Genomic DNA, 144,179 nt, shown 5'->3' with positions numbered 1-144,179 from the left:
AGGACTATGAGCCCAAGTTCACGGAATATACCAGTTTGATAGACTCGCGAGAGAATGTCTATCGGGCGACCTGTAATATGGTCAACTACAGGAAGCCCCCGAAAGTGTCTCACGGAGGAAGGCGTCCGCGAGACTCCAATAAGAGGTGTGAGTTCCACGGAGACGTGGGGCACACCACGAACGAGTGCCTTCAGCTGAAGGATGAGATCGAGTCCCTGGAAAGAACGGGACACCTCGGTCAGTGGGTGAGGATACCCATTATCTATCCCGGACAGGGGGTAGTTCACGGAGCTGCATATTCCCCGGGACAGAGGGGGACCGCTAGCGCTCCTGGAGCCGGTCACCCCCAAGCTCCCGGGTCTCAGTTCCCAGCGCTTCCCGCTCCAGCCGCTCCGGCACCCATTGCCTTGTTGGCTCCAGGGCCTGGCAACCCATATCCGCCCGGCCTTGCTCCGCCACCCGTTGACGGACACGTAGCCACCATTTCCGGAGGACCGCACCTTGCCGGAAGCACCCGCAACTCCCAGAAGAGGTACTTGAGGGAGTTAGAACACACCGGGGAGATGTGCGCCTTGGTTCAATCACCCGCTCAACGCCCCCGAATGATGGACCTTCCCATCACCTTCATGGAGGACGATGCTCGACATGTGCACTTCCCCCACAACGATCCCCTCGTGGTGGAAGCCCAAATTGCCAATAAGAAGGTCTCACTGATCTTGGTCGACAACGGAAGCTCCGTAAACATCCTCTTCAAAGCGGCCTTCCATGCGATTGGATTAACCGAGACAGACCTGACCCCATGCCCCATCTAGCTTCAAGGGTTCAATGGGGATGCACTCATGCCATTAGGCAAAATTCAACTTCCAGTCACCCTCAGGGGAGAAAGCGACGCTTGTGCCTTCAAGCACATCACATTCGTGGTGGTCGACTGCCCCACGGCGTATAATGCCATCCTAGGCCGACCGGTCCTAATAGATTGTGGGGCCATAACCTCGATACGCCACTTATGCTTGAATTTTCCATGCGACGATGGGCGTATCGGCACTCTCCGAGGAGACCAGCGAAGTGCACGAAGCTGTTATAACGTCTCCGTCCGATCCGTCTACACGATCCAGGAGACGGTTGCTGCCATTCCTTTGGCGGAAGAATTACCAGAAACTGGGGAGGAACATGGAGGTGTACGTGGACGGCATGTTGGTAAAGTCCAAGATCTCCGGGGACCACAGTGACGACCTTGAGGAAGCTTTCGCCGTGATCCGAAAGTACGGAATGAAACTGAATCCAAAGAAATGTACTTTCGGGGTCTCGTCTGGGAAGTTCCTCGGTTTCATTGTCAGCTCCCGCGGAGTGGAAGCCAACCCTGAGAAAATTAAGGCATTCATAGATATGCCTTCCCCCCGGAAGCATAAGGATGTCCAGAGTGTTACCGGAAGGATAGCTGCTCTCAGCCGCTTCGTATCCAAGGACACTGACAAGTGTATCCCCTTCTTCAACGTGTTGCGAGGAAACAAGAAGTTCGAGTGGACCCCCGAATGTGAAGCAGCCTTCCAACACCTCAAGGAACATTTAACCCGAGCTCCCATTCTGTCCAAACCTGTCGAAGGAGAGGCGTTGTTCTTATACTTAGCTGTGACAGAGCACGCAGTGAGTGCCGCTCTCGTCCGGGAAGATGGCCGTATCCAGCTCCCTGTGTATTACGTAAGCAAGAGGTTACTGGACGCCGAGTCCAGGTATTCAATGATCGAGAAACTCTCCCTCTGCTTGCTAATTGCTTCGCAGAAGCTAAGGCCATATTTCCAGGCGCACACCATCAAAGTACTCACCAACCACCCTCTCCGACAAGTCTTGCAGAAGCCCGAGTCTTCTGGCAGATTGCTTAAGTGGGCCATGGAACTGAGCCAGTTCAACGTCCACTACCAACCACGTGTTTCCATAAAGGGTCAAGCTCTCGCGGATTTTATTGTGGAATGCTCGGGAATGAACGACCTCCCGGAAGATCCTGTCCCGGAACTTCCCACCTGGAAGGTCTACGTAGACGGAGCCTCGAATGAAAAAGGAGCTGGAGCAGGGGTCATCTCAATATCTCCCCAAGGGCATCAGCTCCAGAGCGCCATCCGTTTTGCGTTCCCAGCATCCAACAACGAGGCAGAACACGAAGCCATGTTAGCTGGATTACGACTGGCCAGAGAAGTCGGGGCCCAAAAAATCGAAGTATACAGCGACTCCCTACTTGTGGTAAACCAAATATCCGGGGAATACCAGACGAAAGGCGAAAAAATGGCTGCCTACGTGTCTCTCTCCCGCGGCCTACTGCAGCATTTCAAAGGCTACCAAATCCGCCAGGTCCCCCGGGACCAGAACTCACTCGCGGACACGCTGGCCAAGCTTGCAACGGACCCGGAGATTGAACAGTACGGCCTAGTCCCCATCGGGCACTTAGAAGCCCCCAATACTGAGACACGAAGGATAAACGCCATCATCTACCATTCCCACTCCTGGATAGGACCCATCCTCAGATTTCTCACCACCGGAGAGCTCCCCACTGATAAAGCTGACGCAAGGAAGCTCCAATATCAAGCTCCCCGATACGTGGTTATGGATGGAAAGCTTTACCGCAGGGGGTTGTCCATACCCTTCCTTAGGTGTGTTGCCGGAACCGAAGTCAGCACCATCATCCATGAGGTTCACGGAGGCTTCTGTGGCGATCATACCTCCGGGCTGAGCCTCTCCAAAAAGATCCTTCGACAAGGATACTTCTGGCCCACCATGAAGAAGGATTGTGTGGATTATGTCAGGAAATGTGAGCAGTGCCAGAGGTACGCCAAGGTTCCGCGAGCGCCGCCTACAGAAATTACCTTAATGACCAGCCCCTGGCCGTTCGCCGTTTGGGGCATTGACCTAGTAGGTTCCCTCCCAACTGGAAAGGGTGGAGTGAAGTATGCCATAGTCGCAGTAGACTACTTCACCAAATGGGTTGAAGCTGAACCTATGAACACGGTCACATCTAAAAAAAGCACTGGACTTTGTCATCAGGAATATAGTGTGTTGTTTTGGGCTTCCACGAAAAATTGTGTCTGACAACGGAAAGCAATTTGACAGTGAACACTTCACGAACTTCTGTGCTTCGCATGGAATTATCAAAAGCTTTTCCGCAGTCGCCAGACCCCAGGCTAATGGGCAAGTGGAGGCTGTAAACAAAATATTAAAGACCACGTTGAAGAAAAAACTCCAAGCCTGCAAGGCTCACTGGCCGGAAGAACTTTCGCGAGTACTTTGGGCCTATCGCACAACAGAGAAAACTTCGACGGGGCACACGCCTTATTCCATGACCTTCGGTTGCGAGGCCGTCATCCCAGTAGAAACTATGATCCCCTCTCACAGGCAAGATACCTACGACCCTACCAGGAACCATGCCCTTCTCCAGGAGTCCTTGGACATGATCGAAGAGCTCCGGGAGCAGTCACAGGTCCAACTAAAAATGTACCAAGGCAAGATAGCCCGACACTTTAACACGAGAGTCAAGAGCCGTACATTCGAAGTTGGGGATCTTGTCCTACGGAGAGTATTTCCTGCTACGCAGGATCCGGGAGTGGGAGTCCTCGGACCCAACTGGGAAGGCCCCTACGAAGTCCAAGAAAAAGTGGGCCACGGGACGTATCACTTAAAGAGACTCGACGGATCTAAAGTCCCGCGCGCCTGGAACGCGGAGCACCTCCGCCGTTACTACCAGTAGGCCCCGGACAATCTAGTCGGAAGTCCTTGGTGAAATTAGCAAAAGTGAAAAATGTGGAAATAATCCTCCCTGTTGTAAAACTCGCGCCTAGCAGGCTAATGTAATGAAACACGGAGAGATTCACTCCGCTTTTACTGCACTTTTCATCCCTATGTTCAAAGCTGCGTTTTAACAAGTGACCACGCGGTCCGGAGACGTCCGGACCCCACGCTCACTTGGGGGGGTATACATGGCTAAGGCATAGCCATACGCCCCTTGAACAAAACGTACACAGAACACCACTATTGTGCTAGCATTGTGTTTGAAATTTTTGAATTGTTTGAAATGTTTAAATTGTTAAGCTTAGGTTTATTTGTTGCCATGAACATGCTTGCATTACATGTCCTATGTGCATTATGTGCTTATGTGAAAATTGCCATGGAAATGCCTGCCATTATGTGTCATGAAAATTATCTCCTGTGTAGCCCCGCGATGGACAGGACTGGGGGTTGAGGCACGTTCATAGAGCTACGCCGAAACACCCCCAACTCCCTGACAAGTCCTTTGCAGAATACTCCGCGATCGCTGTAGAGCTTTGCTTCGCAAGCTCCAACTCCGGGTCCCGCAAGGCGAAAGATGGCAAGATCCGCGATCGCTGTAGAGCTTTGCTTCGCAAGCTCCAGCTCCGGGTCCCGCAAGGCGAAAGATGGCAAGATCCGCGATCGCTGTAGAGCTTTGCTTCGCAAGCTCCAGCTCCGGGTCCCGCAAGGCGAAAGATGGCAAGATCCGCGATCGCTGTAGAGCTTTGCTTCGCAAGCTCCAGCTCCGGGTCCCGCAAGGCGAAAGATGGCAAGATCCACGACCGTTGTAAGCCTTGCTTCACAGGCTCCAGCTCCGGATCTCACAAAATAATGCATGGCGAGCTCCTCGGCCATTGCAAGTTTCAGCTCCAGGAGCAGACATGGTCGATCCCCCACTCACAGCAGGCCTTGCTTCGCAAAGCCCCTGCTCCGGGATCACACCTGGTGGGCGTGGCGATTTCCCCGACAGCAACGAGCCTTGCCTCGCAGGGCTCCATCCCAGGTCCCTGAAGTCAGCCACCATGAGGTTCGCAACAACAGTTAGTTTTGCTTCGCAAAGATCTAACCTTAAGTCTAGCGACGCTCACCAAAAGAACTCCCGTTCCAAACCATGGAACGGCTCACCGTAGCAATCCCAGCGAACAGTATAACTACAAGTCCCGGGATTGGCTATTTGCCTTAGGAAAGCTAAAATACGGTGAAATGAGCCTGGCTGTTGGAACCGGGAAACCTTTGTAACCTAGAAACTACGTGGGAAAAGACATCATCCGTTAGAGCTTCAAGTGGGAAGTGCATAGGTTTTGGCCGTTGGAACCAAAACCTCATGCGCCCCTACAACAGTTTCTACCGTATAAAAGTCTACCCTAAGCGCAAAGATAAATAAAGAACTCGGCAGAAAAGAAAGGAGAATGCTATAATTATGGCAAATATGTCCGCAATGAAAAACTCAAAATGAAAAATAATTAAAGATAAAACCCCTTCAAGTATTGGGGGTAGCTGCAGCTTCCACGACCGCGGCTTTGGGGGCATCGGCTTCAACTGAGGCTGGCGGAGTCGGCTCATTGGAAGGCGGAACTTTGTCACGGGAAGGTTCAGAGGTCCCCGCCTCTCCGGGATCTCCCGCCTCAGGGGCTCCAGCACGTTCGTCAATGTTGTAAGTTTGGACGTACGCCTCTGGGCCTTGATCCCACACGAGTAGCTTCTCCCTCATGGCTTCGGCATCATCTCCCAGATAGCCTAATACCTCCGGGTTCACTTTCCAGAGTTGATGCATGAGGACCACATGCGATATATTAATCGTCCTGTTCAGTATCACCTCAGCATCCTCCTTCTCCTTCAAGCGCTCCGCCTCGGAGGTTGCCAGCTGTGCCTCCGCGACAGTTAGTTGAGCCCTCAATTTTCCCATTTCGGCCTTGGAGGCATCCCGCTCCCCCTTAAGAGAATCAATCTCCTTGCGCTGCTCCCTATTTTGGTTCAGCACGGATTGCTTCTCGGTCACATGCCCCCTGGCAGTGAATTGCAAGGCCCCGATCTCTTTATCCTTCTCGGCGAGCCCCAACTGCAGCATAGACACGAGATCCCTGCTCCTCTTATGGAGTTGCTCCTCCTCGTGCAGCTTACTCTGAAGAGTGGAATATTCCTCTTGCTGCTTAAGGAGGAGATCATTTTTTGATTGCAAGCGAGCTTCCAAGGTGTCCTTCTCCACCCTGGCTTGGGACAGCTCTTCCCGGAGCTTGGAGTTTTCGGCCTTCATCCCATCCGACCGCTGTCTAAACTCATTCTCTGCCTTGGCCCGGTACTCTTGATATTTGGCAAGATATTTCTTGTCCGCCTCTTCCTCAGCCGTGCGCCGGGCCTGATCAATCTTCTCCAAAGCCCCCAAGGCCTGTTGGGCCAGTTTCTGCTTCTCCGCCTCCAAGGCCTGGCGAGCCAGCTGGCTCTCCTCCAGCTGAACCAGAACTGCACCAACCTCCCGGAACGAGCGTTCCGCGATCATAGAGGCCTGCAAGAAAAGACAACAGAATGAGTTAAGCCGGACCAAAAGACAGATGATCCCAAAACACAACAACTGACGGCTTACCCCGGACAGTTGCTGCTTCACAGCGTGTGTCAGCAACAGCGGATCCTTACTGCTACTGATGGCCCATGTCTCAGAATTGAGCTCGCACAAGCTCAGGGCCATGTCCTCCATCATCTCAGCTCCGAACGGCGCCAATGCACGTCCGAGCCTAGGCACCAGCCTCTTCTCCAAGGCTGGGCCATCCAAAACCGCTCCGGCCGGGTGAAGGGATCTCACCCCCTCGGCCAGCTCAGCTCTCTTCACGGCAGACAAGTTATCTGCCCTTCCCTGAGTAACAGCCTTCTCCGCCTCTAACCGCCTCTTCAAAAAACTATCGGCCCGTCTTACACCCTCCAGGAGGGCAGTTGGGAAACTGGTTGGCTTCCGAGGGAAGTGGAATTTCAGGCCAGGTAGAGGAAGGTTTGTTGGCTGAGAAGGAGACCCCGAAAGGGTGGACTCCCTTTGGGCTGGAGGAGGAGGCAGACGGGGTATTAAGGCCCCGGTCTGTTGCTTTTGCTGCTGCGGCAGCAGAAGTAATTGCCCTTGTTGCTGCTGCTGGTTTGGATGTTGTGGTTGCTGCAGCTGTGACGTTGGTGATTGTCTCTGTTGTTCTTGTTGCTACTGTTGTTGTAGTTGTGATTGCTGTCGTTGCTGTTGTTGTTGCCTTCGACCAGGAGAAGAGTGTCTAAGGCGTTTCTTCTTAGCGCCCTCAGCATCTTCTCCGGGACGCTTGCTCACCCCAGTTGTTTTCACGGGGAACACAAGCCCTTCCCCATCGCTGCTGCTACTCGAGACCATCATAGTCTCGGAAGGCCCGTCGGCAGGAGACTTCTCTACCCTCGGAGACGCTTGCGCCTCGCCACTTGTCTTCTTGGGGGAGGCAGCTTTACCTCCCCTACCAGCCTTGGTCTTCCGTCCTTTCCCCGTGGACGGGTCTTGGCTAGTGGCAGCCTTCTTAATGAGCAAAGTAACCCTCCCCAACATCTTGGCTTCTGGATACTCTGCAAGAAACGTACAAAGCAAGGTTAACAAACCAACAAGCAATGAGAAAGAAGATAAGCGGAAGACAAGACAATCAACAACATAAAAGCACAAGCAAGCCCGCCAGCAGGGAACAAGAAACAAGAAAAAGAAAAGTTTGAAAGGGACGACCATGCACGAGAAACGTGGATGGCCTTCCCCGAGCAAAACAAAACACCGCTTCCTGCTCCAGGAAGCTCCCGTACTCCTTGAAGTCCGGGAATGACATGCTGAGGGAAGAAGGGTCAACCATGATGACACCTTCTGGCAGACTACCGTCACTCAGACACCCGAGAAGCTCATCTACCCTATCGCAATATCTGTCAAAAGGTATCCTACGCGGATCTAGCCTAAGGAAGCGGGGATCGAACCCCATCTAAGAGGTCCGGGAAACCTCAGACAGGCTGGGGGTGTGGATCAATCGAAAACTAGTCTTACCTCTCCCGGAGGTACTAGCCCCCGGAGCCCCTTCATTAGGGTAAGCCGCGGCGTGGCGGGCCTCGATCTCCTCTTCCTCCGGCTGGGGGTCGGGGAACCTCTCCGCCCAACTAGGAGATAAAGTATTCTCGTCCCGGGCTGCTTGGTTGATCACCTTGGACAGCTCCAAGGCAATCTGCTCCCGGATGTCGACAGACACCTGACTTTGCCCCCTGCCACTCACTGGCTCGATGTTTTGGAAAGAGGCGAGTAGCCCATACTCCCTCAAAGATTCGGAGGTCACAAGTCCCTCCACTTTCAACTCTTCCTCAGAAAGCCCTTCGTAGAACTTGGACCTCCTTATCATCTCCGCACAGCGAGGTGTCCGCGGAATGACTTCTGCAAAATTCAAATACAAGCATTAGAGATCCTCCCAAAAAGCAAATCAAACGCAAAGAAACAAAGTTGAAAAGGAGAGAAAGGAGCACTTACCAGGGATTTTGAAGTCCAAAGATAGGGCTGGCACCCTCTTCAGCGGAAAGCCAGTCGTCAGGAACCAGTACTCCCGGAGGTCTGGAACCCTCGCGGTATGACAGGTGGGGCACATCACGTCCGGGTGCCTTTCCAGCCTGTAAAACCCCACCTTGTCTGAATGACCCCTCATAGGCTGAGACTTCAACCCGTAGAAGTACAGCACCTCCTCCGGGGTAGGAGCTTCCAGTTTCCGGGACTTGCAAAAGATGAACCACCCCGCTAGGAGCTTGTAGCTGGGAGGAATCAACTGGAAGGGGGAAATCCCCGCCTTCACACAGAAATTGGTAAAGTAACTCCTTAGGGGCAAGTGCGCCCCACACACTATGTGTGCCCAGCTCCAGGCACCAAAGCCCTCGTGACTCTGGCTAGCCGACTCGCCCAGCACCGACAGACGGTGCCACATCAGACCTGGGATGTTCTTCAGGCCTGCCTCGGAGGAATACAGCTCCAGCATGCCATAGTTCCTGAAAAGGTTCGGCTTTTGGTCCATCTCCCAGATTGAGCTATTGGAAGTCGGTGGGCTAGCCGCGACCACTTTCGCCTTTCCTTTCCCCTTTGCACCAGCGACAGGGGAACCCTTCTCCTGGGCAGAATCAGCCTCCCCCACAGCAAGGAGTTGCTCCTTTGAGATGTTCGTCACTGGACAAAAGAAAGAAAGAAGAAAACACTCTAAGCAGTAAGCACCCTTGTCATACCCTAGTGGTATCAAAGGCGTCGGGGAGACCCTCCCCGAAAACTGCTTGGAGAGGCTCCCACCGAGCTTACCGAGGGATTGGCACCATGCCACCCGAAGGGCAGCAAGGAACCAGACTCAGACTCTGAGCCTAAGCCCACCAAAAGAAGTGTTTTTCCAGAGAAAGACACCCTAAAGGCATTCATGCTTATGCCCTAAAACAGCAAAACAAGGAACGACTTTCCAAACGCAAATCGTCAAAGCATGCAAAAAAGGCTACTTATCGACTCACATCAATCACATGCCTACCAAAGCCCTATTCACGCATGCACATAAGCGATAATGGCAGAAACCTCTACTCTAACAACTACCAACAACCTAAGGTCTGGGAGGAAAGAGCAAAGTAGAAATACTTACTGATATTCTGGTAGTTGGAGGTTGAAGGAGTAACTGGATCACTGCACAGCACGATCGCGAGAAGTAAAAGCTGCAAAGACGAACGGCGATTCAAACCAGGAACTTCGGCGAATAAACCCACTGCCAAATCAAAAGAAAAGTTTCCAGATCCTTACCAAAAGAAGTGGCAAGTTCGGAGGAACGGAAGCTGGGAGGCCTGAGAGTTCGAAGGTTTGGAAATCTGAAAATCCGAAAGACAGAGAATTTGAAAGCGCAAAGAGGAAGAAAGGTCCTTTCCCTCGTTTTTATAGCAGGGAAGAAGTCGTTTCGAATTCCTCAAATGGACGGTCCCGATCTTCCCATTCCGTGTGCATCAGATCCAACGGCTGGAGATGAAGCGACGATCCTATTTATGACTCCTCGGATGGGAATAAATTATTTATTTCCCATCATTACACCACCTCGGGCCCGGAGTACCATTAAAAACTGACAAATCATTACTCAGATGACTGACGCACGCATACTCAACCAGTCGCCTCACGCACACGTCTTGGTCGCAGAACCATTCCCAGCATGACACGTGGTCCTTGCCGCACTTGAGTACTTGAGTTCAAACAGAAGAAATTCCCTTTCTTTTTCATACTAACACTCAGGCGGGAAAAAGGAACCCTTCTGGGAACACAGAAGGTGGCCCCTCGCCTAATCTAAGAGACCAAAATACCCGGAGGACTGTACAAGCTCCCGGATCTCTCAAAGCTCCGTGACCTTGGGGGGTAAATGTTATCCAGATTTCCGGATAGCGTTTAGATTGATGTCCTCGGGGAAGCAGAATTATCGATGTCTTTCACGGTAGGTGACCAGAGCTCGCGGATGGACAGAAAGGCTTCGCCTCTCCTGTTTAGTGTCCGGATTACTCTTCCAAGCAAACACGACACGGAAACCCGTCAACCCTCTCGGACTCCCGAAGGGGTATCCTTCGGGGAAGCTCCTTCCAGGAGAAGCTCTTCGAGTGTTCTTCGCGGAAACGGTTCCGTGCCTCGCACGGAACAACACCAAGCGGTCGAGTCATGGAGGAGGCATATTTGGAATGATATCCACCTGACACAGGATCCCGCCTGACACGCCCGACAGGTCAAAGCCGCACACATCCCAGCACGCCTAAGGGTACCTTTTCGCCTACTGTTCCGCTGACAACTTGGAAAAGACGGCTGACTTTGTGTGTTCCCCATACTTTCATGTAAATATACCCACATAGAGTTTGGTAGCCATGCTACTACAGTAATTGTATTCCCTATTTATGGCTGGAGTAATTAAGACTCATGTACGTAGAGAAAAACCCTAATCCAAAACCCTAGCTATAAAGACCCCTTCATTTTACAAGAAGGGGGACGGCCAACAGATCACATAGCAAAAACTCTACAAAAATCTCTCTAGCTTCATCTTCTTCAAGAGAACCCGAGAGAAACACTGTGAGTGTGTGAAGTTCTTGTACACCAGCCATCTTACTGTAGTCCTTTCCAAGTATAATAACATCGACTCGTGGACTAGGGCTTGTTAACGCCTGAACCACGTAAAAACATTGTTTGTTTAGTTACATTTCAGCACTTCTACAGTTCTTATCTTTTTATTATTCTGTTTGTATTCGTTTCCGAAAAACTCGGTAAACAACTCTATAACTGAAAATACAAATACATATAGAGAAAGAAGAAGAAGAGGATTGAAATAGAAAATACAACTTTTGACAAAAAGATACAAATAAACTTGAGGTAGTAAAAAGAAAGATGTAGATGAGATTACAACTCTTAAGCAAAGATACAAGTAAATATAACAAGAATGATAAGAAGAAAAACAATAGAAGAAAATAAGAACAAGAACAAAATAATAAGATACTCTCACTCACACAACCAAAGTGAAGAGTGTTGGGGATCACCAACTTGAACAAGGTTTGAAACCTTTGTCCAAAAGCTTATTTCCCCCTAACTCAAGCACTAAGGGATCTCTCACAGATTATAGGAAATGCTTTCTGGAATTATCAAGCCTCAAGGTGTTTCTAGCCAAGTGCTTTAGTGGATAGAAAAGTTGCGTCTTTCAAGTGAGCTATAGGCTCCTATTTATAGAGTTTAGATACACCATTTGAATTTCAAATTCCACCAACCCCCATGGCTGTTACCAATGTTTAATTTGATTAATATGGAATTAAAAATGAGATTTGGGAGTTATTTGGGTTTTCTAAGCCGTTCAACAAAGATTGAAAAAACTGAAGAAAAAAATGGTCAGTTTTGGCCTGTGGCCGCAGCCACTACTCTCTGTCCCACTGGTCGCGACCACCAACATTCAGTGGTCGCGGCCATTGACCATTTTCAGCACTTAAAAATGTTCTATTTTTCCAAATGGTTCCAAACCCTCCCAAATGATTTTGTAACTCCCAAAACACATTATTGGGGTTAAAATCATACCTCTAACAGCCATTTCACATATGGCTTTATGAAATTCATCTCAATATTGTGTAACACCAAATTTACACAATAAAGGGTAATATTTGGAAATTACAAATTTGTAACACCAAATATGTTACATTATTTGGATATATCTCATATATCTAAATATTGTAACTCTCTATTATACGTTACAATATGTGACACTCTTTGTCACATTTATTTAATCTAAAACATTATATTATAATATAATATAATATTACATTATATTATAAAATAATATAACATTCTCCCACTAGATTAAATAGTTATCTATTGTAACACTTATTTAATCAATCATTATATTTTAAAATATAACATATCCCCCACTTGATTAAATAAGAATTCTCTCTTATAGGAGTCATTGCATTAGTGCATAAAGCAAAGTGTTTTTCAACTTGAACTTTACTATAGTGTAATTATCACAAAATTTGTCAAAAATTTGGTTGCACTAGGCATTGAACCATCTTTTCATGATAACAAATCGGTGATAACACACACACCTTTGCGATGTTCACTTGAGACCTCTATGTCTCGCTTTGCACCGTTAATGGCCATCACTTTCCATTCATGGACGTTCGTAGAATACTCCCAATTCTCATGAGAGGCGGCACCACCCCTAGGTCCATATAGGTAGAATTCTTACAGTATTTTGTTACCAAAAATACTTGTCTTCACAAGACTGAATTCTATTAAAAAACCTTTTGGTTTTAACCCTCAACTTGGTAACACACAAGTACTCAATATCTCAGATGGGACTTGTTTTGAGTACAACTAATATTCACTTGATTGACTTATTGTTAACTATTGAACCTAAGGTTTAAGTCCCATCCCTCGAGATGATGCAGCCACTAAATCCCTCGTTAGTGGCTTAGTGAAAGGATCCGCCAAATTTTCACTTGTTCTCACATAGGATATTGAGATGACTCCTCTTTGAATCAATTCTCTTACATATCCATGTCTTAGACTAATATGTCTAGACTTCCCATTATACACTCCGTTGCATGCTCTAGCCAATGTCGCTTGGCTATCACAATGTATCGATATAGTAGATATATTCTCTTTGATTAGGGGAATCTCTATCAATAGATCCATTAACCATTCGGCCTCTTTGCCGGTAGCAGCTAGAGCTATGAACTCTGCTTCCATAGTGAAATGAGATATACAGGTTTGTTTCTTGGAACCCTAAGAAATTGCACCTCCACCAAGTGTAAATACCCAACCAGTTGTGGACATGTTGTCCCCAAGATTGGATATCCAACTTGCATCTGTATATCATTCTAAAATTTAAGGAAATTTGGAGTAGTGAAGGCTTAGTCCATTGGTTTTCTTGAGATAACCTAGGACTCTTCCAATTGCCTTCCAGTGATCCACACTTGGATTACTTGTAAACCTACTAAGTTTACTTACCGCAAATGCTATATCAGGTCTAGTACATTGGGCAACGTACATTAGACTCCCTATAGCATTAGCGTACTCCAATTGAGCCACCGCTCTTCCTTCATTCTTCTTTAGTTTTACACTATGATCGAATGGAGTATTGGCATCTTTAACCTTGAGATGGTTAAATTTATTCAATACTTTATCAACATAGTGGGCTTGCCCTAACGCAAAACCCCCACTATGTTTCTTTACTTTGATACCAAGTATGGTATCAACTTCTCCAAGATCTTTCATCTTGAAGGTTGATGATAGAAAACTCTTCGTTTCTTCTATCCCTTTCATGATATTACTTAGAATAAGCATGTCATCCACATATAAGCAAACAATGATCACATATCTCTTACAAGTTTTGGAATACAAACACTTGTCTCCATTGTTATGTCTAAAACCCATTAGACATGATGGCTTGATCAAATTTCTCATGCCATTGCTTAGGAGTTTGTTTCAATCCATATAAGGATTTTACAAGTCTACATACTTTATGTTCATATTTTGGTAGGACAAACCCTTCAGGTTGTTCCATATAGACCTCCTCATTGAGGTCACCATTAAGGAATGTCGTTTTGACAACCATTTGATGAACATACAAGTTGTGTATAGAAGCTAAAGCGAACAAAATTCTTATAGAAGTTGTTCTTGCAACAGGCACATAGGTATCGAAATAATCGATACCCTCTTTTTGCCCAAACCCTTTAGCTACTAATCTAGCTTTAAAGGTTTGGATAGTGCCGTCGGTGTAGTATTTTCTCCTAAATACCCACTTGCACCCAATTGGCTTAGACCCCGGTGAGAGGTCTACCAATTCCCAAGTGTTATTGGAAAGAATGGAATCCATCTCATCATTGATGGCTTCTTTCCAAAATGCACTATCTCTCGATTGCATAACTTCTCTATAAGTCTTAGGATCATCCTCAACGAGAAGTACAATAGGAATTTTCCTAATAACTTCCTCTCTATTTCCTTCTACCATGTAGAATGAAATTCGTTGAGAATCTACTCATCCACTACTAGACTTTTATGATTTTTAAGCCTTTGACTTCTTCTAGGTTCAAGGGGTTGCTTTACATCCTTTTGAGAATTCTCCATTTGAGAATCAACTTTGGATGTAGAAGCTTGAGAATTGTTCTCATATAACAAATTCTCCTTTAGAGATGTTGAAGCTTAAGAATTGTTGTCACATAACATATTCTCAAAAAATTCAACTTCTCTAGATTCAATCACAATATTAGACTCTAAGTCTAGTAGCCTATAAGCTTTACTATTGTTGACATAACCAACAAAATCACACTTTATGACTCTTGAACCTAACTTTGTTCTATTAGGTTCGTTTTTCTTGCAATATGCAAGACACCCCCACACTTTGAAGTACCCTATGCTAGGTTTTCTTCCTTTCCATAACTCATATGGATATATCTCATTTTTCTTCATCCGTATTCGATTAAGAATGTGACAAGCGGTTAAAAGCGCATCACCCCATAAGTTGAATTTCAACTTGGAAAACACCAACATAGAATTTATCATCTCTAGATAAGTCCTATTTTTCCTTTCGGCAACACCATTGTGTTGTGGTGTATAAGGTGTAGTGCACTCATGAATTATACCATTTTCTTCACAAAATGTATTGAATTCATTAGAGAAGTACTCTCCTCCTCTATCACTTCTTAGCACCTTAATCATTTTATTTAGTTTATTTTCAACTTCTAATTTATACAATTTAAAAAGCATCAAAAGTTTCATCTTTATGCTTTAAAAGAAACACATAGGTATATCTACTAAAATCATCTATAAAAGTAAGAAAATACCTTTTACCACCTCTAGTTAAAATACCATTTAATTCACAAAGATCACTATGGATTAAATCTAGTAAATTAGATGATCTTTCTACACTAGGAAAAGGTTTCTTAATCATTTTTTCCTTAACACATGTTTCACATTTACCATAGTTTTTAATATTGCATGCAATCATACCACATTTCACTACTCTTTTCATGTTGAAAAACCTATATACGATAGTCTAAGATGCCACAAAAATAAAGAATCATACTCAACAATATAGGCGGGATTAGCATTTTTATTGATAACATTGAAAGTTACATCATTGGTTCACAATTTAACCATACCCTCACAAGAGTACCCCTTTCCCAAAAATACATTTTATTTGGTAAGTTTAAATTTACCGGACTGAAAAACAGCTTTAATGCCGGGCTTGCCAAGCAAATCACCACTTACCAAGTTTCTACTCATTTCGGGAACATAAGGTACATTCACTAATGTAACTTTCTTGCCGGAGGTGAAAAAGACTTCAATGGTACCTTTTCCAAGTACCTTAGATTTGCCCTCATTGCCCATTTGAATCTCATGGTTTCCCTTTAACTCTTCAAAGGTCTTGAACAATGATTTGTCATAGGTGGCATGGACAGTGGCACATGTATCATACCACCACCCTTTCACCTTGCCTTGGGCCGCATTCATCTCACTAAGGGTAGCAACTATGTTTTCCTCTTGAGTTGCGTTCACCTTAGGTCCTTGTTGGTCTTTTCTATGCCTACACTCTCTAGCATAGCGAGCCTTTTTCCCACACACAAAGCAAGGAACTTTCTCGCCCTTAAACTTGTTTGGGTTGGTTTTTGGACCCAAAGGTTTCTCGTTACCCTTTTTCCCTTTGTTTTTGGGATGTTTTTCTTGTGACACCGCATTTGCTTTGGAAGTCTCTCCATTAGACCCCTCCACAAGTTTATCTCTACATATCGATTCCTCCTCGATTCGAATATGTTTTTGGATTTCCTCCAAGGAATAATCCTCATTTTTATGAAGGATTTTTTTTCCTATAGCTCTTCCAAGTTGGTGGTAATTTAGCCACTATAGCACCAACTTGAAAGGCCTCGGGAAGCTCAATCTTTAAAACTTTCAGTTTGTTAACAATTATTTGCAATTCATGAATTTGGGGAAGAATAGGTTTATCACCAAAAAATTTGAAATCAAAATATTGAGATATCAAAAACTTTTTGGTACCTTCCTCTTCCACGTTGAACTTTTTCTCAAGTGCATCCCATATCTCCTTGGCTGATTTGGTCTCGGTGTAGAGGTCATAGAGCCTATCGGATAGGGCGTTGAGGATATGACCCCTACAAAGGAGATTGTCCTCCTCCCTCTTCATTCTTTTCTCCACCTCCTCGGGAGTGTCCTTGTCGAATGGTGTTGGGAGAGGTTCTAGAGTGGATTCTAGAATGTAGGCGATTTTGAGAATGGTCAAAAAGAATCTCACCTTGTCTTGCCACCTAGTGAAATTGGACCCATCAAACCTATCCAACCTCACTAGGTCCTGATTCATGATTTTGATGGTCTCACCTTCCTTTGAAACAAACAAGGGTAAGCTTTTGAATGTTAGGAAAAAATAGATTGCCTCAATGGAAATGGTAAGAAAATACAACTCTATGCAACAATATTACAAATAAATAATGATTGATTAAAAAGAGTGTTATAACTCTATAACTGAAAATACAAATAAATATAGAGAAAGAAGAAGAAGAGGATTGAAATAGAAAATACAACTTTTGACAAAAAGATACAAATAAACTTGAGGTAGTAAAAAGAAAGATGTAGATGAGATTATAACTCTTAAGCAATGATACAAGTAAATATAACAAGAATGATAAGAAGAAAAATAATAGAAGAAAATAAGAACAAGAACAAAATAATAAGATACTCTCAGCCACACAACCAAAGTGAAGAGTGTTGGAGATCACCAACTTGAACAAGGTTTGAAACCTTTGTCCAAAAGCTTATTTCCCCCTAACTCAAGTACTAAGGGATCTCTCACAGATTATAGGAAATGCTTTCTGGAATTATCAAGCCTCAAGGTGTTTCTAGCCAAGTGCTCTAGTGGATAGAAAAGTTGCGTCTTTCAAGTGAGCTATAGGCTCCTATTTATAGAGTTTAGATACACCCTTTGAATTTCAAATTCCACAAACCCCCATGGTTGTTACCAATGTTTAATTGGATTAATATGGAATTAAAAATGAGATTTGGGAGTTATTTGGGTTTTTTGAGCCATTCAACAAAGATTGAAAAAACTGAAGAAAAAAATGGTCAGTTTTGGCCTGTGGCCGCGACCAGAGACATTAGTGGTCGCGGCCACTGTAATGCCCCGAATCCTTCGATGTGGTTTAATGGCAGGATTAGTAGGCCGGGAGGGTCATAACTGTTTAATTATGTCATTAAATGATAATATGCATGTTTATATGAATTATATTATAATATGATGTTATATGCATGCATGTGGGTCCACATTTGAGTATTATGATATTTTGATAATTTGGCCCGTTAAGGGTATATTTGTATATTTGGGTGCATATTGTGATTTGTGAATGAGATCCCATTATTATGGAGATATATTCGAGCTATTCGGCATGAGACAGTCCTATATAATGGATTAGCGGTTTTGTCATAACGGGGTCAACTATTGGGTAATAGGAATGTTATTTGATGATAAATTGGGAGTTATTGAGATCAGGACGAAATTCTGGAAGTTTTGACTATAATATCCCCGGGGAGGTTTTTGGGACCCCGAGCACTAGTTTTATTTGAGGTTATGTAAGCTTGAAGTAGCTTGTCAGATAGAACGTACGTTAGAAAACCTCTCGTTCTCTCCCGTTAGTTCATTTTTACCGTTCGAAGAAATCTCAAGTTCTAGGAGTCAGAATCAAGTGAGGATCGAGGCATAGCGATCCTAGGAAAGATTAGAAGCTTCTTGACCGAAGGATTTGACAAGAAACAACCCAATCAAAGGTAATCTAAGTTTAAAGTTTTGAGTTTTTAGAGTTTATAAGCTTTGAATTGGATTTTGTGAACCGTTGAGTTTTTGGTTTGATTGAGCCTTGGGTTTTGATGGTTTTGGGCCATTGGGAAGCTTGGGAACTTTGATTTGATGATTTGGTAATGTTTAGGCATGATTTTGGAGGCTTTGGGATGTTGGAGAACTAGTTTGGGCATGTTCTGGGTTGGGGGCCGCGGCCCTGTTCTTGGAGTGTCGTGGCCCTAGCTCGAAGAAGCAGGTGGGGGAAATTTCCTTTGCTAGGCGCCGCGGCCCTTGATGTAGGGTGCCGCGGCCCTTGTTTCAGAGGGGACTAGGGGCTGCGGCCCAAGGTGCCAGGGCCACAGCCCTTGAGCAGGGTTGAGCCCGTTTGTGTGTTTTGACCCCGGGAACATAGTTTTAGGCCTCGGGATTGTTCCTACTACTTGGATTAGTTTGGATTGATATCCCGGAGGCTATATTTTGGTTTGGGAACCTATGTTGATCATTTTTATTGATGATGTCCCGTGTTTGGTTATGACTAGGTGACCGCTAAAGGACTAAAAGTTGATCGTTCTCAAGGGTCGTTCCTTTATTCATTCTAGCTCGAATCTGAGGTAAGAAAACTGCACCCTGTGTATATAGACATGCATAATTGTTATTGAGGCATGTTGATTGATAAATGTGGACATGGATTGCATATTAAATGCTAGTGAATGTTGCTTACTTGTATATGGCACTGACTAGTCAGGGACACTGACCTAAGAGTCAGAAACGGCATAAGCGTCCTGAACGCAGGGCCGAATGAAGATTAGATCTAATTGATATCAGGGTTGAATGGCTCTAAGGCATTAATGTTGGACCGACCCTAAGGTCGATGAACTTATAAGCGCTTGGCTAGTCTAGGACTAGTTACTCAGAGCCAGGGCCTAAGGCCCAGGTGACCGCTTGTCACATGGCTAGGGAACGATGTTCCAGGGTGATGACTCTACAGTCATGAGGAAGGTTATGTTGGTGACCAGTCACCATGCACCTATCCTGGTTAAGCTAATGAAAGGTTCACTTACCTGTTAAGCCCCGGTGACCCTGTCGTCACAAGGCTGAAGGGAGTTATTCCCAATTTAGTGACTTTTGCGACTGTCACCTATCTGTTTTGGACTGATAGTCCTAAATGATTATTATGATCATTTTTTATATTATATCATTCTATATTGTGTTTTCTTGCTGGGCCTCGGCTCATGGGTGCTATGTGGTGCAGGTAAAGGGAAAGAAAAGCTCACCCAGCCTTGAGTGGAGAGCTTAGGTGGTGATGTGTACATATGCGGCCGCTTGACCACCACGACCAAGGAGTTCTCAGAGGAACTAGGGGGTTTACCCTATTTTGCCGCTTAGGTCGGTGGGTTTGTAAATGTGAAACAGTAGTGACCATTTTGAGTTGTAAATAACTTGTAAATGTTTTGATAAGCTCATGAGCGGTTATATACTTAATAAAATATATCATTTCCTTTTTATTGTTTTCAACCTTAACCTGTTAATAACACTTAGAGCACGTTTTTAACCAAAGGACTTGGGTAGCGGGTCAAATTTCCGGTTCACCGTTCACCGTAACTGTTCTGGGGTTACCAGGGCGTTACAGCCACTACTCTCTGTCCCACTGGCCGCGGCCACCAACATTCAGTGGCCACAGCCACTGGCCATTTTCAGCACTTAAAAATGTGTTATTTTTCCAAACTGTTCCAAACCCTCCCAAATGATTTTGTAACTCCCAAAATACATTATTGGGGTTAAAATCATATCTCTAACAGCCATTTCACATATGACTTTATGAAATTCATCTCAATATTGTATAACACCAAATTTACACAATAAAGGGTAATATTTGGAAGTTACAAATTTGTAACACCAAATATGTTACATTATTTGGATATATCTCATATATCTAAATATTGTAACTCTCTATTATATGTTACAATATGTGACACTTTTTGTCACATTTATTTAATCTAAAACATTATATTATAATATAATATAATATTACATTATATTATAAAATAATATAACAGGTATGGCCCTTCCCAGTTAGGTCCTAGTACCCCTGTTGTAGTGTCCTTAGTGTTTAGGAACACCCTCCTTAGTACTAAGTCCCTAACTTGGAATTTTTGATCTTTCACTCTAGAGTTGAAGTATTTGGCCACTTTTTGTTGATGTGCTGCTACTCTGAGACTTGCCTTTTCTCGTCTTTCTTCGATTAAATCGAGTGACTCTTCAATTAGTTGATGGTTCCTCCCTTGATCGTATGTCTCCCGTCTATGTGATGGGGGAGTGAATTCAACTGGAAACATGGCTTCATACTCAAACGCCAAAGAGAATGGCGTATGCCTTGTCGTCCTTCGTGCCATCATTCGATGTGACCATAGGACCTCCGGAAGTAATTCTGGCCAGGCTCCTTTGGCTTGTTCAAGGCATTTCTTGCAGAGTGTCTTTGATAGTCTTGTTCACTGCTTCTACTTGGCCATTAGCTTTGGGGTGTGCTACCGAGGAAAAACTCTTTGTGATTCCATTCCTCATACAAAAGTCAGTGAACATATCACTGTCGAATTGAGTCCCATTGTCTGAGACTATCTTCCTTGGTAGGCCAAATCGACATATGATATTCTTCACCACAAAGTTTAAGACTTTCTTCGAGGCTATGGTGGCGAGCGGTTCTGCTTCAGTCCATTTGGTGAAGTAGTCCACGACTACAACAACAAATTGGACTCCTCCCCTTCCCGTAGGTAGCTTTCCAATTAGGTCGAACCCCCATACAGCAAAGGGCCAAGGGCTTTGCATCTGTATTAATTTGTTAGGTGCCACCTGGGGTATCTTGGAGAACATCTGGTACTTGTGTATCTTCTAACATACTCCATCGAGTCTTCATTCATCGTCGGCCATAAGTATCCTTGTCTTAGGATTTTCTTTGATAGGCTCTGCCCCCCAGCATGATCTCCACAAAACCCCTCGTGTACCTCGATCATTAACAACTTTGACTGGTCGGGTGTAACACACCTTAGTAGTGGTAGGGAGTACCCTCGTCGGTACAGTTCCCCTTCGACTATCATATATCGTGCAGCTTGTCTCACCAACTTCCTTGCTTTGTTCCGATCATTGGGTACTACTCCTTGGTTAAGATGGTTAATGATAGGGGTCATCCATGTATCTCCTAACTCAACAAGTAGTGCCTCCTACTCGGTTATGCTTATTTTCGCCAAGTATTCGACGGGAATGACATTTAGGGTGTCTGCATCTTTGGCACTAGCAAGCTTGGCTAAGGCATCGACATTAGCATTCTGCTCTGTCGGGGCTTGTATAATTGAGTATTTCTTGAACTGTGCCAACAAGTCCTTCACCTTTTTCAGGTACTGCACCATCCTAAGTCTCTTAGCTTGATATTCCCCCAGTACCTGGTACACCACTAGCTGGGAATCACTGTATATCTCCAGGGACTGTGCATGTACATCCTGAGACAAGCGTAATCCTGCTAATAATGCCTCGTATTCAGCCTCATTGTTTGAAGCATTGAATCCAAATATGAGAGCGTAATGGATTTGATGATTCTTTGGAGTGATCAGTATGATTCCTGCGCCTGAGTTGTGCTCATTGGATGCTCCATCAACATATAGCTTCCATACAGGAGTATCTCCTTCCTTCTCGGTATCTCCATTTTCTGATTAGTAGGAAGGGTCTTCAAGGTTGGTGCCTTTGACTATGAGGTCTTCCAATGCTTACCCTTTTATCGCCGTCCTCGAAGGATAGGTGATATCAAACTATCCTAGTTCCACTGCCCACTTGAGTAATCATCCCGAGGCCTCTGGTTTCTGAAGAACCTGTCTTAGCGGTTGATCGGTCAGGACTTGGATTGAGTGAGCTTGGAAATATGGACGCAACTTTCGAGAGGCGATTACTAAACAGTAGGCTAGTTTTTCAAGAGGGGGATACCTATACTCCGCACCTACTATCCTTTTACTGATATAGTATACAGGGTGTTGTACCCTGTTCTCTTCCTTTACCAAAGCAGCACTGATTGCATGCTCAGTGATTGCCAAATAGATGAATAGTACTTCCCCATATATTGGCTTCGCTAGAACAAGAGGTTGAGTGAGGTGTTCCTTCAGGGCTTAGAAAGCTTCCTCACATTCCTCGGTCCATTGGATTTTCTTGCTGCCCCTCAGTAAGTTAAAGAAAGGGACACATTTGTCCGTAGACTTTGATATGAACCTACTGAGGGCAGCAACTCTCCTGGTTAAGCTTTGCACTTCTTTGATTATGGTAGGTGACTTCATGTCAATCTCAATGCTTTGATCTTCTTGGGGTTAGCCTCGATTCCACGTGAATTGACTATGTATTCGAGAAACTTACCAGAACCAACTCCAAACGAGCACTTGAGAGGTTTAACTTCATGCTATACTTTCTAAGTATTGCAAAGCATTCCTCCAAGTCTTGCACATGCCCTCCAGCTTCTTTGGACTTGACCAACATGTCATCGACGTATACCTCCATATTTTTTCCGATCAAGTCTTGGAACATGCCATTCACTAAATGCTGGTAGGTGGCTCCTGCGTTCTTCAAGCCGAATGGCATCACCTTATAATTGTGCAATCCCTTGTCTGTCCAGAAGCTGGTATGTTCCTCGTCGGGAGGGTGCATACTTATTTGATTATACCTAGAATACACATCCATGAATGGGAGTATTTCATGTCCTGTCGTTGCATCGACCAATTGGTCTATTCTGGGTAGTGGGAAGCAACCTTTAGGGCAAGCCTTATTCAGATCTGTGAAGTCCACGCATGTTCTCCACTTCTCATTTGGCTTTGGGACCAACACGATGTTTGATACCCAATCTAGGTAGTAGGCCTCCCTTATAAAACCATTTTCCTTGAGCCGCTCGACCTCCTCCTTCAGGGCTTGAGATCGGTCTTTGTCAAGCAGTCTCCTTTTTTGTTGCACAGGTGGGTAGTTCTTGTCTACATTGAGGACATGACTTATCATGGATGGAGAAATTCCAACCATGTCCTTGTGTGACCAAGCAAAGACGTCCTGGTTTTTCTTAAAAAATTCCACCAATCGTGCCTTAATTTCCACCTTTAACTCCTTCTCGAGTTTGATTACTCTAGTCGAGTCCTCCTCTTCTAGTAGGACTTCGTCAAGATCTTCGACTGGTCCTACCCCCATGACGCCATCCCCAAAGCGAGGATCGATGTCATTTCCCTCACTTTGGGTAACTTGCTATAATAACAAATCTTCGTTAAAAGGTGCCCCCGGCTCCAGTAGAGCATTTCTTTCAACGTCAACTTCCATGTTGACAACCTCATTAGTTCCTTCATTCTTTTCACAGCAGGTTACTGTCATGTTGTTTACACATGGTCCTTTCTTTGCCTTGACCACTGACGCATTATAGCATTCTCGTGCCTCCCTTTGGTTACCATGTACGCATCCTTGCCCTGCGCTTGTGGGGAACTTCAAAGATAGATGCCAGATAGATATTGTTGCGTGTAACGCCATCAGGAGGGGTCTCCCGAGCACTACATTGTAAGCCAATGATCAATCAACTACCAGGAACTCTGTCATCACAGTCTTGTGCCTGGGGGCATCCCCCACCATGACTGGTAGTCTGATAGTTCCTGCTGGTGGTAGGCATTCTCCTGTGAACCCATATTTCACTTGAGAACACACTGTCAAGTCTTTGACCGTGAGCTTCATCTTCTCGAGGGATGATTTGTAGATGATATCTACTGAGCTTCCCATATCTACCAAGCATCTCTTCACTCAGGCATTGGCGATTTGAATGGTAAGGACCAGAGGGTCATAGTGGGGGTACCTCACGTGCCTGGCGTCATCTTTTGTAAAAGTGAGAGTTTCACTTTCATACTTTGGATTTTGGAGACCGCTCATCGACTGCCATACACTGGGAAGACTCCCTTACCTCATGTCTGAGGGTCTTTGCATATCGCTCATGAGCATTGTTACTGTTTCCTGCTATGTGGGGCCCTCCACATATGGTATCCAGTGTGAAGTCTACAGCTGCCGGCTCCAGTGGTGGACTCTTCTGCCTTCGAAATTCTGGATTCCTGCTTGGGGTTTTGGTCTTGCCTCGATACCTCGAGAGTTTTCCTGATCGGAGAAGAAACTCTATCTCATCCTTAAAATGTTTGTACTCGTTTGTGTCGTGCCCATAATCATTATGGAAACAACAAAACTTATTCTTGTCCTTCTTTCCTTTTGAATGGAAGGGTGGTGGCTTTTGGTATGGTACCTCCTAGTTCATTGCCAAGTAAATCTCAGCCCTTGATGTGGTCAGGATGGTATAGTTGGTGAACCTGGGCAGGTAGGATTGATGCTTAGCTTGTTTGTCGACGGGTACTAACTTAGCTTTCTTTTCTCCACCCTGCTCGGCCCCTAAGGTATTCATCTTCTTACCGTTGCCCCCACTATCGCCCCGAGGGTTTGCGCCGTTCTTATTTGCCTCAACAGTGGTCGGATGGTTTATGCCTTTTTCTTCCTTCATGATATCATCATCTAGCTTCATGTATTTTTCGGCTCAGTCGAGGAACTCTTGCAAGGTGTTGATAGGGTTCCTGTGTATACTATCACACAAGGGACTACGATAAATTATTCATACAGAGATGGCAATGAACTTCCCTTCATCTCCTACCGTGGATGCTCGGTTTGCCTCTCTCATGAATCTTTGAATGTAGTCTTTCAGGGATTCATCTTTCCCTTGCTTGATGTCAGCTAACTAATTGGCATAAACTGGTTGAATCCGCCCGGCACTAGAAACCTTGCAGAGTTCCTTCCTGAACTGCTCCCAGGAAGTGATGGATCCAGGTTTGAATTTCCAATACCATTCCTGAGCTGAGTCAGAGAGAGAGAGGTAGGGAATACCCTGCACCTATAATCATGCTCCACAATGAGTAACTCCATCTGATCCTCGAACTTCCCAATGTGTTGTACTGGGTCCTCCTTCCTAGTATATGTAGGAAGTTTTGGGGTCTTGTATTTCGGTGGTGGTTGGGCAGCTTGGATCTCGGCACTGAAAGGACTCTCGCTTCTATGAGCCAGCTCGATCTCTGAAGGTTTCTTTGTTAGACCTTGAACAGCCATAACAAGTGCACCTATTTGAGCCTGCACTGCTGGTGGGATCGCTACTCCAGGTGGGGTAGATGTCCCTGGTATCCCCTCCTGAGTGTTGGTTCTCCTATTGATGACCTCCCTCAAATCCTGAGGTTGCGCATCTTTCCCCAGCCTATCGAACACAGTATTGGTGTTATTCATCAGTTCATTTCCCTTGCAAGACTAAGGGTGTAGGGGTGGTAGGTCTGCCTTGCCCCTGTCAGTGCGACCCTGCCCCCGAGCCTCTCCTCCTACATGACTTTGAGATTTTGAGCGGCCATTTCCATTCCTGTCACGCCTCTCAGATGTTTGAACCTCACCTCCTACATTGTTTCATCGGTCCCCCTAGGAGGGGGCCTTCAGGTTTGTAACGACCTAAATTTGCTAATAAGGCTTAAGGGCCTTGATTAGTGTGCTGGGAGGGCATAACTGGATTATATGTGATTTAATGATTAAAAACATGTTATATGATTATTTGAATATCTGTGATGCATGACTATGTGTATTAGTATGCATGTAGGCCATGATTATGTTAGAAGGGCATAATTGTAATTTTGGCCCGTTGATGGCATAACTGTATATATTTGTGATAAATTGTCGAGGACACATTATTATGTGGATATGTTTGTAATTTGTGACTCGAGACGATCTTAGTGAGCGGTTCAGCGAAAAAGTCACAGCGAGGATTTATACCCGGCTCGGGACGAGCCTAGGGGTATTTCTGGAATTTATAGGATATATTGGGTTGGGGTGTTCATTTAAACTGCAAACCACGGTTTTGAACCAAACCGCCAAAAACCGTAACCGGTGAAACCGTTTTTCGATGGTTCGGTTTAACCGGACCGCTCAACTTTAATGGTTTGGTCACGGTTTCTAATTTTTTAAAACCAATTAAACCAGACCGGACCGTGATTTTTTCTAAAAAAAATAATATTTAGAAATGATGGTTCAAAGGTTTGAACCCCTACACTTAAGTTAATATAAAGTCTACCAAACCATCCAAGCCAAACAATTTAATTGTTTAAGATATGTTTTTAGTAATATTTAATACATGCACAAGTTTCTAAAACTAAAAAAAGAGAAATGTAAAGTCCCACATTGTTTAGAAAGTAAACATTTCTTTTTCTCACTTCTATAAAATGATTCAAAATACTTAAACTTACAACAACAAAGACAATAAGCTTCTTGTAGACTTTTATGGTCTTAAAAGTAAAGCCAAAACTATTATTATTTAAATACAATTATTTAGTTAATTATTTTATAATAAAAAAAGTTTTAAATTTTAATAATTTTGTTATATGGTTAAAACCAAACCAAACTGCATCAAACTGTTTATTTATGGTTTGGTTTGGTTTGGTTTTTCATTTTGAAAAAACCGCATGAGTGGTTTGGTTTCAAAATTCTTCTAAACCACACCAAACCAAACCGTGTACACCCTTAATATTGGGGTCTATTTTGACATTGAGGAATATAACTGGTGATTAGTTAGGTGTCGGGAAGTAAGCGGTAGATATTTGTGCATGTAGGTGGATGGGTGAAATGACCAAAATGCCCCTAGGTGGATTAAAAGGATTAGAAATAAAGGGAGGGAAAATTGGTCATTTGGCTTATAAGGGATAAGAGTTAAATTGCTTTATGCCTTAGTGGAAAGTCTAGAGTATGAAGGAAGTTAAAAGAAAAGAAGAAGAAAAAGAAAGAAGGAAAATAGAGGCCATATCTTCACCCATTCGGTTTAGGTTTCTACCTCAATTCCTAAAGGAATTTGAAGCTGAAACTCAAGGAGATTCTGGGCAGGAGCTTGGGGCTAGAGTCTTTGGTCTGGCTTGAGGAATTAGCAAGAGCAATCCATCCATTTGAGGTAAGATTTTGAGGTTAAATATTAAGTTTCTGGTAATGGTGTTGAGCTAGTTTTTCTAAGCAAAGTTCTGTGGGAATCCTAGGGAGTTGAGGCTGAGGATTTGAGGAGGAGAAGGCTAAGCAAGAGTGGGAGACAACCTAGGCTAAGCTCATCCAGCAAAGGTAAAGAATTCTAGTTCAAGTTCTATGGTTTCTGTTGTTGTTTTTATTGAGTTTTTGAGCTTTAGGTCCAGCCATGGTGATTTCTTTGATTTGGGGTGCATGTGATTGAGTTGTGTGTGGTTGGGATGTTTGGGATGAGTGGAGGATGTTGATAGGATTTTTTTATGTTTGGTTGAAGTTTGGAAGAGTTTTGGTAAGGTTTGGCTCGGTGAAAATCGAAGGAGGAAAATGCAGGGTTTGTTGTGCTGTGACTAGCGCTACAATGCTAGTCACTGGGTGCTGTAGCGCTAGGCCATGTGTTCTAGGGCGTTTTAGGTTCTGTTTGTAGTGCTGTAGCACTCTCCTTAGAGCGCTGTAGCACTACCCTGTTTCCAGAAAGGGGTTTTTGGGTTATTTTCAAGGGTTTTTGCCTGGGGGTTTGGGGTTTGATTCCACCACCCCGTTTGGTGGAATTAGGGCTTCCCGAGGGCTCGGGATTGGTCCTGAGGCTAGGTTTTGGACTTGAGGTTTGGTGATGATTCTGATCTATGGCTGTGACTAGGTGTACACTAGGACTCGAATGAGATCATTCTTGAGGATCATGCTGAACAAAGCTAGCGAATCTAAAGGTAAGAAAACTGCACCTGGTGATGTGTTTGTGATGGGACTAAGAGCTCCCTATATATGTATGATGTCATAGGTGGTATTATGCCATGGGACATGTGATAAACGACCTAAGGGTGCCGTAAATAATACTTGCGCACAGAGCGCAGCTTGGCCACTGGTTGCCGAGGACAGCTTAATATTCACTGAGCTCGGTTTAAGCAGGTCGGAGTCAGTGGGAGAAATAGAGGGTGCGGCCTAAGGGCATTAACCCTAGTTATCATATGTGGATTGATTATTGACATGAAGTGATGTACTTGGTATGCTAAACACTTGATTAACATGAATGCTTAGACTGTTGAGTACATGCTTATGCGATATGAGTAATCTGATTGTCTGTTGAATGATTGTGCTCTGTTATTGTGTTTTCTTGCTGGGCCTTAGCTCACGGGTGCTACGTGGTGCAAGTAAAGGTGGATCCATCTAAAATAGAGGCAGTTAGGGATTGGCCAAGGCCAAGGAACGCCTCGGAGGTGCGAAGTTTTCTTGGGTTGGCAGGTTACTACAGACGGTTTGTAGAGGGCTTTTCAAAGATAGCAGCACCAATGACGGAATTGACAAGGAAGAATCTGAAGTTTAACTGGTCAGACAAGTGTGAAGACAGTTTCCAAGAGCTGAAGCGACGACTTATTACAGCACCAGTGTTGAGTCATCCTTCGGGGGAAGGGACGTTTGTTGTTTACTGCGATGCATCGAGGTTGGGCTTAGGCTGTGTGTTGATGCAGAATGAGAAGGTTATAGCTTATGCATCACGACGGCTGAAGGAGTATGAGCAGCGGTATCCTGCCCATGACTTGGAATTGGCAGCGGTGGTTTTCGCATTGAAGATTTGGCGACACTATCTATATGGGGAGAAGTGCGAGGTATACACTGACCATAAGAGCCTGAAGTATTTCTTTACACAGAAGGACCTGAACATGAGACAGAGGCGTTGGCTAGAGTTGGTAAATGATTATGATTGTGATATTCTTTACCATCCAGGGAAAGCCAATGTGGTGGCAGATGCATTGAGCTGCAAATGTCCAGGTCAGTTGTATAGTTCTATCCAGATCTCAAGGGAGTTAGCTGATGAGATGGTTAGAGCAGGGATAGAGTTTGTGGTAGGCCAGTTGGCTAATATTACTCTGCAGTCGACCCTGCTAGAGCGGATTAGAGAAGGGCAGTTGGCAGATGCTCAGTTACAGAGGGTTAGAGAGGATGTCTCAGCGGGAGTAGCTAAGGACTATTCTATTTCTGAGGTTGGATTGCTTCGGTATCAGGGACGGATATGTGTTCCAGCTGACGAGGGGGTCAGACGAGAGATACTAGATGAGTCTCATACGGTGCCGTACTCACTTCATCTGGGTACCACGAAGATGTATCAGGATCTGCGGACTTTATATTGGTGGCCCGGGATGAAGAAGGATGTGGTAGAGTATGTTGCCAGATGCTTAACCTGTCAGCAGGTGAAAGCTGAGCATCAGCGACCGGCAGGGTTGCTTCAGCCTTTGGGTATTCCTTAATGGAAATGGGAGGACATTACCATGGACTTTGTGGGAGGTTTACCCAGGACAGTGGGGCTTCATGACTCGGTGTGGGTGATAGTGGATAGATACACCAAGTCAGCCCATTTTCTTCCAGTGAGGTCGACATATACTGTGGATCAGTATGTTGAGTTATATGTGAAGGAGATCGCACGTCTCCATGGGGTTCCTAAGTCTATAGTGTCAGACCGGGATCCTATTTTCACTTCCAAGTTTTGGGGTGGTTTGCAGAAAGCTTTGGGGACTCAGCTGAAATTTAGTACAGCCTTTCATCCTCAGACTGATGGGCAGTCTGAGAGGACGATCCAGGTATTAGAGGATATGCTCAGGGCATGTGTGATTGATTTTGAGGGTTCATGGAGTAAGTATCTTCCGTTGATTGAATTTTCGTACAACAATATTTATCAGTCAAAGATTTGAGTGGCTCCCTATGAGATGTTATATGGGAGGAAGTGTAGATCGCCTATTCATTGGGATGAGATGGGTTAGAGGAGATATTTGGGGCCATATATGGTTCAGAGGACAAGTGAAGCTATAGAGAAGATCCGGGCTAGAATGCTCGCTTCTCAGAGCATACAGAAAAGCTACGCTGATCCTAAGCGTAGGAACGTGGAGTTCTAGGTTGGGGACCACGTCTTTCTCCGAGTTTCACCGTTGCGAGGGGTGAGGAGGTTTGGAAAGAAGGGCAAACTAAGCCCTAGATTCATTGGAGCATTTGAGATCCTGGAGAGGGTTGGTCAGGTGGCTTACAGGTTAGCTTTGCCACCATCGTTGTCTGGAGTTCATGACGTATTCCATGTTTCTATGCTTCGGAAGTACGTCTCAGATGTGACTCATGTGTTGAGATATGAAGATTTGGAGTTACAGACAGATTTGGCTTATGAAGAGTAACCAGTTCAGATCTTGGATCGGAAAGATAAAATATTGCGAAATAAAACGATTCCTCTTGTTAAAGTGCTGTGGAGGAATAGTAAGGTCGAGGAGGCGACCTGGGAGCTTGAGACAGTGATGTGGGATCAGTATCCCGAGTTGTTCAGGTAAATTTCGAGGACGAAATTCTCATTAGGAGGGGATAGTTGTAACGACCCAAATTCGCTAATAAGGCTTAAGGGCCTTGATTAGTGTGCCTAGAGGGCATAATGGGAATTATGTGCGACTTTAATGAGTAAAATGCATGATTATGATTTAAAGCATGTTATATGACTATTTGAATATTTGAGATGCATGACTATGTGTATTAGTATGCATGTAGGCCCTGATTAGGTTAGAAGGGCATAATCGTAATTTTGGCCATTATGGGCATAACTGTTTTGATATATGTGATAATTGTCGAGACCACATTATTATGTGGATATATCTGTGATCTGTGACTTGAGACGATCCTAGTGAGCGAATTAGCGAAAAAGTCATGGCGGGGATTTATACCCGGCTCGGGGTGAGCCTAGGGGTATAAATGGGAATTCAGTGAGTATATTGGGGTCTCTTTTGACATCAAGGAATATTACTGGTGATTAATTAGGTATTGGGAATTAAGCGGTAAATATTAGAGACACTCGAGGAGTTAGCGGGAATTGGGGTGAAATGACTAAAATGCCCCTAAGTGGATTAAAGGGTTTAGAATTAATAGGGAGGGCATTAAGGTCATTTGGCTTTTAAAGATGGGTATTACTAAGGCTTTATGTTAGTGGATGTTGTAGAAAGTAATAGAAGTCAGAAAAGAAAAGAAGGAAAAGAAAGAAAAGAGAAAGGGGGAAAACAGAGAGTTTCCTAAGGTCGGTTTATGCTTTCCTCATCAGTTTCTTGAGTATTTTTGGAGCAAAGCTTAGGGAGGAGCTAAGTTAGGCTAGGCATCAAGAATCCTAAGCTAGGCTTGGGGAATTGGCAGAGGTTTAGCAAGAACACCCTAACACTTGAGGTAAGGCTTTGTAGTTTCTTCAGTTTCTGGTTTTGGTTTTTGAACTATGGTGTATAAGCTGAGTTTGATGGGAACTTTAGGGAATTCAGGCCAAACGTTGAGGAAGAGCAAGCTAAGGAGGCGTGGAGGTTTTCTTGAAACCGAATTCCCACTAAAGGTATGAAATTTTAAGCTTTTAACTTTGATGTTCAACTGGTTTCTGCTGAGTTTAGGGTCAACTATGGTGAATTTTGAGATTAGGGATGCATGTGGTTGGGTTTTGAGTATTTGGGGTGCTTGGGATGAGTGGAGTATGTTCATAAGGTTGTTTTTGAGTTTGGTGAAGGTTTGGAGAAGTTTTGGTTGAGTTTGGTTCGAGGAAATCGCAGGAAGGGAAATCTGGAAGTTGCCTGTCTGTGACTAGCGCTACAGCGCTAGCCTTTGGGCGCTGTAGCGCTAGGCCAAGCTTCCTGGGGGATTTTGCTTCTGTTTGTAGCGCTGTAGCGCCCTCCTAAGAGCGCTGTAGCGCTACCCTATTTTCAGAAAGGGATTTTAGGGTTGTTTGCAAGGGTTTTTAACCAAGGGTTTGGGGTTTGATTCCACCACCTTGTTTGGTGGAATTAGTACTTCCTGGGGGCTTGGGATTGGTCCCGAGGCTAGGTTTTGGACTTGAGGTTTGGTGATGACTTTGACCTATGATTGTGTTTAGGTGAGCGCTAGGGCTCGAGAGGGATCGTGCTCAAGGAGTCAAGTGATCAAAGCTAGCGAACCGAAAGGTAAGAAAACTGCACCCGATTATATGCTTGTGATGGAACTAAGTGCTCCCGATATTTGTATTATGTCAATGGTGGTATCATGCCATGGGACATGTGATAGCGGCCTAAGAGTGTCGTACACAATATTTGCGCACAGGGCGCGGCTTGGCCACTGGTAGCCGAGGACAGCTTTATATTCACTGAGCTCGGTTTAAGCGGGCTGGAGTCAGTGGGATAACGGAGGGAGCGGCCTGAGGGCGCTAGCCCTAGTTATCATTTGTGAACTGTTATATTATATGAGTTAATATGTTAGTATGTTGAATACTTGATTATATTGTATGATTATATGGTTGAGAATATGTGATGCAATATGAGATATTGATTTGTCTGTTGATTGCTTATGCTCTGTTGTTGTGTTTTCTTGCTGGGCCTTGGCTCACGGGTGCTACGTGGTGTAGGTAAAGGCAAGGGCAAGTTGAACCAATCCTGAGATGGAGAGCTGCGGGGTTGAATGTACATAGCCAGCTGTTCGATCGCCATGGTCGAGGAGTGGATCAGGACAGGGATTGCCTAGCTGTCTGTTTTGCCTTAATATGGCTTGTTATTGTATCTAAACCTTATGACTTTTGTAAACGGTCTTCAAACTTGATATTTTTGGGATCCCGTGTAAACAGGAAACGCCTCTTTATGAAAAATGTGACTTTTGAGACCAAAACATTTTAACCCTAGTTCCTTTATAGTTTCAATAACACGTTTTTAATTAAATGACTTGATTAGCAAGTCTAGCACTTAATAAACACGCAGTGTAGCGGTCTTGGCTATCCAGGGCGTTACAGTTTCAGTAACACGTTTCTAACTAAATGACTTGATTAGCAAGTCTTGTACATTTATAAACACACAGTGTAACGGTCTTGGCTATCCTAGGCGTTACAGGGTTGGTAATACTTCTACTCCGAGATGAAGTGTTATTCTTCTTAGTCATGGAGGAGGCAGTCTTCGATTGTGCCTCTTCATCCTGTCTCTGGGAAAGTGGTTCTGAGAGTGTCCTTGGGGTTCTACTCCTCCCCTGGGACTCTCTGTTACTATTGTCTCGCATTCCTATTGCTTTGGCCTGAGCCTCCCTCACCGCCTGAGTAGCAGCTTCAGCGTTAGCTCAGGCTAACTGAGTAGCCGCCTCCAAGGCCACAACAGCCTCTTGGTGTCTCCGGTCAGCTTCCTGCTCCCTCTGGACCATTCTCTAGACCTGCTCATCTATCTCCCATCACTGTCGTTCCATAGTCGCCCTCTGAAGGGCAATTTCTGCAGCCAAGGCCTCCTACCTCGCCAGAAATTGCGCCATCTCCTCCTAGTGAGCGTCCTGTGGATCTTCCGCATCAGGTTCATCTCCAACCTCCACCTGAGGTTCGTTAACGAGATCTATGGGATCCTAGGTGGTGGAATCCTTGGGAGCAGTCTTCTTGGTCTAACTGGATTTTGGAGGTATCGTAAAAATGATGAAAGTGTGTTTCTTGATTTCGTACTCTCAATGAAAGCACCAAAATGTTGATCTATGAAATTGGCCAACGGTCGTATGTACAGTATACGACACCTTTTGAATGAAATAAATATAATAAACGATAGAGTACGAATATTTTAAACAAACTCCAGAAATTTTATAGTGGTTCAGCCCTGTTCTGATGAACAGTAATAACCTAATCCACTTAGCTTTTAGTATTGAATCACTTGACAATTACACTGAGGAACAAAAGCATTCACTCATTTCTAATTTTCCCAGAATTTCTCCCAAAATATTCTTCAGATCTCAAAAATTCTAGAAAAAGTGATCCTTTGAAATGAAGCCCTGGGTCCTTTATTTATAGTACTCAGGGTTGTCACATGACCAGTATTAATGGGATCGTGGTTTGGTACACGATTATTAGGTAGTGCAGATACGTGTCCACCTCCCCATGATTATGAGATTGTGGGTCTTCTCGTTGTTTCTCTAGATCGTGGTGGATAATGCACGATAGAAACCTCTAGGAAGATGTTAAGTCTCTGTTGGTATATGGGACTTAGGTGCTAGGCCCGATGACCCGAGCATGGGTGCTAGGCCTGTGGCCTTCTGGGTGCTAGGCCTGTTGATTTCAGTTTGAACGAGAGTGAGAATTTCTTAGTGAAGTGTACTTGGGGGTTTAGGCCGACCATTTTATGAAAAATAGGGTGGGCCGACCACCCAGGTGGTTCTTGAGCACGTCAGGCCGACCACCCTAGGGGTTGGGGTCAGGCCGATCACCCCTAGGGGTCCTTGGGCATACTAGGGGCGACCACCCCTGGGGTAGGGGTCAGGCCGACCACTCCTAGGGGCTCTTGGACACACTAGGGCCAACCAACCCTGGGGTAGGGGTCAGGCCGACCACCCATAGGGGGTTTAGGCTTGGTCGATTTCCCTATAGGTCTTGGACCTATCTTTTTTGCCCGTCGGTCTTTTCTCAAGACTTCGTTGTTTTTCCTTGATTTGTGATGTCACGTGTCACATTCTCATTCGCCATGCCATCCTCGTATTTTTTAGGGATAACAATATGTTTAATATAATATTAATATTATACATGAATTTTAAATTTAAGTTTGTTGCTAGTTTTTTCTTAAAGAAGTTTATTTCTAGTTGATAGTCGATTATATTATGTTATATGTTTAATACGATATTATTTTATTACGTGAAGTTTAAGTTTAAGTTTAATTAAATTTTATTTACGTTATAAAACGTATGATTTTTATTATTTTTAAATAATTGTCATTGTGAAATATCTAAAAATTATATTATTTTAATTTGTTTAATTATTTATTTATTTAATTTGATTTAAGTTTAAATCACATTTACAATCTACCGTTAAATATAAAAATATTCTATTATATATAAGAATATTCCATTAAAGTTAATGAAAAAAATAAACAGTCGTTAAAACCAAAATTTATCTTTATCTACATACTTATTATATATAAGATATATATATATATATATTTAGGACGATTCTCCTATATGTGCTTCACTTTAAGCCCTACCGGTGAGACTCTTAGTATTCTCGATTTGTGAACAATTTTTGGTATGATTTTTTTATGACCGTGTATATTGTAGCTATTTAGAGCATTCTGCAAATTTTCAGAAAATTTCGAATAGTTTACAATACCGAAAACTAAGTTCAAACATGTTGTTGCACGCGTGACTAATTTTTTTTATGCGAGTGGAAATCAACATGTTTAAACCTAGTTTTCGGTACTGTAAACTATTCATAATTTTCTGAAAATTTGCAGGATGCTCTAAACAACTACAATATACACGGTCATAAAAAAAATCATGTTGAAACTGTTCACGGGTTGAGAACACTGAAGAGTCCCACCGATTGGACTTAAAGTGAAGCTCCTATATAAGAATTGCCCAATATATTTATATATGTAAAAATAACTTATTAAGTAGTGGCTTCACTTTAGCCCCTACCAGTTAGCTCTTCTTCTTTGTTGTTGATCTATAATCAGATGGCTAACTGTGTTTGGTTTATTGCAAGATTGGGTGTAGGTTAATACTTTATCAAAGAGCCATTACATATGAGGGGAAAACAAGTTCCCTCCTCCCAACCAATCAAGTTCTTCAAATTAAACTCGACTAGTCATAAAGAGTTAGGGGTAGTTGTTGTACCCAAAAAACATCAGTAAGAAAAAAATGTTAATTGAGTACACATTAGAGATAAGCGAGCTCTACGATAGTCTTATAAAAAAAGTCCTGATTCTCCTAAGAAATTATAGAGACCCAAGTCAAGCTCAAGCATAATAAACAATACCCATACAATAACCCCTGAGGGCATATACTTTGGATCTTCTTCAGGCCAATCGCTGCCCCTAGCCTCGAAGTGGCAAGATCTTTCTAGAAAATGTTGTCAAAATGTTGCCAGGGCTACCTTTGACTAACACATGCAACAACGTTTGGCGGTGAGATTTTGGCCAAGAAGTAATCAGCAAGCCTTCTTTCATCCAGTACGTGCGTCGCAAAACATAGCATTGGTAGTTGTCACAAGGTCAATCTACACTATGTATTTTTTTTCCTGTGATGGCCTAAGTTCCCCAACTTAGTCAGCCAACCCAACGCTAATACGCACACAAACAGTAATCGGATCACCAACTCACACACTCTCGTGTATCAAGTAAATAAACATGCATGAACACAAGTAAAGGCACACACACAATTACGGGAGCCCTCTCCCAACTTTGTATATTACTCACAAAATACAAAGAACACTAGTGTACATGCGTTGGACATCACATCCTGATGTCTCATGCGCCTAGGCTATATAAATAATATGCCAACAGTGGCAATGGTTGACAACCCCAACCACCTAGGTGTTAGCTGGACCAACTAGCATGCAACACGTCCACCAAGCAAGCCACTTGCCCCTCAGATAAACACTTGTCGCCCAGCCAAGCTCTTGGGACATATACTGTTGGATTCTCCTCCAAGGATCACGACATTCCACGTGGATCCTCCTCAAATCATCCCTAATAACCGTCATGTAACTACCCAATCACACCTGTTCGTAGGGACACCTTCATCAGTCACCATGTGGACGCCCAGGCGCACGCCACCCGTCAGACGCGCGCGCGCGCATAGGTGCGCGCGCACAACCCCTCTTGGCGCCATATGGCGCCAACAATCCAACACTTGATTTCCCACATTTTATAAGCTTAGCAACACCTTAATATAGCCTAGACACTGTCCCTAGGCCATGACTGAAGACCCTCCCTGGGGGCACAAGGGTCACCCCCTATAAGGAAGATTCTGGAGATTTAACCCTCTGGCAGGAACTTATATGATCTTTTCTTGGGAGACATATTTCCATATTCGGAAACCTTCCCAAACTCAAATCCTCAAGCCCTTTTGACCTCACATCCTAGACCCCTCTAGGATACTTTTTGACCATACTCCGCCCAAGGAATGTTCATTTGGCTCGGTCGTGTCCGTTCGACCCAAGCCCCGCGCCCTTGCGCGCGTGCGTGTGCCTCCTGACGCGCGTGCACCTGCCTGATGAGCGCGCCTGCACGCGCACATCCCTGTCTGCGCGCACCTATGCGCGCCTGGCCTGATGAGGGTGTAACAGTAGTCGACGTGACTGACTTGACAGCTCAACGTGAAGAGAGATGGAGTTGGGTTTGCCATTTCTTTTTATTTGGTATGTATAATTGAATAGTTTTGTATATAAAACTTTGTTGGTTATAATTGTAAATAAAATGTAAAAAATGTGCAAATTTGTAGCTTCACCATATTACTCAGTAAATAATTTGTACAAACTGTAAAAGACCAGTATTACTCAATAAAGTGCTTCACCGTGAGTGCCTCCACTTCAACGTGAAGAGAGAGCGAGTGAGGATGATGCTTCGTCGCTTCTGCTGCTTTAGTGCCTCCACTTCTTCAATTCCCTCTTCCCCGTTGAGCTTTTCTTCCAACTCCAAGAAGAAGTCGCTCGTCTTTTTGGGTTCTCCACAGGTTCTCTCTCTCTCTCTCTCTCTCTCTCTCTCTCATGGATGCTCTGCTGACCAAATGAGTTTCTCTCTTTTTCAGGTTTCAACAACCGTCCTGGATGCTCTTCTCAATGCATCCGCTTCTCCACAATCTTCCTATGAGGTAATTATACTTATGATTTCTTTTCAGCTTGTAAATTTGCTCTCTTTCTTTCTTCATAAATACTAAGAAGCCACTTATCTCCCGTACTTTTCTTTTATCCACATTTGTTTTCTTTGCCAAATAGTTCCTTTTAGGATTTTTTTTCTTTTCTTTTTTGCAGTTTGATGGTTCTATTCTAGTCCTAAAAGCTGTAGGTTTTTTTTAATTTTTTTTGACAGATACATAATCCCCTTATAATTTTAATTTATTTCTAACAATGAAGCCTTACTTTGTTTAAGATGGTCACATTCAGCTTGGTAGCTCTTTAGCTTGGTATCTCAACGATTTATTGATGCTTTGTTCCTTTGAACCACACATTTGTTGTTAACGAACTCCTTTTCACATGAGGATTGTTTTGTGCCGAACAATGATTAAGTACGAGTTGATAAACTATAGTTTGAGGATGGTAGTTACTAATGGAATAAATATTTGGTACAATCTAGTTATCAGCAATTGTAACTCAACCACCTTCAAGAAGGGATAGGGGGAGGAAAGTGATGCCTTCTCCAATAGCGCAATATGCTCTTGATAGAAACTTCCCTTCGGAGCTTATTTTCACACCTGAAAGGGCTGGAGAGGTAATTTGATATTTTCTTGTTAGATTCAAGTATTGTTCAGTGTATCACATGCTAATAATGCTATGTTTTCAAATGATAGAGAGATAGTCTCTTCTAATTTTTTTTAATATATAATAGTAGCTGTGCCCCATAGACATTGTAGTAATGCTTTCATCTACTTTTTTTTTTTGCAGTAGTTTGATTCAATACTATTAGTTTCTTTCATTTCTTGTTAGGGGTTCATTCTTCTTTCTTACTTTTGCGCAGGATGCATTCTTATCGGACTTCAGAGCTTTGCAGCCAGAGCTTTGCATTACAGCAGCATATGGGAATATTTTACCGAGCAAGTTTTTAAATATACCTCCACTAGGTTAGTCAAACAATATTTTTCTAATGAAAGTTAGAGATCTCTATTGGTAGTTGCTGCTTGTAAGACTAAAACATGTCATGTGCACTGCAAGTTTTACATCTGACCTTTGGAAGGGATAGTTTGACAAATTCTGTGGCTTGTTCATCAAATAATTTGATTGTGCGGATAGCATAACGAAACACCGAAAGCTAACATAATTCTTTTGAAAGTTAGAAGTACAATGTATTACAGTTTAATTTAGCAATGATGTTTCGTGCTTAAAAGTTAGTTACTCTGTTAATGCAAAAAATTTAGTGCACAGAAACAGTGTAAATGCATTAGTCCACTCAAGTAGTTTGTGCTGAACATCTTCTTGATATTTGAATGCGTTATCTGCTAATGAAGTGTTGATCTTTTTCTCTATACTTGAAGTACATGATCAGAATCTTAAAAATATCACTTTTAATTCTACTTTTTTTTTTTTAATTTAAAGATAAATCTAATTTCTTTTTTAACATGAACTTTCATGACATGCTAATTACTTCCTTATGTGCGGCCAGATTTTGAACTTTCTTGATCTTGTTGTTACAAATGGTACTGTGAACAATTTACAATATTGTTGAAAGACTAATTTAGTTTGTCTGCTCTTGCTCTTTTCTGTAATTTTTAAGGATTAGGTTCTGAGAGTTGTGTGTGTAATTTTTGATGTATTTAGTTAGTGAGAACTAATTGTTGAGACTCAAGTCTAGCTGAAAGAAGAAAAAAAACATCTTAAAAAAGAAAGGAAGTCGTTTCCCTTCTTATGTCTTAGCCAAACATACCCTGCATTGGTCAATTCTTGACATTTGAAATACGCTAACTAGACATGGGGAACAAGTTTGAACTTGGAATGACAACTCAAATTCAAACTTTTTTTTTTAATAAAAACGGTTATCAGTTACCCATTTTTGTCAAATTAGGTCAGTTATGGTTTGAACCCCAGACCTCTTACAGCAACGCTCACACTTGAGCTAGAAGTCCTCAATCTCTTTTGTGATGTATAGGTCTACTTTTGGTTGCATGTATTAAAAAAGAATGGATTAGTTTGTCCTTGAATGAAGAGAGTGATGACTGTAAACCTTATTTATTATTATTATTTAAATCCTCTTTTTCTTGATTTTGGTCAACGATCTGAATCCTGTGGATTTATTTCCTGAATCAGGAAATTGATCACAGCTGTATATAGGGATCAATTTTGTGTTAATACCAAATATTATGTATATCTTTTCTTTCTAGAAATAGAGGATTATAATTTTGTTTTTCCTAGAATTAGCTAATTGTATATTTGTTTGTTTAGATTTATTTTTTCCTTTTAGGCTGTATATATATTCCCTCATTGGAGATAATAAAATAAGATAAATATTCAAAAATTCACATGGTATCAGAGCCATAATTTTCCTAGGGTTTCAATATTTTTCTTTTTCCTTTTTCTCTTCTTCGTGTGTCCATTATTGTCTACCATGGCTGTTGAAAAAGAAAGCTTCATCTCAGAGGTAACCTCCAAGACATCCTCATCAGATCAGTCCCTCTCTACTCCAGCTCTCTCTCACAGCAATGAAGCTGTCTCTCTGGTTACCAGCCACAAATTCAATAGACACAACTATCATATTCAAGTTCTGAAAATACCTCAGAACTCTTTGCTATCGAAGCTGCCTTGTATGATCTCCTCCAAGATGATACCTCTGTCACTCAATATTTCAACACTTCAACACTCTCACATGCTATTGGCAGCAGCTGGATCTATTTGAAGAATATGCCTGGAAGTGTACTGATGATACTACCCTCTACCCTACCCTTGTGGAGAAAAATAGGACTTTCAAATTTCCTCATGGCCTTAACAAAAATCTCGATGTAGTTCGAAGTCGAATCATGAGCACCAAGCCCCTTCCTAAGGTCAAGGAGGCATTCTCTGAAGTTTATCATGAAGAAAGTAGGAAAAAGGTTATGATGGGCTCTCCAACTCTACTTTCAGATCAGGAATCATTTGCCCTTGCTGCCCGAGGGCAGTCTCGTGGTGCAAATCCTGATAATCGTCAGAATAAGGGATGTCATTGGTGTGATCATTGCCGAAAACTTGGACACTACAGTGAAACATGCTGGAAAATCCATGGAAAGCCTCCAAATTGGAAGCCCAAGTCATGGGGTGATCGTGAGAGTCAAGGGAATGTTGCTGCCACTACTAGTTCTACTGCTGAAGGGAATAAAGATGCATTTGAATCAGCTCCATTTACTAAAGCTCAGCTTGAGGCCCTTCAAAAGCTTCTAAGTCAGTCCTCCAATCAGCCAAATGCTACTCAGGGTACTAGAATGTTGGCCATGAGAGGTAATAAGTCAATAGCTTGTTTTGTCAATAAAAGAATTACTAAATCTTGGATTCTTGACTCTGGCGCATTAGATCACATGACCGGAGATGCATTAATTTTTTCTGAGTTTCACACGAGTACAAGAAATCATACAGTGAAAATTGCTAATGGCACACTCTCTCAAGTTGAGGGTTTGGGTTCAGTCACAATAAATAAGCACCTAACTCTCACATCTGTACTTTATGTGCCTAAATTGGACTGTAATTTGCTTTCTATTAGTAAATTTACTCGTGACCACCATTGCGTGACTAAATTTTTCGCAAATCTTTGTGTATTTCAGGACTTGGATTCGGGGAAGAGGATTGGTAGTGCTGAGATGTGTTCGGGTCTTTATGTTTTACAGTATGAAATTCCATCCACTAGCACAATCCAAAAGTTCAGTTTGTTTTCTTTGAATAATCAATCTATTTCTTATTCTAATAAAGATAGTGATATTATGTTATGGCACTATCGTCTTGGTCATCCAAATTTTTTATATCTGTCAAAAATGTTTCCTTCTTTATTTATTAATAAAAATCCAAACTCTTTTTGTTGTGAAATCTGTCAATTTGCAAAACACACTCGCAATAGTTATTCTAGATTATCATATCAACTATCCAAACCTTTTTCATTCATAGTGATGTATGGGGACCTTCACGTGTAAAGACTATAACTGGAAAAAGATGGTTTATATCATTTATAGATGATCACACTAGATTAACTTGGGTATTTCTTATGAAAAATAAATCAGAAGTGAGTGAGATTTTTCAGCGCCTTCATTCTATGATTCAAACTCAGTTTCAAACTAAGATTCAAATTCTCAAAACTGACAATGCCAAAGAATTTTTTAATTATGTTCTAGGTCCCTATATGATACAACAGGGCATTATTCACTTAAGTTCTTGTGTTGACACTCCTCAGCAAAATGGAATTGCTGAACGCAAAAATTGACATCTTCTTGAAGTTGCTCGATCTCTCATGTTTGGGACTCACGTTCCCAAAATTTTTTGGGGTGACGCAGTTCTTACTGCTGCCTATCTCATCAATCGGATGCCATCTAAAGTTCTCAAATTTAAAATTCTGTGTCAAACTCTTTTGCAACTATTCCCTCATGCAAGGTTCATTAGCTTTGTTGAGCCTAAGATTTTTTGTTGCACTGTTTTTGTCCATCTCTGTTCGCAACATCGCAGTAAGTTGGACCCTAAATCTATCAAATGCATATTTATTGGTTATTCATCTCATCAGAAGGGTTATAAGTGTTATTCTCCTACTACTAAAAAAACCTATGACTCTATGGATGTCACCTTTTTCGAAAACTATGCTTATTACAAGTCTGAGATTCAGGGGGAGAATGCAAGTGAATCTCATTTTTGGGATATTATTCCAGGTACCCATACTGACATTATTCCAAGTACTCGTACTTATACTCCACCTTCTGTTCAATCTTCCAAACCACAACCAATGGCTCCATCTCCTTCCCAAGTAGAAAATCAAGATCCATCTAGTCCTTCCCAAGTGATAGAAAATCAATCTGGAAATTCATCTGGGCCACCAATGACTGTTGATTCTCAACCAGAACCTAAAGAGCTGCATGACTACCAAAGAAGAAAAAATTATGAGAAAGAATTGGAAGACCGAACACATCTCGAGGACCACCATGAATCGGAACTGGAACCACATCCTCTAGAAATACATTCAGGTTTGCCTAGTCATGATAATGTTACTACTGTGTTGGCAACTTTATGGGCCTTATGGCTTGAGAGAAATAACAGACTATTCGAAGATATTTCTAATTCTGTAGAGACTATTTGGGATAAGATAAAATTTTGGATGGCTACTTGGGTGTATAGAAACAAATGTTTTGAGGGGGTTGCCTTCTCTGACCTTATTAGAGATTGGGGCAACTTCTGGAGTTAATTTTTGGGGGTGGGGTTGGTTGTGGTTTCTTGGCTGTTTTTGTTGTTTTTTTGTAACCACGGTATTCCTCTGCCATAAGTGAGGGTTTTCAACTATTTGAGTAAGGGTCCATCTTTTGACCTTTGTCTCTTTTTCAAAAAAAAAAAAAAAAAAAAGTCATGATAATGTTACTCATATAAATGATGATCTGCCTATTGCTTTGAGAAAGGGAGTTCGTGCTTGTACTAAACATCCCATTGGCAACTTTGTGTCCTATAATATCTTCTCTCCATCCTATCAAGCATTTGTCTCTGTTCTTGATAGTGTACAAATTCCTCGTACAATCCAAGAGGCACGGGCTGATTCTAGTTGGAAAAATGCTGTACAAGATGAGATCAACGCTTTGGTAAAGAATGGTACTTGGCAAATTACAAAATTACCAAATGGAAAGAGGCCCGTGGGATGCAAATGGGTATTCACCATTAAACATAAAGCAGATGGTAGGATTGAAAGGTTTAAAGCTCACCTGGTTGCTAAGGGTTTCACTCAGTCTTATGGGATAGATTATCAAGAGACCTTTGCGCCTGTGGCTAAACTCAACACCATCCGTGTTCTATTCTCTCTTGCTGCAAATCGGGACTGGCCACTGCACCAACTAGATGTTAAGAATGCATTCTTGAATGGTGATCTTGAAGAAGTCTATATGGATATTCCACTTGGCTTTGAGAATTCATCCAACCAGGATAAAGTATGTAGACTAAAAAAATCTCTATATGGCCTTAGCAATCTCCACGGGCATGGTTTGGAAAATTCACTAAATCCATCATTCAGAATGGCTATACTCAATGTCAAGTAGATCACACATTGTTTGTCAAACTCTCATCAGATAAAAGGATTGCTATCCTAATAGTATATGTTGATGATATAATACTAACAAGCGATTACAAGGAGGAACTGGAAAGGTTGAAAAGTTTCTTATCAAAGGAATTTGAGATTAAAGATCTTGGGTATCTCAGATATTTTCTTGGCATGGAATTTGCACGATCAAGACATGACATTTTTGTTTCTCAACGTAAGTATGTTCTAGACTTACTCAAGGATACAGGAATGCTTGGGTGTAAACCGGCCTCAACTCCAATGGATTCTAACAAGAAAATTGGCTTAGGGATAGACAAGACACCTGTTGATATGGGGAGATATCAAAGGCTAGTTGGACGCCTTATTTATTTATCTCACACTAGACTTGATATTGGTTTTCCTGTTAGTGTGGTGAGTCAATACATGAATAATCCAACTGAGGAACACATGGAAGCTGTTACTAGAATTCTTAGATACCTCAAGATGACTCCAGGAAAAGGTATTCTTTCCAGGAAAAATGATAATAAAGAAATCAGAGTCTACATAGACGCAGATTGGGCAGGAGATGTAACAGATACAAGGAGTACTTCAGGTTATTATTCTTATGTTTGGGGTAATCTAGTACCATAGAGGAGTAAGAAACAGTCGGTTGTTTCTAGAAGCTCAGCTGAAGTCGAAATTAGAGCTCTAGCTCTTGGCATTTGTGAAGGGATTTGGCTGAAAAAATTACTTGTGAACTGGGAGTATTTGCATAAGAGTCTATACAAATGTTTGGTGACCATCAAGCTGCCATTAGTATTGCGAAAAGTCCTGTTCATCACGATAGGACTAAGCATATTGAGATAGATAGACACTTCATCATTGAGAAAATTAAGAACGTCATTGTTCAAACCATTTATACTCCATCAAGATTTCAAACAGCAGACTTCCTCACCAAAGCTCCCCCAAGAACCAGTTTTGAAGAATTAATGTGCAAGCTTGGGATGTTTGAAATACACAACCCAGCTTGAGGGGGAGTGTGGATTTATTTCCTAAATCAGAAAATTGATCACAGCTGTATATAGGGATCAATTTGGTCTTAATACCAAATATTATATATATCTTTTCTTTCTAGAATGAGGGGATTATAATTTTGTTTTTCTTAGAATTAGCTGATTGCATATTTATTTGTATAAATTTATTTTTTTCTTCTAGGCTGTATATATATTCCCTCATTGGAGATAATAAAATAAGACAAATATTCAAAAACTCACAAATCCAAAAGGCATAAACGTTGATATTCAAATTTTAAAGCGTAATTTGTGCTATTATTCAGGAAAGAGGGCCTACAGTAAAAAAAACAATGTCAGATAATTGTAAATTACCTAGAAGGAATATTGTGCCTTGACTTGTTTCAACTTCATAGCTGTTGATTGAAACTGCAATTTTTTCAGGAACTGTCAATATACATCCAAGTTTGTTGCCACAGTACCGTGGTGCTGCTCCTGTTCAACGAGCATTGCAGGTTCTATATTTTTTATTTTACTTTTTATCAGGAATAATTTAAATTCACATTCTTCTAGTTTCTGTGTACTTCTAGTTTCTGTGTAAGAAATTCGTATGAAAATCTTATCAATAGTCAAAATTACTTAATTAGGATGGTGTCAAAGAAACAGGAGTGTCCCTAGCATTCACAGTACGTGCACTTGATGCTGGGCCTGTAATTGCCTGTGAAAGGTTGGAAGTTGATGATCAAATAAAGGTTGGTTGTGTTTAATTGAATTATTTAATGATTAGTTATGGAATTGGGTTGTGATTCAGTTACCAGTTTGGAAATTTTCATGTCTCTAAGAATGAAAAATCTTGTTCTGTGCTTTTTTGTTAACCCCATCAATTTGTTTGAGTTTCTTGAGTAAAACTCTATAGCTCTCCCCTATTCATTGCTTGCATTTGCATGTGTTTCATTTGAGGCCACATTGCATTGATGACTAACTATGAAGATTTATCACGTATTTAATATAAAAAGTGACATACTTCTTGTCCTTGGAAAGCGTTTTCTGACTCATGATCACACTGGTTTGCTTGCAGGCACCAGATTTACTTGCACTGCTGTTTTCTGAAGGTGTTGTATTATTGTTTCACATTTATCTAGAAGACGTAATCAGCTTTTAGTTTTTAAACTTGTTGGGAAAAGGAATGAATGTCACAATGACAAACTGTTATTCTGCCAAAGTGAAGTTGATTGTTCTTGTTTTGAAAATTGAGCCATAATGATTGCTTAAAAATTGGTTAAGTAATAATAATTCTTTATTGGTTTTTAATTGCTAGTAACCTTTCAACTCCTAGTTGTGAGAGAACATTTACAATTAAGTTAATCTTATACATAGTTACATTCTTCAGGAGCTAAACTTTTGATTCGGGAGCTTCCTTCTATACTTGACGGATCAGCTAAGGAAAAAGCATGGCCCCAAGATGATTCTAAAGTTACATTAGCTCCAAAGGTAGACCTTGTTTAACTTTTTAACTTCGAATAAGCAATACCATATTATACACTGCCTGGCTGACATGAAAGATATAATAATATTTACTCTTTGACAATATTATGGCTGTACGTCTTTGTATAATTCTTCAAGGTTTTAACACATTGAGCTTATCTAAAAGTTCTTGTACGATTTCATTTTTATAAAACATAATGTTAACAGAAAGGAAAGAGTTCAAATTGTTTTGTTCACTATGGGCTGTCAGGATATTTACTGACATGTCCTGTTTTGGGTTTTGGTTTCTAGGGATCATCTGTTTTTCTGATATTACTTTTGTAGAAAATAAGAACTTCGACAAAAAAGACTTGTGCTGAAGCAAACAAAACGTGATTGAAGCATGTTGAACATTAAAAAAAATTACAGGACAGTAAAAACCATTTTCCCCTGCATGCATTTATGCAGATATCACTCACAAGTGGAAGAAGGATTTACCTTGTCGATGAAAAACCACCACGTGTTTCTTTTGTTATGAAATTCACATGCAAAAGAAATTCTAATACCTTATGCTTAATTGGATTGTTGCTCACAGTGAAAGCCATCCTATTTTGTTTGGCATTTTTTCCTCCTTTTGAATTGTTCTAAATTAATGTGGAATTAGAAAGAAATATAAAATTTGTTACCTGTTGTCATTTTCTTGATGGTAAGTTATTTTGTTTTTACAGATTGCGCCTGAAGAGTCTTGGTTATCCTTTGACCAAGATGCTGTAGTCCTTCATAACAAGGTACATATTCTCTTCTTCCTTAAATTAAATTATACATTCATGACATACAACCTCTATAGGTTCGTGCATTTGCAGGTTGGCCAGGAACTCGAGCTAAACTTGTTCTTGTTGATGAAGGAGATGGTCAGTGCAAAGAACTAGAGCTCAAAATTATCACAACACGAGTCTACAGCCATAGCAATATTGAGCATAATGAAGAAGATGATATTACTTTTGTAAAGGGTGGATTAATATTTCCTTGCAGAGGACGCACAGCCCTTGAGGTGCATTTCCTAATTCTTCTATTACTATGTAGTATTTTTCACGCATATGCTAAAATCTACAATCACTGAAGTTTATCATCGCGGGCATGGACAATTTGTAGAACAAAGACAAAACAAGTAACCGAGAAATCTTGGGACTCCAGGGTGGTGTCGGCCAAAGCACTCCGATGGTCAAGTCAGTAAGCTTGTAAATAAATATAGCAGAAAGTAAATACAATATGAAGAGAGAGAATGATAGATTTGAGAGATCAATAAAGGCCAGGGAATCTTAGAATAATTCTGATTATTGAGTATGACAACAATTCGATGGAGTGAATGAGTTTGAATTTTGGTATAGTAAAAGTAGTAAAATGGTTGTCCCTCTTCTTAGTTTAAGAGATGATTTTTTGTAAGCTTTCCAGGAGTCGTTGCTCTCCCAGTCGTAGCCCCTGGAGAAGTGGTATTCCTCCTATTTCGGAGGAAAATTGCTACCCAGTTGTATTAGTGGACCACTTTTTCTTTGCCACATGGCTTCAGCCTCAAAGGTCATCTTAGTCATGGATGAGTGGTAAACTCATGGGCTCCAAGTTGCGACTTGGTTCATATGAGTGTTGACTAATTCTGAGCTTGGGCTTGTTAATCCATAGTCTCTAGGAACACCTTTGGGCTACGAATTAAATCTTATTTTGGGCCTGAGCTGCCATTGGAGTGTGATGTAGAGCCCAAGGTCATTTTTTGGCAACTATAGTTTGTCCCTTGCTTTTAGAGTTGAGTTTTGTTCAAGTGAAAAAGATCTTGTGTTGTTACTGCATGTAAGCAAGCTTTTTAAGGGTAGGAGCTTATTTTGACCTTATGTTCGATAGAAATTTCAATTGGTCAATTTCTGAGTATATCAGTTTGAGAGTTTTCGGTCTAGGATTGATTGACAACGTTTATGCCCAATGTTGGACAGTTGTCCATAGTTTGAGGTATCTTGAAAGCAAGGTGAAATACTATTGAATAGTGTTAATAGCAAGTCATTGTGAGCACTTGGATTGCATTTAAGTGTCACCTTGTCCTTTATGTATGAATGGAGTTGAGAATTCTTCCAATGTTTGTGAAAACTTGGACATGCATCAGACTAGGTCATGAAACCAAATGCAACCTTGGTCATAAGCGTTTGAATTACTTGAATGGGCCGTAACTTTGAGTATCTTGAATGATTTTAACCTTTAGCAGTCAGATTATGTGCTTACCCGATCACTCGAATGAGTATGAGATTGAACACTTGGTTATGTTAGCTTTGAGCACTTAGCCTAGATTCAAATTTTAATAGTTGGTGTTTGAATTCATTTGAGCATTTAGATTAAGCTCAACCCCTAGCAATCAATTTGATTGTTAATTTAAGTACCCATATTTAAAGTTTGATGAGCACTCGATTTTGTTGAGTATTCGAATTGGGTACATTTTTTCAAATAATTGAAATGACTTTATTACTTGGCAATAAAACTAGTTTCAAGCATCAGCCGTCATCTTGAGTGCCAACTTGAGCACTCAGATTAAATGCAAGCTTTAGTAGTCAACCTAAGAATAATCTTGAGCACTCTATATTGAATTTTGTTGATCACTTGGCTGCTAGTTTTGATAAGCACCTAGTTTTGAGTTCAAATTTAGCACTCGAATTTGTATGAATTTTAGCACTTGAAATTGCTTAACACTAGCAGTCGAACTGTATGTTTTATTGAGTACTCGTATCGATCATATTTAAACTCGTATTGGATGCAAGTATAGAACAGTCAGATTGGTGATCTTTTATACACTTGAACTAGTGTCAATACTGAGCATTCAGATTTGAAGCCAATTTTTTTTTCATTGATGTCAAGTGTGAGTTGTTAGGAAAATAACATATAGCTTACATATCATTTTTTTTTTTTGGTTACATAGCTTACATATCTTTTATCACTTACATGTGTCACAATAAATTGCTTACATAGCTTTTATGCAAATAAAATTATGGCTTTAGATTGATGCCAAGTGTGAGCTTTTAAGAAAATAACATATTACTCAACATAACTTTTATCACTTGACACTTGTCACAATGAATTGCTTATGTAGCTTTTATGCCAATAAAGCTATGGCCATAAGGTGACTCGAATTGATGCCGAGTGTGAGCTTTTTTAAGAAAGTAGCTTATAGCTTATATAGCTTTTGGCACTTAGCACTTGGCCACGTGTGAGTCTACAAGTGATATGAGTGTAATTTTGGTCTTTCATTTGACCATAATGTGAGAAAAAAATACTGGAGAAGAAAAACTTTGAAAAACACTGCTGATATTTTTATTTTATCGTTATTTCAATACACAAAAGAACCTAGAATATATAGAGATATTCTGAAATAAAATATCCCTCTAAACTAGGAAACAAATCAGCAATAAATAAGAAAAATATACAGATAAAACAGAATAATAAAAAACCTGATTTTATTCCTAAAAACAAGGATTGACTAAATCAATACTTGATTGCCTCTCAATCTCTCGAATATCAGTCAACTGAGAGTGGCTGATTTTCTACGCTACCCCTCAAGCTGGATTGTATACATCAAACAATCCTCGCTTGTAAGCCATTTTTCCAAACAAAGGTCTAGGCAATCCTTTAGTTAGAACGTCTGCAGTTTGCTCGGTTGAAGCCACATAAGGCATGGAGATGGTTCCATTGTCAACCTTCTTTAATGAAGTGTCGATCCACCTCTACATGTTTAGTACGATCACGGTGTATATGATTATGAGCTATGCTGATGGCAGCTTTGTTGTCACAGTACAACTTCATGGAACTTTTTGTTGCAACTTGTAGTTCTTCTAGAAGAAGCTTTAGCCAAATTAATTCACTGATCCCATTTGCCAAGGATCTAAATTCAGCCTCAGCACTACTCCTGGCTACTACATTTTGCTTTTTGCTTCTCCATGTCACTAAGTTTCCCCAAACGTAAGAATAGTAACCAGATGTGGATTGTCTATCAACCACTGATCCAGCCCAATCAGCATCAGTGTAAGTTTCAATCTCCCGTGATTCTCCCTTCTTAAAGAAGAGTCCTTTTCCTGGGCTCCCTTTTAGATACTTCAATATTAGGAAGACTGCATGTAGATGTTCTTCATAAGGAGCATGCATAAACTGACTTACCATGCCGACAGCGTAAGCTATATCAGGTCTTGTGAGCTAAATAAATGAGTTTTCATACAAGTCGTTGGTATCTACCCTTGTCCACGGGTGTGCTCGTCTTTTGATCCCCAAGTTTAACAGTCGGATCAGCTGGAGTATCAATGAGCTTGCACCCAAGTAACCCAGTCTCCTTTAAAAGGTCCAAGATATATTTCCTTTGTGAAACAGAAATAACAGACCTATTTCGAGCAATTTCCATACTTAGAAAATACCTTAACATTCCTAGATCTTTGATTTCAAATTCTTCTGCAAGTTTCCTTTTTACAAAATTTATTTATGAAGTATTGTCTCTTGTTAAGATAATATCATCAACATATACAATAAGTATAGTTGACTTACCACCCTCATGTTTGTAGAACAATGTATGGTTGGTGTGAGCCTGCTTATACCCTTGGTGGAGAACAACTTTCGTGAACCTCTCAAACCATGCCCTTGGTGATTGTTTAAGTTCATAAAGAGACTTGTTTAACTTACACACCTGTCCTGTCCTTTTAGCTCTCTGAAATCCTGGAAGAAGTTCCATAAAGACTTCTTCATTCAAGTTTCCATTAAGGAAGACATTTTTAATGTCCACATGATGAAGCGGCCAATCTAGATTTTCTGCTAGTGAGAGAACACAGATCGTATTGAGCTTGGCTACAGGAGCAAATGTCTCTTGATAGTCTATCCCGTAGGTCTGAGTAAACCCTTTTGCAACTAACCGTGTTTTGTATCTTTCAACAGATCCATCTGATCTATAGTTTAATGTGAATACCCATTTGGACCCCACAGGAACAACATCTTAGGGTTTTGTGACAATTTCCCAAGTCCCATTTTTCTCTAAAGCTTGCATTTCTTCTTCTACTGCCCTTCTCCACTCCGTTCGTTCAAGTGCTTCTTCAATTGTCTTAGGAATTTCAATCTCTTCAAGATTAGAGACAAAGGCTTTCATAGACGTGGATAAATGATCTTACTGTCAGCTGGGCTATAGGATGTTGAGTGCAAGAACGAACACCTTTCCTTAAGGCAATAGGTAGATTATTTTAACTATCCAAAGGAAAAGAGACAAGTGAATTACTTGGGTCTGGATCAGATTCATGACAAGTCTTTTGAGTAAGAGGAGTTTCTACTATTTGTTGATTCTTCCGATGAGAGTAAACACGAAGTTCAATATTTTGTTGGGTTTTTTCTTGTTGGACATCTAGGTCAAGATCCTTGGCTTCTTGATGACATCTTCCTCATCAAAATTTTCAATTATTGGCAAACTGGGGCTTTTTGGATGTGCGTGATTAGGGTCTGAAATAGGTTTGGAAGTAGTTGAAGAGGAGGAGCTTGGTAAGGTAATGGAGTTTGATGAAGTGATGTGATTGAGAATTTTTTAGACCACCATTGACGTATGTCTATGCTAGGAGGGGTAAGGGCAGAAAGAATGACAGGTTAGCAGAGAGTAGGAGCGAGGAGAGTTAGTTAGGAGGGGTTTTGTATTGTGTAAGGGGAACACGGTAGAATTGATAAGCCTTAGTATAAATAGAGGAGAGAAATAGAGCAAAGTGTGCATTCCTTTACTGAGAAATCTGATTGTAATTGGAGAGAACCCAGCTCTCGAATTCTGGGTATTTTCAATGAAAAGGCTGTTGAGGAGCATTATTGAGCTTGGTTATTAAATTCCTTACTGTTAATTCTAGCATTACCATATCAAGTGGTATCAGAGTCCAGGTCCACTATGGGACCTAAGCCGGATTTTCAAATAGAAATGGTGGAGGAGAAGATCGAGGAAGTTCAGTCGGAGTTTCGGCAGGAGGTGTCGGCAATTTGAGCACAGGTGCAGCACTTTCTGCAAGAATTGGAAGCCTTACGCGCTGATACACAGAGGATCCCAGAACTGGAGAAGAAGGTAGAGTACTTGATTACCCATATCACTCAGCTGTTGCAATCTTCCAATAGTATGGGAGCTGTTGGTACGAGTGCGGCGGAGGATCGGCATGGGAAGGCAGTTGAAGGAGACAGTTCGTCATCGCATCAACCGATGGGTCCTCCGTCGGCGACGCTTCCACCACCGGCACCTTCATTGAGCTATCCGACACCGCCATTGGAGCCACACACAGCTCGGGATTTCAGGCCACCGCCGATGGAACTACCCTTGTTCTCGGGTGAGAACTCAGATGGCTGGGTCTTTCGCGTGGAGCGTTACTTCCTGCTGAATCGTCTCACAGAAGCTCACATGTTGGAGGCGACGATTATTGGGTTGGAAGGGGATGCACTCATGTGGTTCCAGTGGGAACACTCCAGGCGCCCAATCACTTCATGGGCTCTGTTGAAACATTTGTTGATGGTGCGATTTCGGTCGGTTCCAGTGGGGTCGGCGACGGAGGAGTTGTTATCTGCCAAGTAGGAGACGACGGTGAGGGCTTACCGGATTCAGTGGGAAGCACTGGCGTCGAGGGTGGTCGGAGTTCCAGAACACGTTCTGGAGGGCTGTTTCATCAAGGGATTGAAAGAGGAGATCAAGGGCCCTTTACACGTGCTGCAGCCATCGAGCCTGACCCACATCATGGAAACGGCCCAAAGGATTGAAGAGGGTCATCATTTGACTGGATTGGGCTTTCACCAAAAAGGGGGTATGGCTCGGGCTGCCCCAAGCCCAATCGTGATACCAAGGTTCACACCCCAGCCCTCTTCGACGAGGAGTTCGCACACCATCTTCTCCGGCGGCTCTACCCAACCGAAGGCGAGTACAGGGCATACGACGGGAACCCAAACGAACCCCCCGATCATGCGACGATTGACGGAAGTCGAATATCTTGACAAGAAGAATCGTGGAGTTTGTTTTCGTTGTGATAAGAAGTTTCACAGAGGGCATGTGTGCGAACAGAAGGCACTCCATGTCATGTTAGTTGCCGATGACTTAGAAGGGTCCGAAAGTCAAGAATCGGCCCCGTCCAGCCCAGAATCCGGTGACGAAACAATGCAAGAGGAGCAACTGGCGATGCTGTCCCTGAATTTGTTAGTTGGAATATCATCAGCCCATACAATGAAAATATCAGGCACCATAGCCAAGCATCCAGTAACGGTGCTCATTGATAGCGGAGCCACACATAATTTTGTGTCGAAGGAGTTGGCTCAGGCGGTTCATCTACCGATTACAGCAACAACCGTTTACGGAGTATTGCTGGGAACAGGAGGCCGAGTGCGTACAGAAGGCATTTGTACGAATGTGGATGTAATGACCCAACTACTCTAGACTTTTGGACCATTAACGAAAATTAAACCTACTAATCCTTAATAAAACTTACAAGTGAAAATACCATAACTTTATTAAGGAACTTGTAAAAATAAGAGTTAAACTTACATAAAATTTAGGTTAGGATATGGGATCTCATTGTTTTAAAAAGAAAACATATCTTAATTGAAATGAAAAGAGATTACATAAATAGATGCGGAAAAATACATATAAACCATAAATAAAGACTACATCCTCGAAATCGAACTCTAGACTCCTTGAATCCATTCATCACCGATACACATTCCCCAAGCATCCACGAATCTTACTTGCCACTATAGCTATTTTCCTGCACACATAAACAAAAAGGAATGAGCCTAATGCCCAGCAAGGAAAATCTACCACATAGTTCATATACATAAATTTCATAAGAAACATAAAAACATAGCATAACACTTATATCATACACATACTATAATGACCATTATTACTTGGGGTCTCATAGACTAAACAAGTCATATGCCCATTAGATTAGTGGGGTCCTACTAGCTAAGCAGGTCATATGCCCATAATCTATTTGGGGCTTGTTAGTCATATGGGTCTATGCCCAAGCCTACAAACATACATATCATAACATATTGCATAACATAAGAATCATAAGATAACACATACAAACATATAACATATAAATTCTATCTTATTTTCCTTACCAAAATTACTGGGATAAGAGGACAGAGTTGAGACTTTGGAACACTCCTAAGAACTATTTTGAAAAAAGAGTGAGTATAGTGAAGAAGAGAAATGGAAGAAATGGAAGGACTAAACCATTGAGAAAAATACTTACAAAAAACTTATGTGCAAGTTCTTAGATTTCCTAACCAAAATAAGAATAAGGTTAGAAGGCTGAGTAGAAGACTATGAGAACTTAAAATAAAATAATACCAATGAACTAAGGTGTGGAAATACCTTGAAGACTTGTAAGACCAATCTAAACCTTTCATCGAAATGTGTATAGAACCTTACTTCCCAAAGTGTTTGATAAGCTTATGATGATCAAGCTTATGATTCCCAACCCAAGTGTTTATACTCTCACACTCACCTAGCAACTTGCAGCCTCTGAACTTAGAGCAAAAGATGAATAATGGCTGGGTACTCGGTCCTATTTATAGAGTTTAGGAATGAAAGGATCTTAATTTAACTTGAATAAAAATAATGGCTTTTTAGGTGAAAATAATTTGAATTGTTGTTCAGCAGAGGCTGAAGACTCGTTCAGAAAGGTGTTGGACTTATCAAGAGGTTGAAGGGTTGAATGGAAAATGATTTAAAAAACATTCAAAATATGTTGAAGGAGGCGATATATCGCCCCCTATAGGCGATATATCGCCTGGACCATTATGCCCGAGGCAAACGTGCATCGTTTCGTGTTTTTCGTATCTACGTGCTGCGATATATCGCCCCCTATAGGTGCGATATATCGGCATACGCTGATTATTTAAACACGAAATTACACATTTTTAGCTTAATTCAAATTGAGTAAACAGCCTTGACTAAGCCCTCAAACGTATTCAAAGCTGCTGATTGACCTTAGAGCATTCAAATTTTACCCTTATTAAATTTAATCCTCTAAATACTTAATCCTTAATCACCCATACATAACATGTGCTTAAAATCCTATTGGTTCTTATCTAAACCTTATAGTATATTAAATATTATCCTTAATATCAGCCATATTAATCAAACCTTAGGTTAACATCAATATTCTTAAACTATAGGTTAAACTTAGAAAATCTACAAGTACTGCTATGAGTGTCCAAATAAATCCCGGTCCGAACCAAAAATCCACAGTCATAAAGATAATACTATTATTACTATTATACTACTATCTAACTAGCTAAGTAAAGTTCTTGGACTCTACAGTGGAGTTGGATTTAGGTTCGTTACGGGTGGTTACAGACTTCTTGCCTTTGGAATTGGGGGGTGCTGATGCAATTTTGGGCATTCAATGGCTGAGTACGTTGGGCAATATGCAGGTCAACTGGCGAACAATGGTGATGAAATTCGAAGTAGGGGGGTCGTGGGTAACATTACAGGGGGACCCCAGTTTGTGCAAATCACAAATCTCCCCGAAAGCCTTGATTCACTTGGTTCAACAAGAAGGACAAGGATACTGGATTCAGTTTGGGGCCTTGGCAGCCAATACCGAGAACTTGTGTACAACTACGTTGCCCGAAGTTGAGGATATATTACAGAAGCATGATTCGGTTTTCCACATGCCGAGAGGGTTGCCTCCTCCGCGTTCTCATGAGCACCATATCACAATGAAGGAGGGCTCAGGTCCAATATCGGTTAGACCGTACCGATACGCACAGATACAAAAGGATGAGATAGAGAATTTGTTGACTGAAATGTTACAGGCAGGGATAGTACAGCCCAGCACGAGCCCTTTTTTGAGCCCGGTACTCCTCGTAAAAAAGAAAGACAGCAGCTGGAGATTTTGTGTTGATTATAGAGCCTTGAACCGCGAGACGGTCGCTGATAAATTCCCTATTCCAGCGATAGACGAGTTATTAGATGAACTATATGGGGCGAAGGTCTTTTCGAAATTGGACCTTAAATCCAGATATCACCAAATAAGAGTGGCAGCAAGAGATATAGAAAAGACGGCTTTCCGAACACACGAGGGGCACTACGAATTTTTGGTAATGCCATTCGGCCTAACCAATGCTCCAGCCACGTTTCAAGCCTTGATGAACGACGTCTTTCGTGAGTTTTTGAGAAAATTCGTGTTAGTCTTTTTTGACGATATACTCATTTATAGCACATCACTGGAGCTTCACTTACAGCACCTGGATTTAGTCTTAAGTCGCCTCAGCCAGCATCGACTTTATGCCAACAAAAAGAAGTGTTTGTTTACGCAGTCCAAATTGGAATATTTGGGCCACATTGTCTCGGCGGAAGGAGTTTCAGCGGACCCGCTGAAACTGGCAGCAATGTCACGGTGGCCAGCGCCGAAAAATCTGAAAGAATTAAGGGGTTTTCTCGGTCTTACCGGTTATTATAGGAAGTTTGTAAGAGGCTATGGGCAGTTGGCAAGACCGTTAACGGACCAGTTAAAGAAAGATGCTTTTGGCTGGAGTAAGGAAGCACAAGACGCATTCCTAGCATTGAAGAGATCCATGTGTGAAGTCCCAGTTTTGGCTCTGCCAAATTTCGCAGCCCCGTTTGTGGTGGAAACGGATGCCTCGGGTACAGGCCTTGGGGCTGTATTGATGCAACAGCAGCGCCCTATAGCATATTTTAGCAAAGCACTTTCTCCTCGGGCTCGCTGTAAATCAGTATATGAGCGGGAGCTCATGGCAATGGTGTTAGCTATACAAAAATGGCGCCCTTACTTGTTGAGCCGCCAATTTATTGTTCGGACAGATCAACGGAGTTTACGCTACTTACTTGAGCAGCGAATGGTAGCAACGAAGCACCAAAAGTGGCTGACGAAGTTACTGGGTTATGATTTTCAGGTACAGTACAGACCGGGCCTTGAAAACAAGGTTGCCGATGCATTATCGAGGGTACCTCAGGTGGTGGAGTGCCAAGCATTGTCGATCCCCAACATGATTTCAATTTCGGATTTGAAGCACCATGTAGCCACTGATCCTAATCTGTCCAAAATTATTCAAAAACTTCAGGCAGGAAAAACTTGCGCAGGGTACTCTTTTGCTAAGGATTATCTATAGTTTAAAGGGCGGCTGGTTATTCCTTCCTCATCACCATTTATACCATTATTACTATAGGAGTATCATTGCAGTAATGTGGGGGGTCACGCAGGGGCATTTCGTACATATCAGCGAGTAGCTGCTGATTTATATTGGCACGGGATGCGGGGAGATATACAGAAATTCGTCGCTGAATGTCCCATATGCCAGCAGAGTAAGTATTTGGCCCAATCGCCAGCCGGATTGCTACAGCCACTCCCAATACCAGACCAAGTATGGGATGCTATCTCAATGGATTTTATAGAGGGTCTTCCACAATCTAATGGTTTTGACTTGATCCTTGTGGTGGTGGATCGCTTATCAAAGTATGGGCATTTTGTTCCTCTTCGGCACCCTTACACAGCCGCTACGGTCGTTGCAGTTTTCGTCAAGGAGGTGGTCAAGTTACACGGTATTCCAAGATCCATTGTCTCGGATAGGGATAAAATTTTTCTTAGCCTTTTTTGGAAGGAACTATTCAAGTTACAAGGGACAATGCTCAAGCATAGCTCAGCCTACCATCCACAAATGGATGGCCAGACCGAGGTACTTAATAGGTGCTTGGAGACATACTTACGCTGCTTTGTAAGCTCTAAGCCGTTGCAGAGGGTAAAATGGTTAGCTTGGGCAGAGTATTGGTACAATACGTCTTATCATTCGGCAGCAGGAATGACATCATTCAAGGCGTTGTACCACAGAGATCCACCACCTGTAATTCGATTAGAAGGTAACCAAACGATTATGTTGGCTGTAGAAAAAAATCTGCAAGCGCGTGATGAAGTTTTAGAGCTGCTGAAGATGAACTTGCACCGTGCCCAGCAAAAGATGAAGTTTCAGGCTGACAAGAAGAGAAGGGACATTGAATATGCAGTTGGTGATAAGGGCTGTGAAGCTTAAACCATATAGACAGCAGACATTGGCCAAGCGTAAGAACCAGAAATTGAGACCTTTGTTTTTTGGCCCGTACCAGATTCTATCCAAGATAGGCATGACGGCTTACAAGCTGCAACTACCGGCTGAGGCAAAGATACATCCTGTTTTTCATGTGTCTATGCTCAGACCAGCTTTGGATCCGCACCAAACAGCTACCACCCTCCCCAAGAAGCTGACAGAAGAACTGGAGTGGCTCCTCGAACCAGAAGCGCCGTTGGACATGAGACCGGGAACACATACGGAACAGCCGCAAGTGTTGATCAAATGGCTGCATCTACCTGAGTTCAAATCTACCTGGGAGGATTTAGCAACGGTTCAACAACAGTTTCCAGACTTCCACCTTGAGGACAAGGTGCGTCTTTGGGCCGGGGGTAATATTAGACCACCATTGACGTATGTCTATGCTAGGAGGGGTAAGGGCAGAAAGAATGACAGGTCAGCAGAGAGTAGGAGTGAGGAGAGTTAGTTAGAAGGGGTTTTGTATTGTGTAAGGGGAACATGGTAGAATTGATAAGCCTTAGTATAAATAGAGGAGAGAAGTAGAGCAAAGTGTGCATTCCTTTACTGAGAAATCTGATTGTAATTGGAGAGAACCCAGCTCTCGAATTCTGGGTATTTTCAATGAAAAGGTTGTTGAGGAGCATTATTGAGCTTGGTTATTAAATTCCTTACTGTTAATTCTAGCATTACCATATCAGAATTTCAGAAGAGAAGAACCAAAAATTTCCTTCTCCTTCAGTACCTATCTCCCCCCGAAGGGAATTTTTAGGATAGAAATGAGTGTTTAAAAAAATTGAGATCCATGGACAATCAATTTTTTCGGTTTTGGGGAAGACTGCTGCTCATTTTGTGGATCCACATTCGACTCAAAACTGATTGTTGGTTTTATACCGATTGTTGGTTTTATATGAGGGGTAGTACTCGGTTTGAAGTCGGTATTGAGTTTATTGTTATAGGGTTTGGTGTTGGCATTTTCCTAGTTAATATCTTTCAGACCAAAATAATGCGAGTCCTTTTGGCATGTAGTCAATAGTTGGCTCATAGCTGACTGTAGGGATTGTTCTCGCAAGGTATCAACTAGGTTGAGTGCTTTATGCATTAGCAGCTCAAGACCGACGGTTGAAAATGCATCAAGATACCAGTATGGGATTAGTGACATGTGTCTATAGCCATTTATGTTAAGTGTTAGAATCCCACATCGACTATGCATGAGATTGGTGGGTGGTTTATAAATTGCTAGGATCCCACATTGACCAAGTATGAGAGTGGTTGGTGGTTTATAACTACTTGGACACTCCTTCCATAGGCTAGTCTTTTGGGAGTGAGTTCTACCTAAGTGGTTATAACAAATGCTATCAAAGCCACACACCCTCAAGTGGAACCTATGTTGCAAAAGGGGCAACCTATGGAAGGGGCAGCCTAGAGTGGGGCGGCCCCTCTAAGAGTGGTGTATTGTTAGAATCCCACATCGACTAAGTATGGGATTGGTTGGTGGTGGGTGGTTTATAATTACTTTGGGCACCATCCTCCCATAGGCTAGTATTCTGGAATGAGTTTTACCTAAGTGGTTATAACAATATGTCTAAGAAAGTGAAATAAATGAGGTACTAATGTTGCACTTACCCTTTTTCCGAATATTCATGGTCAAATAGAGAACCAAAACTATACACTCATATATATCACTTATAGTCTCATACATGACCAAGTGCTAAGTAATAAAAGTGTAGATTTTTGAATAATCGATTTATTATTCATCAAAGAGAATTGCCTATTAATAGGCAGATTACAACAGAAAACTACAGGCTAAGCTATACAATTAACCTAGGTCAACTAATCTCCTAAAAATCAAGAATATGCAATATATTAGGAAATAAGATAATTCGGTTTCCTTAAAGGATTGATACCAAATAAATACAAGATATTTACATAATTCTACACTCTTCCTCAAGCTGGGTTATGTATATCAAACATTCCCAGCTTGCACACTAATTCATCAAAGACAATTTTAGGAAGGGCTTTGGTAAGAACATCAGCTATTTGAAGTCTTGATGGAGTATAGATAGTTTGAACTGTGGCACTCTCTATCTTCTCAATGATCAAGTGTCGATCTATCTCACTATGTTTTGTCATGTCATGATGAACAGGATTTTTAGCAATACTAATAGCAGCCTGATTATCGCAAAGCATTTTTATGGACTCGCCTGCAAATAGTCTTAGTTCACTCAGTAATCTTTTTAGCCAAATCCCTTCACAAACACCTAGAGCAAGAGCTCTAAATTCTGCTTCAGCTGTACTTCTGGAAACCACTGATTGTTTCTTACTTCTCCAAGTCACTAGATTACCCCAAACATAAGAACAACATCCTGAAGTACTCCTGTCTGTTACGTCTCCTGCCCAATCTGCATCAGTGTAGACTTTGATCTCTCTGCTATCACTTTTCTTGAATTATAGACCTTTCCCAGGATTCATCTTGAGGTATCTTAAGATTCTAGTAACATCTTCCATGTGTTCTTCAGTAGGATTGTTCATGTATTGACTGACAACACTAACTGAAAAACCAATGTCAGGTCTGGTATGAGATAGGTAGATCAGGCGTCCAACTAACCTTTGATATCTCCCCCTGTCTACTGGTGTCATATCCTTTCCTAAACCCACTTTCTTGTTGGAGTCCATTGGGGTTGAGGCAGGTTTGCATCCAAGCATTCCTGTTTCCTTCAGTAAGTCTAGAACGTACTTACGTTGAGAAACAAATATGCCATGTCTTGATCGAGCAATTTCCATGCCAAGAAAATATCTAAGATACCCAGGATCTTTAATCTCGAATTCCTTAGATAAGAAATCTTTCAATCTCTCCATCTCCTCCTTGTAGTCACCTGTAAGTATTATGTCATCCACATAGACAATTAGGATAGCTATCCTTTTATTTGACGAGAATCTAACAAACAAAGTGTGATCTGCTTGACATTGAGTATACTCATTCTGAATGATTGCTTTAGTGAATCTGCCAAACCATGCTCGTGGAGATTGTTTAAGACCATACAAAGATTTCTTGAGTTTGCACACTTTGTCTTGATTTGAAGAGTTCTCGAAGCCCGGCGGAATGTCCATATAAACTTCTTCTTCAAGGTCACCGTTTAGGAATGCATTTTTCATATCAAGTTGGTGTAGGGGCCAATCTTTATTTGCAGCAAGGGATACATGTACAGTGTTAAGCTTGGCAACAGGCGCAAACGTTTCTTGATAATCGATTCTGTAGGATTGAATGAAGCCTTTAGCAACAAGGCAAGCTTTAAACCTCTCAATGCTCCCATCTGCTTTGTGTTTAACGGTAAAGACCCACTTGCAACCCACGGATTTCTTCCCAGGTGGTAGACTTGTGATTGTCCAAGTACTGTTTTTCACCAAAGCACTAATCTCATTTTCCACAGCCTCTTTCCATCGAGAATCAGTCAGAGCCTCTTGAATTGTGTGAGGAATCTGTATATTATCAATAACAGAGACAAACGCCTGATAGGATAGTGATAATGTTTTGTAAGATATAAAATTGCCAATAGGATGTTCTGTACATGCACGAACTCCCTTTCTCAACGCAATCGGCAAATCTAAATCATCATTTATTTGAACAACATTATCATGGTTAGAATTACTTAAACCTGAACGAGTTTCTGGAGAATGAGGATCCGGTTCCGATTCATGGTGGTCCTCCAGATGTGTTGTGTGCTCTATATCTTTACCATATTTTTTTCTTCTCGTATAGACACGAATTTCTGGTTCTTGACAAGGTGCAAGAGCCATGGATGGACCTGGAGAGTTTTCAATGATTTGGGAACCTAAGGGTTTAGAGGAAGATGAAACTTGATTTTCTATGACTTGAGAGTTGGAAGAATCCTCATGGTGAACACTCGGAGATGAAGTATTATTAATACTCGGAATAGTGTCCCAAAGATGAGATTCACCTGCATTCTCCCCCTGAATCTCAGATTTGTAGCAAGCATGATTTTCAAAAAAGGTGACATCCATAGTGTTATACATTTTTCGAGTTATAAGCGAATAACATTTATAACCCTATTAATGAGAGGAATAACCAAGAAAAATACATTTGATAGATTTAGGGTCTAGCTTACTACGATTTTGAGAATGAAGATGACGAAGGCTGTGCAACCAAAGATCTTAGGATTAAGAAGACTAATGAATTTCGTATGAGGGAATGATTGCAAAACTGTGTGACATGGAGTTTGAAAGTTGAGTACTCGAGATGGCATTCGATTGATTAGATAGGTGGCTGTAAGAACAGCTTCTCCTCAGAAATATTTGGGAACCTGAGTAGAAAACATGAGAGAGCGACTTCTAAGAAATGTCTATTTTTCTGTTCAGCAACCCCATTTTGTTGAGGAGTATCAACACAAGAGCTTAAGTGTAGAATACCTTGTTGTGTGAGGTAAGGACCGAGAATAGAATTGAAGAAATCTGTGGCATTGTCGGTCTTGAGGATTTGAATTTTAGTAAGAAACTAAGTTTGAATCATAGTGAAATTTTTTAAAAATTTCACTTACTTCTGATTTTGATTTTATGAGAAACACCCAAGTTAATCTAGTATGATCATCGATAAAAGATGCAAACTATTTTTGTCCAGTTATATTGTTTACACGTGAGGGACCCCACACATCACTATGGATCAATGAAAACGGTTTGGAAGATTTATATGGTATTATAGAATAGGTATTTCGAGTGTGTTTTGCAAATTGACAGATTTCACAACAAAAAGAGATTGGATTTTTATTAATAAATAAGGAGGGAAACATTTTTGACAAATATAGAAAATTCGGATGACCAAGACGATAGTGCCTACATAATATCACTATCTTTATTTGAAATAGACTGATTATTTAAAGAAAACAAACTGAATTTCTGAGCTGTCCTAACGGATGGAGTGTCATCTTGTAGGATATAGAGCCCAGAACACATCTTAGCACTGTCAATCATCTTCCCCGAATCCAATTCCTGAAACACACAAATTTGAGTAAAACTTAGTCACACAGTTTAGGTCACGAGTAAATTTACTAATAGGTAGTAAATTACAATCCAGTTTAGGCACATAGAGAACAGAAGTGAGAGTTAGGTTCTGATTTATGTTGACTGAACCCGAACCCTCAACCTTAGAGGATGTGCCGTCTGCAATTTTCACTGTATGATGCTCTGGACTTGTGTGAAATTCAAAAAAAATATTTGCATCTCCTGTCATATGATCTGATGCTCCCGAATCAAGAATCCTAGGGTTAGTAGTTCTTTTATTGACAATAAAAGCTACTGAATGGTTGCCTTTCATGGCCAATAGCCCTGTACCAGGTGTAGTATTCGGCTTTGCAGCGATGTGTGACCGACTTGGGAGTTTCTGAAGTGCCTCTAATTGTGCTTTAGTGAACGGTGATGAATCAGATGTGTCCCCTTTTCCTTCAGCAGCAGCAACATTTAAAATGGCAGCGACATTCCCGTGACTCTCTGTCTTTCCATGATTTCGGCTTCCAATCAGCAGGCTTTCCATGAAGTTTCCAGCATGTTTCTTTGAAATGCCCAGGTTTACGACAGTGAACGCACCATGGTCGACCCTTCTGCTGTCCTCTTGCAGCAAGAGCAGAGGACTCTTGAGTAGATGGAAAAGCGCCCATCATGACCTTCTTTCTGCTTTCTTCATGTCGAATCTCTAAGAATGCTTCTTTGACTGTCGGAAGTGGCTTGATACTCATGATCCTACTCCTGACAGCATCAAGTTCCTTATTGAGACCATGAAGAAATTTGAAAGTTCTCATTTTCTCTACAGTACTCCGGTATAGAGTAGTATCATCTGTACACTTCCAAGAATAGGTTTCAAATAGGTCCAATTGATGCCAAAAACGAGTAAGAGTGTTAAAATATTGTGTGACTGTAGTATCTTCTTGGCGGAGATCGTAAAGAGCGGCTTCAATCTCAAATAATTCTGATGTATTATCAGACCGAGAATAAAAATCTTTGACAGCATCCCAAAGTTCCTTGGCTGTCGAATATAAAAGAAAGTTTTCTCCTATATCATTATTCATTGAACTAACCAGCCAAGATTTGATCATGTGATTATCTATTTTCCAAGTTTTATACTTTGGATTGTCTGATTTTGGAGTCTCAATCTCCCCTGTGAGATATTCCTCCTTCCCCTTTCCATCGATATACATCATTACTGACTGTGACCATTGAAGATAATTATGGCCATTGAACTTGTGGTTGGTGACCAGAGAAACAACGTCATTACTGTGAGATGAAGAACTGATTGATGCATGTGGATTAGAGAGGGTTGATGGATAGGAGGATGCATCTGAGTTTAGGCTTTCTTTTTTAGTAGCCATGGTGAAAGTGATGCGTGAAAAGATGAACAGAGGAGAAGGGCTGGTACGATTTAGAGAAAGAATGAGTGAAAGAGGCTGGTGCGATTAGGGCAGAAAAGAAAGGAAAAAAAATATTGCGATTAAAACCACCCCTGCTTTGATACCATGTAGATTTTTGAATAATTGATATATTATCCATCAAAGAGAATTTCTTATTAATAGGCAGATTACAACAGAAAACAATAGGCTAGCTATACAATTAACCTAGGTGAACTAATCTCCTAAAAATCAAGAATATACAATATATTAGGAAATAAGATAATTTGGTTTCCTTAAAGGATTGATACCAAATAAATACAAGATATTTACATAATTCTACAAAAAGTTATGTAAGTTATATGCTATTTTCACTTATAGTCTCATACATGACTAAGTGCTAAGTAATAAAAGCTATGTAAGTTATATGCTATTTTCCTAAGCTCACACCCTGCATCAATTTAAGTGTCACCTTAAGGTCATAGCTTTATTTGCATAAAAAAAAACTATGTAAGCAATTCATTGTGACAAATGCTAAGTGATAAAAACCATGCTGAGTTATATGTTGTTTTCCTAAAAGCTCACACTTGGCATAAAAGCTATGTAAGCAATTCATTGTGATAAAACATATGTAAGTTATATGTTATTTTCCTAACATCTCACACTTGACATTAATAAAAAATTTGGCTTCAAATCTGAATGCTAAGTATTGACACTAGTTCAAGTGTATAAAAGATCACCAATCCGACTACTCTATAATTGCAACCAAAGCAGGTGCTAAATATCATCAATCTGAGTGCTCAATGAAACATATGGTTCAGCTGTAATGATTAGTTAAATAATAATGTGTAAATTGTCTTACACAAGTTGGTGTAAAATAGTTTATGGTTTCACACAAGATGTGAAATTATGAGTTTCTGACGTTAGCATCTAGAATTAAATTTTTTAGTTTCAAACTGATACAATAAAGTATTTAAGCATCTTCAAAAGTTTGAGAACTTTCGAAGTGGTTTTGGCATGGAAATAGAAATGTCGAGCAGCAGGATGGGCGACATGTCGCCACCCTTAGGGTGACATGTGGTGGCCTTCTTGGTGACATGTTGTGGCTCCTACTCCTAGGGTGATAATTTCATTTTTTGGCTCCAAAAATATACTTTAAAAAAGTTTAATTCTATTGGTTAAGCCTAGGACATTGCTAACAATATAATTAGGAGTTTTAAGAGTACTAAACCTTTGATCATATTTTTGAACTCTACTAGCTTTGAAAGAACATCAATTTTCTCCGAGAAACTCATTAAGATTTACTTGACTTGTGTGAGTTTCAAGGCTTGTTGTATTTGAATCCTCATTCCACTATTGTTTAAGCCTCAAGGTACATTTGATTGCATGACCTAGGGCTCAATCCATACTCAGATGTATGCCGAAGTTTTCATAAATATTGGAGGAATTCTTAACTACATTCAAATATAAGGGACAAGGTGACAATCGGATGCAATCCAAGTGCTCACAATGATCTCTTATGAGCATCATTTAATATTATTTTACTTTGCTCCCAAGATGCTTCAAACTAGGGACCGAAGTCACGTATTAGAGGGGAAGCAGTCTACTCTCCAAACTAGGTAGCAGTTTTTCTCTGAAATAGGGCGAAGATCACTTCTCCAGGGCCATGATTTGGAGAGCAATGACTCCTGGGAAGCTTACAAAAGTCCATTCTTAGACTAAGAGGGGGGGACAACCATTTTCCTACTGTTACTGTACCAAAATTCAGACTCATTCACTCCATCAAACTGTTGTCATACTCGGAACTATTCTTTGGTTCTTTGACCCTTACTGATCTATCACTTTTTCTCTTTGAACTATTTACTTTCTGTCAGTTTGTTTTTGTTATATTTGTCTACAAGTTTACTGACCTAACTATCAGAGTGCCTTCAGCTGAAACCATCTTGATGTTTCATGATTTTCCAGTTACTTGTTTGTCTATGTTATATGAGGTGTAAACGATGACGATCAACTTCAATGATTGTAGATTTTAGCATCTACAATTACTACCTTTTCCTTTCCTGTTAGAGACAACAGGTTATAAATATTGTGCTGATGCATCTATATTTTTTCAAGTGTCATATATTATAAATTGCTCAAGGTTTGCTACTATTATGAAACCATATTTCACCAAATATGTTAAAGCCTGTTTCTACCTACCCCAGTACTCCCTCCCTCACAACTAAAATAAACGACCACGATTCTCATACTTGCTGAATCATTTCTTTCATTTACATCAAAGTGGCGAGTTTCTATGCAAGTTACGAATTTGGTTTGTTTCCTTTTTCTTTTTCCGGTGACTGCTTATTTGATTTTACGACTACTTAAATAGGTATTGGAAGTTCAGCTTCCTGGGAAGAAAGTAGTGAATGCAGCCTCCTTTTGGAACGGATTGCGAGGTCAAAAGCTCAAGACTGTATCACGAGAGAAATAACATGGAGACAGCAATGTAAGTTGATCAAGATTTAGGTTGAGCTACTCGAGCATGGGTTAAGCAAATTATGTTTGCGTTGTATTCCTTTTTATATATATTTCTATAATGTACTCCACCATTCTTTGTTTAATACATGATAGTTGTCCTTTCTGCCAAAACTAGAGCCACATTGACAATTCTTTTGATCAACTCTTGTGATTTTTACACATGTAGCAAAGAGCTTGATCTCATTATTTAGTCTTCATTAACTCATCATTCTCAAGTTGAAATTCTAACCTTGAATGCCACAAATTCCTGCCTATCTATTTTGATAGTCATTTCTAGATAAGATATGCTTGATTTTCTTTTTTACCTCTTAAACACTAATAAATTACGTTTTGCAGAACTGGCAATGTATTTTTACCAGATCCATATGCTTAAGTTCAATCATTTGATATCAGCTCTTCAATGATTTTGCTTCTACTAACAGGTCTTCTCTATGCCTATTGTTTAATTATTGGGAAAATGCTCTTCCCAAAGTCCCAACCCTCAAATATAGTGCTATTAAGCTGTGATCTACATGACCGTCTGTTTCTTTTTAACAGCTCATTGAATCTCACAAGACAATGTTCTGAAGAGTGCCTATGCCTTTGCTCTTTTTTTTTTTTCTTGGACAAATCGCTTTTTTCTCTTGAATGATTAACCTTTATGACGTTTGCCTCTTTAATTTATTCGCGATTCAAATCTCCCCTTGAAGAATTTTAATTGTTGAAGATACATCTAATGTTACTTCCATCCAAAAAAAGAAAGAGCTGTGTTGTGATATTCTCATGTATTGTTGGTTTTCTTTCCGAACTATAGACACTACCGAATTTTTTTTCTTAACTGATATTAAGTTGTCTGGTCATAGTTCTGTTCATTTTTTAATCAAAACATAACAGAAGGGAATTTTTCCAACAATTGTAATTCTCCAGGGAAACACTTGTTACCTAAGTCAGAAAAGTCAATAATTCCGAAGGAAAAAAAAGCTATTTGTGCTATTTTTATTAGAATAGAAACAATACTTGTGTTAAAATGGGAGTACTACAAGGAAAATTTGTGGTTAAAAAGAAGGGGAGCTTTTGTTGTGTAAAATAAAGCTAAGTGCAACTGTCAACAACAAGTAATACAGTAGCAAGTACCAGATATCGTCTCCACAATGACTGCTTTTACGTTTGATTGTGAAACTAATTCTAACAATTTGTTCAAGGTTACGAGAATAAATAAAAATAATTGTAATCTAAGACTAGGCAATTAAGAACTAATTAAATGCAGAAAAATAAAATAATCAATTTGGGAAAGTAGTAGCAAGAGTTAACAATTAATATAAACTAGAATAATTATTCACCTAATATACACAAGAGAATTCTTCAAACTGACCCATAGGTGTGACCATCAACACAATATACACAAGAGACTTTTTCAAACTGACCCATAGGAGGACTCCTTTGTTGCCCCATTGGTTGACTCATACTCGTAGTCTTGAGCATGTTTGTGATTGAAGACACTTGGGCTGCCAATGAGGTAATAACATCAACATCATGAAGGCCAACAAATTTTTTCCTGCTAGTGCTCTAATAGTGGGCCACTGATAATTGTTGTTGGAGATTCTATCAATAATATCATAGGCCTCGTTATAAGACTTTGCAAGTAAAGCCTCATTCGTCAAAGCATCTACCACCATTCTAGTTTGACCGTTGAAACAATTGTAAAATGTCTCCATCTGGATGCAATGAGGAATGCTATGATGAATGCATTTTCGTAACAAATCCTTGAACCTCTCCCATGCCTCATACAAAGATTCTTCTTCAAGTTGCTGAAAATAAGTGATCTCATTACGGAGCTTGGCATTCTTAGTGGCAGAAAATGCTTCATCAAAAACCATTTTGCCAACTGTTGCCAAGTAGTCATAGAAGCTAGCGGTAAAGTGTTCAATCGAGCTTGTGTTCTATTTTTCAAGGAGTATGAAAATAGCTTCAACCTCAAAACATCCTCTGCAACCCGGGTAATTTGAAAGAATCACTCACCTTCATGAATAGACGAAGATGAAGGTGAGGATCTTCAGTAGGTATCCCACTAAACTATCCAACAGTTTGAAGCATTTGGAACATGACTTGCTTCAATTCAAACTGTACTGCTTGTATTTATTGTCTAATGGCTTGGTCCCTATCATCAACCATAATCATTGCATTTTGACCATTGTTAGGTGCAGGTGCCTCTTGAGCTTGTGGTTCACCATCTGAACCATCCATCACTACTACTTCCTCTTGAACTAATCGCTGTGCTCTTCTTCTTTCTCTGAATGTATGCTCAATTTCAAGATCTATTGGGAGTAGTTCAATATCAATGGGGTCTTTATTCTTGTTCATAAAGAGATAACACTTGTCAATGCACAAGATCACCCAAATAAGCACAAAAAATAAAATAAACCAAATTGCAAGATAATTAATTTCACAATAAAGAACTTTTAACAGTCCCCCGGTAACGACACCAAAACCGTGTTGCGTAAAATAAAGCCAAGTGCAAGTGTACACTGTCAACAACAAGTAATACAGTAGCAAGTACCAGATATCGTCTCCACAATGACTGCTTTTACGTTTGATTGTGAAACTAATTCTAACAATTTGTTCAAGGTTACGAGAATAAATAAAAATAATTGTAATCTAAGACTAGGCAATTAAGAACTAATTAAATGCAGAAAAATAAAATAATCAATTTGGGAAAGTAGTAGCAAGAGTTAACAATTAATATAAACTAGAATAATTATTCACCTAATATACACAAGAGAATTCTTCAAACTGACCCATAGGTGTGACCATCAACACAATATACACAAGAGACTTTTTCAAACTGACCCATAGGAGGACTCCTTTGTTGCCCCATTGGTTGACTCATACTCGTAGTCTTGAGCATGTTTGTGATTGAAGACACTTGGGCTGCCAATGAGGTAATAACATCAACATCATGAAGGCCAACAAATTTTTTCCTGCTAGTGCTCTAATAGTGGGCCACTGATAATTGTTGTTGGAGATTCTATCAATAATATCATAGGCCTCGTTATAAGACTTTGCAAGTAAAGCCTCATTCGTCAAAGCATCTACCACCATTCTAGTTTGACCGTTGAAACAATTGTAAAATGTCTCCATCTGGATGCAATGAGGAATGCTATGATGAATGCATTTTCGTAACAAATCCTTGAACCTCTCCCATGCCTCATACAAAGATTCTTCTTCAAGTTGCTGAAAATAAGTGATCTCATTACGGAGCTTGGCATTCTTAGTGGCAGAAAATGCTTCATCAAAAACCATTTTGCCAACTGTTGCCAAGTAGTCATAGAAGCTAGCGGTAAAGTGTTCAATCGAGCTTGTGTTCTATTTTTCAAGGAGTATGAAAATAGCTTCAACCTCAAAACATCCTCTGCAACCCGGGTAATTTGAAAGAATCACTCACCTTCATGAATAGACGAAGATGAAGGTGAGGATCTTCAGTAGGTATCCCACTAAACTATCCAACAGTTTGAAGCATTTGGAACATGACTTGCTTCAATTCAAACTGTACTGCTTGTATTTATTGTCTAATGGCTTGGTCCCTATCATCAACCATAATCATTGCATTTTGACCATTGTTAGGTGCAGGTGCCCCTTGAGCTTGTGGTTCACCATCTGAACCATCCATCACTACTACTTCCTCTTGAACTAATCGCTGTGCTCTTCTTCTTTCTCTGAATGTATGCTCAATTTCAAGATCTATTGGGAGTAGTTCAATATCAATGGGGTCTTTATTCTTGTTCATAAAGAGATAACACTTGTCAATGCACAAGATCACCCAAATAAGCACAAAAAATAAAATAAACCAAATTGCAAGATAATTAATTTCACAATAAAGAGCTTTTAACAGTCCCCCGGTAATGACACCAAAAACGTGTTGCGTAAAATAAAGCCAAGTGCAAGTGTACACTGTCAACAACAAGTAATACAGTAGCAAGTACCAGATATCGTCTCCACAATGACTGCTTTTACGTTTGATTGTGAAACTAATTCTAACAATTTGTTCGAGGTTACGAGAATAAATAAAAATAATTGTAATCTAAGACTAGGCAATTAAGAACTAATTAAATGCAGAAAAATAAAAGAAACAATTTGGGAAAGTAGTAGCAAGAGTTAACAATTGATGAGTGATCGTGAAAATATGATACACAAGTATACGTAATCGATTAAATTAATATAGATAGTAAATAAATTATCGTTCCACAAGGACTATCAACCAATTACCAATAAATGCTTTTAAATTTCTATTTGGCTGTTGAAAATAGAGTGATTTTCAAACTAAGACTTAAAATTAAAATAAACTGTGCAAAAATAAAGATTGATTCAATAATTAAAAATCTAAGGTATTAACTTCATCAACTTTTCATTCTATTAATTTTATTAATCAGTTCTAAATTTATTTCTTCCTATTCTAATAGCAGGCTAACAAAAAAAAATGATTCCTATTCTTTTTCAAGATATAAGATCTAACCTATATGCATGTTTTCTATATCAATGTGATAAACTTAAATATATAGCAGACATTAAGCATAGAAATCTAATTACCACACAAGCCATATATATACTTTCGTCCAATATGTAACCTATGTCTATATAACGATAACATATTCAATTATCATCTTTCGAATTTTGAATCAAATTCATAAATCAAGCTAAGTAAACATTATATAGATTAGAATAAAGAAGAAGAATCAATAGAACATCATAATAAGATTAAATAGAATTCCAAGTGACTACATTAAACTCTAGATAGAAGTGTTTAGTTCATATTAGACATGACTAAAAAAACAAAATAATTATTCATAAACATAAAATTCAAAGACTTGAAGAAGAAATAAAAAATATGAAAGTGCAGAAAAACTAATCTTAGAATCAAATTTATTCTCTAAACTCGTAATTAAAATCTCACCTTAACCTAATTAAACCCTAAAATATGAATTTATACTAAAAAAAATACGATTTCTTCTTTTTTTCATAGACGGGCCGCGACTTGGCCTTTCCTAAGTCGCAGCCCGTGTCTTTTTAAAGCTCATCAAAATCTGGTTTGCCCTCCAAGCACCGCGACCCTCTAAACCCAAGTCGCGGCCCGCCTCTCCATGGACCTCCTGGATTTTGCCTTTGATTCTTCTAGCGCCGCGACTCTATTGACCAAGTCGCGACTCTAATTCCTTTCAGCAAACCTTCAGCCTCTGACTTTGCTAGAGTCGCGACCAATTTGACTCAAACAATCACCAAAAGCTCAATTTTTCCACCGTTTCCTCTTCTTTTAGCATTTAACTCACGATTCAACGTACCGACCTACAACAAAGACAAACAAAAATGTAATCTTACACAAAACAAACATAAAAACTCAAGATTACCACAAAAACACATTCTAAAATGACACTAAAATGGAGTTATCAATGAGATGATAAGCTAGAATAATTATTCCCCTAATATGCAAATTCTAATGGCAATGCTGGATTGATGCTACAACAACAGGTTGTCTATTAGTAAGAATTCCAATTAATTTCATAGGCTTCCGTTGAAGTCACTATGATTTTAATCCTTTAATTAAACCACATATGTCTATGCTAATTCAATTTCAACTATACAATTCAAGTATTAATTCAATAAGACTATGCATGGTAATAATATGTCTATATTACTACAATATTGAAATCAAAGAATTCAAGCATGCACCATTAAAATTGAGTGTCAATTAATTCCAACATTTTTTTTTTCAGAATTGAAAATTAACCTAGTTACTTACTAAAGATGATCAATAATTAGCAAGCATTAATCATAAGAAATATTTGAATGAATAAACATCAAATTTCATTTAGCATCAATAATAAAATACCAAAAATCACATATTAGAGTTCAAATTATCCTAACTATCTACAGTTTAGCTCATAGATACAGTCTCAAAAATACCTAAATAATAACCATCCATATTCAGAAATTTAGAGGAAAAATTAAAGAAAAACTAAGAGAAGAAGTAAGAGTGTCAAGCCAAGGAGATGTCTCTAAGTGGTTGTGTCGCACGTCTAGCTTTTTTCCTTTGCTTTCCTCCTTCTCCTTCACGTTTAAGCTCTCCAAAATTGGGTCTCAAATTGTACCAGGCGACTCCCTTTTTTTCTTTTCTGGCATGAACGTCTATGCTCCATATCCTAGGGGAAAAGAAGATGATCCCCCTAAATTAGGACATCCTTTTCTTTTCTTCTACTTTTTCCACGTGCTCCCCACGTGGGCCTTGTAGGCTCATTCTTTTAGTGGATCACTTAATTTAAAATAAGAGAAATTATAGTAAATTGCCTAAAATTGCATATATTTTCTCGCTTTGTAATAATTTTGATGTGATTGGGTTTTATCATTGTTTCCGGTCAACCAATTCCATAGCTCATGATCTGGCCAAGTTGGCTCTCTCCATTGACAACGCTATGATTTGGTGGCCTGGTCTCCCAAGATGTATGAGTCCTTGACTCTGGTTTTAGGCAGTTGCCTTTTAATGAAATTTTCATTTCTTTCAAAAAAAAAAAAAAAAAACTAATGTCCTCATTTTTAAAATTGTAGAGAAATAACTCTTTTACATTGTTGATTACCTAAAATGTCATTTTTATAATTTATTTATTTATTTAGGACTGTATGACTTTAATATAGTGGTATATGTATATTAGTTTTGTTTAATTAATTTTTATTTTAAAGTTATATTGATTTTTTAAGTTTTTTATAGGTTGTTGGTATATTATTTTCCAATTAATGTATATGTTTTTTGTGGTATGGTATATAATTTTTTTTTTTGTGATATTTAGTTTCTATTTTATTATACATAGTGGTAGTATATAATTTTGTATCATGGTATATACATTTTAATTGTAGTATATAACTTTGTCAGCATAGTATATACATTTTTGAGTAATAATTTTGTATGTTTTGATGGTATATTATTTTTCAACTCAGTATATATACTTTGTGGTATGGTATATTATTCAACAACCCATAAAAAACGAAAAAAAAATCAAAATAACTTTAAAATAAAAACTAATTAAACAAAACTAATATACACATAGCATAATATTAAAATATTTAGAATAAAATAGTAATTTGTTAAAAGGCATATTTGGTAATATGTGATATTAATGAGATGATTGGGCTATTTTACTACAAAATTAAAAATATGGACATTTACTTTCTTTCACGGGATTTGTTGAAAACTAGCCACTTATATGATTAGTTAACTAAAATTACCCTCTAATTATATTTTGTTTAATTCTACCCATTTTTTCCCCCACACTTCCAAAAATGCCCTTGACCATTACCATTTTCTCTAACACCTTGCCAATCAATCCTAGCCTCCATGATCAGCACTGTACCACCACAACTCCACCACGAAACCAGCACAACTCCACCACAACGCCACCACACGTCCACCGCAGCTTTGCCATTGTCATCAATAGAGTCATTGACACCATAACCTTCTACGACGTTCTACAACCACGGTTCTGCCACCACACCTCCACCGTGCCTCCACTGCTGGTATAGTTATAGGAATAGGATTTTTTTTTTACTGAGATATTGACATAAGAGCTGTTTGAAGTTTGATTCGTTAATTTTTCACGTGAACTATGCTTAATATATGTTTATATTTCAGTAATATATAAATGATTATTATAGATTCATAGCCTTTGTTAATGTATGCTTTGTTGCATCTTTATTCGAAATAAATTCTTACCGTATATACTGTGATGTATGCCATGTGTTTGTGAAAATGTCTGTGATATATATCTCTCTTATACATAATGAATACAATTGTCATCATACCATCATCACCATATATTTATAAAATTCAATACAAATGAAACTCAATTATTTGTCTTTGGCCTTGAGTAAGTTTTTCATGTTCGACAGCTACTCCTTGACAAACAAACAAATTTAATTTTTTTAAAATTTTTTTGAACTGTACAATCATACATATAAATTAGATTTTATTCTGACATTAAAGTTGAAAGTCTGTAGCTTGAACTCAAAGAAAGCTTTCGTTGATTGGCATGATTATGTTAGATATTATACTAAGGTTCTGTTAAATTAATTTAGAGTTTGTTTTTATATAACTGTTTACATAAATGAACAACTGTGTTTGGAAAAAGCTGTTAAAAAATTGTTTTGGTGTATTATTCTGAGTTTGTTTTGTTTACATTTTGCTGGGTTTGGATAAAGATATTATACAAAGCTCAAAAGCTCAATCCATTACTTGATCAGAGCTTTTATCAAACACTTTCTATTCTTTAAAATGCTATGAGCCAAAAACATTAATCCTCTTCTTCAGCTTTCCCTTGATTCTTTTACTTTCTTGATTCTTCAATGCCTTCCGACACTTCTCACAGAAATGCTCCAGTGGTAGAATCTCCCGCCCCTCCAATGAAAACTCCTTTGTCTGGCTTCTTTGCCCTCACTGCTCAGCTATTGTAGAATACAGAAGGATTTGTTTGTCTTTACTAGCTTTGGCATATGTTATTGCACATTGTAGGTGAACAAGCAATCTAACCTTATCACCCAAAGTAAAGGTTTTTGAATTGGCAAGAATTATTTTATCTTCAGTATTTCTCAATTTTTGATTTTAGTATGTTTGTCTATGCAACAAGCAAGTCATTAAATTTTTCATAGCTCCTTTCCAGCTTGCTCAAATAATTTTCTTTAGCCTTCAATTCTTTCTTGGAACCTTCAAGCTTTGATTTTAGCCAAGTAGCTGAACTTTTCAAACTTAGCTGGGGTGTCTACAATTTACCAAACAAAATGCCATGAAACATTTGATCTAAGCCATTTAAGGCTTGCGGTTTAAATTTTAAAGCAAGTGGTTTAAATTTTAAGCATTGTGGTTTAAATTTAAAGCTTAATGGATTAAATTTCAAACTTAGGGGTTTAAAGATAGTTGGTTTACAATTTAAGCTTAAATGAATAAAAAATTATAAATTGTAGTTTAAATATGATGTCATTTAAGTCTTGTGGTTTAGATTTATAAATAGTGGTTTAAGTTTTAAGACATTTGGTTTAAAATTATAAAAATTTTATATTAGATTCATACATTACATTATATAGGTTAAAATAGAGTATGTTTATAATTTAAGCCTAAATGAATAAAACTTAAACCTTGTGGATTAAATTTTGATGCCATTTAAGTTTAGTTGTTCATATTTTAAGTTTATTTCCAGCATCCTAAAAAATATGTTTTTGTTGTTCAGCACATTGAATCCTAATTTTAAGAACAATGTTGTAAATTAAGAAAGTATTAGTTTAAATTTTTAGCCATTGAATGTTTGAGGTTTAAATTTTGTTGTAAAATAACATTATTATCTTCATCTTCACGATAAAACATCTTTTGCATTACTTTGATTCTTCTTATTGAGTCACAAATATTATTGACACTTAGTTTTGCAAAAATTGTGTTTGCCTTGAGATGAGTGAAGTTAAGGGAAAAAGTATATTGAATTGATTTTTTTTTTTTAATTTCTATCCAAGATAAAGCAATAAGCTCTCATGGTTGTGTTATTTTTTATTGCAGGGAATGGATAAGATAATGTTATTTGTAGTTTTTAACGGAAGATGGAATGCAAACAACAAATACATTGATCATGAAGTGAAAATATTGATGGTGGAAAAGGATATCAAGTATGAGGAATTGGTAAACAAGATATACAAAGAGCTCAGATTGAATGAAAGATTGATTTCAACAAACTTGATTTTTGATGCAAATATGGATACAAGCAAAGGAATGAAGATAGAAAGTGATGAGAATTTACAAGTTTATCTAAACTTGAACAAGACTGTGGAAGAGTTGAAAAAATGTCCTCTCATCGTTGAAGTAGAACAGAGAAATCAAACCATTTCTTTGCCAAGAGAAGCTAGCATTCCATCTGCTTTAGCAAGCAATGCAACAAGTCAAAGTTTGACTCTCACAGACCCCAATACAAATACTGCAAGCACTAGCAAAATGAAGAGCGCCTCAACACAAGAATCCAACAAATTTACAGAACACGGGCAAGAAGCTCAATCACCTCTCCATGTGTTGCCGAATATGGAGATTGAAGACATAAGACTCAATTATGTTTTCAAGAATAAGACTGATCTAAAACATACACTTGCGAAAATAGCCATCAAGAAACACTTTCAGTACAGAATTCAAAAATCATGTTCAGAAGCATTTTGGGCAAAATGCATAGATGAGAATTGTGGCTGGTATGTACGTGCAAGAAGCTCAAAAGTATCAGAATACTTTCGAGTTATCAAATACCATAAACACCACACATGCTCGTTAAATCACAGAAATTTTGAAAATAGACAAGCAAGTGCAAAAGTCATCAGTAGTTACTTCAAAGAGAAGTTTCGTGACCCAGGATCAACCTATCGACCAAGGCAAATAATAAGAGACATGAGAGATGAACATGGGGTAGGTGTAACATACAATAAAGCTTGGAGAACAAAAACACTTGCAGCTGATGATGTTCAAGGGTCAAATGAGGAAAGTTATGCATTGTTGCCTTCATATTTGTATATGCTACAGTTGGCCAACCCAGGAACTATCACACGAGTATGTAAAGATGAAGAAAACAGGTATGAATAATATTAATGATTCGCATTCCTATATTAAAGGCTTTACTGATTACAATCCATATCTTACATCTCTAGGAATTGGTTGTTTTTTTAATTAAATTTTACAGGTTTAAATACATGTTTATTGCTTTTGGGGCTTCATTAGATGGATGGAAGCAATGCAGACCAGTTATAGTGGTAGATGGAACATTTTTAAAGACGAAATGTGGAGGTACACTGTATGCAGCTTGTGTTAAAGATGGAAACAATCAAATTTTTCCTCTCGCCTTTGGAATTGGGGATTCAGAAAATGACAATGCATGGATATGGTTCTTTACAAGACTAAAAGAAGCAATAGGAGAATGAGAAAACTTATGCATAGTATCTGACAGGCATAAAAGCATAAAAAATGCAGTTGAACAAGTGTATCCTGGTGTATATCATGGAGTTTGTCTTTATCATTTGAAGCAAAATCTAAGGACTAAGTTTAGGGGATTACATGTGCATGCCATATTTGAAACTGCTTCAAGAGCGTACTCAGCTCAAGAATATTATTCTGCCATGGCTGAATTACAGAAAATTAGCCCTGAAATGACTACTTATCTTTTGGAAGCAAAACCAGAAAAATGGGCTCGGCCATTCTTTCCAACGAAGAGGTATAACATTCTTACAAGTAACATTGCCGAATCTATAAATGCAGCAATTGTGCATGCGAGAGAATTGCCTATAACGTCGTTAATAGAAGCTATAAGAGAGATGCTTCAAAGATGGTTTTCAACAAGAAAAGAAGCAGCAATTAACCAATTTGTTGAGGTGACAAAATGGGCAAATGATGAAATGGAAATCAAACTTGATGTGGCATTTCGAATGAAGGTATGTTATTAAAGTTACATTTATTTTCTTTTTGTTAGGATTTTAAATTTATTGCTTAATAATTGTATTGTTTCACAGGTAGATGCAATTGATGCAATGAAATCTAGTGTCACATATGGTGATCGAGTGTTTGTTGTCGACTTGGAACAACATATGTGCACATGTAATGAATTTCAACTAGAGGGAATTCCATGTGCACATGCTATTGCAACAATTGAAAGCAAGTACTTGGACAAGTACAAATTTTGCTCAAATTGGTATAAAAATTCTGTTTTGAAAGAGACATATGCAGGATCAATTAATCCTCTTCCAGATAAAGATGATTGGAGTGTCCCAGATGAAATAATAGGAGATAGCATGAAAGCTCCAAAATTCAAAGTAAAACAAGGACGTCCCAAGAAAAAAAGATTTCCATCAACAGGAGAATTTCCCAAGCATGTTCGAACAGTCAAGTGTGGAAATTGCGGAATATTGGGACATAATAGAAAGAATTGTAAAAGCCAACCAATTCTAAAATAAGGATAACATTGAGTTGTGAATTGCATACATATCATGATCATTGAGATTGATTATTGTCCTTGAGAACAGTGCATTATGCATGAAAGCATAAACTGTTGTTATCTGTTGCAGTCTAAAGACTATAAAGATGCAATGTTATACATATTTGTTGCGTTCTGGACTTGTGGATAAGAATGTTTATACATTTATTAAAGTACATTTGTTTTTTATTATATTATTATCTATTTAATTTATGAAAAATAGGAATTGATATTAGTGAGAGATGAATTTGATAGAAAAAGGTTATAAAAGATGATAGATTATCATCTTTAAATTATGACAAATTTATCAGTTAATCTTATTTATTTAAGGCTTGCCGTTTAAATTTCTAGGCAAGGTGTTTAAATTTAAAACATAGGGGTTTAAATTTTAAGCTTAGGGTTTTAAATTTAAAACATAGTTGGTTAAATAAAGTTGGATTATAAATAGAGCTTAATGGATAAAAATTTGATACCATTTAGCCTTGTGGTTCAAAATTTGATTCAATTTAGCCATGTGGTTCAAAATTTGAAGCCATTTGCATTGTGGTTTAAAGTTTTATGAAAGTGGTTTAAATTTAAAGCTTAGTGGTTTAAATTCTTAGGCAAGTAGTTTATATTTAAAGCTTAACAGTTTAAATTTAAAACTTTGTTGTTTAAAGATACTTGGATTATAAAGCGTTTAGGCAAGTGCCATTTTACCCGCCGCGGTGCACAGAACCTTGAGACATTAGAGCCGCGGCGCTCAGAATGAAACAAAAAATTTATGTATAAAAATACATAAATTTTGGTTCAAAATTTGATGTCATTTAGCCTAGGGGTTAAACATTTTATTCCATTTGGTTTGTGGCTTAAATTCTTAAGCAAGTGGCTTCAATTTAAAGATTAACAGTTTAAGTTTAATAATTAGGGGTTTTAAGAGACTTGGATTATAAATAGAACTTAATGGATTAAAATTTATAAATTTTGGTTTAAATTTGATGCCAATTAGCCTTGTGAATCAAAGTCCGTGATGCCATTTGGCATTAGGGATCAAAATTTTATGCCATTTATAATGTGGTTTAACATTTTAAACAAGTGGCTTAAATTGAAAATATTGTGGCTTTAAGCTTGGTGTTGCGCTGCGGCTCACAGACACTATGAAACATTAGGGCCGCGGCGCCCAGGGAAAAAAGGCAGATTGGAACATGTTTTCTCTGTGCGCCGCGGCACCATTTAAATAGGGCCGCGGCGCACAGAGCATGTAACTTCTATTAATATAATTTTTTTTTTCATTGCCAATCAGAACATGAGCACTAAATTTTGACAAATAATGAAACTTGGATTAAAATTTAAGCCTATTTACTTAAATTTAAAGGCTAAGGATTTAAACTTTGAATGAAATGGTTAATTAGATTATAATTATTATGATTTAAGCCTAAAGGATTAAAACTTAAACCATGTGGATTAAATTTTAATTGCTATTTAAGATTAATGGTTCGTAGTTTAAGTCATTTAAGCCTTGCGGTTTAAAATTTTAAGCATGTGGTTTAAATTTAAAGCTTAGGGGTTTCAATTTAAAGCTTACTGGTTTAAATTTAAGACATTGTGGTTTAAAATAAACTTGAATTATAATTAGAGCTTATTGGATTTTTTTTTTTTTTTTTATAAATTATGGTTCAAAATTTAAAGCCATTTAGCCTTGTGCTTCAACATTTTTAGGCAAAGTGGTTTAAACTTAAAGCTTAGGGGTTTAAATGAAAAACATTGGGGTTAAAAAGATACTTGGATTACAAAAGGAGCTTAATTGATAACAAATTAGAAATCTTGGATTAAATTTGATGTCATTTAGCCTTGAATTTGATGCCATTTAGCCGTGGGGTTCAACACTTTTTGTCAAGTGGTTTAAACTTAAAGCTTATGGGTTTAAATGTAGAACATTGAGGTTTAAGAAAGACTTGGATTATGAAAAGAGCTTATTTGACAGAAAGAGAGTCTCGACTGCTTTCATTGTGTTTGTCAAAAGCCTTTTTGCCATACATGAAACTCCTTCCTTCTCTTAGAAAGACAAAAAGCGAACGAACACGAACATCTCTACTTGGGGGGAATGACCGCCCAGAAGGGCTATACCATCATCAGACCACCTGCACTACCTATTGATAGAGCAAATACTATAAAGCTACCAGATTCATTCCTTTTTTGCGCGAGTTAGACTCACCATAAGCTAAGCTATAGTAGTTCAATCCACTTTGCGGGAAAGGACCTGGTCATATAACCTCTCGTAGACTGAACACCTTCCAACAGCTCGCAGTCCCGCTGCTTTTCACTTCCTTCATCTTTCCTCGCTACGGACTGCTATCGGTCGTCCCTTTTCTATGCAACCCATGTGGATGTGTATTGGTCTCTCGAGCCTCTTCCTCAGGTCTCTAAAGTTGAGAATCTCCGACTTAGACATGCTATGGTTATCACGACACCTACAATCTAGTATTCCTACCTCCAGCTATGACCCGTCCTTAACTAAGGAGGAGGAAAGCTTGAAGGCAGCATAGCCCCTATACGATGGAGTCTGGTCCAGCTGTGTGATCGCACAAGCCTTTATTTCTTTTCCATTTTCAAAATCTCAATATATTCGAGTTATGGTATTCCCAGGAAGAGGATGGGCTTGATAGTGCATTTGTTCCAGGGGAAGAGTTTAGCCAATAAGCTGGGAAGGTTCTTTGTAGCGGACCTCCGGATTATGATATGAATGCGGGTGACTGAATTGATGGAGGGAAATCTTCAATTTTCGCAGGGATGGAATGGTTGGAATGCTTCTGATGCTTCGTATTATGGTTTGGGAAGCTCTCTTCCATTATCTTTATGGATGTGGCTTGGTAACAGAAGAGTAATGAGGAACATACAAATGGGGATGAATAAGAAGAATAGGTACATGTTCCATTGGGATTGGAAAGAAAAGAATGCGGTGCGTTAGCCTCACTAATCAATACCTTCTTTAAGGCCTGGGATAATTAATCTAATGGAAATGGTGGGCAATATTGCATGGTTTATATCACAATACGCTGATCTGTCTCGGACTAAGCAGATAACCGTGGAATCGAACTTCAGAATTGATTGGCATACCCTAAACATTGCCAAAAAGGATTTCCAAGTAAACCTTGGAACTAAGGTGGGTAACAAAAGGGACCCTGTCTATGATAATAACAATGTTTGGGTAGACACACATCCTAAGGATGTAATAGACATCGATGGTCAATAAATATCTATTCTCATATATGAATTGAATTGTCTTCAGGATGAATATGCTTTGCTTAAAAATCCGTATACCTTTAAAGGTCAAGAAAGTGATCCGCTGCTACTCTGGAGTCTGAAATAGCTACACTGCATGAGAAAATTCAAACGATGTCTGAAGCTAAGAAGCTTCCTAAGGAACCGGTGGTGCGCCCTATTACTGAATACCCAAGGGTATTAGATGAGCCCCGACCTACTCTGTACGAAAACCCTCCTACCAAGGCAAAGAAAAAGATGAGTAAGAAGAAGTCAAATGCTAAGAAGCCTAAGGCTAAGAAAAAGAAAAAGAAACCGAAGGACTATGACACTAGCTAACCAACTGCAAGAACAAGGTTTAGATGTAGGATTGTCCTTACAAGGAATGAACGTTCCAAGTGCATCCAGCAGGAATCGAACCTACGAATTTACCCGGCTGGGCACTTTCACCATTCAGCCATGGATGCTTAGAGACTCAGCGAGTGAACTAGGTTTTGGTATTCCTTCTCGAGCTTCTATTTCGTCCGTTAAAGGAGATTCGGGAAAAGATGGAATAGGAAGACGTGTTTCTAGAACAAACAAGATACAGGTTGAGAAGGGGGAGTTAGCAAAGTTAGACAAGATTGGAATGGGCATAGGAACATGTATTGATGTACCAGATCGGCTAATGCTCCCAGGTTGATGCGATGTATTCCACCAGTTGACTGAAGACTTGATTATTGGTATATCGATCGGTCCAGCACGGATTGAAATAGAAGCCAGTTCGACAGGAAGCTTTTGAAAACGCAGTGCACCCAGGTAAATAAGGAACGAAATGAATACAGAGGTTAAACGAGCATCCCACACCCAAAAGGTGCCCCACATAGGTCTTCCCCGAAACCCCCCAGTAACTAAGGTAAACAACGTAAAAAAAGCACCCATTTCTGTACCGGTTCCGGAAGAGCGAAGAAAAAGGGGATGTTTTGTTAATAGGAAAAATAAGGTGCTTATAGCCGTAGCGATATAAACAAGAATACTCATCCGAGCCGCAGGAACATGTACATACGGAATACGAGAATTTCCACCTTGTTGAAGATCTAGTGGTGCTACCCGAAGACTTAAATGAATAGCCATCGCTGTTAAGAACAACCGAGATCCAATGATAATTTGCGCGTAGCTTCTGGTCTTTGACATCAAAAAATAAGGTTGTAATAACGAAACGGACATGTGAGAATTTTGTCCTAGCTAGTGTAAGAAGAAAGACATGGATCTATATTCAATACGCAATCAAAGGATTTCCCCCTGCTTTGTTTTCGCTCCGCTCGTGCGTGGCACTCCTTGCTCGCGGAGCGGCATACCGAAAAAAGAAAGGTTTTGGAAGAAAAAAAAGTCGATTCCCTTTTGTGACCAAGAGCCCTTCCTTGATCCAAGCCGAGTTTTGCATTCCTTAGCTTGGTGCAAAAGGCTTCTCGCGGGTCCTTTTTCAAGCCCATCTCGAATACGATGCGGTAGGTCTGCAAGCCTGTTGGTGGCTGCCACTGCCTCACACTTAAATGCCGCCAGCTCTGTCTTCCTACTTAAGGCATCCGCGACCTGGTTGGTCCGTCCAAGCTTATACTCTAGCACCATATCAATCAAACTTGCCATCGTCCCTGTTTTGGCGTGAGTTTCCTCTGGGTCAGGAAGTCACTCGTCGCCACATTATCCGTCTTGACCACAAATCGTGACCCGCCTCCACGTTCTCAAGTAGTGCACTATTGCTGTCATCTCCTTCTCTTGGACCACGCCTTTCGGTCTCATTGAGCTTTCGGCTCTCATATGCTACTGGGTTACCTTATTATACTAGCACACCGCCTACGGCATAGTCTGACGCATCCGTGTGTACTTCAAATGGCTTAGTGTGATCTGGCAACTGCAATACGGGGTCATCAATCACTGCCTGCTTTAGGTCCTCAAAAGCTCTTTGACACTATTCCTCCATAAGGTACTTGAACTAAAGTCTTCCACCCCTTCTGCTCAATATTAACAAGAATACTGTTGTAAATTGGATCATGTTTTAGCCTAGAATCGAACTCCATGCCTCGTTCACCCAATACTTTCTTTGCTCGCATACTATCAAATCTCTTCTCAGCTTCTTCACTAACAAACTTATCTGAGTTAAACTTTGGATTTTTATCCCTAGAAGTAGAAGCTTCAGTAGATACCTTTGATTTCTTTTTAGGAGCCATTTGCACAAGATAAGACACAAAAATTATTTCTTCAAAATTACCTAAAAAATACAATACCAAAAACAATGATGTCAAAACATTGAATAATCTTCAAATAGACATATATTTATATCTATAATAACTCATATATATATAATATTGAATTGCCTAAAAAAAAATTAGGGGTGATCAAAAAAGCAAGCAATAAGCTCACAACATATAATTCTCCAAGACATAAAAAAGCAAGCAATGGGCTTTAATATGTAATTATAAAGTGGAGACAGATCGTATGCTCAGAACATATAGTTCTCCAATACATATAATTCAACAAGTAATCAATGAGCTCATAACATATAATTGTCCTAAACATAATTATGTTTAATATAATTTACAGTTATCATCTTCTGCTTAGAAAATATCATAAAATGTAATTTGGAAGTAAAGAAAGTAGATTGCTAGAATAATTCTTGAAAATTTGACCATACATTACGAATTCTTATGTATCATGATTGATCTTTGGATTTCCAAATGAACTAATGGAAATTTTGGATTTCCAAATTCGGATAACATCACAAAAATTCAAACCCACTAAACAGACAACATATGAAGCACTTGCTAAAATCAATCTCAAGCACTTTTGTGTTAAAACACAACAAGTAGGAGATGCAACTCAAAATTCAAAATCTAAAACAAATAAGAAACATACACATGTGCTAATGGTTCTCCAAGATCACCCCACAACTTGCAGAAGAAAACGAAAGAGAGATAACGAGACAGAGATTTTACCTGCACACACCTCCGCATTATCCAGGCCCCGAGCCTCTAAATCGTCTATCCCAACGAGTCAGCGAGCCTCTGAGTCGTCCAGTCCCAATGAGCCCCCAAGCACCTGCGTCGTCCAGCCCCTGAGCCTCCACGTCGTCTAGCCCTTCGCAACCCTCAAGCCTCTGTCAGTCTAGCCCCTCACAACCCCCAAGCCTTCGCGTCGTCCAGCCCCTCGCAACCCCCAAGCCTCTGTCGGTCCAGCCCCTCACAACCCCTAAGCCTCTGCGTCGTCCAGACCCTCGCAGCCACCGAGCCTTTGTCGATCAATGAGAGAGAGTGCGACTGAGGGAGTTCAAAGAAATATGGAGAGAAAGAAATATGGAGATAGGCGGCAGAAAGAAATATGGAGAGAAAGAGAGTGGGAAAGTAAGTTATAGTTTTAGGGTTTTTAATTTCAAAAATAAAAGTTGTCTTTAAAAAAATTAAAAAAAAAATTAATAAGAAGTTTTTTTACTTGAATAAGTAGTTTTTATTAGTTTAATAAATTTATTATATATTTTTGTTTTGGTTAATAGATTTTTCAGTTAAAAAAATATTTATATATATAAAAAATATTTAATTAATTATATAATATAATAGATAATTTATTAATAGCTAATTAGCCTTGTTGATCAAAATCCGTGATGCCATTTGGCATTGTGGTTCGAAATTTGATGCCATTTATATTGTGGTTTAAAATTTTAAGTAAGTGGATTAAATTTAAAGCTTAGGCGTTTAAATTTAATGCTTAGGGGTTTAAATTTAAAATATTGTGGTTTAAAGAGACTTGGATTATAAATAGAGCTGAATGGATACAAATTCATAAATTTTGGTTCAAAATTTGCTGTCATTTAGCCTAGGGGTTCAACATTTTATTCCATTTGGTATGTGGCTTAAATTCTTAAGCAAGTGGCTTCGATTTAAAGACTAACAGTTTAAGTTTAATAATTAGGGGTTTTAAGAGACTTGGATTATAAATAGAACTTAATGGATTAAAATTTATAAATTTTGGTTTAAATTTGATGCCAATTAGCCTTGTGGATCAAAGTCCGTGATGCCATTTGGCATTAGGGATCAAAATTTGATGCCATTTATATTGTGGTTTAAAATTTTAAAAAGGTGGTTTAAATTTAAAAGTTTGGGGTTTAAATTTAAAACTTAGAGGTTTAAGTTGAAAAAATTGTGGCTTAAAGCCTAGGGAATATAAGCGCCGCGGTGCACAGACACTGCGAAACATAAGCGCCGCGGCGCCCAGGGAAAAAAAGGCAGATTGGAACATGTTTTCTCTGCGCGCCGCGGCACCATTTAAATAGGGCCGCGGCGCACAGAGCATATAACTTCTATTAAATATAATTTTTTTTTTCATTGCCAATCAGAACATGAGCTCTAAAATTTTGACAAATAATAAACTTGGATTAAAATTTAAGCCTAATTACTTAAATTTAAAGGCTAAGGATTTAAACTTTGAATGAAATGGTTAATTTATATATTGAGGTTTAAATTTGATGTCATTTAGTGTTGGTGTCTAATATTTGATTCGATTTGGATTGTAGTTTAAATTTTTAGAAAAGTTGTTCAAACTTAAAGCTTAGGGGTTTACATTAAAAACATTGTTGGATAAAGAGACTTGGATTATAAATATATCTTAATGGATTAAAATTTATAAATTTTGGTTTAAATTTGATGCCAATTAGCCTTATGGATCAAAATCCGTGATGCCATTTGGCATTGTGGTTCAAAATTTGATGCCATTTATATTGGGGTTTAACATTTTAAGCAAGGGGTTTAAATTTAAAACTTAGGGGTTTAAATTTAATGCTTAGGGGTTTAAATTTAAAATATTGTGGTTTAAAGAGACTTGGATAATAAATAGAGCTGAAGTGATAAAAATTCATAAATTTTGGTTCAAAAGTTTATGTCATTTATGTATGTGGTTGAAAATTTGCTGTCATTTGGCCTAGGGGTTCAACATTTTATTCCATTTGGTATGTGGCTTAAATTCTTAAGCAAGTGGCTTCAATTTAAAGACTAACGATTTAAGTTTAATAATTAGGGGTTTTAAGAGACTTGGATTATAAATAGAACTTAATGGATTAAAATTTATAAATTTTGGTTTAAATTTGATGCCAATTAGCCTTGTGGATCAAAGTCCGTGATGCCATTTGGCATTAGGGATCAAAATTTGATGCCATTTATATTGTGGTTTAAAATTTTAAAAAGGTGGTTTAAATTTAAAAGTTTGGGGTTTAAATTTAAAACTTAGAGGTTTAAGTTGAAAAAATTGTGGCTTAAAGCCTAGGGAATATAAGCGCCGCGGCGCACAGACACTGCGAAACATAAGCGCCGCGACGCCCAGGGAAAAAAAGGCAGATTGGAACATGTTTTCTCTGCGCGCCGCGGCACCATTTAAATAGGGCCGTGGCGCACAGAGCATATAACTTCTATTAAATATAATTATTTTTTTCATTGCCAATCAGAACATGAGCTCTAAAATTTTGACAAATAATAAACTTGGATTAAAATTTAAGCCTAATTACTTAAATTTAAAGGCTAAGGATTTAAACTTTGAATGAAATGGTTAATTAGATTATAATAATTATGATTCAAGCCTAAAGGATTAAAACTTAAACCCTGTGGATTAAATTTTAATTTCTATTTAAGATTAATGGTTCGTAGTTTAAGTCATTTAAGGCTTGCGGTTTAAAATTTTAAGCATGTGGTTTAAATTTAAAGCTTAGGGGTTTCAATTTAAAGCTTACTGGTTTAAATTTAAGACATTGTGGTTTAAAATAAACTTGAATTATAATTAGAGCTTAATGGATTTTTTATTTTTTTTATAAATTATGGTTCAAAATTTGAAGCCATTTAGCCTTGTGCTTCAACATTTTTAGGCAAAAGTGGTTTAAACTTAAAGCTTAGGGGTTTAAATGAAAAACATTGGGGTTGAAAGATACTTGGATTACAAAAGGAGCTTAATTGATAACAAATTAGAAATCTTGGATTAAATTTGATGTCATTTAGCCTTGAATTTGATGCCATTTAGCTGTGTGGTTCAACATTTTTTTGTCAAGTGGTTTAAACTTAAAGCTTATGGGTTTAAATGTAGAACATTGAGGTTTAAGAAAGACTTGGATTATGAGAAGAGCTTATTTGATAACAATTTATATATTGAGGTTTAAATTTGATGTCATTTAGTGTTGGGGTCTAATATTTGATTCGATTTGGATTGTAGTTAAAATTTTTAGAAAAGTTGTTCAAACTTAAAGCTTAGGGGTTTACATTAAAAACATTGTTGGATAAAGAGACTTGGATTATAAATATATCTTAATGGATTAAAATTTATAAATTTTGGTTTAAATTTGATGCCAATTAGCCTTATGGATCAAAATCCGTGATGCCATTTGGCATTGTGGTTCAAAATTTGATGCCATTTATATTGGGGTTTAACATTTTAAGCAAGGGGTTTAAATTTAAAACTTAGGGGCTTAAATTTAATGCTTAGGGGTTTAAATTTAAAATATTGTGGTTTAAAGAGACTTGGATAATAAATAGAGCTGAAGTGATAAAAATTCATAAATTTTGGTTCAAAAGTTTATGTCATTTATGTATGTGGTTGAAAATTTGATGTCATTTGGCCTAGGGGTTCAACATTTTATTCCATTTGGTATGTGGCTTAAATTCTTAAGCAAGTGGCTTCAATTTAAAGACTAACGGTTTAAGTTTAATAATTAGGGGTTTTAAGAGACTTGGATTATAAATAGAACTTAATGGATTAAAATTTATAAATTTTGGTTTAAATTTATGAAAGGCTTTGGATAACTACGATGTTACATGTTGATGATGGTACTTCTAAAACAACGAAAAGTGCTGGAACTTATTTCGTTTTGATAGTTACATTTGAAGGTACATAATTCTATAATGTCTATATATTAATAGAACTTAGAGACCGTTGCATTTTCCGTGATGCGTTACTGTTTTACTCAGAATCTTTATGACAAAGCTACCTGGTATTTCGCATGCCAAATTTTCTTCTACCATAATACTTTTAGGTTGCACCAACTAAAGAAATTCTTCAGGACATCTTATTGTGTGGATTTTCGTTGAAAATAAGGCCATATGTGAAGTAAATTAATGTATCCTGTGCATCACTTCCTTGCAGGTTGTCACTTGTGGCAGCATTCCTCTGGAATCATCCTACCAAAAAGAAACTAGGTGTGTGTATGTTTCCACAGAGTTGTATGAATATAAAGGATGGGGTGGAAAGCCTGCTAATCCTAGGCACCGCTGTTTCTCGTGGGGTTCTAGGTACTCAGAGGTTACTTAAACTATTTGCTTCATTCACCAATTTATTGAATGGTTGGAGAGTATCAGGTCAAACTGTAAACGTAGCACTAGAAATGTACACCATCTCAATATGTCACAATCTGGATGGAACTAGATTATAATCTAAGATGGAGTTTATTGGAAAAATATAGCATTGATCAATTACTTGGGAGTTGTTTGGAAATTATGTATAAGATAAACTGATATAGAAAGCAGCAACTATTTCTTCAATGTTGAAAATGATCATTTTCTCTTGTGAACAGAAATATGTCAACCCTATATTGGAAGAAACTCGAGCAAAATTGCACTCAAGAATGGAAATGATAAATTGAGCACCTTTTGCTGAAGTAAAGTCTTTCGAAGAAGCTAAACCAAATGGGAAAAATATATACCAAGTTCGAGTTAATTCTTGGATAAACAACTTTACTAATGGTGGCAAGGAATCTTACAAGACTTTTCCTGGTGACATTTTTGTTCTAGCAAATGGTAAACCAGCAAAATGTTAGTGATTTTTAAGAGTAGGCATGTCATGAACTTTTCTATCTCTGGTTGGTACCAATGGCGGTGTAAATACCACTCAGTTCAAAGTCAAGGCATCAAAAGAGTTTAAGGATGAGGCTTTGAAGCAATCATCATCGCTCTATGTCATTTTCTTGGGGAATGTAATCTCTCACATAAGAATATGGGAAGCATTGCATATAACACCCAATCTTAAGATGATTCATAAAGTTTTATGCAATGGTTCTGGGGTAAGCTTTCAAGACTTTGGATGTATTCTTCATTTGTATTATAACATTCCTTTAGTACAGTTCGTTTAAGAAAAGGTGTAATTGATGCTAAAAACACTCTTTCTAATGCTCACACTTAGCTAATAATTCTATTTAGCTCAATATTATTCGGGTTATTAGTCACATTTCTCATTCTACCCTTAAAAACACTACTTAGGAGTTTACGATAGAAACATCAATTTATCTATTGATATTTTGTTTTTTCATCAAAGACACAAATGAGTAGTACTACTCCTATACATTCCCATACACATAAATGTGTATAAATAATACAAAACCAAGAGAAAATTTATTAAAAAAAATGAACATCAATTAGTATTTTCATCAAAATAAACACAAGCAATGAAAACACTAGATAAGAAGGGAAATTTTTCATTTGATGTTTTAATGAGGAATTTCATCAAACAAATGGAGTGCCACATATTAAACAACTTATTTTACATACCTAACTACAAGATAAACTATATAAGAGCATGAAATATACATACAAAATTTAATAGAACTTTCATCAAACAGATGGGGTGCAAAGAATTAAACAAAACTCATTTGCAATACCTACAGAAAATCAAGCTTCAACAATCAATTGCACAGGGTGAGCGGCTCAGACAATGATGACTTTCATCAAAACACAAAATAAAAACACCATATAAGAACATAAATTATTCATACAAAAATTAATGAAACTTTCATAAAAACCAATGGGGAGAAAGAATCAAACAAACCTCAAGAGAAACAAAATCAAGACAGATGAATGTTGCCAATACGAAGAACGACTGGGTACTTGAAACAAGAAGAACGGGTCTGAACTTGGACAACAACTTCAAGCAAGGGAGTCTGGCGTGGCCGTTAGAATAGTGGGTGAGTTTCGACGCTGGAGACAGAGAAATGTTGAAGATGGTGATCGGGGGGGGGGGGGGGGCTCGGCAGAGAGAAAGCAAGGGTTGGTGATAGGCGGCTCGGCAGAGAGAAAGCAAGGGAACGAAGGAGAATGAAAACTTTGAAAACAGAATGAAGGAGAGGGAACGTGGGAAAAAATGGAGAGAACTTAACTTTTATAAAAGGGTATTATGGGAAATCTGATTAAAAAACTGGGTATAAATAAAAAAAAGTAGAAAGATGGGTAAAAATATATAACACACTGAAAAACTGGGCACACAATCTAATTTCCTCTTCTTTCACACATCATTAATGGTTATTTTGCACTATGCCCCAGGTCCATCACTTAAACAATTAGCCATTAGACAATTTAAAGCCCATATAAACTACATAGCTGAGGTGTCAACTTCTCATGTGGTGACTCCAATGGGTAGTTGTAGGTGCCTGAAGGGATTGACGTAATTTGTTTACAGCAATGACAATGTCTAGCCGTGTGTGGCAGAAGTACTATAAAGCACATAGTAGGCTTCTATACATTGTCAGATTGGAAAGTGGTTCTCCATATGTCAGTGAAATAGATTTTCCAGCAACCATTGGTGTTGGACATGACTTTAGATTAGTCATTTTGTATCTTTGCACATTTCTTAAACATATTTTGACTGTGTGAGACATAGCCATGCATCATCTCTGATAACTTCTATACCAAGGAAAAAATTCAGTGGGCCTTGATCCTTAAGAGTGAACCTCTTGTTTAACTTTGTAAGCTTGGTATTATTGTTTCCAGTCACAATAATATCATCTACATTGATGAGCACTAGGATCACAACTCCATTTTTATTGTAAAAGAACAAGGAATTTTCGGCCTTGGAGTTTGTAAGATTCCAATGCAACAAAGTATTTCTCTGCCTTTCAAACCAAGCCCTCAACACTTGTTTAAGTCCATACAAAGACTTGCGAAGCTTGCATTCATGGTTTGGCCTGTGTTCATCTACAAATCCTTCAGGTTGGACAATATATACATCCTCTTCCAAGTGACCATTTAGGAATGCATTGTTGATGTCTAGCTATCTTATGGCCCAGCTTTTCAATGCAGCTATGGTAAGGACAAATTTGACAATGGATGCCTTCACAACAGGACTGAACGTCTCTCCAAAATCTATTCCAGGCCTTTGATGAAATCCTTTTTCCACCAAACACTCTTTGAAGCATTGAAAGGAGCCATCAGAACTAGTCTTCACTTTAAACTCCCATTTATTCCTAACTAGATTTTAGTGATCAACAACTGGTACCAAAGACCAAGTTCTGTTAGCTTTTAGTGCTTGGATTTCATCATTCATAGCTGATTTCCACCCCTAAATGGCAAGCGCATCAGAGATAGAGGTAGGTTAAGGATGATGGGAATGTTAGGATTAATGCCCTAAAATCATGTAAGGACATTTTATTGATTTGAATAAAAGTACAATTTTATTATATTTGAATGTTATAATTATTGTTTGAATTAATTATATAATAGTATCAAGAAAATTCATTATTTATTCATGAGAATATGATATTGTATTAGTACTAGAGAATTAAGATCATATGTAACGACTCAAAATCACTAATATGGCTTAAGGGCCTTGATTAGTGTGTCAGGAGGGCATAATTGGTTTATGTGTAAATTAAGTAGTTTAATGCATGATTCTGTGATAAGCATGCTTGTGTGATTATGTGATTATATGTTATAACTGTGAGGACCACATTATTATGTGGGTAAATATGCAGCATGCGACTTGAGGCGATCCTAGGGAACTAGTTAGCGGGAAAGTCACAACAGGACCTAATACTTGACTTGGGGCAAGTCAAGGGGTATTTCGGGCATTAGATGGTTATTTGGGTTATCGGGTTATGGAAATAAATAATTGGAGATATATTTGAGGTTAGGAAGCTTAGGTGGGAATACTGGGAAATTTCACTATTTTGCCCTCAGTGACGTTTCCGGTACCTCGAGCCTCGGGATTGACTTAAGTGCTTAGGGATAGACTAAGTAAAATGTAGAACACGGTGGAACAAAAACTAAACCGACCTTCCCTCCTCTTCTCTTTCTCTCTCAAAGAAAACCACAAGGAACCAAGAAGAACTTGGCTGAAATTCAGAGAATTGGAGCTGTGATTTAGGAGATTAGCTCAGGGATTAGCTGATGAATCAATCAAGAATTAAGGTAAGCCATAAGCTTTATACATGGTGGTTAAATTCTGTGGTTATGGCTGAATTTTGAGGTGTTTATGGGTTTTGACATTGAAGGACTGAATTGAAGCTTGGAACTTGGGAGTTAGCTCAGAAATTTCTTAGAGAGTTGGTTCATCAGAGAAGGTAAGCTCGAATTTATGATTTAATGACTGAATCTTAGTGTTTTCTTGACTGGTTTTGATGTTTTTAAGCTTTTGGGTTTCAGAGATTGAAGTGGGATTATGGTGAGTTTCTAGGCTAAGTTTTTGCTGGGTTGTGTTGCTGGAATCGTGTTAGAAGTTTTGTGATAATTGAGTTGTGGAATTGGGATAGTTTTGGATGGTTTTGAGTGAGGTTTGAGAGTAAAAAATGGTGGTTTTTTTGGGTTTGAAGGGGGTCGGGCCGCAGCATAGTTCTTGGAGCGCCGCGGCCCTCTGAGGCTGATGAGTGCTAAAGATGGAGGGTGGGCCGCGACATGGGGAATGTAGGGCCGCGACCCGTGTCTAGTTCTGGGCGAGGATGAGCCTCTGGTTGGGTCCATGCCGCGGCACAAGGAGCCTGAGCCGCGACCCTTAAGGAAATTTGTGCTTTTGGGATTTTAAGCATGGGAATTTAACCTAGGGTGCTCGGGATCGATTCTACTACCGTGTTTGGTGGAATTTGATGTCTTGAAAACTAGAACCTCATACGGAAGCCCTTTTACAATCATTAATGGTATCCCCTTATCTTGGTTATGACTAGGTACTAAGCTAGGGCTCGGGAAGCAGATCGTGCTCAAGAGGCATCTCTCGTAGTCAGTACACTTGGAAATTAAAGGTAAGAAAACTGCACCCAGCTGTGAATTTGTAATGGGACTAAGGGTTCCCTGTTTTGTATGCTTTATAAAGGATGGTATTATGCCATGTAAATAATAAACAAATAGCCTAAGAGTGCCGGAGTTTACATTAGCGCACAGGGCGCGACTCAGCCACTGGTAGCTGATGGCAGCTTATTATGCACTGAGCTCGATTTAAGCGAACCGGAGTCAGTGGGGTATACAGAGGGTGCGACCTAAGGGTGTCGACCTTGATTATTGTGTGACTTGACTAATATTATTGATTGATGGATTTGTCGCGCTAAATAGCTGAGTGTTGGTTTGTTGATTCTCTGACTATGTCTGTGGACTATGTGATTAATGTGGTATGCTAAGTATATGAACATGCTTTAAGGATTATTCAATTGTTATCATTGTTTGTACTATAACGTTATGTTTTCTTGCTGGGCCTTGGCTCACGGGTACTACGTGGTGCAGGTAAAGGCAAGGACAAGCTTGATCAGCCCTAAATTGGAGAGCTCTGAGAGCAGAATGTACATAATCAGCTGCTCAGTTGCCACGGTTGAGGAGGAGACAGGAACAGGAGGACCATAAATGTCTGTTTTGCCCTTAGAGTGGCCAACGGTTGTTTGTACTTTGTCAATTTTGTAAACTGACTTTCAAACACTGTTTCTTTTGGGATCCCTTGTGTAAAACGTTACTTATAAGAAATGTTTATTTTATGACCAAAACCTTTTAACCCTAGTTCATTGGAGATATAAATTGACACGTTTTTAACTAAATGACTTGATTAGCAAGTCTTGCACCTTTATAAACACACAATGTAGCGGTCTTGGCTATCCAGGGCGTTACATCATATATAATGAATAAAATAGTCAATAACATTTTAAAGTATGAAATCTTTAATGAATGGTTACTGGTGCACTTACTAAGCATACAAGATGCAAGTGATCTAGATTCAGATTACTGATGTGGATAGACATCTTAGTAAATGTGTTGTATTATCTTTGTAAATTTGTCGTTTGACATAAAGTTTTAATTCTTATCATAATAGATGATCATTTGTAGATCGGTCTAAATACTGAGTACTCATGAACTCCTGTTTGTGTTTATAGGATTTTTTGATTCACTCGTTAAGGTTTCTTTAATAATGAGGCTAATGACTTTTGTTTTGGAGGTTCAATATCATGAATGGCTGGGAACATGGTTTACAATAATGGAATCCATACTTTCCTAACGGATCGAATATTGATTCCCTTAAGGGTTAATTCTGGAACTGAATAGTTATTGAGCTCAAATCTATAATTTGATTATAGATTAATTATTCGCTAGTAAATTAATAGTACTTAAGGATCAAGAGGTAATTAGAAGGGTAAAATGGTAATCTTGACCAATTCAAATTAGTGAACCAATAAATGGAGGACAAAACTACATTTATTGATTATATCAATGGACTACAAGAGAAAATTCCCTAAATATAATTCTATAAATACTTAGAGTGTAATTCCATATTTATAGCGGAGTAATCATGAAATTAATAAATAAGATTATTGAATTAAAGATTTTAATTAATAATTTGGTTTACTGGAGCTTCGTATTATAAGTAAATGGTCCCTGGATCACATCTGTCCTACACTATCAAGGGTAAGGATGTTAAAAGAAAGATTTGTAGAGAGAATGACTTAATTGCAAATGAATTAATTTTCTGATGCAAGGAAATAATTATGTGATATTTATGGGCAATTGATTAATTATGAATTAATTAATTATTTAACTATATAATTTTAATTTTGAAAATAAATATAAACTATATGCTAAAATAAATATTGATAATGTTTGGATTAATATAAAGAGAGATTAATAATTATCTTATTTATAATAAGATATTTATTTATTTAAAACTGATATTTTAAGATAAATTTAATTTTGAATTAACTGATATTTGTTTTGGGATATATATATATATATATTGTCTTAAATATTAATTAAACAAACAAATGAGAAAATTAAGGAAAACCCTAATGTGGCGCCACACAGGGACCCTATCCCTGTGATTTGAATTTTGAATTTCAAATAATTTGTTTATTCAATTATATACATTTAATTATTCCTTTTAAATATGATTTAAACTAAATAATTAAATAGGTTATAACATATCATTTTTATTTTAAATAAAATAAAGTTTAATGAAATTAGTTAATTATCTTTATAAACCTAAAAAGAAGCAATACTTTTCAAGAAGTTGTTTTACATAAGTTTTGGCAGTCCGACTCTCTCTAAAAAAAGCAATAGTTTTTTCTAAACCTAAAAAAAAAACTTTTCAAAATCTCATCTCTCAATCAAACATCTCTAGATCTCATGTGTTGAGTACATCTAGAGAATTCTAAATCAACCTTTTGAATCCTGCGTGCCCACACACCTCCTTGTGTGTTTGAGAATTGGTCTGGAAGATCAAGGTGTGAGCTTTCAAAATTTGGATAGGAAGATGGTTGATTTATACAAAAAAATTCGTGGATTCTTGATAGGTTACAAGAGGTAGTTTCTAATCTATTTGTATGTGATTTAATATATTTATATATGTATGCTCCTAGCTGGTATTAATAAAATTAAAAAAAAAAACTCATTTTGCTGCCTAACTCTGATTTACACTTTTAATACAAACACCTCAAGGTGTTTGAGAATTGGTCTGGAAGATCAAGGTGTGAGCTTTTAGAATTTGGATAGGAAGATCGTTGATTTATACAAAAAGATTCGTGGATTCTTAATAGGCTACAAGAGGTAATCTCTAATCTATTTGTATGTGATTTAATATATTTATATATGTATGATCCTAGCCAGTATTAATAAAATAAAAAAAACTCATTCCGTTGCCTAACTCTGATTTACACTTTTAATACCAACACCTCAAACTTTCTTTGAGGAATCCAAGACACATCTCAGGCATTTCCAGACGATTTTCAAGCGATTTCTTCGACAATCTATTCTCTAAGTAAGCTTTCAAGTAACTTCCTTCCATTTTTCGTCATTTTTTCTACGTTTTGTGAGGATTTGTCTCTTTTCGCGACTGTGTTCTATGAAACTTTTGATGTAAAAAAAAATCCAATAAACACAAACAGGTAATATTTAGGAGTGTTTTTGTGGTTATTGGATCTAAATAAATGTTTTAGGTAATATTTAGGAGTGTAAAGGCATTAGGAAGGATATACAATGGTAAAGCAACTGATTTTGGGTTTCGATTTTGGCATTATGAAAAAATCTAGGGTTTTTCCCTTTCTTCTGAAGGTGACAAAAGCTTTTCATTTTCACTTTTAGATCTTTTTCTTCCTCTGCTCGTAGACTTCAATATGTTTGTCTTCGAATGTTGTTGGTCGGATAAAAGCTTAGTCTTTTCACGAGTAGCATTAATTTTCTCTTTAGTTTTTTCTTTTCTATTAGTCGCAGGTTCTCACTTCTCATTTTTCTTCTCAGAAATTCATGCAAGATTATGAGGGAGGTGAGAGGCCAATAGACGAAGACCTTCTAGCCTTGCTGTTTGAAGACACCGAGCATCCTGCTCTGCCCATATCACATATTCCTCCACAGCCAAAACCATCGACTAGCTATCCCATAACAAATCCTCCTCTTAACCGGCCCATAAGAAAACCACTTAGAGCCAAACCATCCATCGCCTGCGTAAAACAAGTGGCCCAAAAAAAGAAAAAGACCCCTGATCCTCACATTGACCAGCACACTACTACAAAAAAAGCTTTTTAGGGCATGCCCCCCCACGAGCCCTCTATTTAAGAGCCTTGAAAAGTGAAGTTTTTAGAGCGCACATTGTGAGCCCTAAAATAATGTTTTTAGGGTTCGCACTGCGTATCCTAAAAGATCTCATTGAGTGCATTTCAATAAAGTTTTTAGACCTCTCTTCGCGTGCCCTAAAAGAATATATTTTTTATGGTGTGTAATGCGTGCCCTTAAAAGTTATATTTTTAATTTAAAAAAAATTAATTTATATTACTTTTAAATTAAAAATTATGATTTAAATGAAATATTTATATACAAATATGAAAATTGAAAGACTAAAATAACAAAAATTATACATTTAATGAGATAGTTACAAATCTAAAAAAAAAATGGAACAAATATGAATAAACAATCTTATCACATTTATAATACAAAAGTAGAAAATCTAATAATAATAACTTAAGTTAAAGATGGAATCCCATAATATCATAACTTGACTTGACGATGGATTCTTCAAGCAACCTCTTCTTCCCTTAGCAAATTTTTTACTTTCTAGAGGTTCTATGAGATGTGTAGTAGATGTTAAAAATTTAATCTCACAGGAGAAACCTAAAAATTTAATAATAAGAAGTTAGGAAGATTATAAAGTAGAAAAAAATTACATACAAAAACTAGAAGACACATTATGGAATTGCGAAAACTAGAACTAGAGTGCAATAATATTCTTCGAGGCATTCTGACCAACACATAATGTGCAAGCCAAGAAAGACATGTAACACAATAATAAGACCAACAAACAGATCAATAACTAACTGAGACCATGTTGACTAACATTCTACATAGTGATCAATATGGTCAAATAAATAGTGTTGTAATGAAATTGAGTTTGTTTTGCATGGTAGAAGCACCTTCTTTTCACATTTAAGCTTATTACTTGACCCCAATCAAAAGTACCATATATCATTTTATACACACCAATCCTACCCAAGGACAGTACAAAGAAATCAATCCAACACATATCCCACCCAAGCAAAACATAAAGAAACAACAACAGCAAATAGAACAAAGGCAAAGACATCAGGCACACACTTGAATAGAATGGAGCATAGTATAAATAAATTTACAATAACTTGAAATATATTGACAGTAATGGTATTACTTCAACCATGATTGGCCTTATGAGAATAAAAAATTCATAACAAATAACAGAGGAAAAAAAATTGAGCTCCAAAATGTATATGAAATTGAATAGTGATGGTACCTCCACTCACGCTCAGTGCTCACTGCTTCGACTTATTGCTTTGGAGATGGGCACTGCTTCAAATGGATATATGCTGGAATAGTCACAATATTGCAGAAACTTAAATTAATTTTAACAAGTTAGTTATATGCAGGTACCTCTCAATTTCTCCACTCTGACTGGTTAAGGGATGATGATTCGTGTTGTTTTCGACGTCGGTGTTGTTTCAGACGGGAGGCCAGCGGAGGTAGATTAAGTCAGTGGAGCCTCGTCGAACTAGCCATGGAGTTTGATGAACCTAGGCAATAGAGTGGAGTGGATTAAGATGGCGTGGTTGCGTTGAGGTAGATTAAGTCAAGGTCGGAGGTGAGGAAGTAGAGTGAGTCGCAGCCGAAGGGACAAAAACGTCCTTAGAGATGGGGCAGGTGCCCAGCCATCGCTGCTCCTTTGTGCGCCGAAATGGAGTCTGTCGAGGGTTTGTTTTGGAGTCTTAAATGTGTCGATGGTTTGTCATGAAAAGAAAACCTTTATTAATGTTGGAGAATATGCATGGTGTCAAAGAGGAGCACCTAGAGCATCTACACAACTTTATTGAAAGTCTTCAACCAAACACAAAGTTAACATTCAGAGAAAAATGTAGAACAAAAACTGTTAAAGAGGAGCACCTAGAGCATGAACAAGCATGGTATGACTACTGATAGAAGAAGCCTTGCTGTTATTACTTGTAGTATCAACAGCTAATACTTAATTGGTGATTAATCTAACACCAAATTTATATTCCACCAAAATAATTCATGGAAAAAAAAAAATACACTTGCAAACAAAGACAAGCAAAAAACAACACATCAAATAGTGCCAAAAGTACATTGTCGATATGTTAAATAAATAAAATTACCAAAAACAACACTATATACTATAAATCAGAAAACGAGAGAGAGATTGAGGGTGAGGTGGTGAGAACGAGAAGGATGACCCGACTAACTTACAGACCTCAGACCATTAAAAACTACTAAAGCTTAACTACTATTTTGAAATACTTACATAAAATAATAGAACTTTATTGTAAAAATCCAAAATACGGGATCTTATTGTTATTACATAAAATCATAAAGAAAACAAAACCTTTAATTAATTGTTCAAATACTAAATGCGGAAAAACATAAATACATAATTGAAAAGACTTGAAACAATAAGTCATCCTCGATCTTTCTCATCAGTCCATTCATTCAGTCCTCGCCCAATACACATGCCAAAGCAGTCATGAATCTGTCCCGCCTTCCAAGCTCATTTTCCTGCACCATCTAAAATAAAAAGGAATGAGCCTAATGCCCAGCAAGGAAAATCTACTAAAACATAAGATTAAAGCATAAATCATAAAACGTATGACGTAAAAACGTAAATCATAAAACATAGGACTACAATATCAATGACCATTAACTCATTACCGTAGTATGTGATAGAAACCATCTAGGTCCTCTTGCTACTATTCGAGGTAGGTTAAATCATAACTATACCCTACATTAATGATAAAAAATCTTGGGATTTTCTTATTTGCTATCTAAGCAACTATATTTCACAAGTGACTACAACATAAAACATATACGCATATATACATACATACACATAGAAAATAAAACATATATATACACATATACGCATATATAAACATAATCATAACACATAAAATCTAACCTATTTTCCTTATAAAAAAATCGGGATATTGGAGACAAGAGCGGGATTGAAAACTCCTAAAACCAAACAGTAAGATTCATAAGTTTTCTAAAGAAATGGAGATGAAAAGAAGATATAAACCATCAAGATAGAAAATTACCGAAAATCTTAAGTTTCAAGAAACTCAAACACCTAACCAAAAGCCATTATAACAAGTTAGGATTTGAAAGAAAATGAAAAAAATAGGAGGAACTAATAATGAACTAAACCTGAGGATAAAGAATACATTGGATAGATTAGAACTTTGATCTACACCTCAATACCAAAATATCACTCTATCTTACTTCCCAAGTGTTTAGAAAAGCTTAGATTGAAAAGCTTTTAATCCCAAAACCCTAGTGTTTCTCTCTAAAATAAACTGAGCAGCATGGAGGCTCTAAAGAATGCTTGAATGATGATGAAAAAGGCTGAGTGAAAGGTCCTATTTATAGAGTTCAAGGAGTGAAACTAACCCCTTTTAAAATGAATAAATAAATGAATAATAATTGAATAAATTTGAATTTTCTGTTCAACAGATGCCCAGAACTCAGTAAAAAACGTTCAAGAGCAAGTCCAAGTTGTTGAGGGCTGTTTCTAGCTCGGATTCCACGGAATTTCAAATATGCCAAAGGGAGCCGATATATCCTCTGTCCCTATGTCACGAGCCTCAGTGGTTTCGTTTGTACGAAGTCGACGTGTTTTCCGTATCACCCATAGGCGATGTATCGAGCCATGTAGCTGCGATATATCGACATATGCTGATATTTTAAACACGTTTTTTCACACTTTCAACACACTTGAAGTTTGTTAAAACAACTTTGACTGAATAAAACTTGATCCTAACAGTGGCTGGAAGGTTCTAGACCTTCTAGATCTATCCTTTATTAATTTATTCATCTAAAATCCTTAAATCCTTAATAAACATGCATGTGACATAGTGTCACGTTCTTAATTATTCTATCTAAACCTTAGTAATAAATATCATTTCTAGGACTAGCTATATCAATCAAACCTTATGTTAAAATTCATATTTCTAAACTATAGGCTAAACTTGTAAAATCCATAACTATCTCTATGAGTTTCCAACTAAACCCGGCTTGAACCAATAATCAAGAAAACTAAAATACTACAAGCTACCACTACTACTACTACTACTACTACTACTACTACTACTACTACTACTACTACTACTACTACTACTACTACTACTACTATCTAGCTAAGTAAAATTCCGAGACACTACAATTCTCCCCTACTTAAAAGAATTTCGTCCCTGAAATTTACTTACCAAATAATTCTGGATACTGTGCTCGAATTTCTTCCTCCAACTCCCACGTTGCCTCCCGTTCTCTACTATTACCCCATAAGACCTTAACTATCGGAATACTCTTAGACCGTAATTCCTTTATCCCCTTCTCTAGGATACTAACCGATCGTTCCTCGTAACTCAGGTCTTTTTGAAGTGCTAACGTATCATACTTGAGAACGTGAGATGGGTATGACGCATATCTACATAGCATCAAGATGTGAAACACATTGTGGCTATCTTCTAAAGCTGGCGGTAGGGCTAATCTATATGCTACTGGTCCCACCTTATCCAATATCTCAAAAGGACCTATAAACCGGGACTGAGTTTGCCTTTCTTCCCAAACCGCTTCACTCCTTTCATAGGAGATATTCTTAAAAAGACTTGATCTCCAACTTTGAATTCCACATCTCGCCGATTGGCATTCACATAACTCTTTTGTCGACTCTAAGCAGCGAGCATACGTTTCTAATCAGCTCCACTGCGTCTTGAGCCTCTCTAACAACTTCGGGTCTAAGAAGTTGTCTTTCTCCTACCTTATCCCAATGTAATGGCGACCGACACTTCCTTCCATAAAGTAACTCATAAGGTGCCATACCGATAGTTGCCTGGTAGCTATTATTGTAGGATAACTCTATAAGTGGAAAATACTTACTCCACGATCCTCTGAAGTCTAGTACACAAACACACAACAAATCTTCTAAAATCTGTATGGTACGCTCAGACTGACCATCAATCTGAGGATGAAATGTCGTACTGAGACTTAGCTTGGTACCCATGGCTTGCTACAAGCTTCCCCAAAATCTCGATGTAAACATCGATCCTTTATCAGATACTATGGTCTTAGGGATTCCATGCAGTCGTACAATTTCTTGAACATAAATGTCTGCGTACTGGTTAGCAGTGTACGTAGTTTTGACAGGCAGGAAGTGGGCTAACTTAGTGAGTCTATCTACCATAACCCGAGCCAAGTCTTGTTGCTTATTTGTTCGTGGTAATCCTGTCACGAAGTCCACGACTATGTCTTCCCACTTCCATTTCGGTATACCAAGTGGTTCCAATAAGCCTATAGGTCGCTGATGTTTTGCCTTTACTTGCTAGCATATTAAGCATTATGACACATACTCTGCTACGTCTTTCTTCATTCCTGACCACCAATATAGTGCCTTAAGGTCGTGAGTCATCTTGGGAGACCCCGGGTGAACTGAGTATGGGGTAGTGTGTGCCTCTTATAAAATCTTCATCTTAATTCCATAATCATTTGGCACGCAAATCCGACCCTTATATCTCAAGAACCCCTGTCCTGGTATAGAGAAATTTGTAGTCTTGCCTTCTTTGACTATAGACGTATGCGATACTAACGTGTCATCATGCCCTTGCCCGATCCGTATATCATCTAGTAAACTCGACTGGATGGACAAGTTAGCAAGTTGACCCATGACTAGTTCTATTCCGGCATTAAGCAACTCTTGCTGAAGTGGCTTTTCAATTCTGGATAATGCTGCCAGATTTCCGTAACTCTTCTGACTTAATGCATCTACAACTACATTTGCTTTTCCTGGGTGGTATAGTATTTCGTAGTCATAATCATTTACTAGTTCTAACCACCTGCGCTGCCTCATGTTGAGCTCTTTCTGTGTGAAGAAATATTTTAAGCTCTTGTGGTCCGTATAAATCTCACACCGTTCTCCATAAAGATAGTGGCGTTAGATTTTCAATGCGAAGACCACCATTGCTAACTCCATATCGTGTGTTGGATAGCGTTGCTCGGATTCCTTCAGCTGTCTTGAGGCGTAGGCTATCACTTTGTCATTTTGCATCAACACACAGCCTAACCTTTGCTTCGATGCATCACAGTATACTACAAACTTGTCACTAGGTGTCGATACACAAAGTACTGGTGTTGAGCATAATTTATCTTTAAGCAACTGGAAGCTCTCTTGACATTTATCTGTCCAGTTGAAATTTTGCTGTTTCCGGGTTAGGTTGGTAAGCAGAGTGGCTATCTTAGAAAAGCCTTCTACAAATCTTCGATAATAGCTTGCTAGCCCGAGAAAACTTCTAACCTCTGACGCATTTTTAGGTCTTGGCCAATCCTTCACAGCCTTTACCTTAGTTGGGTCTACTATGACTCCGTCCTTGGATACTATATGGCCGAGGAATGCCACTTGCGATAGCCAAAATTCACATTTATTGGACTTGGCATAAAGTTGATGCTCCTTTAGTCACATCATTGTAACGACCCAACTACTCTAGACTTTTGGACCATTAACGAAACTATACATACAAATTCTTAATAAAGCTTACATTGCGAAAATACCATAATTTTATTAGGAACTTGTAAAAATAAGAGTTACTTACAAAAATACCAAGAAGGATAGGGGATCCCATTGTCTTAAAAACAAAACATAATTTAAAATAAAGGAGTTACATAGCAAGTGCGGAAAAGTTACACATAAACCCATAAATAAAAGACTACATCCTCGAAATCGAACTCTCGACTCCTTGAATCCATTCACCATCGATACACATTCCCCAAGCATCCACAAATCTTACCGCCACTAATAGCTATTTTCCTGCACATATAAACAAAAAGGAATGAGCCTAATGCCCAGCAAGGAAAATCTAACACGTACTTCATATACATAAATTTCATAAGAAACATAAAGACATAACATAACACTTTATCATACACATACTATAATGGTCATTATTACTTGGGGTCCCATAGACTAAACAAGTCATATGCCCATGAGATTAGTGGGGTCCTACTAGCTAAGTAGGTCATATGCCCATAATCTATTTGGGGTCTTGTTAGTCATATGGGTCATATGCCCAAGCCTACAAACATACATATTCATAACATATTTTATAACATATTTCATAACATAAAACATAAGATAACATAAGCATAAAACATATAGATTCTATCCTATTTTCCTTACCAAAGTTACCGGGATAATAGGACAGCTGTTGACGCCGTTTTTCGTCAACAGTGAAAGAAGAGCACGTAAACAACAAACAGTAACGACCAATTAAAATATAACAACACAAAACACGATTTTTACGTGGTTCAGCAATTAAATCTGCCTAGTCCACGAGTCTCTGTTATTAAACTCAAGATTATCTCTGAAAATTCTTAAACATGAATTCTTCAGAGTTTTCTCTCAAGGTTCAGAATTTCGGTCCTCTACAATGGTTCATGACCTCTCTATTTATAGAGAAGGATGCAGAATACTATCCCACATATTTTGGGTAGTTACTCTTTTTGTGTAAATAAAATAAATGGCTTTAAATGCCTGCAATCCGATATAAAAGGAAACGTCCCCTGAAGACCAGGGGGCGTATAACTAATCGAATAATATCCCATGATTTTATGGGATTTACAATAATAAATGTAGAACACGCCCCTTATAAACAACACTTATAGATATTCAAAGTCATTATCATATATTTCCAAGGCCTTAATCTCCTAGGTTTCTCATCAGCTTTCGAGCTAATGACATCTCCCGAGGTCACATGGCTTCGAGATCGTACGTACGTCAGGCTCGGACCCCCTGATCTGAGGTCATTCCTGAGGATAGATGCGTCACGGGAGCTACCTTTCGAGATCGTGATCGTTTCGAGGCCACCACACTCGAGATCGTCTCGAGTCTTGCAGGCTCGATATTTAATCCTGGAGCACACTTCGAACTTTACGGGTTCATTCGCTGCGAATCCAGGTTTCGAGGTCACATTTAACATGGCTCGAAATCTGGGTATAACATCTTGCCCCCTCAAAAGTATTTGTTCGAATCCTAAGAGAAGGAAACTTTTGAACTACTTTCTTCGGGAACCATACCGTCATACTCCTGAAAATGGACACGAGTCAGTTGGGTATTGCTCACTTATGATACTCGAGTACCTTGGAAACATGCCCACGATCATTCGTTTGCCACCTTTTCGGTACCATCTTATCAATAATCCCCATCCGTTGGATCTTGCAAGGATTTTATTCAACACCCCGGATTAATCCCCTTTTTCCATCTATATATATGAGACCCCATTCATCATCTTCTTTTTTATTTTCGTTTACCAGGAGCAACAAAAGAAAAGGACGAAACCAGAGGCCATCCTAGAAAACTTCTATCCCGTGCATGTTCTCTCAGCCAAAGAAGCAAAGAACCCCCGGTTTGTTCGAGTCAGTGAGCTCTTATCTGCAGCCTCTCCTTCAGTCAACGATCTCTCTGCAATCGCCATTATTGTGTAAGTGTGCACTCTTTGTTTTCCCTTTTGCCAATTTTTGTTCGTACTGTTCTTGCTGTGCCTTTGAATGTACTAGTTTATTTTCTTAGCATAATACGTTAGGGGATTTTTATCCGATAGGCTCTTATGTTTTTTAGATTTCCCTACTGAATTTACATCACTGGTTCACACCCAGTTTTGATGTTTGAGCAAGGTTCCTGTTTTCTGGGTTTTAAAATTTTAAGAGACGTTTCTTGTACACCAAGGTTTCGGGTAAAAAACCTTGGCTTTGACAAATGCATGAAACCCAAGGCTGCCTTTTCTGGTTATCCGCCACTCTCTTTCTCCTGATTTTCTGGATTTTCAAAAAATTATCCACTCTCCTCCCTTTCTCGTGGAACGCACGTCCTGACTCTTTAATAAGGGTATCAATATATAGCTTGTTTTGTTCCTAAACTCCGAGCTCGTTCTATCGAACTCGTAATTCTTGCATGCATGGCCCTCACCATTTTTTCTTTCTCGCTAGATGTCACAGAATCTGGAAAGACGGTGGGGGTCATTGCTGGCAATCCCTTACGAGCCAAAAACCCAGAGCCCAGAATCGCTGTTCGCCCGGAATCAACGTCGGATACGGGAGTACGAGCTTGCGCGCAAGCAGGAGGATATTCGAGCTCATTATCATCGTCAGATAGACGAAGTTATAGAGAAGAAGAGGATAACTCTCCGAGAGGCCCTTTATCCAGAATCCAATTCAGGGCCTAGGCCGATTCCCCTCGACCCTGCGCTAAAGGTCACTGTTGCATACAATCCAGAAGAACTTCAATTTTCACTAATGGGGGAACCTTCTTCCTCACAGCCGAGGAAAGAAATGTTCGAGGCCGAGCATTATTCGAGCTCGGTTACCTCGACTAGTCAGATAACTGACATCTTGGCCCTCCATGGCCTCAGCTTGTCCGGTTCTTTGAAGTGTCGAGCTCCGGCCGACCACGAACGAAGCTGTTTCGCCCCTGGGGGCCGCGACGCCAAGGTGAAATACGCAGCATGGAGCCAGGAACACATGAGGGCGGGGGCACTGTTGCCTTTGAAGTCTTTTTTCAAGGACTTCACGGATTTCGTTGGGTTGGCTCCGTTCCAGCTCAACACCAATTCTTACAGGGTGCTGTCTGCCCTGAGGTCGTTATACCACGAGCTGACGTGGGAAGGGCCTTCGCCTCAAGAGATTTTATATCTCTTTTGTCTGAAAAGCAACCCCTCCCGAGCTCGGGGAGGAGATGACTTTTATTATCTTTCGAGCTATCCCAAAGAGAAGAAGGTCTTTGAAGATCTTCCCAATCATCCGCCTGATTTCAAAAAGGCCTTCTTCTGGACAGACGGTCTGTCCCCGTCTCGACACTACTCGTTCAGGCGGATTCGTAAGTATTCCCGTTATCTTTATTTCTGTGCTCGAGATTTTAGCTCTTAGATTCGTACTTAGTTGAAATATGTCTTGTCTTTCAACCAATTTTCAGCTTCCCACTCCTGACGAGACAATGAAGGAGCATAGAGAGACCCTGCTCCAACTCCCCCATGGCAGGAGGTCTCTCTTATACCTTTTACACGAGGATAGGCTCCGAAAATGCGGACTTTTGGGGGAGGGCCAGTCCACCTCTGACTGGTCCAATAAAAAGTATGAACTTTGGGAGCAGGTGCCTCTGCCCAAAGGCGTCCTCCCTCCGAGGAGAGAGGCAAGGCCCCTACTTCCAGTCCGTAGGAGGAGTTTGCCATCGGGGAATGAGGCCAATGACGAAGCCTCGAGCCCAGATTCGGATGAAGGTAAAGCCCTCCATACCTCGAGAATGTGGTCCCCCACTTTACTAAAGCATAAGCCCAATAGGTTAGTCTCATGCCCACAGGATAGATACCACTTCTACATATGGAGTTGGGTAGACGACTGTGTTCATAGGTTTGATAGTGGGCTCGGGAAGTATGACACCATGTATACTACGGACGAGGTGTGGAACGGGATAGCTGTCCAGTACGGGACCAACGATTATAGGGACCTTTCGAGGTTATCACCCACCTATAGGGAAGGTCCTCCCCATGCTTCTTCTGAAGATGGGGGAATTTCATGGTCCCCGAGCTCTAGTTCGGGGAAGAGTTCCAGTTAGGTCTTTTCTTTACTTGGTTTTTTTTTTTCTTTCCAAGCTTATTATCATTGTCTAACTTAGATTGGAACTGCGCAGGTGCCATGGATCCCGATCTCGACGCTGTGCTTTTTAGCGATGAGGGAATCGGAGCTCAGAAGAGTAAACGTCCGAGAATCCCACAGAGGTCCGACCGACCATCCAAGATCCCCAGACGCCACGAGACGACCCCCACGGCCCAGACTACTGCGAGCACAACCACGGAACTAATTTTCCAGGTTGATACGTCTGGCTCGACCGCGCCCATCTCGCTTCCTCCGACCGATACTCAAATAACACTCGGTCGGCCCCCAAAGAAACCTTCTGTCTCCAAGGTTCAGCTGCCGACGGCCCGACCTCATATTGAGGAGTTCATGCTCAATGGCGCCGCTGGGACCCAAGGGGCTATGCTCAGCTCGGATGTCCTCTCTCGAGTGGGTCAGAGCTTTTCAGGCTTCGGCGCCAACCATTGGGACCTTGTGCACAAGGCCTCGGACTGCAATACTCTTCATGATAAGAGTATCGAACTCACTGCCGCGGTAGCCTTCGCAACTCTCCTTTAAATGTTTGTGTCTCAGCTCGCGATCTAATTTGTTCTTTGTATTTCAGGCCCTTGTCGTTTCAGCACAGCTTAACTACAAGCTGACCAACGAGGTGCACACGAGCATGTCTCTGGCCCAAAAATCGAAGGATCTCCAGCTTAAGATGGCTGACGAACTCAAGGACTCGAAGTCCGATCTTGAAAAAATGAAGATCCGTCTCGAGGATCTGGAGAAGGCGAATACCGAGCTTGAACAGGCAAAGACTCGTCTAGAGAAGGCTAATGCTAAGCTCGAAGAGGAGAAATCTGCTACCTTCGACATCATGGAGAGCGAGAAGGCCCGTGTAACGCCCTACTTCCTTAGAGCCGTTACTAAGTGAGTTATAAGACAAATAAGTGTGCAATGAACTCGCTAACCGAGGTTTTGAAACAAAAGTGTGACTAATTAAAAGTTAAGGCTGTAATCTTCAAAAATGCGTTGTTTCAATAAAAACTTCAAGTAATAAACATTTGGGATCCCAAAATAATGTTTGAAAGCTAATTACATCTTGAAATAAGGTTACAGTTGAGAAATCATAAAACCATAGATTATTACAGCCATTTTCAAATAAACCCCCAACCAAAGCAGTCGGGCAGGCCAAACATGTACGCGTCGCTTCACGCTCTCCGTACTCATGGTTGGTTGACTCAGTCATTGCCCTTACCTGCACACAGAGCACCCGTGAGCCGAAGCCCAGCAAGAAAACTCATGCAGAACATAACATATGCAGTTTATACAGTTTATCATAACAAATAATCCACAGATAAACGAGTCAACCCTTAGACTAAGCAAACACAGCCAAGCCGTCCCAGAGCCTTATCGAAGCCTGGGGTATCGGTTCTCACCGCGAGGATAACTCATGTATCCCTTGGGTCCCACCCTGAATATAGCATAACACATGTATCCACCGGGCCCCGCCCTGACTATAGCATCCCATGTGCTAGGTGTTACTTTCGGCCCACGGCCGCCCCGGCCTACGCCGTACTCGGCCCACGGCCGCCCCGGCTTACGCCGTACTCGGCCCACGGCCGCCCCGGCTTATGCCGTACTCGGCCCTTGCCGTTCATTTCATCATAATCACACATATAGTACGTTCGAAATAATCATTCACACACATCATGATTCATTTAAGGTTAAACATTTGCACATAATACAATCCGGGGCCATGCCCTACAATCACACAGTGGGGCCATGCCCTAATCTCGGGTGTTACGGTTTTCTTACCTGTATTCCGAGCCTCCTGATGCACTAAAGCCGCGAGCACGAGCCTCTCCAATAACCTAGTCACAACACACAAGAAACACCCTCAACACTAATCAAATCAAAAACCGCTTCTCGGGACCAATCCCACACTCTCGGGACTCCCAAACTCCTAAAACAAATCATCGGAAACATCCCCCGAACCCCCGGAGCAAAAGCTCAAAAATGCAAACTTTCAAGTCCTGAAAATGGCCTAGTGCCGCGGCGCTACCTAAGAGGGCCGCGGCGCCCTGCCCAATAGGGCCGCGACGCCCAGCAAGTCAGAAGCCTCCCCCTGCCCAGAAATAGCCTTGCGCCGCGGCGCCCAAGAACAGGGCCGCGACGCTCCTACGCGAAACCCAGATTTCTGGGTTTTTCCCTGCGTTTTCCCCGAGCTAACTCCACTCCAAATCATCCCAAGCAGGTACCCAAGCCCCAAAACCAAATCAAAACCCCACATAGACCATCTAGTAACCCATAAACACTAGATTCAAGCTCAACACACAAACATATCCAACAATCCACCCTTTGATTCCTATTTTCAGCAACTCAAACCAAAAACTCAAACACACTAACTCAAGCTCTAGATTTTACAAATCAAAACAGAAATCAAAACTTAGATGTGCACAAGATCCTTACCTCAAATGGAGAATCCACTTAAAAAGCTCCCTTGATCCTCCTCTTAGGTCTCAAAACTTCAGCCCCATCTACACCTCTTCTCCTTTCTTCTTCTTCTCTTCCAATTTTATCAAGGCATCAAATGACCCTAAATACCCAAACCGTGACCCACTAAAACCCAGCTGAAAATTGTATATTACCCTTGCCAAATGACCATGCTACCCCTCCAAATAATCCTTTCCCAACTAAGTCCTCAAGGGCACTCTAGTCCTTTCACTAATATTTCAATTCTACCATTTTCCAACTAAATTTGTTACTCACAGCAGTAACTAATGGTTACCCAGGTTACTCAATCACCAATAACCGTTACCCGCTAAATCTCAACTTAGCCATAAAATTCCCGAGGTACCCCTAGGCTCTTCCCGAGCCGGGTACAAAATCCCGTTGTGACTCTTAAGTTAATTTGCTCTCTAGGACCGTCTCGGCACGTGCATCACAACAATAACACCACAGTCACGTGGTACAAATCACGGAATACAATTATCACATATCAATGCAGTTATGCCCAACATGGCCAAAATTACAGTTATGCCCTTCTAACACGATCCGGGCCTACATGCATACTAATATACATAGTCATGCATCTCAAATAAATAAATAGTCAAATAACATGCTTTAGATCATAACCATACATTTAACTCAAAAAAATCACACACAAATCCCAACATGCCCTCCTGGCACACTAATCAAGGCCCTTAAGCCTTATTAGCGATTTTGGGTCGTTACAACTATCCCCTCCTCATAAAAATTTCGTCCTCGAAATTTATCCAACACATCCGTCTGTAAACCCGCAACCCTGACCATACTTTCCAAGGCCCACCGCCTTAACCTTACTTTTTAACAACACCCTTCCAAGAGTAACAATCTTGCCCCACAAGATCTTGTCTAATAGCCATACACTCGATAGCCTCTCATTTACACCGCAACCCTGCTGAAGCCTCAGGGTCTGCCTAGATTACAATGACCAATTCATTGTCTTATTCCTGATTCCAGAGATACTCAAAAGTCATCACCTCTACCAGGTGGGATCAACTTGTAGGCCCCGCTGGCCTAACCCTTAGTACAACTTCAGAATTTTAGGCTGAATTAAGAGTCAGAACTCTCCCTTCGTCATCTGAACACCTTACAGATCCTCGTCTGTTATTACGCAGAGATGCAACTCTTTCCTTCCGGAGCTTTGTTTCTTCGTAATTTAACAATTTACCAGCTCTTATGCTTTCAAATAGGCATACACTCCTGCCTTACGAGTTCCAACAACCTTTTCGACGTTCTCTCTGAACCAATGCCAAATCGTAGTATTCACTATCCTTCGCCTCTTACCATGTCCTATGTCGTGTTACTTTAACAAGACGCCAGCATTTGCCACCATGGCCAACTCAACAGGGAATACACTTCCCTTAATACCTCAAGTATTCGCCTACTCAGCGCTTAATTCCTTAAGATATCCGATAGGCTTTCAGACTGCCACTACACTTGCAATCAACTAATAATCCCAGATTCCCACTCTGTTCTTCTCGTTCTCTAAATCCATTCCAAAATTTAAAATACCATAGGGTCTCAATTCGATATCATCGACGCTCCATCCTGAAACCAGTTCACTTGACCCAACCACATTAATTCCATCAACTGAGTTAAAACTTTTCATGTCCAAACACCTTACTCAAGGTCTAAAGTGGTCTATTCCCATCATACACTACCACATCACTTAACCCCTCAGGGTCCAAAGGAAAACACTAGATTCCGTCACCCGCTCGACCCTCCCGGTACGACGTACCCTAGGAGGTGGAATGATATCCATTCAGAATTCTCGTTCATAAACCAAATCTAATTGGATCCTTCATCCATTCCTGGTATCCCAACTTGTACTACTTTAGTAGGTCCTTCCCTGCTTCAACTCAAGCCAACACTTTGAATTCCATAGATCATTGACACTCACCAGCTAATCATACCTACTAGCGTTACGCCAATCTCAGTCGTCGCCTTGTCCACTCTATTACAGTCTATGGCACTATCCCCTGACTGACACACGCCTCACAGCTAGGAGTTCCGTCTCCAATTATAACTCCCCTCGCTCAATCGAGGATTTCAAACACTGATCATCTGTCCGTTACTTTTCACCATCTCTGTGTCTCAACGCTATATTTCTTACTAATACCCAATACTCAAGCACCTTATGATATGCATAACTGTCAACTTAACGTTCTAAGTGTATCAACCAGGTTCATACTTTCATCTCCCGCAAAGTTCGATCCAACCTCGCGCCAGATGCGCCTGGGCGTGCATAATCCGTGATGCACCCCCACAAATCCATGTCCTCGTCATAGATCAAGTCCTTTATGCCATCACTCTTTACTTAATCATAACACACACAATTTCCATCATCGTCCGTAACCAATCAAATCTTACCTTGTCTTCTGAATTTCTTTCTGATTTGACACCACTCAATCCGTCTAACCTCAAGTCTTACTGTTCTTCTCATCTCTGATGTAGTCGTCTCCGGAGGTGCTTGTGCAATAGATGACGCGCTTACCATTCTTGTTATGCTTTCAATTCTTCAGACGCTCTTCATTAGCTTCTTTGCAGCTTCAGATCAATTCTTCTCTTACTTGTCCTTTCTTCTTGCAGCTGTAATCTGAGAACTCCTGACGACACCCAACTAACACTCCGTAGAACCTTACCTGAGACTCTGCCTTCTGGGTACTAACGTCTTCATCATAATAATCAGTTGCTCACCATTTTCGTCTGGGAGTAATCCACATGCACTGCTCGTGAGCTTGAAGGGGACTTGCCCACACCGTTCATGCATTCTCTGTCTAAAGAACTTACCTGTGCTGCTGTAGCTTGAACCATTCCAGAATCTTTGTTACCAACTCCTCATACTTTACTCAGTTCAAAACAAAATTCCTGAAATGTCTCTTTCCTTGGTTCCCAACCTTTGTACTTTTCGTCCTAACCCTGCGATGCTAACAGTCCCCGCGGTACAACACTCTGGCTACTCCAGGGCCAAATTCCTTCGATTGCTTCAATAGACTTTTCTGTCGGCCAAAATCGTCTTTTACAACATTCCTTATACCAATCTTATCTGTAGTCTGTCCTTGAAGTATTCCCTAAATCTTTCTTTGCATACCCACATCACTTTCCCACTGGTCAGCTCAGTTTCCATTCCGTCTCCTTTACATACTCCAGATGATATTCTCAACAATCCATCTGCCAGAGTTTCTAATTCCTTCTCAATAAGTATTACTGTCCTCAGCCTCTCAAATGGCACCATTGAGGCAACCTCTCTATGTCCATCACCCTCTCGGAGCATTCACAACATCGAGTCCTTCCAGTTCGCTACTTGCCCAACGCATAAGCTCGTCAGTCAAATACTCCTCCTTGAGGACTCAGCCTCGAACTTGTAATGTATCGACGCATTCTAGTTCTCCGTTTCCCTCACCATGGGAAATCCATCCTAACATCTCAAGTCATTCTACGCAGAAGTCACGCCCTCACCTGACCTCCTCTCAGGCGGCATCCTTTCCCTTATGCATACAAAATAACCTCCCTAGTTCCTGTCACCAACTTGATAACTACCTCTTCCATCAGGCTTCTTTCCAATCTCAAATCAGGTGCCCAAGCACTGCCTGGGGTCCTTCTACCCCAAAATTGAGAATCCGACCAAGCTGCATTCTATCAACACAAGTACCATCTTATCCATCAGACTTTTCCCTTTTTCTGGCAAACCAGAAGCCACAACCCTATCCGGGGTTCTTTTAACTTGATTATCACGAGTCTATCTTTACCAATTCCATCAAAGGAAGCACTGCCCTTGCAGCTCTAGCACTCATGCTCTAATCATCAACCATCAGTTCCTCGACATCATGGCCCTCTCCGCCATCCACATACAAACGATAATTCCTTATATCAGGGCGGCCCAAATTCCCTAGACTACTCCAGATCTCATATCCTTAAATGGGTCGCCATCCAATTCCGGATACATCTGTCAGTATAAATTCCCAAATGAATTATCCAATTCACCAAACCCACTGGTCTAGGCTGTTGTTACCCCTAACAGTCCAAACCAGACTTATACATTTGCCCGTCTCCACGGTTCTAATCCTGTCTTTAAAATCTCTTCTAACCATTCATCATCTAGGTTCTTTCCAACCCAATAAGCCAGTACCTCAGCCCGAGTATCACTTCCAAGCAACTCTCTGCCTCAACATTTAACACAACCCTCTAATCAGGATCGCTCATCCTCTTGACCATGGGTGGAATTAACTTTGCTCATCTATTGGTAAAATCCTTGTCAACTCACACCTTCCTCAACACTAGAGGATAACACCCCTTAAGCCTTTCATATAGTACCCTTATCTGTCCATACCCTCACAGTAAACCAACACTGGTAACCTTACTGTTAAAACCTCAAATCAGCTCTTTCCCCAGAGAAACCCGCTGTTCCTCTGTTCCATCTCAACTAACAAACTCCGCAGCTCATTCACACACTAGTGACCCTCTGCTGCTACTTTTAGGGATAACTGGAGATCTCAACTCCACTTATGTCTAAAACCCCTCTTCAACACAATATCAGATCCCCAACCCTTCTAGGGACCAACAACTCGAGTTCATTTGCCAAAGCTGACCAAACTCCTGAACTCTGTGGTTCCTACTCTGAACCAAACCGCATCCAGATCCAAATATCCACAGATGTCATGCACACACAAGCATAATTAGGCCAAATCCACAATGTCACACATTTAGCTACCAGATTCAATCATCACTAAGTATATCCATACTCATCATGCTTCATACAAGCCAATAAACAGATATAACATATGAATTTAATCCAGAAAATTGACCACATACACTCAATATGCGAACCATTATGCCAATATTCATCCATATGCATAATAGTATTATCCAGCATTCATCAATCTCAACATGCAATAGTCAAGGGCCAGGCCCTATCAGTATCTCATACATATGTTATCTCATTCCTCATGCTCCATATCAACAAGCAGGCAAACAGGGCATTTAAACACATATTCAGGCATGTTAAACAATCATACCAACCAACCCTGAGTCGAGCTTGTCACTGACAGCGAGCGTACATGTTCGGTCGATCTCCAGAACCAATAAACCTTGGCTCGCTCTGATACCAAGTTGTAACGCCCTACTTCCTTAGATCCGTTACTAAGTGAGTTTTAAGACAAATAAGTGTGCAATGAACTCGCTAACCGAGGTTTTGAAACAAAAGTGTGACTAATTAAAAGTTAAGGCTGTAATCTTCAAAAATGCGTTGTTTCAATAAAAACTTCAAGTAATAAACATTTGGGATCCCAAAATAATGTTTGAAAGCTAATTACATCTTGAAATAAGGTTACAGTTGAGAAATCATAAAATCATAGATTATTACAGCCATTTTCAAATAAACCCCCAACCAAAGCAGTCGGGCAGGCCAAACATGTATGCGTCGCTTCACGCTCTCCGTACTCATGGTTGGTTGACTCAGTCATTGCCCTTACCTGCACACAGAGCACCCGTGAGCCGAAGCCCAGCAAGAAAACTCATGCAGAACATAACATATGCAGTTTATACAGTTTATCATAACAGATAATCCACAGATAAACGAGTCAACCCTTAGACTAAGCAAACACAGCCAAGCCGCCCCAGAGCCTTACCGAAGCCTGGGGTATCAGTTCTCACCGCGAGGATAACTCATGTATCCCTTGGGTCCCACCCTGAATATAGCATAACACATGTATCCACTGGGCCCCGCCCTGACTATAGCATCCCATGTGCTAGGTGTTACTTTCGGCCCACGGCCGCCCTGGCCTACGCCGTACTCGGCCCACGGCCGCCCCGGCCTACGCCGTACTCGGCCCACGGCCGCCCCGGCCTACGCCGTACTCGGCCCTTGCCGTTCATTTCATCATAATCACACATATAGTACGTTCGAAATAATCATTCACACACATCATGATTCATTTAAGGTTAAACATTTGCACATAATACAATCCGGGGCCATGCCCTACAATCACACAGTGGGGCCATGCCCTAATCTCGGGTGTTACGGTTTTCTTACCTGTATTCCGAGCCTCCTGATGCACTAAAGCCGCGAGCACGGTCCACTAGCACGAGCCTCTCCAATAACTTAGTCACAACACACAAGAAACACCCTCAACACTAATCAAATCAAAAACCGCTTCTCGGGACCAATCCCACACTCTCGGGACTCCCAAACTCCTAAAACAAATCATCGGAAACATCCCCCGAACCCTCGGAGCAAAAGCTCAAAAATGCAAACTTTCAAGTCCTGAAAATGGCCTAGTGCCGCGGCGCTACCTAAGAGGGCCGCGGCGCCCTGACCAATAGGGCCGCGACGCCCAGCAAGTCAGAAGCCTCCCCCTGCCCAGAAATAGCCTTGCGCCGCGGCGCCCAAGAACAGGGCCGCGGCGCTCCTACGCGAAACCCAGATTTCTGGGTTTTTCCCTGCGTTTTCCCCGAGCTAACTCCACTCCAAATCATCCCAAGCAGGTACCCAAGCCCCAAAACCAAATCAAAACCCCACATAGACCATCTAGTAACCCATAAACACTAGATTCAAGCTCAACACACAAACATATCCAACAATCCACCCTTTGATTCCTATTTTCAGCAACTCAAACCAAAAACTCAAACACACTAACTCAAGCTCTAGATTTTACAAATCAAAACAGAAATCAAAACTTAGATGTGCACAAGATCCTTACCTCAAATGGAGAATCCACTTAAAAAGCTCCCTTGATCCTCCTCTTAGGTCTCAAAACTTCAGCCCCATCTACACCTCTTCTCCTTTCTTCTTCTTCTCTTCTAATTTTATCAAGGCATCAAATGACCCTAAATACCCAAACCGTGACCCACTAAAACCCAGCTGAAAATTGTATATTACCCTTGCCAAATGACCATGCTACCCCTCCAAATAATCCTTTCCCAACTAAGTCCTCAAGGGCACTCTAGTCCTTTCACTAATATTTCAATTCTACCATTTTCCAACTAAATTTGTTACTCACAGCAGTAACTAATGGTTACCCAGGTTACTCAATCACCAATAACCGTTACCCGCTAAATCTCAACTTAGCCATAAAATTCCCGAGGTACCCCTAGGCTCTTCCCGAGCCGGGTACAAAATCCCGTTGTGACTCTTAAGTTAATTTGCTCTCTAGGACCGTCTCGGCACGTGCATCACAACAATAACACCACAGTCACGTGGTACAAATCACGGAATACAATTATCACATATCAATGCAGTTATGCCCAACATGGCCAAAATTACAGTTATGCCCTTCTAACACGATCCGGGCCTACATGCATACTAATATACATAGTCATGCATCTCAAATAAATAAATAGTCAAATAACATGCTTTAGATCATAACCATACATTTAACTCAAAAAAATCACACACAAATCCCAACATGCCCTCCTGGCACACTAATCAAGGCCCTTAAGCCTTATTAGCGATTTTGGGTCGTTACAGCCCGCCTCCTGGACGAGTTTAAAGAGCAGAAGGAGAAAGCGGTCGACCAAGCCATGTACAAAAGTTGGGCTGATAATGCCGACCTCGACACCAGCTTCCTGGGTCCTCTCGAGGCCAAGTATGTTGAGCGGTGGAATGCCCGTCTCGAGGCAAGTGTAGCTACTCGAGAGGCTGCTCAGAAGGATAGTCATGATATTCATCCTAAGGGGTCCGATGCTACTGATGCTGAGAAGGCCAAGGAGACTCCTCTTCCTTAAATCTGATCTCGGGGAAATCATTTATTGGGGCTGCGTCCCCTTATTTTTGTAACTTTTAATTTATGCCCATGGGGATGATACAATTTCTTTTAACGTAGACTTTTATATGCTTTACATTTCTTGGCTCGAAATATTTTGCACATTTTATATGGATGAATCATTTATGTTTATGTATTCGTACAAACATATTGTGGATTTAGGCTCGAAACTCGATGCATTCATGCATAGTTTGTTCAAATTATCTGCTTCCGACCTCGTTATTTATCAAAGTCGGATATTACTTTAACCATGAACCTGAAAGTACTTATATGGTATGTAATGTGAATGATTTGGTTATATCTTTTTTTTGCATAGTTACTTTTCCTCGTCCTCGGTTTTTACTCCAAGGTTAAGAGTTCGAAACTATTTTTCTTTAAGATATCCCAGCCTCGATCTCGACTTATCCCGAAGTAGGTTTAGGTTCCTACTTATCGTCAATTAGTTTTTTGGCTGGTTTGTTCCAAACCTATTAAATTTGCACATTTGGTTAACTCCAAACGTTTTCTGTTTTTGATAACTCGGTTATGTCCGAACTATCTAAGCTCGCGTATCTGGTTTTATCCAAATACTTTATGTTTTTGATAATTCGGTTATGTCCGAACTATCTAAGCTCGCGTATCTGGTTATATCCAAATACTTTATGTTTTTGATAATTCGGTTATGTCCGAACTATCTAAGCTCGCGTATCTGGTTATATCCAAATACTTTATATTTTTGATAATTCGGTTATGTCCGAACTATCTAAGCTCGCGTATCTGGTTATATCCAAATACTTTATGTTTTTGATAATTCGGTTATGTCCGAACTATCTAAGCTCGCGTATCTGGTTATATCCAAATACTTTTATATATTTTTTATTTTTTAAGCTGATGGTATATATACCAATGATGCCCCCTTAATATCCTATGAGTGTGACCATAGGTTATTAAATTAAGAGAGATTACAAAAAAAAAAAAAAAAAAGAGATAATATACTGAACGAAATAGATCTTTATTTGATGGAATTCATAGAGCGAACAAACTAATACAGATAGATACTCGTGGTTATAGGCAACACTTATCCTACACTACTGATAGTAAGGTCTAAGGTGTTCGCCATTCCATGCTCGTGGAACCAGGCTCCCATCCAATCTCGCAAGTTTGTACACACTGGGACGGATGATTGACTCTATCTGGTATGGTCCTTCCCAATTTGGCCCGAGCACCCCAGCTGCTGGATCTCGCGTTGCCAAGAATATGCATCTCAACACCAGATCTCCCATTCCGAACTTTCAATCTCGAAGCCTCTTGTTGAAATACCTGGTAGTCCGTTGCTAGTACGCAACGTTTCTCAGCTGAGCCTTTTCTCTCTTTTTCTTCAATCAAGTCTAAGGTTTCCTCGAGCTGAGTGTGGTTTGAACTTTGATCGTAAATCTGAGTTCGGATCATTGGGATTTCCACCTCGATGGGCAACATTGCCTCGCAGCCGTATGCTAGAGAGAACGGGGTATATGCCCTATTGATGTTCGAGCTGTGGTTCTGTATCCCCAAAGGACTTGGGGCAATTCTTTGGGCCATCGTCCCTTTGCTTCCTCCAATTTTTTCTTTAAAGAACTTTTGAGAGTTTTGTTCACAGCTTCGACCTGGCCATTTGCTTGAGGGTGAGCTACTGATGAAAAACTCTTTATTATGCCGTTCTTTTCACAAAAGTTGGTGAACAAGTCGCAATCGAACTAGGTTCCGTTGTCGGACACGATCTTCCTCGGCACCCCATACCGGCACACGATGCTTTTTACTACGAAATCAAGAATCTTTTTCGAAGTTATGGTTGCCAGTGGTTCAGCCTCCGTCCACTTTGTGAAGTAATCCACGACGACCACAACATATTTTACTCCGCCCTTACCAGTCGGGAGAGAGCCTATGAGGTTGATGCCCCATACCGCGAAAGGCCATGGGGAAGTCAACATGGTCAGCTCGGATGGTGGAGCTCGGGGTATTGTGGCGAATCTCTGGCATTTGTCGCATTTCTTCACGTACTCGAAAGAATCCGTCTTGATGGTTGGCCAGAAATATCCCTGGCGTATGATCTTCTTGGACAGGCTATGCCCCCCGGTGTGATCTCCGCAGAACCCTTCATGAATTTCTTCAATGATCTTCTTGGCTTCGGGAGGGGTTACGCACCTAAGTAACGGCATGGAATATCCCCTTCTGTATAGCTTTCCGTCCGAAATGGTGTAACGGGGAAGTTGATACATCAACTTTCGAGCCTGGTTCCGATCTCTTGGGAGGATTCCATTTTCGAGATAATCAACTATTGGGGTCATCCAGGTCGGCTCTGTTTCGATCATACACACATCTTCCTCTTCTGGCTCGTTAATGCTAGGTGCTGATAGGTGTTCTATGGGTACAACATTCAGCTCCTCATTTTCGGTGGATGTAGCGAGTCGAGCTAAGGCATCTGCATTTGAGTTTCGTTCTCGGGGAATCTGTTCGATTGCGTAAAACTCGAAATACTCCAACGCGGATTTTGCCTTCTCCAGATAAGCTGTCATTCTTGTGCCACGAGCCTGGTATTCTCTTAGGATTTGATTAACCATGAGCTGGGAGTCACTATAGCAATGTACAGCTTTAGCTTTGAGCTCCTTTGCTATACGAAGTCCCGCGAGTAAAGCCTCGTATTCGACCTCATTATTCGACGCTTTAAAGCCAAATCTTAAGGCAGAGTGAAATCTACTCCCTGCGGGGGTAACCAGAATGACCCCTGCCCCCGCTCCATTTTCATTTGATGAGCCGTCGACGTAAAGTTTCCACAGCTCGTGGGCCATGGTTATTACTTCATCGTCGGCTATTCCAGTGCATCCCACTATAAAGTCCGCCAATGCCTGTGCCTTTATGGTCGTTCTCAGGTGGTAAGTGATCTCGAACTGTCCGAGCTCAACAGCCCATTTAAGAAGTCGACCTGAAGCTTCTGGTTTAGACAAGACTTGCCTAAGCGGTTGATCAGTCAGCACATGGATGGGATGCGCCTGAAAGTAGGGGCGGAGTTTACGAGATGAATGAATTAAGCTGAGCGCGAGTTTCTCCATCAATGGGTATCTTGACTCTGCCCCCAGTAATCTTTTACTGATGTAGTAAACGGGTCTTTGCACCTTCTCTTCTTCTCGAACGAGCACAACGCTTATCGCGTGTTCGGTGGTTGAAAGGTATAGGTACAATATTTCTCCCATTTCAGGTTTCGACAGGATGGGTGGCTCTGTGGGGTGCTTTTTGAGCTCCTGAAAAGCCAGCTTGCATTCCTCCATCCATTCAAATTTCTTACCTCCTCTTAATAAGTTGAAAAATGGAAGACCACGATCCGTAGATTTCTAGATGAATCTGCTTAGGGCCGCCATCCTGCCAGTCAGACTTTGGACATCTTTGTGCCTTCGAGGTGAGGGCATGTCAATCAGGGCCTTGATCTTGTCGGGGTTAGCCTTGATTCCACGAGAGTTCACAATAAAGCCCAGAAATTTTCCTAAAGACACCCCAAAAGTGCACTTCTGAGGATTTAGCTTCATGTTATACTTCCTAAGCACGCCGAAGCACTCTTCGAGGTCCTCAACATGGTTCTTGTTGAGTTGAGACTTGACGAGCATGTCATCAACATAAACCTCCATGTTGTTCCCTATTTGTTCTGAAAACATCATGTTTACGAGCCGCTGGTATGTGGCTCCAGCATTCTTGAGCCCGAATGGCATCACATTATAGCAGTATAGCCCTTTATCCGTGATGAAACTCGTATGTTCTTGGTTGGGGGCATGCATGGGAATCTGATTATATCCAGAATAAGCATCCATGAATGACATCAGGCCATGCCCCGCCATGGCATCCACGAGCTGGTCAATCCTTGGTAACGGAAAAACAGTCTTTTGGGCAAGCTTTGTTGAGGTCTGAGTAATCAATACAGGTTCGCCACGTCCCATTGGGCTTTGGGACCAACACCGGATTGGCTACCCAGTCAGGGTAAAAGGCATCCCTAATGAATTGGTTTGCCTTTAACCTGTCAACCTCCTCCTTCAGTGCTTTCTTTCTGTCTTCGTCCAGCTGTCTTCGCTTTTGTTGCTTTGGGGGAAAGCTTTTGTCTATGTTTAGTGCGTGGCTCACTACATTCGGGCTTATCCCCACCATGTCTGAGTGTGACCACGCGAAGACATCCTGGTTTTTCTTCAAAAAACAAATTAATTGCTATTTTGCCTCATCTTTGAGGTGTTTTCCGACCTTCACCTTCTTCGAGGGATCAACTTCCTCGAGCTGAACTTCTTCGAGCTCCTCTAAAGGTTCGAGGTCAGCTTTCTCCTCAATCCTCGGATCAATCTCTTCATCAATCTCTAAGACCGTTCCGTCTTTGTTTTGTACGACGATGAGTGCTTGTGCGCTCGTCTGTTTCTTTCCTCTCAAGGAGATGCTGTAGCATTCCCTCCCTGCTAACTAGTCTCCTTTCAATGTCCCGACTCCGCTAGGGGTTGGGAACTTAAGGGCCAGATGCCTTACTGATGAAACTGCCCCCAGCCCGGCCAGGGCGGGTCTCCCGAGCAGCACATTGTAGGCAGATGGTAAGTCTACTACCACGAACTCCATTATCTTGGTTACCGAGACTGGGTAGTCTCCCAAGGTCACGGGGAGCTCGATGGATCCCATGCAGGCGGTTCCTTCTCCTGAAAATCCGTACAACATAGTTGCACATGCTTTCAGGTCGCGAAGGGAGAGTCCCATCTTCTCGAGGGTTGCTTTGTAAAGTATGTTGACTGAGCTCCCATTATCTATGAGAACTCGGTGGACCCTCTTGTTGGCCAGCTGAAGAGTAATGACCAGCGGATCATGGTGAGGAAACTGGACATGGGAGGCATCTTCCTCGGTGAAGGTTATTGGTTGTGTCTCAATCCTCTGACTTTTTGGAGCCCTAGGTTCGGGTTCATAAGGAGACCCGTCCCCAGTCTTCAGCTCATTAACATATCTCTTTTGGGCGTTCCTGCCCACTCCTGCGAGATGAGGCCCTCCCGAGATGGTTATTACATCCTCTCCATCTATTGGCGGGGGCCTGTCTTCTTCCCGAGCTCGGGAACTATTGTTTTGTATCGTCGGAGGCGCGGCTACTCTCTGGCTCGCGGCCGTCTGACCAGTACTCTGGTTTTTGACATATTTCTGGAAGTAACCTCTTGAGATCAACCCTTCGATCTCGTCCTTCAGCTGTCGACATTCATCGGTCGTATGCCCGGTGTCTCTGTGGAACCGGCAATACTTACTGGAATCCCTCTTGGATTTTTGATTTCTCATCGGGTCCGGATGCCTAAAGGGGACCTGGTTTTCATTAGCCAGGTATATGTTCTCCCGAGACTCATTGAGCTCGGTGTATACTCTATACACGGAGAAATACCTCTCCCCTTTCTTTTTCTTTCCTCCCTCGGCTTCGGGGTTACTTCCTTCGTTCTTTTTCCTCTTGGAAGGGTTCTCCGTGACAGGCTTTGGAGCTGCTGGGTCCGCCGAGGTTGAGGCAGAGTTGATGTCTATCGTTGTAGTTTCGGGCTGGGAAGTCGCATTGAGCGTCGACCTCGCTTCCTCTACATTGACAAACCTCTGCGCTCGTCTGTTAAACTCGGTTATGGACCTTACCGGTTTCCCTTGCATGTCTTCCGAAAGGGCACTTCCCGGCATTACACCAGCTCGGACAGCCATTAGGTGCCCACTGTCATCCACGTCCCGAGCTCGGGAAACTTCTAGATTAAATCTTGTTAAGTAACTTTTTAGTGTTTCGCCCGGCTGTTGTCGGACGTTAGTTAAGGTGGATGCCTCTGGTCTGACCCCCATCATTGCTCTGAACTGCTTCTTAAAGTCTTTAGAAAACTGCTCCCAAGAAGTTATTGAGTGTCTCTTATATTTTTCGAACCAACTTTTGGCAGGTCCTGTCAATGATGTTGGAAACAACATGCACCTGAGCTCGTAACCCACGTTATTGGCTCTCATGATAGTGTTGAACGTGCTCAGGTGACTACACGGGTCGGTCTTTCCTTCAAACGTTGGGACGTTAGGGATCCGAAACCCTTGAGGAAATGGAGTATTGGAAATATGGGGAGCAAACGGCTCGAGTTCCTCGTCAGAGTCCTCATATCGACCATTTCCTCGTTCATTCTTCAAAAGCCTGAAGGCTTTTTCAAGCTGATCGATTCTTTCTTGGACTGGGTCCGTAGGAGGTACTGCCTGGAATTGATTGTCATTGATCGTGATTCCAGGCTCGCGTCTCCGCAAGGGATCTCTACGCCTATTCAAGCGATCCCTCAGGTCGGGATTTGTTTGATCTCCTTTACCCCGACTCTGATTCAGGTGATTTCGCAGGTCGGGATGATTCCTGCGGCTTCCAGTATTCTTATGACCTCGGTCATGCTTACTGACCGACCTGGTATCTCCGGAATCATCACTGGTAAAACTCGTTGCTTGGTTATTTCGTGATGGATTCTTCCCACGTCGCCTCATCTCCGCCGTACGTGACCGGGACGTCTGACTTTTCTCAGATGGGGCGCCTCTTCGCTCTTGGAAAGTCTGACCGTTTCCTTGTCTTCCACCCGCACGCCCTTCATCCTGATCTCGAACGGGTTGAGCGTTCCTACGGGGGGGCGAAGGATATCTTATGGGTGATGGAGGGAACCGTATAGGCGATGGTGGCTGCCATCCTTGTCGCGGCCTAGAGGGTCCAGAATTTTCCCGAGATGGGTCGGTCGCATTTGGTGCGCTCCCAGGTACCTGAGTCCGAGCCTCTGCAGGGGTTCGATTACTCTTAGTTCCTGCAGGCACTTCCACAGGCGGGTTAGCCGGGGCCCGAGCCCGAGTACTCCTCTTGGGCCTAGGTGGAGCGGGTGGCTCTGCTGGTGCCGGAGGTTGAGTCGGCCTCCTTGTGGCAGCATCTTTTTGTGGACGCCCACGGGGTCTACGGGGAGGTACATGCACGTCCCTTGGAGGAGGGACTTGGTTTTCGCGCGGAGGCGGGGGCTGAGCCACCTGCGCCTCTGCGGCTATCCTTGCCAACTCCTCATTCCTTCTGTTGGCCTCTACCAACTGCTGCTTCAATTGCCGGTTCTCAAGTTCCACAATAGGAACATACCGCTCAGGATTGTAGTACATATCCTCATCTCTTGGTGGAGGAGGTGGTCCCCGGGAATCAAAAGACCCACTTCTCTCTTCAACATCCGGGTTCTCCATTGGCTGTTTTCCAGGACGTCTTGGGTAATTTTCTTCAGGTGTGTTCTGATTGTTAGTGGCCATGACTTTTTCAGGGATGAATGCTTAAGGTTCTCAATGAAAGCACCAAACTGTTGACGCCGTTTTTCGTCAACAGTGAAAGAAGAGCACGTAAACAACAAACAGTAACGACCAATTAAAATATAACAACACAAAACACGATTTTTACGTGGTTTAGCAGTTAAATCTGCCTAGTCCACGAGTCTCTGTTATTAAACTCAAGATTATCTCTGAAAATTCTTAAACATGAATTCTTCAGAGTTTTCTCTCAAGGTTCAGAATTTCGGTCCTCTACAATGGTTCATGACCTCTCTATTTATAGAGAAGGATGCAGAATACTATCCCACATATTTTGGGTAGTTACTCTTTTTGTGTAAATAAAATAAATGGCTTTAAATGCCTGCAATCCGATATAAAAGGAAACGTCCCCTGAAGACCAGGGGGCGTATAACTAATCGAATAATATCCCATGATTTTATGGGATTTACAATAATAAATGTAGAACACGCCCCTTATGAACAACACTTATAGATATTCAAAGTCATTATCATATATTTCCAAGGCCTTAATCTCCCAGGTTTCTCATCAGCTTTCGAGCTAATGACATCTCCCGAGGTCACATGGCTTCGAGATCGTACGTACGTCAGGCTCGGACCCCTTGATCCGAGGTCATTCCTGAGGATAGATGCGTCACGGGAGCTACCTTTCGAGATCGTGATCGTTTCGAGGCCACCACACTCGAGATCGTCTCGAGTCTTGCAGGCTTGATATTTAATCCTGGAGCACACTTCGAACTTTACGGGTTCATTCGCTGCGAATCCAGGTTTCAAGGTCACATTTAACATGGCTCGAAATCTGGGTATAACAACAGCGTTGGAACTTTTGGAACACTCCTAAAACCATATATAACAGGGTGAGTAGATTTGAAGAAAAAGTAATGAAAAGAATGGAAGGAATGGAATGACTAAACCTTTGAGAAACATACTTACCAAAAACTTATGTGCAAGTTCTTAGATTTCCTAACCAAAATAAGAATAAGGCTAGAAGACTGAGTAGAAGACTATGAGAAAGAAAATAACATAAAACCAATGAACTAGAGTTTTAGGTTACCTTGAAGACTTGTAAGATCAATCTACACCTCAAACCGAAATACTATAAAACCTTACTTCCCAAAGTGTTTGATAAGCTTATGATGATCAAGCTTATGATTCCCCAACCCAGGTGTTTACACTCTCACACTCACTTAGCACTTGCAGCCTCTGAACTTAGAGCAACAGATGAATAATGGCTGGGTACTAGGTCCTATTTATAGAGTTTAGGAATGAAAGGATCTTAATTTTACTTGAATAAAAATAATAGCTTTTTAGGTGAAAATAATTTGAATAATCATTCAGCAGAGGCTGAAGACTCGTTCAAAAAGATGCTGGACTTATCAAGAGGTTGAATGGCTGAAAGGAAAAAGAATTCAAAAACTTTTGAAATATACTGAAGGAGGCGATATATCGCCCCCTGTAGGCGATATATCGCCTGGGCCAGTATGCCCGAGGCTGTCGTGCATCGTCTCGTGTTTTCCGTATCTACGTGCTGCGATATATCGCCCCCTATAGCTACGATATATCGGCACACGCTGATTATTTAAACATGAAATTACACATTTTTAGCTAAGTTTGAATGGAGTAAACAGCCTTGACTAAGCCCTCAACGTATTCAAAGCTGCTGACTGACCTTATAGCATTCAAACTTTACCCCTTATTAAATTTAATCCTCAAAATACTTAATCCTTAATCACCCATTCATAACATGTGCTTAAAATCCTATTGGTTCTTATCTAAACCTTATAGTAAAATAAATATTATCCTTAATATCAGTCATATTAATCAAACCTTAGGTTAAAATTAATATTCTTAAACTATAGGTTAAACTTAGAAAATCTATAAGTACTACTATGAGTGTCCAAATAATTCCCGGTCTGAACCAAAAATCCACAGTTACAAAGATAATGCTATAAATATTACAATACTACTATCTAACTAGCTAAATAAAGTTCTTGGACTCTACAATCATGGTCAGTCTTAAATGTTCCTTGTGCTTGACTTCGTTCTTGGAGTATACCAAAATATCGTCAATGAACACTACGATGAATTTGTCCAAGTAATCCTTGAAGACCTGGTTCATTAAGTGCATAACTGCGGCTGGAGCGTTGGTAAGACCAAAAGATATAACTAGAAACCCGTAATGTCCGTATCGAGTTCTAAAAGCTGTATTTGGTATATCCTCTTCCCTTGCCTTGAACTGGTGATAACCGGACTGTAGATCAATCTTTGAAAATACAGTCGCTCCTCGAAGTTGATCAAATAAGTCGTCGATCTGGGGTAGCAGATACTGATTCTTAATTGTCACCTTGTTTAGCTCACGGTAATTGATACACATCTGCATGCTTCCATCCTTCTTCTTCACAAATAGAACTGGTGCTCCCCATGGAAACTGGCTCGGTCTGATGAAACCCAAGTCTAAGAGCTCTTGTAACTACATTTTCAACTCCTTGAGTTCGATAGGTTCCATTCGGTATGGTGCTTTTGAGATCAGCTCGATTCCCGGTACTAGTTCAATTGTGAAGTCAATTTCTTGAGTAGGGGGTAGCCCTGGTAAGTCGTCAGGAAATATCTCTGGAAATTCCTTTATAATCTGGATGTCTCCAACCTTTAATGGTGTTTCTTGTGCCACATCTGTGATGCTTACTAAGAATGCATGACATCCTTTCTCTATCAACTTCTAAGCTTTGAGAGATGAGATAAGTGGTGTCCGTAGTCTTGAAACCTTATCCATAAAACATAGTTTCTGATTGTCAGGAGTTTCGAACGTCACTTGCTTGTGTCTATAGTCGATGGTTGCACCATGCCTTGCTAGCCAGTCCATGCCCAATATTACGTCGAAGTGCTTAATCTTTAGCTCTATCAGGTCTCCTTCTAACTCTGTGCCCTTGACTTTGATTGGTACTCGTCGTACTATTCATGATGACGGAATTACTTCGCCTGAAGGCAATTTTGTAACAAACTTAGTTCTAAATCATTCACAAGGTTTGTCTAATTTCTCTATCATTCCTAACGAGATATACGAGTGTGTTGCTCCTGAATCAAACAATACTGAACATATATTATTGAGGATAGGAAGCTGACCTGTGACCACCTTGTTACTAGCTTCGGCTTCTCCCTGGGTCAAGGTGAAGACTCTAGCTAGAACCATCTTGTTGTCCTTCTTTTCTTTTATTTTGAGCTGTGGACATTCCTTTTTCCGATGACCTTCCTGGACACAATTGAAACAACCCTTGGTGTTTGCACGACACTCCCCAGGATGTCTTTTCTGGCATTTGGAGCACTGAGGGTATTCCACATAACCCGACCTATTATTACCGTTATTAGATCGTGCTCTTTTCTCATTGTCGGCTTGCTTATTATTAGGATGCTTTCTTTTTTGCCCATTATTGCTATGCTGGTTGTTGTTGTGGTTTTGACCATTCTGAGTTTGACTCTGCTACTTGGGATCAGACTTGCTGGCCTCTTCCATATAGCTTGGAGCCTTTCCACCTCTATAGCTATTTCCAGAACATCGGTGTAAGAAGTGGTTCCAGGATTTGCTAGCTTGACACCTATTTCAATCTTAGGTCTAAGTCCTCTGGTGAACTTGGTAACCCTCAAAAAATGAGTTAGGACCAACTCTGGTGCGAACTTGGCTAGATGATCAAATTGTCGAGCGTACTCGACTACCATCAAATTGCCCTGCTTCAGACTGGCAAACTCTTCCACCTTCATAGCGATGACTTCCGAGTTGTAGTACTTTTTGTGAAACAGGTCCACAAATCTAGTCCAAGTCATGATGGTGACATCATGAGTTTGCTGTACCAAATCCCACCAGATTCTAGCATCCTTTTTCAGTAGAGAGGAAACGCATGATATGCGATCTGTGTTTCTGAAGTTCATGTGTGCTAGAATCTGCTCTACATTCCTGAGCCATTCTTCTGCCTCAAAGGGGTCGACTGTCCCTTCAAAGTTTGGAGTGTACTGCTTTCGAAAACGCCCGTAGATTGGCTCTATGTACTGAGCTAGATAAGGCACATAGTTTTCCACCGACCATCCCCCATATGGATATCCTATATTCTGCCCTTGCTGGGGTGCTTTAGCCGTTGGCTGAGGCTGCGGCTGAGTCTGCGGTTGAAGCTGCGGTTGAGGTTGTTGTCGTTGTTGCTGCAGCAGTTCTTCTACTTGTTGCCATAACCGGATAATCTCAGTAGTGTTGTCAACTGGTGGTGGTACATTTCTATTAGCAGCAGCAGTAGTAGAATGTGTTCCCCTTCTTCGAACTAGAAGGGGTTCAAGAGTCTCATTGGTGGTGCTGGGGGCATTGCCATTCATGCGTGCAGATCTTTGGAGCGACATCTTCAGCAAAGTTTTAACAGTCAAAACTTACCTTAATAGTTTCTAAGGCAAAACTTAGTCTAAGCAAACATAACTTAGACCTATCAGTTATGATTTCTTATGAAAAATTATGTATGCCATCTTTTATAAATTAGAGTGTGTTTCTACACTTAGACTTTTAAGCCACCTTTATTATTTTCTAAGTCTGTTTCTAATCACCCTATATGACTTAATTCTTAGGCTTGAAACTCATCCCTATTCCAAAGTTATAAAATTGTTCCACTACTATGGCCCCCTAAACTCTCAATACAGAACCCGATCCATTGATTTGTATCCACCCTCATTGAACTCGGTCATTATTTATTGAATTTATTCTAAGTTTATTATGATTGTAGAAAAAAAATCAAAATCATACATGACATTAAAAAATAACAACTTTATTCATTTGGAAAAAAGATTTTCACTTATTAGAACCATAAATTCAAAATAATATGAAGAAACTATACTAATAATAACTAGGGTAAATTTCTAAAAATTAGGATTTTCTACATCTAACCCTTCATATAACATATCATCATTTATTTCCTCATAATCATCATTACTATGAGCCTCGAAACTACCTTGGGGAATATTCATTAAGATATTATGCTTTTGTTCATTAGTGAATTGAAACTCAAACCTATGGGTAAACCTAAGTATAAGAAAATAATATCTCATGGCTACTGGTAAATCATCTTCATCATCCATAGTCTCCCATAATTCTTCCAATTTTGAAACTACAGTAGGAAAATCCTTAAAAACGCCTAATTACTAGGACATATTGTTCCATGGCTCTCATCATGATTTGCCTAGCGATTTGAAGGTGAACTATCTCTTTGTGAAATATGATCAATCTCTGAGTGAATCTTTCTAGCACTCCTATTGTATCCCTTGGCTCTCTAACCATTTTCAAAGCCTTAATGGCTTAGATATCTTTATAGGTCAAAGCTCCATTCATTTTGACTGAAAACATAATGACTAAAATGTTAGCTATTAACATGAACATAAAACACTTACATTGGTGGTTATATCCAGAGCTTTTGCATGTGTATCAAGGAGAACTTCATGCATATGAACCGTGGGCTCTCATACCAACTGTAATGACCCGACTAACTTACAGACCTTGGACCATTAACAACTACTAAGCTTAACTACTATTTTGGAATAAATACATTAAATAATATAACTTTATTATAAAAATCCAAAATACGGGATCCCATTGTTATTACATAAAATCATAAAGAAAACAAAACCTTTAATTAATTGTTCAAATACTAAATGCAGAAAAACATAAATACATAATTGAAAAGACTTGAAACAAAAAGTCATCCTTGATCTTTCCCATCATTCCATTCATTCAGTCCTCGCCCAATATATATGCCAAAGCTGCGATGAATCCGTCCCACCTTCCAAGCTCATTTTCCTGCACCATCTAAAATAAAAAGGAATGAGCCTAATGCCCAGCAAGGAAAATCTACTAAAACATATCATAAAACATAAGACTAAAACATAAATAATAAAACGTATGACATAAAAACGTAAATCATAAAACATAGGTCTACAATATTAATGGCCATTAACTCATTACCGTATTATGTGATAGAAACCATCTATGTCCTCTTGCTACTATTCGAGGTAGGTTAAATCATAACTATAGTCTATGATAATGATAAAAAAATCTTGGGATTTGCTTATTTGCTATATAAGCAACTATATTTCCCAAGTGACTACAACAAAAAATATATACGCATATATACATACATACACATAGCATATAAACATAATCATAACACATAAAATTTAACCTATTTTCCTTACCAAAAACTGGGATAATGGAGACAAGAGCGGGATTGAAAACTGCTAAAACCAAACAGTAAGATCCATAAGTTTTCTAAAGAAATGGAGATGAAAAAAAGATATAAACCATCAAGATAGAAAATTACCGAAAATCTTAAGTTTCAAGAAACTCAAACACCTAACCAAAAGCCATTATAACAAGTTAGGATTTGAAAGAAAATGAAAAAAAATAAGAGGAATTAATAATGAACTAAACCTGAGGATAAAGAATACCTTGGATATATTAGAACTTTGATCTACACCTCAATACCAAAATATCACTCTATCTTACTTCCCAAGTGTTTAGAAAAGCTTAGATTGAAAAGCTTTTAATCCCAAAACCCTAGCGTTTCTCTCTAAAATAAACTTAGCAACATGGAGGCTCTGAAGAATACTTGAATGATGATGAAAAAGGCTGAGTGAAAGGTCCTATTTATAGAGTTCAAGGAGTGAAACTAACCCCTTTTAAAATGAATAAATAAATGAATAATAATTGAATAAATTTGAATTTTCTGTTCAACAGATGCCCATAACTCGGTCAAAAACGTTCAAGAGCAAGTCCAAGTTGTTGAGGGCTATTTCTAGCTCGAATTCCACAGAATTTCAAATATGCCAAAGGAAGCAGATATATTGCCCCAGACCAATACCTGTTCGAACATTACTTCTCGCTTACTTATAAATAATCATGAGAATATAACAAAACAACACATGTAATGAGAAAATACTTGTAAAAAATACAATAATTGGCAAGAATAACTGGCTGCACGAAATTCTTTTTATTTCTTGTAAAATAAATGGACAAAAATTCGTGTCTGTATGAGTGATCAAATGATCTTACACTTATAAGCGACCAGCAAAAAAAAATTGGACCAGCCCTTGTTCAAAAACTTGTAAGAATAAACTTTAAATACAACCTAATTCTTTAAAAAGAAATGTCATTGATAATACGTGCGTAGGTGTTCTCCACTCCAATAGCGAGGAACAAGATCTCCGTTTAAATGAACAAGTTTATAGGTTCCTGGTTGGAGAATTTCTTTAACTTGATACGGATCTTCCTAATTTGGCCCAAGGACTCCAGTAGCCTGGTCGCAAGTATTGAGAAAACTCTTCTAAGTACCATGTCACCAACAAAAACTTCCTTTGTTAAAAAAAAAACTTCCTTTCGCGTGCTTTAGAGTTGAAAAATCGAGCAACTTTTTGTTGATAAGTTGCTACTCGTAGTTGGGCCCTCTCTCGTCTTTCTTCTATCAAGTCTAATAACTCCATTAGTAACTGGTGATTTGTATTTTAGTCGTAGGTTAGCCTTCGATGTGAGGGTGGATCTAACTTAACTGGCAGCATGGCTTCATACCCATATGCTAGAGAAAATGGTGTATGACCCGTTGCTATTCAGTGTGTTGTTCTATACGACCAGAGAACTTCATGTAGTTCTTCTGGCCAAGCTCCCTTTGCATGTTCAAGTCTTTTCTTTAGGGTGTCCTTTATCGTTTTATTCATAGCTTCTACTTGTCCATTTGCTTGTGGATGGGCTACAAATTTTATTTATGCCATGTCATTCGCAGAAATCAGTGAATAAGTCACTATCAAATTGTTTGCCATCTGATACTATCTTCTTTGGCAGTCCATATTGGCACGCTATGTTTTCGACGACAAAATATAGAACATTCTTGGTTGCGATTGTTGCGAGCGGTTCAACTTCTACCCATTTAGTGAAGTAGTCGACAACTACTACTACATATTTTACACCCCATTTTTCTATTGGCAAAGATCTGATTAGGTCTATTCCCCAAATTGCAAATGGCCAAGGTCTTTGAATCTGTTTTAGCTCATGTGGGACTGCTCGAGGTATCTTGGAAAATCCTTGGAACTTGTCACATTTTTTTTACAAATTCCATAGCGTGCGCATTCATAGTAGGCCAGAAGTACCCTTGCCGTAGAATCGTTTTTGATAAGCTTTGCCCCCCAGCGTGGTCCCCGCAGAACTCTTCATGTACCTCTCGTAATAGTTAGTTTTTTCTTTAGGAATACACCGCAGTAATGGCATAGAATATCCTCGTTGATACAAAATTTTATCTACCAGAATAAATCGAGCAGACTGCCGTTGTACTTCTTCGATTCATTCCTATTTGCCAACACTAATCTCTGGTCGAGGTACTGAATGATGGGAGTCATCCAAGTATCAGTCGCATTTATGACCATGGTGGAGTCATTTACTTGTATGCTGGGAATTGATAGATATTTGACCGGTACTATGTTTAGCGTATTGGCATCTTTGGCGCTTGCTAATTTGGCCAATGCGTCAGCGTTGGAGTTCTGGTCACACGGTACTTGATGTAAATTGTATTTGTCAAACTGAGTTAACAATTTTTTTGCTTTGTCAAGGTAAGCGACCATTTTTAAACCCTTGGCCTGATATTCCTCGAAGTTGTATTTGTCAAACTGAGCTAATAATTTGATTAACGACCAGTTGTGAATCACTGTATATCTTTAGTGATTTCACATTCACGTCCTTGGCTAGTCTTAATCCTGCGAGCCTGTGAGTAGTGCTTCATATTAAAATTTATTGTTGGAGGCAGTAAAGCCAAATCTAAGTGCACAGTGAAACTGATGCCCTTATGGTGTGATAAGAATTAATCCTGCCATGGAGTTGTGATCGTTAGAAGTCTCATAAATGAACAACCTCCAGGTTGGAATGTTCACTTGCACTTATGCTTCTGGTGTCTACTCACATGCTGCTAGGCCAGTTAATTCAGCTACAGAGTTTGCCAATATTTGGCCTTTGATTGCTGCTCTTGGTGAGTAAGAAACATTGAACTGCCCTAACTCTACGACCCATTTTAATAGTCGACCAACGACTTCTGCTTTTTGCAAGACTTGTTGTAATGGCTGGTCAGTGAAAACTATGATGTGGTGAGCTTGAAAATAGGGTCGCAGCTTTCGTGATGCCAACACCAACCTGTAAGCTAACTTCTCAATAGCTGGGTACCGTGATTCTGCCCTCACCAGCCTCTTACTTATATAATATGCTGCTTTTTGGATGCTATTTTCTTGCCTAATCAAAACAGCAGCAGCAACACATTCTTTTATTACTAGATAGATGTACAAAGTTTCTCCTTCGACTGATTTGGATAGAACAAAAGGTTGAGTCATATGCTGTTTGAGAGCCTGAAAGGCCTATTCGCACTCTTTCTCCCATTCAAACTTCTTGTTTCCTTTGAGTAGATTAAAAAATGGAACACACTTGTTCGTAGATTTTGAGATAAATCTGCCTCAGGGTAGCGATTCTTCTAGTTAGACTTTGTACATCTTTAATTTTGGCGGGTGACTTCATGTCAATTAAAGCTTGGATCTTTTCAGGGTTAGCTTCTATCCCGTGTGAGTTTACTATGAATCCTAGAAATTTTCCTGATCCTAATATGAAAGAGCATTTAAGAGGATAAAGCTTCATCTAATATTTTTTTCAAGATGTTGAAGCATTCCTGTAAGTCCTTGACATGCCCATTAGATTTTTTCGACTTGACATTATCATCAACGTATACTTTCATGTTATTGTTGGGGTTTTATGCGCTAATTAAAACCCAATTTTGCTGTAATATCATTTTATTATCAATAAAAGAATAAAAATTATTTTTGACTTGGTTAATCACTTTGCTCACATGTTTCATTTTCATGATTATTTGTTTAATATAAACTTTTATTAAATCCCAAGCATATAACTACTCATATTTATAGTGACGTAATCACAGTGGAATATAAATATGAATATATGTTCAAAATAAGTTAGTCCTAAGATTACTCAATGCACATAATTTAGACTGACTTGCAATCTATGATATGGTCTACTTATACATTGTAGTGTTATATTTTTTCCAGAAAATTAGCAAAGTAGATAAGATCAGATATATTTTTGACATCTGACTGGATCGATATTGACTTTAGATAGATAAGTAAATGTACCATTATAATATAATATAGTCATATCAGAAAGTTGACCATATGTCAATTCAATCTCCATTTTAAGTTGTTAGTATTCTAACTGATTGTACTATTCAAGTCATTTGATTTGTTCGTTACAAGCTTACCCTACGGACTAGCCCATACTTACATCTTGGGGGCTTGGTAGTATTATTGAGTGGGAGTGTTAATCATAAATATGAACATCTATATCTTCTAGCAAGAAGTGAAATGATGATCACCTTACTTATAGCTAGGTTCAACAAGTTAAATGATTGAGTACTCATTTATGTGATTAAAGTTCACGAAAATATCATTTACAAGGAACTTAGTGGTATTTAAGGATAAAATACAATGAGGGTTAAAATGGTAATTTATACCCGACTCGGTTGTAGATCATCTATAGAGGATTGAATGACAAATTATGGTTGTAATAATGGATAACGTATTTACTTTAAGCGTAAAGTGTTCTATGAGTTCAAGAATGCAATTCCGAGGAATTAATAAGGTAGTGAAATTATTCGATAATAATTTTACGATAAATTATTGGAGCTTGAATTCATGGGTCCATGGTCCCCACAATACCTTTGATTAAATCATCTAGATAGTCTCGATTAATTGATTTAATTATCAATTAGGATTGTCAAAATTGTTTTGTGTCAATTTTGGACAGTTCTACTAAGATGTGGATTTTAGAGAAGAAAAGAGAAATTTGGGCAAATTTATTAATTAGTTGATTTTAGTAAATGATTTAATTAATTAATTATTGTTTAAATATATTTATAATTATATATAAAAAAGTTTTAATAAAACTTTAAAGATTTCTTATATACGAAATCAGTGTATATAATATATATTATATTATATTTATTTATTTAATTAATAAGAGTTTTATTTTAATTATTTAATTAAATTGAATTAACCCTAAAATGTTGCTATAAATATGTACTTAAGTCTAGAGTTTTGTAATCTGAAAGTAGTGAAGTGAACAAAAGCAAAAACATAGACTTAAGAGACCTATTGTAGCCACTCATATCCTTTCTCTTCTTCTCTATAATTTTCCCATCTCATGTGTTGAGAATTGCCCACTCTAGTCTATGGTGATCAAATTAAATTGTGGAAGAGTGTGTAGTTTGAAGATCCAGTTCACTCTTGTAACGCCCTCAAAACATACAAGAGCAAAACATGCGAAAATTTAAAATTTTACTTTAAATCATTGTACCAAAAATCTATATAAAATAACTTTTGAAAAGGTCGTGTGCGCACACTTTTAGTTAGTAAACAGAAAAACAACTACTCTTCCACAGAGTTATAACAAAACATTTTGTTGGGTTTTATGTCCTTATAAAACCATGTTGGACATGTAGCACGATTTCATATTATCAATAAAAGTAGTAGAAATCATTTAGTTTAAAAACCGTGTTGCTTGCTTGTTTTATTACATGATTATTGAAATAATACAAACATTTATAAAATCCCGAACATATGGATAGTTACAATTATAGTGACTAGGTCACAGTGGATTATAGTTGTAATTATATGTTCAAAAGAACGAGTCCTAAGATTAGATCAGTGCATTGGATTTTCACTGATTAGGCAATCTACGATATGATCTACTTACACATTCAGGGTGTGATGTCTTGTCCAAGGCATCGACCAAGTAGATAAGATCGGATGTATTTAGTTACATCGGACTAGGACCGATATTGATTATTGATTGATAAATAAGTATCGTTGTTATCAAATCTAATCAATGTCACAACATTGACCATATGTTAAGTCGATCTTAATTCTGAGTGATAATATTCTGCTAATTATATTATTTAAATCTTTTGACTTGTTCGTTACCAGCTTACCCTACGGTCTAGCCCATACTTACATCTTGGAGATTTATTAGTGTAATTGAGTGGGAGTATTATTCATAGATACAAAATCTATAACTTCTGTATGAGAAGTGAAAAGATGATTTCCTTAATTGCTTTGTTCAAAAGGTTAAATGATTGAGATCTCATTTATGTGATTAAGTTAATGGAAATATCATTTATAAGGAACTTAGTGGGAGTTAAGGATAAAATACTGATGAGGGGTAAAACGGTAATTTGCACCCAGCTCCTTAGTAAGTCATCGATAGAGGATTGACTGATTGTAATGGTTATAACAATGGATAACATATTTATGGTTTTGAAAATACGTTCTATGAATTCAAGAGTTCAATTCTGAGTCTATAGTGGAGTCACGAGGAATTAATAAGGTAGTGAAATTATTTGTAAATAAATTCACGGTAACTTGTTGGAGCTTGATTTCATGGATCCATGGTCCCCGCATCACCTTTGAGTAAATCATCTAGAATGTCTCAATTAATTGATTTAATTATCAATTAGGATTTTTAAAGTTGACTAGGTCAATTTTGGAAAATTTACAGAGATATGAGATTTAGAGAATAAAAAAGAATCTTTGGGTAAATTTATTAATATTGATAAATTTGTATCAATATAAATAAATAATATTAAATCAAGTTTCAAATTATAATTAGTTAATTTGAATAATGATTTAATTAATTAATTAAAAAAAATAAAAGGTTTTGAATTTAGGCCCAGTTGGGATTTAAATTCAAAACAAAGAGATTGGACCTAAGTCCATTTATGGCAGCCCAAGGCATTTATTTTTGTTTATTATTTTTAATTAATTTAAATTTAAATAAATCCCATTAAGTTGCCTATATAAGGAATATGATATCTAGGGTTTTCATAAGGAAGCAAGTCAGTCTCAGTTGATTTGGGTAAGTGAAAACCTAGACACTCTAATCATTTCTTAGCCACAATCTCTTCTTCTTTTCTAGATCTCTATCGCATGTGTTGAGAACCAGCCCACACTAGTTCTAGGTTGATCAAAGGCTTGGTGAGGAAGACTGTGTTGCTGATCTTGTTCAATCTCTTGATAATACTCTACTGCAGAAAGGAATCAAGGGTTAGAGAGATTGAAGGATGGAGTTGTTCCAGTTCCGCTGCGTAATGTAAGTTTTTACTTTACTTTGTATTTGTATCAATTTCATAGGAGCATGTTCTAGGAATTTGCATGTTTGTTTGATAATATGTAAATTGCATGAAAATAAATAAAGATCCTGCAATGAGTTTTTCCAACACATTTATCCCCCCAAAAATAACAAACTCCCAACTTTTTCTTTTCAAAATGGTGATCCATCAAAAACCTCCCTAGGTCGGGCCACATGTACATATCTTGATAACCTGCACACAGAAAATCCCAGAACATTCAAGATATATAACACAGATCATAACTAATCAATAGATTAACAGTAAAGGATCCGGGCCTAAACCCGGTTCCAGCATTAATGTCCTGGTTCCAACCCGGACAATATTACCATTGTCCTGGCTCCAACCCAAATTATATTTTTACCATGTCTTAGCTCCAACCTGAACCATATTACCATTGTCCTGGCTCCAACCTGGACTATATTTTTACCATAGCCTGACTCCAACCTGGACTATATTACCATTGTCCTTGCTCCAGCCTGTACTATATTACCATTATCTTGGCTCCAACTCGGACTATGTACTTACCATGTCCTGGCCCCAACCCAAACTATATACTTACCATGTCCTGGCTCCAACCCAGAATATATTTTTACCATGTCCTGGCTCCAACCTGGACTATATACTTACCATGCCTTGGCTCCAACCCAGACTATTTTACATTAGTGTTCTGGCTCCAACCCGAACCTAATTACCATTTAGCCACAGAATACCAAAGCATTGCAAGAGTAGGCATTAAGCATACCCCGGTCTTAATGACCCAAACAAAACTAGTGTAATCTACTACTACAAGCACATACTAATATATTCATGTTGTGGCCAAGAAAGAGAAATGCTAACTTACTTGGAGTCCTTAGCTCCCAGCTGGATCTTTAACACCAATATTCGTTTTCCCTTTCATGGTTACTATAATTACTACAGTGTACTCGGATTAAACTGTGGCATACTCTTATAGCTAATATTCTATGATAGCTACAAGAAATAAAGTTCTCTTAGAGACGCTATACTATAGCCTCTTATAAACCTTACACTGTATATGGCTGAATTTCGTTTCAGTCTTTACAGTAACATGAGAAAATTGGCCTCACCGAAACACGCTCTTCGTGCCGTGCTTCTTAATATTCTTTAACATAAGAACTCACTTATCAGATAATTCATATTTTGGTTTTAGGAACAAAGAGTTCTAGTCAACTCCTATCTTTAGAAAAATACCAACGTGTCGTCTTCACACGAAAGTTTACTGTTTTCTATCATTTACCAAAATACTGCTTTTTGACCATTTACAAATAATATATGACAATGTTATCCCGTTCTCTTAAAGATTTTACAAAAACCCAACTCCCATTCTTACCATTTTTTATCAATAACCTAGGATCTCTTTTTACGTTATTTTTTAAAAGAAGGGCAATTGGACCCTTAACTTAAAAATGGTAAAAATAAACTTTGAATTTAACTCAAGCTGATTTGGGATTGGTTAAGTCTCCAATCCTTAGTTATCTTTACAAAGGATTATTTATTCTCATTTCCAAAACTTTACTTCCATTATTTAATTTAAGGGGTAAAGTCTCCTTATTTTAAACTTTTGCCCTAAGTTGAGATTTGGGCGAAAATCCTTAAATTATTGTTCACGTGATCTGTGTCATAAGGACGGGAACTAGGCAAAAGACTCACATCAAAACTTATTTTAGGTTAAGAGAATTAACCTCTCAAAAATCCTTTTTCGTTAAGGTTCGATATTACTACCTTTCAGTTTTTAGGGAAAAATTAGAAAAATTATTTCTCTTAAACCATGAAATATTTTTCTCTAAAATTTTACAGACATCCTTATACACATATTAAATAATTTCCCTCAAAATTTTATAATTTTTGGGATGGAAAAATGCATTCAAATTTGTAAAGCAATCTTGGCAGTGCATGCTGCCTAGAAGTTTTTCCCAGATTTTGTGGTAACTTTAAAAATTTACTTCTCTTATACCGTAGCCCAGTTCTTTCTAAACTTTTACAAAGATATTTATACATGTCTAAGTTAGCTTTCTTAAAAATTTCATAATTTTTGGAACAATAAAACTCATCAAAATGTTTAAATAAATTTGGGAAGTGCTTGCTGCCCTGAAGTTTTGTTTCCAGATTCTAGGGAAAAATTTGAAAAATCATATCTTTCATACCTTAATACATTTTCCTCGAAACCTTTACAGTGATCCTTATACATAGTTAAGATAACACCCTACCAAATTTCATATCTTTTTTATTAGTAAAAATCGCTCAAAAGTCAAAACAATCTGGGCTTTGCATGCTGCCCAGAAAATTTCCAGATTTACATCAAAATTCCAAAACGTTCATAACTTGGGTTTAAAAATACTTTTTTACGATTTTCCAAAGTCTATCATCAAGTACTCACAAGGAAATATGCAAATACATAAATATTTTTCATAAACAGAGGCAGTAGAGTGTGATCTGACCTGTTGGAAGCCAGACCACAAAATTTTGGCAGCATGTATTTTTACACAACCTAACATCAATAAGCATTTCTGGCATATCCTCCCCCGAAGATAAGGATACACCACATACATTTGCCATAGGCTCAGGATTCCATCTATCTTATCAACATAAGATGCATAAATAAAAGAATGGGATGCACCAGTGTCCATCAATACATATGCTGAGTTATTAGCCACAGGAAGCTGACCTGACACCATGTTGGAAGTCCTAGTTCCTTTATCACCCTGGGTGAGTGCATAGACTCGCGGTGCAGTTCCTACTGGCTTTGGTTGGTTGTTTCCTCCCTTCTGACCATGAGTCGGGTAGTGCCTGGAGAAATGACGTGGATTTCCACAGGTGAAGCAGTTGTTGTTGTTGCACTCGCCTGGGTGGTGCCGATTGCATTTGTTGTAATGCGACGAATAATTGTTTTCTCTCCTTGGCTGCTTGTTGATGTTCGAACTTCGGCTTGGTGGCTCCATTCTTCGTATATTGTTTCCACCATTGGGAAACTGAGAGTTTCCTGCGGTATTGGCCTTCCCCACACTTTTATTGCCTTGGTATGCAAACCTTCCAGAAGGGCCGCTCTGGTTACTAGAGTACCTTCCCTAGTCATTGGAGACATGTGCTCATTCTTCAGCCCTGTAGGGCTCTTTCTTCTCTTGTACCAACCAAGACTCTTGGCGAATTGCTCGCTCTATGACTTCATCATAAGTATACGGGCTGGTCTTCCCGGTATCCACGAACTAAGATATCTCTCTTTTCAACCCCTTCATGAATTTGCGTACCCTGTTGGCTTCAGTGTGTACCAAATCCGAAGCAAATCTTGAGAGTTGATCAAACTTGCGCACGTACTCCTGTACACTAGATGACCCTTGAACTAGGTTGGCAACTTAACCACCTTTCGATCTATTACTGTCTGGCTGTAGTTCTTGGCATTGAACAAGGTCAGGAATTCTGCCCATTCCATCTGTGCAACATCACGCCCCTTCCTAGCAATATCCCACCAGATGTGGGCGTCCTTCCTCAAAATATACACTGCACAAATTACTTTTTCCCTTTCGGTAGCTCCCACAAAGTCAAAGATTCTCTCCAGCACGCTGTCCCACCCTTCTGCCATAAGGGGGTCCAAAGTTCCTTCGAACATAGGTGGTTTTTTCAAGCTAAATCATTCCGAGATCAATTTCAGTTGTTTTGCTTTGGGTGCATTAGCTGGCGAATTCGCTCCCACTGGTGGGTCTTCTTGCGCTAGAACTTCCTATTGTTCTAGAACGTCCTCCAGGGTGATGGGGGGTGGGGGGTTGTGTGGCACTTTCGAAAATCTCCGAATCAGTGCCTCGAACATCTGAGCATTTGCCGCATTCTATTCATGCGCCTTCCTTCTCAGATCCTCTATCTGAGTTGCTAGATTTTCTTCTGGCTATGCTCTTTGTTCTCACAACCCCTCCCCCGACCTCGAACCCTTCCTCTGCCTCAGCCACGACCTACATCTTGGTCAACGGCCGGTTTCTCGGCTGGGTCTGGTGGATTAATAGTTTGTCCTCCCCTAGCTCGAGTGTTAGAAGCCATCACAAGCCTCTATACCACAATGTTTAAAACATTTGAGTATCCAAGTTTCCCATACACAAGGAAAAGAGAAAGGAAAAGAAAATCATAACGATTCAACTCAAAACAGATAGTCATAACAATCAGGGCTATACCCTAGCATTACAAAATGATCATGACAGATCATGCTATAAGGTCTTAGTTAGCAGAATAGTAAATACAAAAGAGAACCCTAACCTCGCATCGGGTTTCTACATACGCCTGCTACGATTATATAAAAGTCCTACAACCTAGTAGGTTTGCTAAGTCTTTACAAAAGTATCAACAAGACTTTCCAGCTAAACCTAATCTACCCTATCCATCAGTATATCTATCTTTATGTCAGAATCCTCGTCTGGTTGCTCGGGATCCTACTTTGAATCTATCGCCCTTCCTTGAGATAT

General features: G+C 39.7%; 5 protein-coding genes, 1 long non-coding RNA gene and 2 other non-coding genes across 17 annotated transcripts; 6 read left to right on the top strand and 2 right to left on the bottom strand.

Moving 5' to 3' along the window:
- Window positions 1-37,412: 37,412 nt before the first annotated feature.
- LOC133818619 (uncharacterized) lies at window positions 37,413-68,091 on the top strand. 10 transcript variants are annotated; one of them, XR_009885989.1, is made up of 14 exons: window positions 37,413-37,589; window positions 37,665-37,727; window positions 38,210-38,344; window positions 38,591-38,693; window positions 45,241-45,311; window positions 45,444-45,548; window positions 45,875-45,908; window positions 46,187-46,287; window positions 46,989-47,048; window positions 47,108-47,311; window positions 47,413-47,486; window positions 67,126-67,242; window positions 67,611-67,696; window positions 67,812-68,091. XR_009885989.1 is itself a non-coding variant. In XM_062251613.1 (13 exons), exons 1-12 carry the CDS (start codon window positions 37,473-37,475, stop codon window positions 66,785-66,787), a joined length of 1,074 nt encoding a protein of 357 aa, XP_062107597.1. In that variant the 5' UTR covers window positions 37,413-37,472; the 3' UTR covers window positions 66,788-66,830; window positions 67,126-67,467. The 10 variants fall into 10 exon arrangements, 5 of the variants coding, with proteins under 5 accessions (XP_062107597.1, XP_062107592.1, XP_062107595.1 ...); XR_009885988.1 differs by lacking the exon at window positions 67,611-67,696 and having other exon boundaries at window positions 67,697-68,091; XR_009885991.1 differs by lacking the exons at window positions 67,611-67,696; window positions 67,812-68,091 and adding an exon at window positions 66,720-66,830 and having other exon boundaries at window positions 67,126-67,467.
- On the top strand, window positions 38,701-42,289 carry LOC133818620 (uncharacterized). Its single transcript, XM_062251614.1, has 2 exons — window positions 38,701-41,034; window positions 41,355-42,289. The coding sequence occupies exons 1-2, from the start codon at window positions 40,581-40,583 to the stop codon at window positions 41,381-41,383; spliced, it is 483 nt and encodes a 160-aa protein (XP_062107598.1). The 5' UTR covers window positions 38,701-40,580; the 3' UTR covers window positions 41,384-42,289.
- An 893-nt stretch (window positions 68,092-68,984) lies between the features above and the next one.
- On the top strand, window positions 68,985-69,091 carry LOC133820442 (small nucleolar RNA R71). The gene has a single exon (XR_009886851.1). It is a non-coding gene; the product is annotated as a small nucleolar RNA R71 (small nucleolar RNA).
- A 1,316-nt stretch (window positions 69,092-70,407) lies between these two features.
- LOC133820440 (small nucleolar RNA R71) lies at window positions 70,408-70,514 on the top strand. Its single transcript, XR_009886850.1, has one exon. It is a non-coding gene; the product is annotated as a small nucleolar RNA R71 (small nucleolar RNA).
- A 1,456-nt stretch (window positions 70,515-71,970) lies between these two features.
- Window positions 71,971-73,512, bottom strand: LOC133816356 (uncharacterized). The gene is made up of 2 exons (XR_009885181.1): window positions 73,209-73,512; window positions 71,971-72,590 (listed from the first exon to the last, which is right to left on the bottom strand). It is a non-coding gene; the product is annotated as an uncharacterized LOC133816356 (long non-coding RNA).
- A 3,279-nt stretch (window positions 73,513-76,791) lies between these two features.
- Window positions 76,792-79,405, top strand: LOC133818618 (uncharacterized). The gene is made up of 3 exons (XM_062251607.1): window positions 76,792-77,882; window positions 77,990-78,734; window positions 78,813-79,405. Exons 1-2 carry the CDS (start codon window positions 76,837-76,839, stop codon window positions 78,225-78,227), a joined length of 1,284 nt encoding a protein of 427 aa, XP_062107591.1. The 5' UTR covers window positions 76,792-76,836; the 3' UTR covers window positions 78,228-78,734; window positions 78,813-79,405.
- On the top strand, window positions 78,423-79,424 carry LOC133814838 (uncharacterized). Its single transcript, XM_062247748.1, has 3 exons — window positions 78,423-78,734; window positions 78,813-79,112; window positions 79,365-79,424. Exons 1-3 carry the CDS (start codon window positions 78,423-78,425, stop codon window positions 79,422-79,424), a joined length of 672 nt encoding a protein of 223 aa, XP_062103732.1.
- A 3,487-nt stretch (window positions 79,425-82,911) lies between these two features.
- On the bottom strand, window positions 82,912-84,457 carry LOC133818617 (putative cytochrome c biosynthesis ccmC-like mitochondrial protein). The gene has a single exon (XM_062251606.1). The coding sequence runs from the start codon at window positions 83,717-83,719 to the stop codon at window positions 82,967-82,969; it is 753 nt and encodes a 250-aa protein (XP_062107590.1). The 5' UTR covers window positions 83,720-84,457; the 3' UTR covers window positions 82,912-82,966.
- Between the last annotated feature and the right edge of the window lie 59,722 nt (window positions 84,458-144,179).

Source organism: Humulus lupulus, chromosome 2, assembly GCF_963169125.1.
Source record: "Humulus lupulus chromosome 2, drHumLupu1.1, whole genome shotgun sequence".
Taxonomy (NCBI): Eukaryota; Viridiplantae; Streptophyta; class Magnoliopsida; order Rosales; family Cannabaceae; genus Humulus; species Humulus lupulus.
The sequence above is the reverse complement of the archived record's forward strand: the minus strand, read 5'-3'. Positions and strand labels throughout refer to the sequence as shown.

Bases quoted from the DNA above. Each gene is read 5' to 3' on its own strand.
- LOC133818619 (XM_062251608.1), top strand. From the start codon at position 37,473: ATGATGCTTCGTCGCTTCTGCTGCTTTAGTGCCTCCACTTCTTCAATT. The intron at 38,694-45,240 runs GTTAGTCAAACA...CAATTTTTTCAG, and splicing joins TTTAAATATACCTCCACTAG to GAACTGTCAATATACATCCA. The intron at 45,312-45,443 runs GTTCTATATTTT...TTACTTAATTAG, and splicing joins CTGTTCAACGAGCATTGCAG to GATGGTGTCAAAGAAACAGG.
- LOC133818620 (XM_062251614.1), top strand. From the start codon at position 40,581: ATGAGCACCAAGCCCCTTCCTAAGGTCAAGGAGGCATTCTCTGAAGTT. The intron at 41,035-41,354 runs GTAATAAGTCAA...TGTGTATTTCAG, and splicing joins TAGAATGTTGGCCATGAGAG to GACTTGGATTCGGGGAAGAG.
- LOC133818618 (XM_062251607.1), top strand. From the start codon at position 76,837: ATGGATAAGATAATGTTATTTGTAGTTTTTAACGGAAGATGGAATGCA. The intron at 77,883-77,989 runs GTATGAATAATA...TAAATTTTACAG, and splicing joins TGTAAAGATGAAGAAAACAG to GTTTAAATACATGTTTATTG.
- LOC133814838 (XM_062247748.1), top strand. From the start codon at position 78,423: ATGGCTGAATTACAGAAAATTAGCCCTGAAATGACTACTTATCTTTTG. The intron at 78,735-78,812 runs GTATGTTATTAA...ATTGTTTCACAG, and splicing joins ATGTGGCATTTCGAATGAAG to GTAGATGCAATTGATGCAAT. The intron at 79,113-79,364 runs GTAAAACAAGGA...TATCTGTTGCAG, and splicing joins TGAAAGCTCCAAAATTCAAA to TCTAAAGACTATAAAGATGC.
- LOC133818617 (XM_062251606.1), bottom strand. From the start codon at position 83,719: ATGTCCGTTTCGTTATTACAACCTTATTTTTTGATGTCAAAGACCAGA.